Source organism: Anguilla anguilla, chromosome 3 (assembly GCF_013347855.1).
Source record: "Anguilla anguilla isolate fAngAng1 chromosome 3, fAngAng1.pri, whole genome shotgun sequence".
NCBI classification, from domain to species: domain Eukaryota; kingdom Metazoa; phylum Chordata; class Actinopteri; order Anguilliformes; family Anguillidae; genus Anguilla; species Anguilla anguilla.
In genome coordinates, this window is record NC_049203.1 from 66,490,957 (window position 1) to 66,635,135 (window position 144,179).

Genomic DNA, 144,179 nt, shown 5'->3' on the forward strand with positions numbered 1-144,179 from the left:
TCATCGGCTTGTCAGAAGCAACTGTTTCGGCGTATTTTTTTGCTTTCTGTACCATACCTACGCTTTCATCTTGGAAATTGCATTTCATATTTATTTACTTGAAAGGAAAAAAAAGCAATTTGCCATTAAGTAATAGCAGCTGAAAAACATATTTCTGTCAAATAATAAAGGAGTGCTACAATTTTCTGAAGTGCTTTCTGTATCTCAGTGTGTGTCCGAGTGTGGCATTACTTCAGCTGTCCAGAGAAGATTTTTTTTATTTATTGCTTATGAAATTGATTGCATCTTTTTTTCTTCAGTTTCTTGAAAGAAACCTACTTTCAGAGGCCTACCTCTTTGCTGCAGTGACCTTTGCCAGTTCTGCAAGACTCTGCTAGCTTTTTTCTAGCTTTGGAGGCGGGGGGGGGGGGAGGGGTTCATGAATCCACAATGATACAATCACAATCACCTTAACCCCAACTCCTGCTCCACCACGTAGACTACCCCCCGCACCCTCCAGCACCCCGTGCAGGATCACAACCTCACCTCCCCCACCCACCCACCCCCTCAATTTCAGTCAAACCTCATTTATAAATATAGCCTTTTTCCACTCATGATGAGGGTCCCCAGGATGCCTTTGAGTCTGGGTGGGGGGGTCCCTCATTGTGGTGGGGGGGAGGAGGGTGGGTCCCTCATTGTGGTGGGGGCGGGGGGGTCCCTCATTGTGTTAGAGGAATACCCCATACCGCCATCTGAACCCTGGGAGTCGCGGTTAGCGCTGGCAGGAGCCAGTAGCGCGCGACGGGCCGCGTCGCTACGCTGAACGCTGGACGGCTTTAGCAGGACAATTCACCCATGTGACCAGATGTCCAGATTTATCATTACCAATGGGGGTCTTAGTTTTGACCTGTTACAAATGTTTAAAGGTCGGTTACATTACTAATTAGTGCGTCACCAAAAATGACCATGTCTTTCTCAGTAAAAAAACACAAGGAAGGAACATCCTATAAGCCAAGATCACTAATCTAAAAAATTAATAAATTAATTTAAAAAATGACCTTTATAACCAGACTGGAGTATAATGGCTGAGGGCTTAGCCACTTAGTCATTGCACACCAAGAGCAGCCAAAAACAGTCGACTGAGAGGATCTAAAGACCAGTCCCACTGAGTTCCAGCACTGTGGGCCGATGACATTTACCGGGAGAAATTTGCATGGAAATTGACCTTTTGCGGTATTTCTAAAAACTTCACCATGGCACGGTGTGCTGCACACCCTGCAAGATAAATAGCTTTTTTTTTTCAAATAATTAATTATTTATCTTTTATAAATTGACACAACGCATTCACGAGTGAGAACGCCGTGTTTTATGGTGGGAATGTGCCGTGCACTGAAGTAATGTGTCGTCTTTTTAAAACTGACCTCTGCAAGGCACATTTCCACCTGTGGGAAATACAGTCTAAGCAAAACCGAGATCGCATTCTAGGCACTTCAAAAGTTAAAAAATAAAAATAGAGAAAAGTAGTGTACTTTTGTGGTGCCTGGAACACCATTTCAGTTTTGTTTTACCGTTGCTTTGCTCCCAAAGTTCCCAGAGCACCTATCTTACTTCTCTACTCTGCTTTTTTTTTTTTTAAAGAGCACCCTGTTTTTATTTTTCCATTTTCGAAAGTCTAAAGTCTGTTGAAAGAGAAATATTTCAAATGTTCAGGGCAAAAGTTACTCTCTGCAGCCAGGTGACACCGACCTGCTTTCACAATGGAAATTTTCACAATCTTTGGAACCGGAATATTTTCTTGGTCCCCTTGAAGTCACAGAAAGGGAACTCCAATCCTGTTCCTTAAGTCCTACACCAGCGGAATCTCAAATCTGGCCCTGGAATCCAAATCCAGCCCAGGTTTTCTTTCCACCCCGGTAATTAATTGAATAGTTAGTGCTGATTGGCCAGACTGTCTTCACCACTGACTCCCGTGTAAAGGGAAGGTGGAAAGCCAGCAGTTCTTGGTCCTTGAGGACCATGATTTGAGGAGCAGAGTACTACTCCATTATCCGTTCATCCATTCATTATCTACACCCGCTTATCTTCGGCAGGGTCGCGGGGGGGTGCTGGAGCCTATCCCAGCGCCAGGACAGGCCACCAATCTATCGCAGGGCAGACACACCATTCTCTCATACCCGTGGGCAATTTAGAGTCTCCAATAAACCTAACCTGCATGTCTTTTGACTGTGGGAGGAAACCAGAGTACCTGGAGGAAACCCACCTGGACACGGGGAGAACGTGCAGACTCCACACAGGACCTTCTTACTGTGAGGCGACAATGCTGCCCGCTGCACCACTCCTACACCATTACAGCGTTGTGTATTATATGGATCTCGGCAGGCAGCATCACACCCGAGCGCTGAACCCGGAGACAACACAGACTGTTCAGTAGACACGTAACAGCAGCATCACTCAATAGGTGTTCCCAGCAGAGGAGTCACTCAATAGATGGACACATTACATAAATGTATTCATTCAATAAGCCCTCCGTTTTCTTTTCTTTGTCGTGCTCGCTCGCTCGCTCGCTCGCTCATGCTCTTTCTGCGGATGGCGGAGGACTCTGGCGCGAGAGCTAAAGGCTAACCGGCTCTTGCTTTTCAGTGGCTGATTGGTTGCCGCATGGGCCCCTTGCATTTCAAACTGCACTAAGCGTCATTTGCTTTCACAAGTACATTGAATGGAAGATTACGTAAAAGGCGGTTTCAATGCGTTGACATTAATGTGTTCCGCTGTTGCTCTCTCTTTGTTGGGCTTAAATGCTGCTAAGACACGCTGTTCTAACACCTGCAAGCAGCGACTTCGATTTTCAAAGCGCTAAGCTTTCAGCCCGGGCTGACGTCTCGTTCTGTCTGTTAATATTGACGGCAGTAGTCTGACGGAGTCTGTGAAGACATCTGAGCCAGATTCGCAGGCATTACATCTTTTCTCATCAGCAAAATGTGGCGTTTTAATGTTCTGGAAACGGAGGTAATCTCTCGACTAAATGGAAATTTCAAAGCTATTTTGGTCTTGCGGTTGTCGGAAGCAAACAAACATTTCTCGGATTGCTTCTGATTAACCTTTCAAAAATACTTTACATTTTCTTTTGCAATATATATAACCCAACTATATTTTGGTCATATTAAAATATTCCTCCAAATACTGGACAGCAGCTGTGCACACACATTTCTACATAACATTGTGCAAGCAAACGTGCTACAGCTATTTCATGGTTTATGTAAAGAGACAAATTCAACAAAAAAAAATCAGTGGTAAAAAAGGACACGTCAATTTCGGTAAAGCTGTGAAACAGGTAAGTGAAACATTTACAAGTACAAAGTGCATTTTCAAAGTTAGCCTTTTCCGGCTGCTGACCTGACATTTAGGAACAGCGTTGCTGTGTTGTCACGGTGACGCTTCCTTCTGAAGACAAGATCACTTTTTTCGGTCTTTTTGCATCAGTGGTCATACCGTATAAAAGGAGTACCTGCAGTTGTATGCCTAAGGCTTGTCACCAGGAAGTAAAGATGCATTAAATTAAATATGGCATCCCTCTGATCTGCTCCTAATTCCCCAATCCATTCTGAATATATAAAAGCAGAACTAACGATGGGGGTGAAGTCTATGAGTTGGATCAACGCGTACTGGGAAATACTAAAATAGAACACTGGTAACATAATATATCAGGGGGTAGGTGCATGTTTTTGGTTAGGTTAGGTTAGGTTAGGTTTGGGTTGGCTTGCGTTGGCTTGAGGTGGGTTGTGTTGATTTCAGATATCTGTGACAGGAGGAAGATTTTGTGATTTTGTGATCACCAACCAGGGCAGGAGAGGTTAAAATGACTGCTTGACCACCCCCCTCCCCCACCCCGAGACCCATAATCCCATTGCCATATTCGATATTTTATCAGTGACAGCAGAACGGGGGGGGGGGGGGGGGGGGGGGGGGGGGGGCTGTCACCCCCACTGCCGTGAGCGACGTTCCATCGATTCCCAGGGGCTCCTGTTTCCTGTCACCTGGAGTAGGTAGGTGTCGGAGCGAACCGGGTCGTCTTCGTGCCAAAAATCAAGCCGAGTGCATCTTCATCAGCGGGACTGAATGACACGCCGTCCGCGGCTACGCTAACTAGGCAACCCCGGCCGGCCCTTCGTCTCCACCTTCATCTCGTCCTCGTCCGCTGTTATCGCTACATTCGTCCACGTCCTTCTTCTTCATCACCTGAGCTGAAGCATTCATCAGGTGATTTAACCCCGTGTGCAGTGTGTATTCCCAAAGAAAAAGCACTGAAAACCTTCAAGATGTCATTTACTGTAACCCTGTGTGCAATGTGGATTCCAAGGAAAAAGCATTGAAAACCTTCATAATGTCATTTACTGTAACCCTGTGTGCAGTGTGGATTCCACGGGAAAAGAACAGAGGACCTTCATGATGTTGTTTAACCTTGTGCAATGTGGATTCTGTGTGTAAAAAACGCTTCTGTCAACATGAGCCGTCGGCCCAGGTCAGTGACGTTTTTGAGAAACGGGGGGAAATAAAAAGATGTGGTTTCTGGGCACAGGCATGAAATTCTTTCAAACACAGAAATGTGAATTCAGGCCACAGGTGTTTCTCACAGAGATAATTAATTAATAATGAGAAGTGAGCCGACCACCACATCACGTCTCATGTTTTAAATAGCAAGACTTTTCAACAGTGAACAGCCAGAGAACGGTATCATACAATGTTCCTAAATATTTATCCATCCATCTATCCATTATTCAACTTGCTTCTTTCTGGGTGAAGGGTGGGGGGGGGGGCTGGGGTCTATCCCAGCATGCATTGGGTGAGAGGCAGGACTACACCCTGGACAGGTCACCAATCCATCGCAGGGCACACTCACCACTCATGCACACACTCATACCTATGGGCAATTTAGGCTCTCCAATGCATGTCCAACCTACCTGCATGTCTTTGGGCTGTGGGAGAAAACTGGACTACCCACAGGAAACCCACACAGACGTGGGGAGAACATGCAAACCTGGCCAGGATTCAGGATTCTAACCTAGGACCTTCTTGCTGAGATGTGACAGAGCTATTCACTAACTACTGTACTCTCTCCCCAAATATTTAGATTTTTTTTCCTGACTGTCTTGGAATTTGAGTGGGATGATTTCTTAAAAACAATAATATATGCACTGTTTATATTAGCAATGCCTACTTGTGCTGCTCTAATGGTCAGCTAATCTCTTACTGCAACCATTAAGTGAAGCACTCAGCTAGTAGTCTATGAAGAACATTAGTGCATCAGTGACTGTGTCCTCCATTTACACCAAGATATATATAATGCTATTTCCAGATTAAAGATGACTGCAAAGCCCCCCAAAGTATGTTGGACTCTAACAGGATTATAAGAATTTGTGTCTATCATTCAATTCCATGTTATATTATTGTAAACAGATGGCAGCGCACTGTTAACAAACCTCCACCTGATGAGGATCACCCTTTATCATAAGCATGCATAGATTAGGATAGATTAGAGAAATACAGTGAAATAGTGATGTGGTGGAAAAAACAAAGTACGTTTTTTTTTTTATGTGAACAATATACATGAGATGATTTGTATTAAAAATAAATACCACTATTTATACAAAAGGGTAATAACTGCATGTCTGAATGTTAAAAGAAAGGTCATGGAGCAGTATACTTTATAGTCTGAGCTGAAAAAAATGTGCAGATTTCGTCTCTGGAGGGGGACTGAACTTCTCTGACCTTTAAACATAAGGACAGTGGTCAGGCCAGCAAAACAGATCACTATGGTAACTCACAGATAGCGGATGAAGCACTCTGAGTTCCTCTCTGGGGCCTCTGCCAAAAATAACTGAGCAAGCTGCTGTGGAGTTATATGAAGCATATCATTCATTCATTCATTCACCCATCCATCCATCCATCCATTCATTCATTCATTCATTTATTCAACCATTTGTTCATTCATGCATCTGTCCATTCATCCATCCATCCATTCATCATCCATTCATTCACTCATCCATCATCCATCCATCCAGTCATTCATTCATCCATCCATCCATCCATCCATCCATCCATTCATTCATTTGCTTTAAATAAATACTTAGCCCTATGTATACTTATACCCCTATAGCGAAAGAAACTAAGTTCAAAATAAGCCCACCTTCACCAGAGTTCAAAAGAAAAACTAACTTGAGGGCATGATCCCCCCCCATCCCTGCCCACCCGGATTCAAATTCAATTCAAGGTAAAAGTCTCAACTGCCCTGCAGTCTCCATCACACCCTGGAGCTGCACTTTGTCTGTTTGTTTGTGGTATTTATTTATTTATCTTTGCCTTGTAGCGATATAGTATGCTACCTTCACTGCTCAGTAAATTCTGTTTTCACCTGAAAAAATAATGAAATCCCATTTAAAATGTCCTTTATTAGCATATTTTAATCCCACTGTGTGCTTCCTGAAGCACTACAACTTCAGACAATCATTGTTTATTTATTTATTTATTTACTTGTCTTCCTGGTGACTGGGGCAGTTATTAATATTCATAGAACACTATGGAATTGCACCACTCATAGTGCAGGTACACACCAGGGCAGGACACTTTTTTTTTGCAGGTGCATCCCGAAATTCACAGACTTACCAGACATCTAGACATTTAGGACAGAACAAAGCCTCAGAATGACGGGTGGTTACCTGCCAAAGAGGCTGGAAGAGAAAACAAACTGAACTCACCACAGATAAAAATTTAGCAGCATTCGGCTGGTGGCTGGAGTTCATTTTGCACTCGGGTGCACAAGCCTTGCTGAACAGTGCAGCTGCAGAGTCCAAAACAGGCCTTCCAGCTGAAAGCCGCACGCAGGATTAAACTTCATGCGTCAGCTCGGAAAATGACTTTTTTTTTTTTTTGGTGAAAACGCTTTTGTGTTTTTGCCAGTCCCACTTTTGCAAGAACACTTTCAGTTCTGTGGATTACATAGCCTGTGCAAATAGATACAGGCAGTAATTATTAACAATGGAGGGCTTTCTGATAAGAGAAGCCTTTTCAGCTCTGGAGTCATCCCATCGAAATCTGCCTGTTCGTTCTCAGAGGGCAATGCTAGTTTACTGTTGTTTATTTTTATTACTGCTTTCTTAGGACATACTGCTCTTGAAATAAGGTCACCCCCCCACTCCAAACCCACGCACCGATGCCAGTAAGAGAGAGACAGCGCTTTTTCTTTCCAAACTCCAAAAACAAATAGCAAGCCCGTATTTCCCCACAATGTGAAATAGACTGGTCTGTGACCTTTCCAGGCACGGTCCATACCAAATGTCATTGGTCAGAAGATTTCACCTGTCAACTTAAAAGCACAGTGGTCTGGTCTCTAATGCCCTTCAAGAGGCAGGAAGGGAATATAACACAAGGAGATTGTAAAATTTACAACATGAATAAAGACTATTATTGCCGCATTCAGCCCCGCGATAGATTGGTGGCCTGTCCAGGGTGTATTCCTGCCTCTTGCCCAATGCATGCTGGGATAGGCTCCGGCACCCCCTGCGACCCTGCTCAGGATAAGTGCGTATAGACAATGGATGGATTGCCGCATTCACACAACGTACACTGTACGACATGTAATTTCTAACACAACGGCTTCCAGAGTCTGTATTCACAGTCGAGAAGGTACGCGTTGTCAAACAGACGGGCTTCGAGCCTCACGCCGGCTTGTCCTGCTTCTTGGCAACCGCGAGTGCCGCCGCAGTCTTTACCAGGCAGGGAAATGAACCGTCACTCAAGGGCCCGATGGACTCCGCCCACTCCTCCGGGGCGGCTTTTCTCCTGAAATAATGAGCTGCGGAGGCAGATGAAAAGTGGGCCTGGCCACTCCGTCAGTTCAGTAACTCTCCCGCCCGCCGTCATCGTTCATCGTCTGTCAGCGAACCAAATTAGTCCTTATCATCGCCGAGCAGCTTGAGTGGCCTCTCGAAAGGGAGGATGGATTTTCGGAGAGGAGGAGAACGTGCGAGCGGGGGGCCCCCGGCAAAGCGTTGGACCGCGGACAGAACCGCGAGTTGGGACGAAAACAAAGCTTTTTTTTTTTCTTTTTTTTTTACGGGCCGGGCCCTGATCATTAACCAGGAGGGCGTCGTGCTCGTCGCTTCCGGAGAGAGAAGTGCTGAGTCAGCAACTCTCGTCGTCCGCAGGAGTTCAAAATGGAGCCTGAGAAGAGGCGTCAGATTTCTTGAGGACTGTGGTGAAGTTGTCGCTACTGTGCATTGTGTTCGGTCATGAGGATTAGAGGACAGGGCTAATCTTGCTCTGGGCTTCACTGTGTGCACATACCTAGAGCTGGGCGATGTATCGCAATAGTAATTATCGAATGCAATACAGATCATCGCCACTGTGTGGCGCATTGTCTTCCTTTTTGTCTTCGTTATTTATTGGGTGTTGATGAGACAGGCACGTGATTGACAAACACACATCACGTGATCACACTGAATCTGTATGACCTTGCTGCTGACTGGCTGCCCTACTCATACCCCACAATCTGATATCAAACTCAAAACGTGTCAGTTGCCAGCTGTCAACTCCATAGAGCCGCACACTGCTGGCTACTGAGCACTGTCCACAAGGGAAAGCTTTAGTTGTCAGGATGGTACTCTCCTTGTTATTACACCAGTATCTGCAGTCTGCCTGCACCAACTGCCTAGGAAGTTTACACCTCCAAGACAGCCCAAACTCAGCTGAAGGACCATGGAGTGAAAACAAGAGACAGTGGCCAATGACAGCTTCAGATGTGTCTATGCCACCCCCCCCCCCCACCATTTTTCTACCTACAATAGATCAGTGTTTTGTACTCATTGAATGACCGACGTAAAAAAAATAAATAAATAAATAAACCTTTCATTTCTGCCCCAGTAACTGACGTCAAATCAACCTCTATAGCCAGCTTTGTTTAGATGTCTGACTGACATCAAAATGTTTTGTGCGTGTGCTTGTCTGTGCTTTCTTGATCTGGGCATTGCAGGAGTGTTGCGTATTCCCAACTGGAGAAAAAGAAAAAGACTGTGCTGTAGATTATGTTGCTCCACATTTACCACGGACCATCTAAAACATTTTCTGATCTCAAGACGTTTTGATGTCAGAAAAATGGACACATTGAGCAAGCCCCTTATGTTGCAGTCAAGCACAACTTAATTAATCATTTACAAGGCTAGTTTATTTATTTATTTACTTATTTATTTATTTACTTTTGCCTTGTAGCGGTATAGCGTGCAGCCATCACTACTCTGTAAATTATCTTTTTACCAAGAAAAATACTGATATCCCGTTTAAAATGTCCTAGATTATAGATTTTGATTCCAGTGTGGACTTCTATTAGCACTGCAGCTTCACATAATCACGGGTATTTACTGCAGCTCTTTTAGGCTGAATATCTGGAGACCGACTGATGGTTAAGAGTACATCTAGAGATAATGTTGCAGCACGAGAAGCTGCTCGCCTCTTGTGCACATTATGTGCGATAGGAATGAGTGAATCCCGGAGAGGTTATTCATGCATAAAAACGTATTTGACCAAAAATGTGACTTAGGTGCATTAACTGTCTTAACGACTACTTGTATTTTTTCCATAGATTGCGTTGTTGCCGTTCTCGTTGTTAGTGTTAATCAGTTTAACCATCAGGGTCCAAGTTGAACTATGCGGTTGTTCCCTGCACTTGGACCGGTACTTCTCTCTAGGGGTTTCGTCATACTTGTTCCTGGTTATGGTTATACACTGTTGTACGTCGCTCTGGATAAGAGCGTCTGCCAAATGCCTGTAATGTAATGTAATGTAAAAAAATATCGGGAGGATGTTCAAACCATGGGCAGAGTCAATGAGGGGGTTGGGGTAATGGGAGAGGGGTCCACATTTTGAACCCCTCCTGCCCTGGTTTGTGATCACAAAATATCTTTCTCCAGTCCTAGCCAGATTGTAGGGAGACTTCCGTATGAATTGTTACTATTTCTCCTAGACTTAAAACACAGTTACATTAATTACTTCCCATTTTCCCAAACATCACAGTTAAGGTCAAGCATTTTTTAAATAAAGTGAAGACAAATTTAAATTTATGCAGACAATGCTTCTTTTGCTAAGAAAAGTTACATAATAATACAGCATTTGAATAAATTCATGCCGGCAGGACAGTAATATTTGCTTGTGGTGGTCATGTGGTGTTTCTATAACCTTGGACTTGAACTGAAGCCGTGATTGGCTGTCGAGTACACAAACCCCTTGCCAGCTGGAAGACGATCTGTGTTTTGGTTGATGTTGCCAAAGATCACTTACCGTACAAAAGCCATCGAGTAACAGCACTTACGCTGACAGCAGTCTACAAGAGGACTAATTGGGTAATGGTGGGTCTGGGTCTCCATTTTTCCCCAAGCTTATCAATTACTTTACATCTGCAGCTCTTTACGAGAAGCGCCCCAGCCATGATTCTTCCTAACATCCCCTCAGCCCTCAGCAATCCCCCCCCCCCCACCCCGCCCGTCCCCGTCCCACCCCCGAGAAGGGTTTTCTTGCCAAATCGATTTTGTGACATTTTCATGGTTAATGAGTTCCCAAATTGCGGAATCATTTCGCGCCGGCGCACCCCCGTCATCTCCCCCGCCGCCGCCACGCCGTTATCGCCGTCTGTAATTGACGGTCTGTTGCGGCAGCTCTCCGGTGGGTACGCGCGCGCGATTAGTGTAAACCACCGGGCCTGTCAGCCCGGGCGGGGGGTCGGGGATCCCGGGGGGGTTACATGGCAACCCACCCTTCCTTCCGCATGACGACGGGCAGGAGCGATCCCGCTTTGAGCTCCCCCCCCCCCCCCCCCCCCCCCCCCGCGACGGGGTGCGCCGCAGCGGGACCAGGGGGCCGCTGATTACATTCGCATGCGCGGAGCGTCGCGGATAACGAGCCTCGTCCTGGCTGCCGCCGCGCTCCAACTGAGCCGCGTGGCATGCGCCGCGAAGCGCTTACGACAGCCGACGCTCCTGTAGACACGGTAATCAGAAAAACACATGCCTGCACAGATACTCCGACAATATGTGTTGTTCGTGGTAGTTTCTGTCATTTGTGCTGCCTTATTTTGCTAACGTGTGTATATGTGTGTTTGTGTGTGCGTGTGCGTGCATGTGTGTTTGTGCGTGGGTGTGTGTGCATCCACGTGTGCGTGCGTGCATATGTGTGTGTGTGTGTGTGTGTACATCCACGTGTGAATGGGTGAGTGACAGGGTGCGTGAGTGTGTGTGTGTGTGAATGGATGAGTGAGAGTGTGTGTGAGTTTGTCAGTGAGGGTGTGTGTGTGAATGGATGAGTGAGAGTGTGTGAATACCCATGAGGTGTGTGGGTGTTGCACTTTAACAGCAGTGCGAAATTCACCCTTCATTGAAAACCCTCGATAAATGAAAAGTGGTTATTCAATGCAGTCCATCATTAACTTTTACCAGAGTTAAATGGATGAAAACATAATGTACGATAATAATATCTTCACACTTATTCAACAATTAATGGCTTATTCCCAGTTAAATCACGAAAGACTTATGCATAATGATTGGGGAGACGGGCGTCACGTGTGAATTATTTTTAATTACACTATTGTTATACCGTTGTTTTCAGCCATGTTTGGAACATTCATACATGCAGATGAATTAGAAAATATCTTTTTACACAGTTTAACTGAAATCATGTCCATGGCAAACTGGAGCCCTCGATTATTAGCTAGAACAGTGACTGCTTGTCAGAAAAAGGGAACGAGCATCTTGCATTCACATATACTGTGTAAGTTTTCTCAGCAGGCTTCGGGTGCCCGTGGGTGTGATTTAATACGAATCTGTCCCCAAATCCTGGTTCGTTTGATTTTCTAAGTTCTCCCTTCCCTGTAATCTGAGACAGAGATGCCAAGAGACTCAGGGAAACACTCAGAATATTTTATTTGTTTCTGCTGTGACAATAAAAAAAAGACTATGGCCTGAATATGGCATGTGTTTTTCAATCCACTGAAGATCAACTGAATGTATTCATTTTTTTATTTATTTACATTTTGTGATGACTGAGCCTACCAGTTCCATTAACCTACCTTGCAAAGAATCTGACATTCTAACATCAAAATGTTATTGTGAGCCAAAACAAAAGAGACATTTTGATTGAATCCAGACCTATTGAACTTCCGAGAGCTCATTTGATAGCAAATTATTTTAAACTGACAGGTCTGAAAACAAGGACCGAACTATGGAAGCACAACCTGAACGCAAATCTTTGTGGAGTGCAGGGATTATACTCTCAGCGCCTGGACCCTTTCTCTCTGTGGGCACATGAACACATTATCCTGCTATTGGCCTGTTTTATATCTCTGTAATGGTGAAAAACAGGAATGCTGCTTTCCATTTCAACAGTAGATAAAATTACATTATAACCACATCATGTACAAGTTACATTATCGAGTGAAAGATATAATACTGGCATGTGACTTTACGTGTACTGCAACTGCCCGTTTTAAAATAACTGCTATTTCTTGCACAGCAGAGATTAAAGAGGTCCAAAAAAAAAAAACAAATAAATTGTGATCAATCTTAAAAAAAAAAAATAAAAAAAAACTTTACATGGTATATGTACATATAAATATATGTACATGCAAATATAAATATACAGCTGATTTAAAACTCATATGACTTGCACCAGCAGCACCAATCTGGGCCAAAACCCTGGATGTATTGCTGGCGGTTGAGTTCAGAAAGCCGACAATTGACTGTGTAGTTAATGTATTGTCGGCCTTTATTTGAGAGAGTCGATTCTTGTAATGTTAACGCTGGGAAATGAGGTGAGGACTGTTTAATTATCAATGGCGGCATTACAAACCGACGTGATTTAAAATTTAACAGCCCCCCTTTAAATCTCTGCAGCAATGGCGAGTGCTTCACGAGGACACAGCACTCCCAACACCCTTCAAAGGAACGCACAGATAAGTCCCTCCTCTTAATTATTCATAAACATGGAGTACCTACTGGCGGTGGGTGGAATACACTAAAATATTTGCAAATTTGCATTTTAAAAAGTCTCTTTGAAAACAGGACAGAAGCGGTGCCTGGACTAGTGGTCTACCTTCTTTGAATAACAAGCGAAAAATGACAATAAAGAATGCCTTTTTTATAGTAAAGGCACGTCCCATTGTTTGATTTTGTCGGGGTAAAATGCAACCATGCTTTAGACACTTTTTTGACCAGGTTTAACATTAGCTAGCTGGCTAACGATACCTGCAGTCACTGACTACATAATGTTCTTATGTACTGAGAGCCTGCGGTCACTGTGAATATTTCTGTAGAAAACCCTGAAAACTGCCAAACTCTCGGTGCTGTATAGGTACAGGGCATACTGGGCCAAGCTGTAACTGGGCAGATGGCATACCCAAATATGAATTATTATTTTTTTAATCTAATCCTGCTCTGTTTAATTTTAAACACAGAGTACACTCCGACAGTGTGACAACAGCACTTAAGGCAAGCAAACCGAAGAGCACAGACAGACGTTCAATGACGTCAAATGCCTTCAATTTTATTTTAGTCGTTTATTTATTTTTATTTTTTTGAATGACCTCAACACACAGTTTAGCAAAGCACTGGCAGGAGCGCTTAGGGCCCCCTGCTGAGCTGTTGCTTTCAACCCAGAAAATGACTATTATTGAAAATGGTGACGCTAAAATGTGAAAGATAATGGCTGAGAGAGGGAAAAAAAAGGCATTCTTTGGCCCTTCCACTCTTTTCGCAGCGGGCGATTGCAAGTGCAAAGATTTTCTACCCCGTTCCTCGCTTTGTTAGGCCCACAGAGCCCCCCCCCCCCCCATCCCTCCCCCCCCCCCTTTTCACCACCACCGACACTGCCAGGCTGAGCCACGTCGGTTCACTCTAACTCCAGATTAGCCTTTTTTTTTTTTTTTCTTCAAAATTAACGTTGATAATAATTAAAGCATGTTTTTATTCACTGGTGAGACTGTCCTTTTAAAAAAAAATAACCTATGCTATGAGACTGCCAGGATACTAAAATGCATGCGGTAAATATACATCCAAACAACAATGACAAAACCGCAAAAAATGACAGTAAATAGGCATCCAACTGAAAGACTGTTCTAAAACCACACGGTCGGACGCGTATGTGAACGCAGTGCAAATAAACTGCCTTGAATACAAGAAAGAATATTATTGGAATATCTAAAGTCACATATTCAGAAGTATCACATCACATTAGAAACCAATCTTGCCTCTTTTGAACATTGAACCATATCCTCACATAATGCTAAAAGACTGTTTTTTTTTTTTTTTTAAATTATTCGGACAAATTCTAGAATATTGCTGTGGGCTGCTCGTGGGAACATTGCAGCGAATGATGAGGTTTCACCATTTTGTACCAACGCATTTGTTTCTGTGCATTTTGGTATCGTCGTTACTGTACAAAACAGCGTCGTCCTCCGTTTTCAAAATGACATCCAGACAGTCTGATACTTTAATTGGAGTCACCCTGTGAACCGCGAGGCTCCTTCGGCTGGGACAACAGTTTGTTATTCATGAGAAAAATAAAAAGCCATTAGATGTGTTCTTACTGGGCAGACTGAGAGCGTCTCGTTGTCTTGGTGAGAAGCCAGCTTCGGTCCAAATACTGCACACGGGAGGCTGTCTTGTTAGAGATCCAAGGAGATGTCTGGATCTCAGAAAAATGGGTGGATGGAATGAATGGCTCCAATGGAGAATTGCTCATCGCCGAGCATAGATATACAGGGGGATTAAGTGTCCGTCCTACAATTAAGTGTCCGTCCTACAATGATTTACAATTTCAAACTGAATCAATTGAATAGACAGACTATAAAGACCAGGTTATCTTCAGCATGTGGCCTCAAAAATTATTACAGACATATTCTAGTTGAAACTTCGAAGAGCAGTAAAGTTACTATCCATAATGCTGTTGTTGTTGTTGTTGTTGATGAAACACGTTCAGATAGGCTGCCACTGGGCACACGACTCTTCCCTGGATGAAACAATAAAGGAATATTGTGAAAGTCATCATGTTAAAAGGATGAAATTGAGCGGGAATGAGATAAGGAGAGAAAACGATGAAAGCAACACATCGCGTCGTTCATTTAGACTCCGATAATGGCGACATAAATCACTCCCATTAACACCGCCTCTGAGCCGTTGGTTTTCCTCGCACGGAGTTTGATAAAAAAAAGAAAGAAAGATGTAAACTCTAGCCTTCGGGTGGTGATTTTGCAAATTGAACATTATCCTCTCATCTCGACAATGGCAGATTTGAGGTACTCCAAGGTTGCAAACCGCTCACAGCGCCTGGGACGCTAATTCCCTCGGTGGGCCAGCCGCGCTGCAGATTCGAAACGGCTCACTTCCCCCCTGTACAATTAGCTGAACGGCAGAATGTGAAAACGGTGAGTCAAAGGTGTCGTCCTTTTTTCCCACAATGCCGTGCAGGCGGCCTCACGTTCATCACCCGTCCCGCCAGCACCATCACGTCCCTCCTCAGCGGTAGAAAATTTCTGCCGGGGCCATTCAAGGCCTGTGTAATTAATTAACCCACGTGCTATCATCTCCGCCTTTAAAGCTACATGAAAATGCTAAATGACCAGAACAGGTCATTTAGCCCATTTACAGGGGCGACATAGCTCAGGAGGTAAGAGCGGTTGTCTGGCAGTCGGAGGGTTGCCGGTGCGATCCCCGCCCTGGGCGTGTCGAAGTGTCCCTGAGCAAGACACCTAACCCCTAACTGCTCTGGTGAATGAGAGGCATCAATTGTAAAGCGCTTTGGATAAAAGCGCTATATAAATGCAGTCCATTTACCATTTACAGTAGGCTTATCGTTAAGCTACAGGCTAGAGTGAACACTGTCCGTGCTGTCCAGTCTCTGTCTATCCGCTCTCTGCTACAGAACCTGGAAAGCCGTTCCAGAAATTACCTGCGATCTGTAAAAAAAATAAATAAATAATAAAAAATACTGCCTGATATCCTTGATATCCAATTCCTTCTTGTTTTACTATTCAATGTGACCTGAATTAAAAAAAAAATTTTTTAAAGGTTATCTTTGTTAGTTCCTTTAATTAATTCAAAAACTGCAGTTAACCCCAACCCCCCCAACCCCCACCGTAACTTCCTTTTTTTAAGCTTTAAGAGATTAAACACCTTCACTCTTTCTTCATAATTTTTAGATTTAATACGGAGAGCCAGTTTTGAGGCCATACTCCCCGCCTCCAGCCTGCTGACCCCAACAAGAGAAAAGAGCTGCCCTCTCAAAAAAAAAAAAAACGAGTTGTGACAGGACGCTGTCACACTGGTAAGCATGTCTCATTATTCCCGTAACAACAACATACTGGTGTTTGGGTTTGTCATTAATCTTCGCAATGCTGCTGAGATGACAGCAAGCGTGGCACTGCTCAAGCAGCTAACCGTGTTCAGTGAAGAACAGCATTTCAACAGCGTTTGATTTCACGTACAGACCGCTCCTGATTGGCACAGTGGAAAGAGCTTTCGTTTAAAACATCGTGAGTTTGATTTTCTACAGGCCTTGTCCACCATACTGGCATTTAGAGGTTCCATTCATTTTAATGTCATATAAAATAGATGTGTGATGCAGTGCAGCTTGACTTGACTATGCTTGACATATAAAACTGTTTTTTTGAGTCGAGCCTGAACCATGGACTGCATCCATAGTACTTGTGTTGTAGCACGTCAGACAACAATCCTGATAAACTTTAATTAAAAACAAAAATTTTCTTTTTAATTTAATGACACATTATAGTTAGGGTAACATTGCCTCGTGAAAGCAATATATCCACTTATACACCTGTCTTCCTTAATCAAATCTTATGTGGTGCAATTAAACAGAAAGTTATGAATATGGAAAGCATTAAGATAGATCTTAAAACTTCTAGACGTTTTATTTATGGACAACTCAGTCATAACAGAGCCGAGCATCAATAATTACCTCTCTTCGTCTCCAACGGTTACTCAATTATGACCCGCGCTGCACTGATTGCTATTTTGTAGTTTTCTCCATGCGGAGAGCAGTCAGTGTTCTTTCTCTGATTGCCGAGCACCATATCAGGAGAAAACAATAAAAAAAAAAAACAACTTAATAACATTGACTTTTGAGAGTCATATTGCAATATCAACAAGCTCTCACTGTCGGAATGAGCAATGTGAAAACAGCTTTTTTTTTTTTTTCTCACCAGTGCCTCTAAGAGGTGCTTCAGACTACTTAGTTGAATTGGAAAATCATCTTTTCAGCCTCGTGAAGCAGTTTTACTTACCCCTAGTGTAGCTTTAGCCGTTCTATCATCTGACACCTGCATCAAAGTCTGAGATCTGAACAACACAGATGGACCCTGAACTCAAGATGGCCGATCTGCTGCCCCAGAACATCCCACACATCTCTTAATGCAACTCACAGCGCAAACACGGTTTCTTTCCGAATGCAGTTAGCTGTTTACTGTTACGCCCTCAATGGTACAAAAATGGACGTTTAATTGCGTGCAAAGTCATGAAGTGCACCTCGCGGACTTACAGATGTGTGCATCCATCAATTTACAGCTCAGCCTTCACAATTATGAGATCATTAAGAGAAAACCATTTGCCGTCGCAGGCACTGTTGACTCCGAAGTCTTCTTCCTAAGTGTGCGGATTCTTAAAATGTTAAACAATATTGGCTAACGTGGTAAAATAATACGAGCTGATGACCCCTAAAACGTAATGGCACCAGAACAGCTCCTCAGTTATCCTTGAAGAAATCACCATAAGCCAAAAATTAAGTCCATTAGGCTTAATTTCAGAACTTTAGTCTTTATTCATGTGTCCAGTATCCAAGCACAGGAGAAAATTCAATTTAGAATGATGTCATAAGCAATTGAAGTGTATAGTAATGTTTTTACTGCAGTAATTTTGCCCCCATTACCACAAGTTTGTAATTCATACATTACTAGCCAGTGATTATTTAATGTGCCTGCGACTGTATTCTTTCCTATACAGTAAGTCTTAATGGATCTGCAAATAAATGTATGCACCACATAACAAAAATACAAACATGCATTTTATATTTTGTTCATCACATCTTGCTAAAAGGTCTTTATTCTTTTGCTCTGAAACCATACTAATATTTCAAATTTTGGCTAGGAAATTTGTTCATAACTGCTACAGAGCTATTGTCATTCCCTCAATGAAACCAAAGTACTCATTTGCGTTTTTCCTTTTTGCTTTCATTTTTAAAATAAATGTATTTGATTTAATTAAAGCAGATGTCTCTCCTTTGGGTGGATGCTTTTTAAAGAAGGGTTGACAGTGTGCAGTGTATTTGTCAGCCAAACTCATGAGGGAACTAATTCCTGAAGGCCTCTAAAAATGTAATCACTAATGTGGCATTCCCATTCTAGTTTGCATATTCATATATGTTTTCAGTTTTTAGTTTTATACAATGAATTAGGAAGAAGCAAATCAGCATGACCTTTTAATTCCAGACTGCTGTCATTGAGGCACCTGTGGCTGTTTACCGACGCACCAAGGAAGAGCAGAACAGGTGGCTCACAGCAACATGTCATTATTGCTTAGAGCCAATATGGCATGATGACTTGAGCACCTTATTTAATTCCACACATGAATATTAATGCACCCTGTTTGTCTTGATAATAAACGATTGAATAATGCATGTATGGTACGATCAGTGCTTTTTCTTTTCTTTTTCTTTTTTTCCCGAATTTCGATCAAAGCAATTATAATATATATTATTCAAGACTCAGGCGATGCTTCTATTAATGTGAGGAAAAACGGTACACTTGACAGTGCAGTATACCTGCGGTCCATTCGAAAATGAATTGTGTTTATGTTTCATTATTGAAAACAAAAATGGACCCGAGTTAAGTTGATGCGGTGTGATGCTGTACAAAAGTTCAGTATGGGTTTCGGCAAGAAGGCCATTTGAAGAACGTGCCAGAACAAAATGTCCACGTCACCAGCCTAAACAGCCAGAAGTACTGTGAAAACAAAATATAAAAAAACTGTGTGTGTGCGCGTGTGTATGCGTGTGTGTGCCTGCATGTATGTGCGTGTGTGTGTGTGCATGTATGTGTGTGTGTGTGTGTGCACATGCATGCCTTCTCTGAGTGAAATATCCTGAGCCATATATTGTTAATAGTGCTTTGATTATATTTGTGTGCACTGCAATATCAATGAGGCTGGGCCCGTCTGTACTTTAATCTGTAATTAACAAAAACGATCCATGTGTAATTATAATTTACTTTAATTTGAAGTGTTACCCTTGTGTCAATGTGAACATAACAATCACTTCACTGAATTAGTATATGACAGAATCTTACCATTTTTTATAATTAGCTGAATGAATATGAATGGGTATGACCTATGATTGGCAAGTCTGGTGTTCATAATTTTGTTTAAATTAGATGTCTTCATGTTGAAATGATTCCATGCATTAATAAATATTATTGACATATTCTAAAAGATCACAATCCTCTCCCTCTTGGTACACAATCAAGCACATGTACACACATACACACACACACACACACACACACACACATGTAGACACACACACGCACGCACTCACACGCAGACATGCAGACAGACAGACAGACAGACAGACACACACACACACACACACACATGCAGACAGACACATACACACACACACACACAGACAGAACACACACACATGTAGACACACACACACGCACGCACGCACACACACGCAGACACACAGACAGAACACACACAAATGTAGACACATACACACGCACACACACGCAGACATGCAGACATGCAGACAGACAGACAGACACACACACGCACACACACACATGCAGACATGCAGACAGACAGACACACACACACATGCAGACAGACACACACACACACACACACACATGCAGACAGACACACACACATACACACAGTGGTGATATGGCACAAGGCGGGTTAATATCGTTCAATGTGCCTTTCTATCAGCACCATTAGCACACGGGTCTGCAGAGTAATATTCTGTCCAGTTAAACTGCTTGGTAAGAAACTTCATTTGGATGTAAATGAAGCATAGTGCCTCATTCAGGGGATGTCTTGACCCAGAGAATCATAAAATTAGACTCACAATCCTTCTTGCCATAGATCTTGTAAAATGGCGAAATGTGCAGTGTGATGGTTGCTGGTACAGGAGTAAAATGTGTGGCGTCTTTAAAAATCAGGGACATGAACCCAAATGCTGCTCACCTCCAGTCACACCTGAGCACATTTTGAATAAACATGTTGTTGGTTGCTGGCTTGAGTGGTCAATTAGTTGGTTACATAGCAACACAGATATTCACAGCCTTACGTATTGCAGATAACCCATTAATACTTATATTAATTATATTTTAAACCAGGTATATTCATAATTACATTTATAATCATATATTAAACATATATGTTAATAATTACCTTCCACTTCCACAAGACATGACCTTCCTTTCTTGGTGCTTCGACGGTGCTTAATGAGTCACTTCTATTACTTCATGCCTAATGCAGCTAATTATAAAAAAACGGAGAGGAATAATCATCGAAAAAGCTCTTAAAGATCACACTATATGCTGTGCTTGGATGTTAAAAAAGCGTCTATGTGGTTATCTTACATAAGCATTCAGATATGCACGTGCATATCCCTCCTCGCCTAACCACCAACTGAATGTACAAATTGAAAACCGGCCTTGCTAATCCCATTGAATTTCATGTTGCAGTCAGTATGGCGGGCCACGTCCGCCAAACTCACACTTTTCACTCAGACTTCAAACAGCTTCAGTCTTAGTTCCAAGCCTTAGATCCACGCACCTCACTGCGTGGACAGAACATTCCAACCTTCAGGGCAGAACCACTGCTACAGTGACACGCGCCACTCCGATCCTAGGGAAACAGATCAAAGTCAGAATGGAGTAAGCCTCCATTATTAATTTCAAGCATCTTACAAGAAAAAAAGTGACACGCTCTGTGTATCTGTGCATAGTCCTGTCCCCTTTAAAATTCATGTTCTCAGTATGACTGGACAAGACACATATTTTTCTCTTACATTTTACCTACCACAACATGTTTTCTTTTTCATTATTAAAAAATAAAATAAATATTCTACCCATGAAATAGTGAGGAATCATTTACTTGTTTGTACACTGCATGCTTTTTATAGAGGTGACATTTTGCAATTTCATAATTAGTCATTCCAATGACTTTGTTATATGCCAAAACCACATATAGCATCTGTGCTACATGAATCTAGAAAGATAGTAGGCCCACGATAATGAACTTTCCTTTGCCAGGCATTATTACTGGTATTATTATCAGAACAGACCATTTAATTGCCTCTCTCATACTTATGAGGACTCTCTGTCCTAGATAAGATCAACATTTGCCCAAATTTCTGAATTTTGATTAAATATGTGCTCATTGCTATTTTTCACAAAGACAATTTGGTGCAGCAAATTATGATGATTACCGATCTCACCACACAGTGTCTGTGGAGAATTAAATCTACATTTGCATTTAATCTTTAGTTAAAGTTATGGACAAATTTCAATTGAACCCAGGCTCCAGTCTCTGACATAAAGACATGCCATGTAGAAAGTTTCTGTGATATAGTTCAAGCTAAGCACAATGTTATGAAAATAATTAACAGAACATTTAAAAACATAATCAGAACAGTGAGAGGTAGCCTACATTATGTGAATCAACCGTCAATGAGCTACGTGTATCAATATAGCCATGTATCCGTTATGCATGCGCAGCATACATATGTAAGACGGTACATGGATTTATGGCAAAGAAGAAATCTTCCACTTCCATCCTTTAGAAACATATAAATGCAGCCAGAATTTAAAATTTGGAACTGGGCTAGATTTGGATAATTGAGAGGCGAGGGTCCAAGCATTAATTTTGCTTGAGTAAGCAAGCTTGCGCAGTAAAAGCCCAAGGGACAAACAAAACAGATTTGAGGTATTTAAAAGTTCAAAGCACTTCTAAGTAGAGGCATAAAAAAATAAATAAATTTTTAAAAATCCATAAAAATATTCCCGGTGAGACTTCAAATATTAATGTGCCATTTCAATTTTTCTTTCAGAGCACCCCATCTATTTTGTTTGTTTATTTTCCATTCCATGTATTAATTTAGGCGGTTGAATGTTTGAACAGAATATAATGAACCATGAAGGGAATTATTGAATCACAGGGGATAAAAAAAAAGTCAAATGAAATAGTCTGACAACATTTATTCACATAGTCTATTGTCATAGTCTGTTCTGCTTAGTAGACATGCTGGCAAAGACTCAGAGATTATTTTTTGCTGGTGATGAGACATACCATACATTTAACTGCTTGTAGTGGCCTTTAATTATTTATATATAAAAAATAAATACTAAAAGAACTACTGATACTTGATTGCGTTTACCACAAGGGTGCCTCTGGGAGGGCTGATATTTTCTTTATTAGATGAAGGCTTCTCGCTGAGTCATGTCAAGATTTACCTTGAATCCTGACTCTTTAAAATTAAACAATCAGCCTTCTTTTGCAGTGAAAGCACCTCTCGGTGCTGTAGATTCTACCACAGAAAGAGGAAAATATGGGACGTAATTCCCAAGGGCAATAATGCTTTCACTCTTTCCCTATGCAGAATCAGAGAAAGGTAGACCTGCTGCGGGTCCACAGATCCAAAAACAAGGAAGCGGGCACGTCCGATGCTACGTGCTAGCAAGAGAAGAGAATGAATAGGAAACCTGCTCTCTAAGCCGTTTTCACCCCATAGTGTTGAAATGGTAGCATAGTGTTCAGTTCAATTTTCTATTCATTCGTAGTGTTTATACAAACCCATATTTAACAGAACAAGGCCATTCGTTCTTCTTGGATTACCTTTGGGGTGGGGTGGGGTGGGAGGGGGGGTATTCAGGGGGAGGGAGGGATGGGGGGAGGGGTGTGGTGGTGCTAAATAATAAAATAAAATAATTTTGTCCTGGGCCAAGGAATTTCACCTGGGAAACTTGTACCAGTGACTCCTGCATGTAAGCATATTCACTGTATGTACACCCAGACAATGAACAGCAAACTTCACTCTCCATCCATGTCACCTCACTCAAAAATGAGTGATCTCTCACAAGTGATCCTGCTTTTGTCTAAAAACGCATAATAATTAGTAAATCTCATCTCAGAGAAAAATTGTATTAAGGATTTGGCCTGGCCTGCTGGAACATGGCCAGGTTCTAAAAACAAACCATAACAAACCGGTGCCTGCCCGTGGCAGATGGGTTCCCCCTCTGAGTCAGGTTCTGCTCAAGGTTTCTTCCTGTTATCAGTCAGGGAGGTTTTCCTTGCCACTGTTGCCCTAGGCTTACTCTTTGGGGGCCGATTCGCTGTAAAGCTGCTTTGTGACAAAGCTCCTTTGTTAAAAGCGCTATACAAGTAAAATTGATTGATTGATTGATTAAAAAGAAAAGTTATCCTTAAATCTGAAACCTGTAATTATTGGATGCACAACCCATTAGAAGTGATTGACACTTGTCACATACAACAACAACTGTTCCCTCAACTCACAGAGCAGACTCACAGAACAGGGTCAAGATTTTGCACATTTTCTCACATTATTGTCTGGGTTTGTTTTGGCAAGTTCTCCACAGACTGGTCATTGCAGGGGCGGAATATGCCAAACCACTTTCCATAGAAACCCCATTAGCATCCCAGTAATGATGATGGGAAACAAGTCTAATTGAACAGTACCTTGAAAAGGCTCAATGCCAGTCCTAATGGATCATGGGGATCAAGGTTAGAAAGCATATAGTCAGGCAGCATTCTCTTTCCTGGCAAAGAACGAGGGACAGTGTTTAGGCAATTCTACTCATTCAAAAACCTATTTCCAAAATGTACAGTTAGCTGTCCTCAAAGTACAATTACATGGTTTAATTTTTGCACATGGCATGATCATTTCAGGGTATACGTATTCGTGACAAGCACTGCTTAATACTGTACCAGCAGAGGGACAGGATGTAATGCTCTGAGAGGTTAATGAGCCACCAGGTTTAAAGACTGGCTCAAGCTCATGGAATGCAAATCTGACTCATATTTCTATAGATTTTCACTTCTGAAAAGAAATTATTGGCCAAACACATCATAGTTTTCTGAAGGCCCTTCGGAGTCATCCTATCTGCCCCCCCCCCCCCCCCCCCCACGCACACACACACATCACTCTGACCCCCCTCCCAAGCCCCCACCCCACATTACTGCTGGGTGGCCATAGGTAATAAAGTATTGCTATGAACTTTAAGGCTATGCAACGCATTATGCATTCAAGCAGTCGCTGGGGTTGTGTACGTTTACTAGCTCATTGCCAAGCACTACACCATCTCTCAGACACCATGCTTGTCTGACATTATTCCTTAGCTTAGCAGACTGGAGAGACACACCGCTATGCTACTGGCGCTAATTCCTTTTTGTCTCGATGTGTGCACACTCATAATCATAACATTAAAAATGATGTGAGCTGAAACTGTTTCGCATGCTTTTTCCTCTGTGCCATTTGCTAAAACAATATTAATAATCACGTGAATAAAAGTAGGAAGCAGATTTAATTCAATATAATTTTTTAAGCTTAGAAAATAAACCTCTTACAAGGGCATTGAATAGAATCTCTGACGTAAAGCTGTACAGATCTTTTTTCAATTTTTTCTTCAGTGCTTTCCTTTACCACAGAATCGTTACCATGCTGGACCCCCTTAGTATGGAACCATGTGACCTTCTATTCTAATGGTTCATGCGCTGGCAAAAACCAGCACACAATGCTCGTTTTAAAATTGCCTTCAGAGGGAATCATCATGTGCAATGTTCCCGACAAAAAAGGCCATTTTTATTTGTAATAGCATACTTCCTGCTGAAAATTCTAATGTGTTTTTCAAGGAAACTGATCAATGACAGCTTCATTTCCTGCTGAATAGCTACACATGATTGCTTCCTGCTATCCCCATTTTTATTTTTTCTAAAAAAAGGCATACAAAAACATGGGAACCTTGTTTCTCTTTTTAGGAGAAAATATTTACTTTCATTTTGAAATGAATTCTTTAAAAAAAAAAAAAAAAGTCATTAAATATAAATTTCTTAATTACTTAACCCTCCTGTTATGTTGCGGGTCAAATTGACCCTTTTTAAAGTTTGAAAATCTAGGAAAAATACTTAAAATTATTTTTTCAGTATGAAACTTCTTCTACTGGCCTTAATTAGTGTAATCAACATTTTAAATGAAAATGGTTCATTTCATGTATTTGCAAACCCCCCCTGTATGGGGATTGACCCGGGAACATTTTTGCTGTACCTAAAAAATGAACAGAACAGGAGGGTTAAGAAACGTGCATTTCTAATGTACATTTTACATATTGCAAGGTGTACCACAGTGATTTAAATGCAGCAGGTATATTGCTACATGTCAATTTAATACTAAGATCTGACAAGAAAGAAATCAAAACCAACTCTGTCAGGCCACCTGTTTTTTCCTGCTTAGATGCAGATACTGCCTGTTCCTTTGCCCAGCTATACTAGTTATATTAATTTTATCTCTTTTTTAATTAATTTGATTATCTGCACTAGTGGATAGTTGGTGAGTGGATACCAGTGGGATGTTTTTTTGAATGAAAAATCTAGCATCTTCAAACCCACCCGGATTTGGAATGTCCAATTCATGAGCTAAATACAAGCACGTTCATATACGAACCCTGCTGTCTGAAACCCATAACCTCCTGTTTCAAGTCCAAATTGTCTGTGTGGGGGACACATCAAGTTGCAGGACACATAGAGTTCGCTGCTCGGACAGTCCACAGTTTTGGTTGTGTTTGTACAAATAGTTTTGGAGGCCGCCTCTAGCATGATGTCACTGGTCCGGTTCCTCTATGACGTGACTGTTCTGCATGCTGGTCTTGACCATCCCAGCAGATTGGGTGCAAGGAAAGCAGCATCACAGGCCTGATGCCAGGCAAAGAAATTTCAGTTTGTATGGACAAGCAAGGACGCGCTGTGATTTTGTTTTCTTACATTTGATTTCTTAGAAGGTTGCAATTTAGCAAGCAGCTGGCGTGTCTGTCAGAATGAATGCGCCCTTGTGTTCACTGGCCTGGGATTCAATTAAAGGAGGGAGGCAGCCGTTCTCACAAGCCAGTCAAAAATGAAAGTGCTCTGGAGAGAGCAGGGGATGCGGGGTTCATAACAGGCCACAGGAAGAAATACTGAAGAACGAACCGCGGAGGAGAGGAACCCGATAACACAGCGCCTCTTGTGGACACAGGGGGAAAAACACATCAAGGACTGCACACAAATGCATCACATTTAAATCAGATTTAACAGCAGGGGTCTCAAACTCCAGGCCTGGGAGGGGGAGGGGGAGGAGGGGGGAGGCACGTTGCCTTGCAAAATATTTGTGGTTTCCTTTCAATCAGCAGCTAAATAAAGCTTTGAGAACAGGGTGTGTGGACCTTTCTTTAGCCAGTCAATGACTTAAATAAATCGCTCGTGCTGAAACACACTGAAAACCAGCAGTCACTGCGGCCCCCCCTAGGACTGCAGTTTGACCCCCCCTGCCTTAGAGAACCCAGAGAGACACACAGCTAGAGAGAGAGAGAGAGAGAGAGAGAGAGACACTACTTTTTTCCTGCAATCATTTTATTTAAGCAAGTTTGTGATTAATGGGATTTGTGCTGCTCTGTATCAGACCAAATAACCAAGCTCATCCGAGAGCAGCACTTGAACTCTTGAGAGGTCGAGCCCCAAGTACCCGGGTGGGTGAGTGAGTGAGCATGGATGTCGTTGAAACCATATAACTTATCCTCAGCTTATGGGGGGTAAACTGCATCTCCTAAACAGAGGTTTTTTTGCCGCTGCAAACCCAAATTACAACATGAGAAAATCTCAGGCACTCGATGGCATTTTATAATCTCATAAAACAAAAATGCATAAATCAAACAAAATGCAGAAAGCTGAGTAAAATGCTTCCGCATGCAGTGCTTGTAAAACTTCATGCTGTTTATGTGTGTATTATCTTACGTATATGCTGTCCGTGGACAACAATAAATCATAATCTGTAAAAATGTTTCAAGTTATTAATTTCCCTAAAGGCATTTTATTTGGACCATTTATTCCAATATGATGGGTTTTTTTTTTTATTGATTTCCATTCCACAGGTTGCAAAAGGCAATCACGAGGAGATTATGTCCATTACTTTGACTCAGCAGAGAGGCGTTTATTAAAACAGGCCGACACATAATGCAGCCACTGGGTTTGAACATGCAGGTCATCTGTGTTTAGGAAAGGTATTGGACCTATGGCCTTTACGATGGAAGCACTGTGACGTGTAATCACTTCAATAGAGTTTCAAAAAAGACAAACAAAAAAACTGGAGACCGCCTGACTGTCTCCCAGTGCATTACATTACATTACATTACAGGCACTTGGCAGACGCTCTTATCCAGAGCGACGTACAACAAAGTGTATAACCATAACCAGGAACAAGTATGACGAAACCCCTAGAGAGAAGTACCGGTCCAAGTGCAGGGAACAACCGCATAGTTCAACTTGGACCCTGAAGGTTAAACTGATTAACACTAACACAACGAGAACGGCAACAACGCAATCTATGGAAAAAAAATACAAGCAGTAGTTAAGACAGTTAATGCACCTAAGTCACCTACGAAACAGCTGCCTAGTTACAACCCTAAGCTTACAGTCATTTACAGGGGGGTAGGGAGTGCCCAGTGCGATTGGCTGTTTTACAAATGCGCCATATCAGTTCTCTATAGGATTTCATAGCACTCTCATTAGCCCTGCATGTAATTTTGTGCATGGCTGGTTCATTCCACTGAGTGAATTAGAGAACCCGGTCGTGAAGGGGTGGCTTAGATGCTCTACTGTAACATCATCCTCTACAGAGAAAATAACCCCGTTTTTAAAAGGAAGGCTGTCTTGCATTTAAAATGAGAGTCTTCTGCACCTTAAACGCGATGGTGAGCATGTAGGACACAACAGGGAAACTGCTCCCTTGGGGAAAAAGCTGTGCCAGGAAGTCACGGAAATGTCAGAACTTCCAGATGCACATGTTGTGTTATGTGCCCTTCAAAGATGTCTTGAAAAAAATGCCTGCGCTAAATTAACCTTAAATGCTCGAAACTGATTATGAAGGCAAATTAATTCCTAGGCACTCTTTTACATGCTGCTGAAAGAAACCACTGCAGTCATAAATGTGAATTCAAGATTTTACCCCCGGAGGTTGATAAAAAATCGGCTAATTCGACCAGCTTGTCAGTGAATGTTATCAGTACGGCGAAATTCTGTATATACAGACGGGTGACAAATTAAAAGAACAACAAACTTAAAGTGTTTTAGTAAGGTGCTGGGCCACCACGAGCCATTGGGACAGCTTCAGTGCACCTTAGAACAGGATCTACCAGTCTCTGGAACTCTACTGGAGGGATTCTTGCCAAAGACATTTGGTGTTTTCATGATGGTGGCAGAGAGTACTGTCTAACACAGCGATCCAAAATCTCCCATAGGCGTTCAATTGGGCTGAGATCTAGTGACTGCAAAGGCCATAGCATGTGATTCACAACATTTTAATACTCATCAAACCATTCAGTGACCTCTCGTGCCCTGTGGATGGGGGCATTGTCATCCTGAAAGAGACCACTCCCATCAGGATAAAAATGTTTCATGATAGGATAAAGGCGATCACTCAGAATATCTTTGTATAGATTTGCAGTGCCTGTTCCCTCTAAGGGGACAAGTGGACCAAAACCATGCCAGGAAAATGCCCCCCACAGCAAAACAGAGCCACCGGACCCCCTCACTGTAGGGGTCAAGAATTGAGGCCTGTACCGTTCTCTTGGTGTGCGCCATACATGCACTTGCGAATATGGTGACCCTTCAGACCATATCACTTTTTTCCACATCTCTGTAGACCAGTGCCTGTGGTTTTTGCACCACTGAACTCTCAAATGTGCATTCAGCTTTGTAAGGAGGGGTTTATGCACTGCAACCCTCCTATAGCATCCCTCTCTGTGTAGTTGTCGATGGACTGTCTGATCACGGCCTGCACTGACATTCTCAGTCACCTGAGGAAGAGTTTCTCTTCTGTTTTTCCTTACATATCACACTAACGCATGAACATCATGGTCATCGAATGTGTGCTTTCAACTACAATCTCTGATTCTATTTTACTGACATCTTTCCCATAGATCTAAATGCAGACGTCAGTTTAGTCACTGTTCCTATTGAAACACTAACCAATTGGGCAGTCTTTTTGTCTGAAGTTCCTGTCCTCCGTGCCCCCAATAATGAAACCTCTTTCAAAGTCACTTAGATGTTTTCCTCTTGCTGTCTTTATCCAAAATCAAGGTCAACTGGGCCTGCTCAGCATTTTTATGCATGCCATGGAGCATGATAGAATGTTAATTGTATAATTGTATCATGCAGTACACCTGTTTAGAAGCAGCTGCACTCGTTATGTTTCTTCACTCATTATGCAGGTTCTTCCTTTAATTTGTCATATATAGATGTGTGTGTGTGCACATGGAGAGGTATACTGTACGGTCCTGTGCAAATAAGCAATATATTGTAATTATGAGTATTATTAATAATGTTGTATTAAGTTTGTTTTAATCATAGTGCTGCACACCAAAATAATGCTGAATATTGAGGCTGGGGCTCGAGCTGTCAAAAAAGGAGTATCTTTTTATTTCTGTTAGATGGGAGCATCAATGGGAACTGTCAGAAACTGCAGCTGAGCTCGCGCAGAGATGCCATTTCCTGCCAACAGTGTCGGCGCGCCCCCTAGTGGTGAGTCAGTCTCTAATTTCTCCTGCCGACAGGCGGCTTCATCCACAGGACTAGTCGGGCTCGTGACTGAGATCAGGTGATTGATCGCACCGTTTATTACCCTGAAGTGTTAATGAATCTGGAGAAGCGGCCCGATTTTCCTGAAAATAAGCAACAAAGCGCTAAACGCATAGTGCGGTGGGTCCATTGCCATTCTGCAAACTCTTGTGATTTACCTAATTTCTTCCCACTGGGCAGGCTGTAAATCAAATCGGACGTTGTCAGGGGATTGTACCGTACTTTAGCTGTGCTGAGGCACTGCTTCAGATAATGCGTGCGTTTAGTCCTTTCCGCGCTAATTAAGGAGTAAATAATCCTAATGACAACCGTGCAGGACTATCTATCATATATAATGCGCTTGCTTATCACACGCCGTTGATAAATTTCCTTTTCTGAACCGAACCGATCTTTCAGAGGGACATGTACTCAGAAAGCTCTGAGTCGGTGCTTTGCTCAAGGGTAAATCAGCAATGTCGCATTCATGGTTCCCAAACTTTTAAAAAATATATTATTATTATTATTATTTTTATTGACAGATGTCTGTAGCCCATTGCCTGGCTGCGTGACATTCACTTTAATCTGCGTCATTTCAGAGAGTTTGGTCTTTGATGGCCGTTCCTGCTGTTCAAGCAAACGTTTTGCGTGAGCATTTTGACTGCGTTCGGCTGTCACATTTGAGAAAGCATTATTGCGCGATTCTGTGCGCTTAAGTGCATGCTTTTGAAGGAGGGTTCGGAAGCCAAATGCCAAAATCCCGCGTAACAATAAGGAAAGTGACATTAAAATTGTTATAATTTGTAATTCTGCTGTCAGGTTTTCCTAATCATTGGACATTATTGGCTCTTCTCCATTGACCAGCACGGCACAGTACAGGATTCTACCTGTGCCGTGTTGCCTGTTGCGCTCCTCCATTACACAACAGACCCGTGAAGGTGGGAGGAGTCATGGGAAAAGTAAAGCGTCCTGAATGTGTAATGATTAACTTTTGTATGTATTTCTATACTCGGTACTCCCGTATGTTTTCTTGTATGGGGATGGGAGGATATGAAAACAATTTTCACCGTCAACCACATTTTGGCAATGTTCTAACACTCTGGTCATCACTGTTGCATGCATCACACAAACTATTACACCACTAACTAACGCTAACATTACAGCGTGAAATATCCACATTGTATAAATACCACTAACCCATTTAAAGACACTCAATTTCAAAAATAACGTATATAACCGAAATATTTCAGCAGTAATACTTACATAGCAATGTGATGACATTTTATCTGTGTTCAGTAGATAGAGAGAGACAGTAAATCAAGGACAGTTCTATCCACTTCTGTTTTGCTCCTGCAGCGGAAAACGATGTCAGGTAGGTCTATCTGCAAACATATGGCTTAGCTATGTCCAGACGTCCTCAATAATAATAGTATTTTCCAAGAAATTATGAAAAATCGTTGACAACGTTTCGTTAGATGCAGGTCTTTTACTGCTATCACAGAGTGAATACCTAAGTTAACGCGATGATAAGAAAATTGTCGGTTACCCTGACCTATAAAACGCTAATCCAAAAGCAAAATTGTCCAAGACAATATATGACCCCTCATTTTCAAAAGGGACATCTCTACGCCTAAAACCAATGGTAAGGTTGTATATTTATTCAATATTTAGTCCCAGATATTGACTGTAGAATTCGCTAGCTAACCTTACTCTCTCTTGCTGTTGTGGTATTTTAAAATGGCGGTTGCTGCCGGTGAACAAACTGAACATGGGATGACGTATTTGTGACGATTTCCATTGACCAATCAACGGTCTGCAGTATCGATATGCATCACGGACAGTACCTTTGGTACCTACCCCAGAGCAGTAGCTAAAGTCGGCATGGGTACTTGTGGCCCGGCACGGGTCAGTTGGCAGTGGAGAAAGCAAAATAAAGCGGGGAGCACGGATTCTGGCACGGCGCGGTAGTGAAAAAGCGCCATATGTGTAGCCAGAACTAATGCTGGGACGAGCTCTCACATTGTCATTCTGCTCTTGCAAAAACAATCAGCTTTTGTTTAGATTGAACCATTGACAGGTTAAACGAAGCCTTTGGTTTGATTGAACTCTTCTATGCTAGATTCCCACAGTTGCTGTGTGTGACTGGTAGCACTCTTCCCCTATATAGTACCCTATAAGCAAAGAATGCTGTCCCTTTCACGATGGTTTTCCCCTTCCTGGATAGAAGTGGGACCTGACTACCAGAAAGGAGAAGATGCATTTATGGACCATATTTTGATGTGCAAATACTTACGACCCAAAGGTTCTGAGTTTGTATTATTATTGTGATATCTTATGTTTATTCTTGGTTCCTCATAAATGAAGTACCAGTATGGGCTATATGTTTGCAATTACCGTAATTTAACATCTGATCGGGTTGGGATGGTCGGTGAGATCACACAAATATGTGACTGCAGTGTTCTTAACTGAACACTGTAATGCTGATGTCACAATCACTGCTAGTGACTGAAAGCAGTGGAGTTCCAGAATACTGACTTAGAATTTTGGCAAAAAAAAACAAAAAAAAAAAAAAAAAAAAACGAGTAAATACTGTGCTGCATGGTAGTGATGGCAACCACAGCATATGGCTAAAAGAGAGTGCTAATTCCCCTGATGGACTTGTGTGCTGCCACATTGTTTCACGCACACACACCAGCCATTTCTTTTCACAGTGCCTCAGCTCTCTGTTTCCTGTGCCACTGCATGAATAAATTGCTGGGACGGGAAAATCTGTCGCAATTTGGCATCTGCTTGACAGCCACCCTCTGCCAAGTCGCTCTCAGCAGCCTGGCACACAGCTGGCTCGGACCGGGCAAAAGAACCTTGGGTATTCCCTGGTCACCGAGCAACAATGTCTGTAATGGGGACACTTGTGGTTGACAGTGAATCAAATGTTCGAGTGCTGCATGGGCCTTCTGGCTGTGTAGAATGGTTTCTCCACGCAGGGCATTGACAGTGGAATAAAGAAAAGCGGCCTTCAACCATGCTTACGTGCTCCGAGGTGCCATTGAGATGTCAGTAGTGTCACTGAAATGAGTTTCTTGCATCCCTCTATACATCCGTGGATGACAGACATGCTGAGTCGATGTTCTCAGGGCCAAGCCACAAAAGCACTGATGTACAGGCTTGAAAATATATTTACATGGGAACAGCAAGGAAAAGAAACGATTCGTAAGATTGAAGCAGTTGTATTGTGGCAGAATTCCATTGGACCCTGCTTGTTCTGCATCCTGAGTACAACTCACACAAATTCATAATTAATTCATTCACTAATTAATTAATTCATCCATCCATTCATCCATCCATCCATCCATCCATCCATTCATTAATTCATCCATCCATCCATCCATCCATCCATCCATTTAAACCTATTCTGTCCTTTCTTGTGCAGAAGGCCGAACCACATGCTACTTCGTAAGGGAAATGACAAGGAGCCCAGTCAATGTGTGGGGGTGCATTTTTGTAAAAGTTTATTTGGTGAAACGACAGAGCAAAAATTATTTAAGACTCTGGGCAGGGGGAGGGGTCGGGTGGCCGGCCCACAGTCATTCCCGATGCCTTAGGCACCGCTGGCCGATGGGAGCAGCCGAGATGGGAGGGGCCGGAGGTTCTGACCCCACGTTGTGAGTGGTCAGCCTCCTCTTCCCTTGTTCCCAACCCCTGTGTAACAAAAAAAAAAGGGCACACCCCTGGTCGAGGGTCTTCTGCGGTGAGGTGGCGCCCCGGAGAGAAGATGGGAAAAAAAAAAAAAAAAAGAACACAAACAAAAAAAGGCAAAGAGGAAAAAAAAAAAAAAACAGGAACGGTTGGGTAGCAACAGTTCCATAGTCCTTTGGGTTTCCTTCGGTTGGTCTTTGAAACGGCAGACGGATGTCCTGACACACTGGGGGTTCGCTGGTTCTGCTTCTGCTCCCCGAACCACTCCTGCCGACGCCCGTTTTTACACGGACAGGATGTGCTTGACGAAGCCTGCCGGGAAACAGAGAGCGAGCGTCAAGGCGCGACAGGAAAGAACGAGCCAACACGCGTATTGCCTGTTTCTGGGATGGCACGTGAACCGCCAACCACAGTGTAGCACTGAGCGTGCTCTTACAAAGACGGCAAACATCACTGACACGCAACACTAGTTCTAGTGTTCCAGTGACAGTCACTGACATTAACACTGCTGCATCAGCAATATAACAGGCTGCTGCAGTATAATTCAAATACAGCATAGTAGCACTCGACAGTGCTGGTCACATTGTAGGTCCTTAGGTTGACTTAGACTGTCAGATATGAGCAAGTATGAAAAGCAGGGACTGACTCTCGTAGTTGATGGTGCCGTTCTCGTCTTCCTGACCGGTCATGAGGGCGTCGATCTCACCCTCATTCAACTTCTCACCTGGAACATTTGGGAAGAGAGCCAGGTGAGAAAACATCCCCACAGAAACACATGCTGAAAATTAGTTTTCAGCTTCATCCAAAAAATATATAATTATATATTTGTATAAATATATTTGTACCCTCTTTCATTAAATCATTGTCTACTTGTATATACACACAAAAACACGTGTACAAAAATCACTTTTTGTGGGAAGCCGAAATCAATTTTTAAAAGACATCATCGTCAAAGCTTTGCAGATTACATGATGCATGATTCCAACATCCACTGTGACATCATAACTGCAAGCATCCTGTGGATTATACTGTATGACAAATTATTCCTCCATGCACTGTGACGTCATAACTCTGAAGCATTCTGTGGATTATACTGTATCGCAAACGATTCCATTGTCCACTGTGACGTCATAACGATGAGGCATTCTGTGGATTATACTGCGTGACAAGCGATTCCTCCATGCACTGTGACGTCATAACTCTGAGGCATTCCGGGGCCCGCCCCTTACCCAGTGTGGACAGGACGATACGCAGCTCAGCGCCCATCACGGTGCCGTTGCCCTCTTTGTCGAAGACGCGCAGGCCCTCAACGTAGTCGTCGTAGGTGCCCTTCTGTGGGCTGGCGACCACGCCGGAGAGCATGGGCAGGAAGGAGTTGAAGTCCAGTCTCTTGTTTGCAAAGTCTGTGCAGGGGAGGAGATGGAGGGAAAGGTCAAAAAGATTGTAACAGACAGACAGGCAGGCAAACAGACAGACAGGTAGGGATGGCAGACAGACAGACAGACAGACAGGTAGGGATGGCAGACCCCACCCGCCCTCCTCATGCCTCCTGAAGGTCTCTTTAGATTCATGCCAGGCTTTCATTGTAAATAAGAGTCTAATCTTAATTGACCTGCCTGGTAAACTAAAGGTTAAATAAATAAATAAATAAATAAATAAATAAATACAGTCTTCATGCTCATGCGACCTAATTGCTGTATTTCACAACGAGACAGATGTGTGGAAGTGCATCTCTTAACTACCACTGCTACAGCTGTGAAGCCAAATAGCGGCCATAACAGGGGCCATGACGCGGGTTCTACCTTCAGCGGAGGGGTTGCCAAGGATACCCATCACTTCCTTGTTGGTGGGGTTCTGGCCCAGGGCGCGCATGATGTCCGCCACCTGGTTGTACCCCACACAGCTGTCGCCGACTCTGTCGAACAGTCCGAAGGCCTCTTTCCAGTCTGCGTGGGGGGAAAAAGGGGAGGGAGGGACGGAGTTAGGGCAGGATAGGGGCCTAGCCCAAAACATTAAAAAAACAGCCCCTGACCAAGGGGTGTCCAGACACTTCCAGTCATATAGTGTATGTGCGCTATCACACAGGAGAGTGTTATTTACGGGTAGCACATCTTCAATTTAAACATGATTTCAGCATCAGATCAGCAATATTACAAATGGACGTGTAATATCTGCGAAGCAAAACGGTACACTTGTGAGCTCCTTTAGGTGCCCACATTCTGATTTGGAATGAAAAATCGTGTGGCATTTCATTTTAAACTTGGAAAATGAAATATCCCAGTGCAACCTAAACTCTTGATGCACTGACAGCCTTGATCACAGAAATGCATTCTATTTCACTCGCTACATGTCAGTGAATTTTTAAGTCATACATTTGCTTGCCATTGGCTTTGTAATGCTATAGACCATTTTCTTCTACTGATGTAGCAACTGAAGACCAATTGCAAGCAAAACGTGTGAAAATTACACTCGAGCTTAAATGAGTTACTGTACACTATACTCTCAAAACACGTGTTAGAAACAACACAACGTCGTTTTTTTAAACACACCTCCATATCTAATTATGAACTACACAATTTGTCACTTTCAACATCATCTTGTTTTGAAAAGCACCCCTTAGTAATACATAAATTGTATATTTGTAGCAAAACGTTGACACAACCTGAGTTGAAACTTGAAAATAACATAAAAGTAGTAACGGGAAAAGTGTGCTGGACATTAACACAGCCTTTCTGAGAGTGTATCAACATTTTGGGGGAGAAAATTCGTTTCAGAACAAATTTATGTGAGGTAATTTGAGTTTTACTATTCAGTCACAACCTATGTTCACATAGTTGTCCCCTGTGTCCTACTACCCCTTGTAAATTGCCTGGGGGTAGCTCCACTTAGCACCCCGTTAATTACAACCCACAGCCGACTCTGGGGCCCTCCAAGAGACGACACCGGGCGCTAACAAGAGGCAGCTATTTCTATAGCCTGTATCGGGCTCCGAACCGAAAGCGACCCGCCGAAAGATTAATAGCTTTGTGCGACTCCCGAAACACACAGGCAGCTGTCGTCGTGGCGGCCGACAGGAAATCGACAACCCCCCCCCCCCCCCCAGGGAGAGCGCAACCCCATCCTTAAAAAAAAAGAGGGCACGGGCGTGTCGGTTTGGGGCCCCAAGTCGAGTCGAGCACAGGAATGCTGAGTAGAGGTGCAGCTTACACCCGACACTTTGACCTCCAGAAAAGCCACACTGGAATGTGAACCCCTTCTACCGCAGAACATGCAGTGCATTCCAGGGGTGCTACATTATACTACACGGGTGTCTGGAGTCATCTAACCTTTTAAGGAAAAGAAAATTTTCTGTAGTTTTCCATTTGCAGTATTTAGTATTGGAGGCAGCAGCCATTATCTCAGCCTAATCCGTCTACTATTCAATCGGAAATTTAGATTTTAGTCATAGTTCTTCTAAATCATCACCACTGTGAGCATCATCATCCTCATAAAAAATTAGTACATTTTCTTTTTCAATTTCCCTGCTCACATGCTCCCAGCCTGTTAAATCCCCACCTTTACAAGATGTCTGATACACGTCAGTCTACTGTTGGATCGGCAGCACATATGTGCTTTTGAGGGAATGTCAGGGGTCAAAGGTCAAAATGCCCTATGTAATTAAATCTGCCCTAAGATTCCCTTGATACGTCTGAACGGGGATTATGAGGCATTGCACGCTGGGAAGTGAGAATCGCAGTGCGGTTATAGACAGGTTTGCTAGGGCTCAGAATAGACTCAACACGCCCACCCTCAACAGCTGAACAAATTCGAGCACATTCTGAAAGTCTACTCTGTGTATCCCCACCAGTCGATATTAAGAAATGCTTACAAAGTCCAGATGGGGAGACAGAAAATTCATGAACGACGAACCAGTTTACATTTACCTCTTTGTTAATAGAGTACCTTAAAGAAGTGATTCATTTGTGAAATTATTACTATTACTTACTATTTACAGCAAAATTATCAAGGATGTCTACTGACACAAATTATTGACACATCTTTAACAAGATGCTGGTCTCGTCACCCCCCTTTATTTTAACACGTAATCATGTGGACGGGCCCATGGCAGACAACACAATGTGTGTGGCAGGGCTTTGGTGATTTCATTTAACTGGAGTTTCCCATTGAAACAAATATTGGACTAATAAGGCTACCCACCACCCACCTTCTTGTTATGACATACACCTTTGGGGGGGGGGGAGTGGGTGGGGGGGAGAGAGGTTAGGGCTGGAATGGGGGAGGGTGGGGGTTTTCGCTGGGTAAAGGAGACATCCAAAATAACATCCTCAAGAAATGAACCTTAGCTGTCGCGGGCACGTGAGTCACCACACGCACGGGGGGCTTCACTCACCGTCCAGCTGGTCGGCGGAGACGCCTGTTGCTACTGGCGCCGCTACTGCAGGGGCGGGTTCGGGCGCGGGCGCTGGTGCGGGTTCTGGGGCTGGGGCTGGGGCTGCGGCGGGGGCTGCGGCGGGGGCTTCCGCGGGAGCGGCGGCGTCTGCCTGCGGGGGCCCACACGAAACAGAGAAAAAAACGAAAACAGTTCCTGTTACTGACAGACGCGCTGACAGACACGGACGGCTCTGTGTCTGTCAGAAGCTCGTTTGTTTGCTGTAAACGGGTCAATCCAGACCATACGAAAGATCTGATAGATTATACGGATGTCAGTGGTCCTAACAAAATAGAACTCCTCCCATAGGAGTCAAGGCTATTGGAAACAGCCACTTAAACGTAACATGTGCAAAGGTTATTTTTGAGATATACCGCAGTACATATAATGCAGTTGTTCCCTAATCCCATCTACAACACAGCAGAACAACTTCTTAAAAGAAGAAAAATTGACATTGCGTCCTGATAGCTCTCAGTCGTCTATTTTGCAGTGACATCAGGCAAGGATAGATCCAGGCTAGGGAAGTGCTGCATCCAAATAATGATTTTTTTAAAAAAAGGAAAGAAAAAAAAAAGTTGGCTGTCTTGCAAGTGTTACGTGACCGACTTGGCCCAGAGGAATCGTGTACACACCATGCTGAAGAGCTGACGGAGGAGAGGGAAGTCAAGAAGCAGGAGGAGCCGGTGTCCCTTGAGAGTGGTCCAGCCGCTTGGTCACCGCCCTTCTTATTTATGTCGGGCTGTGATGTCACGGGGGATATCGAATGACGGTTGGCAAGTTCTTTAGCTTTCTTAGGGCAAACCGAGAGCGGACTTACCGCCCCATCTCGGGGCGCAAGAGTGCCTTTAGTGGGGGTGTCAGTTATTTTTAGGAGCTCCTCCCAAGGGACGTATAGAAAAGTCTCCCTTCTGTCAGCACATTTACGCGTGTTTTTCTTATAAATCTTTTCTTAGGCTATGTGCAACTGTGTGATGTTATTTTACCGATTGCACGAAAATTACATTTATTGTCATAGTTTGCTCAAATCCGTTAATATACAATAATATGTTAACGCAGCTCCAATTTCACTTGTGATATCTTTAACCCGCTTGGGAGATATAACCCATTCGCATGCTTGTCCGGAAGCATTTAACACATATCCAATTATACAAGAGGGAATTCATTACATATTAATTATCTCAGAGAAGAAAAAAAAATTATATTGCCCCCGACAGAACTCAGTGAACCAAATTATGCAATCGTTGTACACCTACATCCTAACAAACATAACTTGATATATATATATATATATATATATATATAAATGAAACAAAAAGTTCGCCACATTATAGCTAATAATTGGTCTACTCAGATAGGTTTTCATTGCTTAATGACGTTATAAAGGTGATTTGCTGTGTTAGTTCCTCAGTACAGCAGGAAAAGGGGCAGCAGGAAAGGGGGAGGGGGGGTAGCCTAAATAGCAGTTCAAACAAATGGAAGTAAGCCTAAAGCTCGATCTGCGTTCCTCGAACATAGAATCTTCTGAAGAGCTTAATCGGAACAGGGTAACGGGGAAGGTCCAGCCCCTCACGACGCTTCCGCAGTTCACACAAATATTCCTTCAGACAAATAAGCGACGAAGTGTTACTGAAGTGGGTAATACGAATACAACGACCACACCGCATGGCCAAGTGCGACCCCGCCTTTGAAACCGTAACCCTATCAAATGTTCCTTAAGCAATGTAGACCTACAGTAGGCTACGCCGCAACAGAACGTGTTAGCCTACTAATTTTCTTGCATATAATAATATTATTATTATTATATGCAAGAAAATTAGTTGTTGTTATTATTATTATGTCTACTAATACCATTACTAGTCGTATCTGGTAGTCATATTACTTGTTTATGCTTTCTGACGAAGCAGCGGAAAGAACGGATCTCTCTCTCTCTCGGCTTGCAGTGTACAAGGCCAAGTAAAGTACGACATTTAGCTCTTCTAACTAGCTGTAACTAAACAGTTACTGTATGTCTAATTACTGTTCTAACATTCTCAAATGTAAATAAACTCTACCACATATTCCTTGACGGCAGGTCAAGTCATCTTCAGTTGTTCACATTTCCACATTTGGTGGCATACCCCATATGTCCAACGCCAATCAGGAAGTTTGATGGCCGTGGAGAGCTGTTGGGTTACATAAGGAGGACAGCAACACAGCAAGGGACACCAAGATAAAACCATCTGCAGGCCAGAAACCAGTTTCGTTCTGGATTAGCGAACAGCACACGTTCTGTTCGGAGCTGTCCGTGGTGCTGCTGTTCCATCCGTGTTGCCATTTAAAAAATATATATCTATACAAATGGATAAACTCTGGATATCGTTAAACTTAATTATGGAACTCAGTTTAAAAAAAACAGCTTGGCATCAACAATAGAATCTCGCGTGGGTTTGATCATGGACTGAAAAATAATTTAAGTTTTATAACAACAAAACGAAAAACTAGAAGCTGATATTACACATGGCACGTGCGGACACAGTATGCAATCTGCCCTGGGACAGCTGCCTGTTTGGCTGCCCCCCCCCAAAAAAGGTTAAAAAAAGGTCTAACCCGCGAATGGATGTTTTTTTTTAACAAATGCCCTCAAATCAAATCAGTGACACCATCATTTCCACATTACCATTAAAACAATATATTAATATAAGCCTGATTCAACCACAACACACTCAGAGTAACAGAGTTCAAGATACGAAACCGAATAAAACCCCGTTATGGTACAGGGTATGGCCTGAGGTCATCTGGAAACTGAGAAGGTTGTTGGTTTTATCCCAGGTCCTCTGAGTATGTCGAAGTGTCCTTGAGCAAGACACCTCACCCCCTATTGCTCCCGATGGGCTGGTTTGCGAGGCTGCCTTGATCACCAGTGGTGTGAGTGAATGATAGGCATTCATTCACTGTAAAGCTCTTTGCGTAGTTGTTGCTAGAAAATGCGCTATATAAATGCAGTCCATTTACCATTTCTGTGTTCCTGGAAAGGAATGTAAAACCACAGCGCACTATGCTTTCTGAAAACACTTCACTTGGTGTATATTCTATTTTTAAGTATTATTTTTAAAGGGTGAGATAGCTGTTGCTTGGAAGAGTAGCTTAAATACACAGTGACTATGTTCTTCGGGTCTTCACGTTTTAACACCACACAGTGTTATATTCAACAGATAACATTTGGTCCTGCATTCGAGACTGGGATCAAAGGTTATCTGTTAAGTCTTGACTTAACACTGTTAAGAGTTAAATTAACACCGGGCATTTCACAGTGCAGTCTTCAACAGCTTTACATGTTACATGTACTTTAGGTGGTGCAGGGTTAAGGCCCGACCGTCAAAATTCCAAATCACAGGTTTCCAGGGTGTCTTGCTTGGGACGGAAAGGGGTTTCATCTCCTGCTACACATTCAGGGTCAAGTTACCCGTGTCCCGCGAGGGTCTTTGGTTATAAGAGCAATGCAAAGGTTACAGAGGTCTCTAACCACTGTCCGAAGGTCACATGGGTGGTTTTGGCACCATCACTCTATTGTATGTGTGTTTGGTGGAGGGGGACGTTACCTCAAATATGACCAATGGGTGATGAGCTTATTGGGAGGTCAGCGACATGCGGCAGTTCTGCTCCATTGGGTGATGAGCTTGTTGGGAGGTCAGCGACATGTGGCACTTCTGCTCCATTGTGATTCTGGCCCTACGCTCACTTAGGTGGCCTGGAAAGAATGGGCTGTAAACCGAGCTCTTGAGACAGATGGGCTCTACTTATAGACCCTGCAAACGGGGGGGTATAAAGTTTCTTGGAATTTCTCAGTGTGGTGGTGAGAAATTCTTCCTGTGGAGGGTCTTCTCTGTCCATTCCCCCAGCAGACTGCAGAACAGCTCAACAGTCAGCAGTCATAAAGCAAGCCTACAAAATCTGCTCTCTGGGCTTTGAGGACGTCAACACAAGGGCGTTGCAGGAGATTAGAACTGTGGTTAAGAGGTCAAAGGTCAGAAACACATCGGAATGTCTTGGAGCTTTTCTGGACTTGGGCTGAATGGCCTCCTTTCTGAAGGCATTACGGATTTGACTTTAGTCACAACTGCCATGTAAATAAATGCATTGATTCAGTGCTGCCACCCAGTGTTACATATGTAACACTGCACAGAAATGAATCTAAGAACTAACGTTAACAGTACCTAACACTTTAATTAGCATTGAGAATTAAGTGCGTTGCCACATCATGAAGAACATTCCCCATACAATATCCACTTTACAGTCACAATCCTGGCACTCATAACTTGAATTCCCCAATTCAAAGTCGATCAGTCCAATGGAACTCCAGAGATAATGCAAAATGCCTGGAGTCACCCCTGCAATGTGTTTTTACAAAAAGCCAACTTATTTCAAACAAATACTGTTCTTGGTCTCAGCACAATGAACAGTGGTTTGACACTGTACTTTTACTTTCAATAAACTTTGCGAAGCACAGACTACATGCAAGTATAATCTGCAAAGTGAGTGCCCTTGGCTTAACAGGCTGCAAGGCCTGCCTATCTTCACTGATGCTATACTACACAATTTACACATTATATAATAATATGTAATCACATATAACAACATCTCATGCGTATTACAATGACAGTAGAGATGTCAAGAGGGCAGAACACCATTTTATTGCTGAGCTGGCGGAGCAGGGAAGCAAAAGAGAAACCGTAGAAATCAGATGAAGAAGAAACACAAACTAAAGTACAAAGCAGAGTGGGGTGCACTTACAGTCTATCTACTGCGTTCACCTTATAAAAGCATCACTGCAGTAACATAAAAAGCAAACCCGTCTAATATTTATGCACAGAAAAAAAGGTTACATAGCCATGCATTCTGAACGTAAACATTATTGGAAACATATATAAAAAATGGATCAAATATGCTGCTTATAGGAAACTAACACCGGTCTTAACCATAGCAGAAGTTCACACATATTTTACTGAATAAAGCATTAATTCCAGCAACTCACAGATCTACATAGCTGAACCGAGTCTTACAACCAACAAAATGTGTGAAAATATTCTAGTGGTGGGTGTATAGGCTCAACCATATGAAGGACATTGACCTGCCCATCCAGACCTTTATATAGGCAACCTGGGGCTACACCCCTGTTGTGTGTAGGCCCAAGGAGGCGAGAGGTGTGAAGGTTTTCCAATTTTCTTTCTTTTTTTGTTTAATGAAGAAATTCATGCTGAAGGTTTTTTTTTTCAGTAAAATTTCAAGTGAGGATCACAATGTCAAGAGCTTTTATTAGTGGAGATTTCGTATTAAATGCAACTCAGTTTTATGCGGAATGGTTATATAAACTGAAAAATAAAAATCTACAAATATTGTGCACACAAGATGCCAAGGGAAAGTCACTTTTGAGCAAACTAATAGCAGTGCAATCTACATCATAATATTTTTTCTTATTTACAAATGTCAATTAATCTCAAACAACCTTTACCTTGACAGCCTACCTTCCACTGCATATAAATAATTATTCTCCATTTCCTGGGTTTAAAAAAAAAAAAAAAAACCCATCAATTTACCATAAAATGTAAAGCTAACCTTAAACCAGTTTTGTATTTCCCACTACCTGAATAATCTCTTTTCATACCCACTGTCATCTTTAGACGGACACCCTTGGTCCAGGACAACGTACAGCGTATCCACACAACACTGCTATGGCTTTGTTAGCAGTAGCTCTAAAACATGAAGGTTTACATGCAGTGCATGGACAGGCCACTGTTTTCAGTGTTATGAATGACACAGCGGCAGGGACACCCCACTCAGACAGCACTGTAGTGCACCAGAAAGCCATGCGGCGGACTCTTAATGCTAAACGACATAGCCCCACCCCCCCACGCCGGGGGGAGGAGCCTCACAGCTGCCCCTCCCTGTGGTGGAACGGAGGGGCGTTCCACCGAGAGAAGTGCATGCTGGGGACAGCGCGCTTCTGGGTTGGCTTTACATCTCAAAAGCCGGGAACTTTGACCTCAGGGGCTGCAGAAGATCGGCCAGGAAGTAGATGGTGCCAGCCATGCCTGTGGAGGGAAGGACGAATTCGGAACAGAGCTCCTGGTGGAAATGGACTCAAACTCCCATAATGCTCTGCTGTCAAGAAGTTACCATTTGTTTCATCAATAGATGATGTCATGTCTTTTCTAAGAAAATTAGCCTGTTCCAAATTTAAAAAATGAAACATTCTGTATTTGTGTAAAAACACCGAGATGTTACATTCCTTTAAATACAATATTCTGCATTTGAATATAGTTCAAAGACAGACACAGTTGTTTTGGGTAGTTTTTGAAGAAGCACTTCCTAAAGCTGTGGGGTAAACCAATGATCAGTAATCAGTACGAGCAATAGGATCACTGTGGTCCAAACAAGACACACAGGTGTAGCTGTCACACACTGGGTACCCCACCGCCTTAACCCACCTTCAAAGAGAGAGAAGGGCGTGTCCGGGGTCCGGCAGCCATGTTTGCCGTAGTCCATGCACCACTCTGCAAACTACAAGAGAAGGCAAGTCCTCAGGGAAAAGTTCCATCAAGTCACCTGACAAACTCAAATTTGCAGAATTCCGCCACCAATGGGGAATCAGGCAATCAAACCGCAGCGGGTGACGTGATTCTACTGGGGTAGATTTGCGAATAGGAGGTCAAAATCCACATTCTCCCTCTCTAAAAAGACACAGAGCCAAATTCCTCCGGCCATTGAACACAGCTTCAGAAATCATTCCAATTACACCTGAGCGCTACGCTCGTAGCGTAAACAGCAGCACCCCTCTCTGTGGTGAGATGCGACACCGCAGGACGGAGGAGGCAGAGTCCTGAAACCCGACATGAACGGGATCCTTTATTTTTGGCTCCTTATATAAACGGCTCTGGAGCTCTTAAATCTGTTCGCGGGAAGCGCGCCAGCGCGGCCGCCCTCTAAGACGCCTGTAAAACGAGCCGCGTCGCCGCCGACGCCAGCTCCCACGGGCATCGATGCCAGCTGCCAATCAGAGCTGATGAGGCGCCTGGCACCGTGAAGCGTTCGCGTGCCCTCCCGTCACGAAACGATCTCTGGCCCCGCGCGGCTACGTGCGCTTCCGAAGCGATGAAACGCTAATCACAGGAGCGCAGACGCAAATCATCAGCGAGACTACAACTCCCAAGCGATGTGTAAAAACGGGGGAACAGGACACGGATATGACAGCAGCGTGTGAAAGACATGGTAACAGGAAACAGACTCTGATCAGCGCTGGTCAGGACTCAACACTGAATTGTGCAGCATTGGGATCTGATGCAATGTGGCACGACAGTTTGAACCCGGCTCTCCCGTGCTTGCTGATGGGCTTGGTCAGCCTCTCACCTTGCAGGCCCAGTACAGGTACCGGCGGGTGCGGGGTTCGATCCCCTCTCTCTGTGTACGGGTTGCCTCTCACCTTGCAGGCCTGGTACAGGTGCTGGGGTGTGCAGGGTTTGAAGCCCTCTCCCCCTGCATGGTTAGCCTCTCACCTTGCAGGCCCGGTACAGGTGCTGGGGGGCGCCGGTGTGCTTGTACAGGGCCAGGAAGCCGTACGCGTTGCCGGCGGCGCCGTGGCACAGGCCGTAGCCCTTCTTCAGCAGACCCCACCTCCAGATGACCTCCCCGCACTGCAGCGCGTCCGACAGGTACTGGTCCTCCCCAAACACCTGCCCGGGACAGGGGCGACAGCACAGCCCCGCCTCTCAGTCACTCCTGTCAATCACCCTGCCCCGTAAGCCTACTGCTTACTGTTTTACCATTCGCCCTTTAAGGTGTGAGGTCACAATTAAATGGACTGGTAAATGGTAAATGGACTGCATTTATATAGCGCTTTTATCCAAAGCGCTTTACAATTGATGCCTCTCATTCGCCAGAGCAGTTGGGGGTTAGGGGTTAGGTGTCTTGCTCAAGGACACTTCGACATGCCCAGGGCGGGGCTTGAACCGGCAACCCTCCGACTGCCAGACAATTGGTCTTACCTCCTGAGCTATGTCGCCCCAATTAATGCAATTAGAATGCTCTTAACTGAACATTCTAATGCTGATGTAACAATCACTACTGGCAACTGAAAGCAGTGGAGTTCTAGAACACTGTCTTAGAAAAAAACAAAAAAAAAAAAACACACACATGCCAAAAAACCTGATATTCAAAGGGTTAAATGAGAGCACATAGTGAAGCCAATCTACTTCATTTAGGAAGTTACTGTGGATGAAAGCATCTGCTTGATAGATGATTGCAATGAAATACTTTTTGCCTCGTACCATCTTTGAACCTTTCTTTTCCCTTAATGTTTTTTTCCTGTTCTGTCTTGACACATATTTCAGTTTGTCAGCATTCACTTTCTGTGATAAGCAGATTCAGAACTGGCTGTACCCAAAGCAGATCTAAGGCAGTAAGGCTGTAGGTAATACATTCTGTTGGAAGTCATTTCCATCCCATAATTTGCCAAAGCACGTGGGTGACCCAATAAAGTATTTTCACTGCGTCTGACCTACATTTTAATCTGAGTCTAGACCACTACCTCATTTCCACATACGGTAACTGGAATCAGTAACATCCATCAAGACAGGACTTCAGAGGGCTGAGATTCATCAGCGTGAGCACTAGAGGGCGCCACCACGCTGAGCGAGAACTCACACAGCCCAGTGCCAGGAGAGGGTTCACAGACCTAGATCAAGCTTTTTACTGTATAAGCGCACACACACCCCCACACACAGCGCACACACTCATACATACACACATGCATGTGCACACACACACACACACACACACACACACACACACACACACACACACACACACATCACACACACACACACACACACATCACACACACACACACACACACACGCACACACACACACACACTCTACATTCACAGAGCGGTAACTCCAGGAGCGGTCTCACTGCAGGCGTGTGTAGGCGCCTCTCGCAGCGCGGCGCAGCGCGGGGCAGCACGCACCCTGTGAGCCTGCAGTAGCATGTAGACGACACCGGGGGCGCCGTGGCACCAGTGAACCAGCAGGTCGCGGGAGTCGCCCACGCACGGCGGGTAGTTGCCCGAGGGGAACTTGATCTGGCGCACGAAGTCCACGCTGGGCTTCACCACCCTCTCCAGCCTGTCCTCGCCCACCCCGAAACCTGGCTGCGGGGCACACAGGAGAACTGATCAGAGGCCAGGGGAACAGGGGTGCACCCCTCAGGGAACACTTTCATTTTAGACACCCCATTTTAAAGGATTGAGATTTGAAAAAAAAAAAAAAAAAAAAAAAATATCATGTTTATTTTCTTAATAATAGTCCACATTCCGAACCTTTTTTTTAACGATTTCAGTTCTAGTGTACCTTGTGGATTGGTCCAGACAGTTTTTGTGTGATGAAGAATATTTTAGATATATTTACATAAGTTTACGATGACCTACAGGCTGTATGATGGCTGGTACTAACGGCTTTGTAGTTATCTTCAGTATATTGTCTTGCACAAATTTGTTAATGCCTCCACACCAGCCGTCATAAATGCCAACAGGTCATCAGACACTTCTTTAGGTATCTAAAATATCCATCGCAAACAAAAATCGTCAGTGCCAATCGGCAAACAGCAAGGTTAATTTGAAAATTCCTCAACCAACATTTGTCAGCCAATGGGGTTCTTCTATTTGGAACTGCAGCACTCACTGGCCAATGGGAGTTACCTGCATGAGGAAGTAGTAGATTCCGGATAGGCCGTGGGCAGCCCCCACGTAGTACTCCTGGTACCACTCGTAGAAGAGGGGGGTCTTATCCTGGTACCTGCGTTTCTTCGACAGTCTCTCCCCAGAGGCCAAGATGGCCTCGCAGATCTGAAAAATATGAGTGACAGCTGAGTCATCACAACAGCACAAGTCAGCCTCCACAGGCCATGAGCACGGAACAATTAAACATCTCCCCAGACTGTATTCGCTGTGACAGACATGCCACTGATCCTCCAAAAAACACCCCCAAATCCAAACAAAACAACAGTATCACTGATCACTGTGATATTCGGTGGGCAGCGTGAACCCAAGTTCTTAAAGGCATACTATGCAGGAGTTTTATAAACCAAAAAACAAAAGCATCATAAAATAACCCTGCTAAGGGACATATCTACGATGCACTGTTAATCCCTGTCTTCACGCACTTTTGTCGAATTCACGTACCTTTACCTGTATTTGTTATTCTAAAATGTGCTCAGAACGTTTCTGGGTGAGGAACTCTTTTCTGAACACACACAGCTAATGCCTTTTACTGAACATTGATGTTTCATTCATTAACGCTAAGCTCATGTTTATACTTCATAGAGCAGATTAGCGCTCAGACTTGGTGACCTCTGACCTCCTGGATCAGCTGCATGGGAATCTTCTCCTGTCCAAACTGCTGGTTGACGAAGGACAGGGAGGAGAGGTAGCCAATGCGGCCGTACAGCAACTCGTCCGGCAGGCTCTCCTCCCCCCTGACCACCGATTGGTGGAGCTGGAGGAGCCTGGGGCATCAGGAAAAGGAGCATGACACACCTGAGCAGGCCACTAACCGTACCTGCCAATCACTGCAGAGAAGAGCCAAACATACGTTTGCTGAAGAAGACTGACGCAATGCTTAATGCTGCAATCAAGACTAGGGTTACAACAATGTTAGTTTCATACACTTTTTTAACCCTTTAAGGTGTGACATCACAAACATGTGATGAGAATGTTATTAACTGAACATTCTAATGCTGATGTAATTGAAATACTGGTAATGAAAGCAGTGGAGTACTAGAACAGAACAGAAATTGGGGGAGGGTGGGGGAGGGCATTCCAGAAAACCTACTCTTCAAAGGGTTAATCGACCCGGAAAATGACCTCACTGTAACTGACATGACAGATAACAGGGAATGCTACCCTTCAACCAGGCTGAGTCTATGTGAAAACCATAAAGTAAAACATAAAACAGGTTTGACTCAGGTTTGGTCAGCTGTGAGTGGCATTCTTTAGAACCTCCTGATGCAGTCTGATCTAAACTGCTCAGGGTTTGAACAGTTAAGATCAGGATTTGGACTGCAGGGCTGTACCATGAATCCAGTTACAGCAGTGATTTGAGAGCGAAGCTTTATGAACCCAAAAAGAGGGCAGACCCAATGTGTACTAATCACTGACTGGTACGTAACACTTTGAGTGTGATGGGTTTCTGGCCCACAGCAAAACTCTCCACCCATTCTTCCTCTCCTGTGCCGATCGTACAATCCTGGCAGTGGCTACGCTGTAGCTGATCCTGAGGACGTGTCTGAACTGAAACACAGCGGTTCATAAGAGGGGGTGGGGGTCGGTAAGGGGGGGGTGGGTAAGGCTTACAGTTCACAGGCCTTCACCGCGCAGCTGAAATGCCGCTGGTTCTGCTCCCGTCGGTACCGACCTTCTCAGGCAGTCCTCGGCCTCCTGGGTCCTCTGCAGCCGGTGGTAGACCACGGCGGCCACCGCCAGCGGGCCCGCGTCGCCGCACAGGAAGGTCACCCAGCGCCGCGTCAGGCACTGCAGGGCGCGGCTCACGTAGTCCAGCGCCCTCTGCAGGAAGGAGGACTCCCCGAAAACGTCAGCCAGGTGCAGGTATAGCAGGGCGATGCCTGAGGGGGGCAGAAGAGGGGGCGGGGTTACGGTTGTCTGGACGACGACAGGTCTCCTTTTATTGCTCCTATGTGAACAGCTTTAGCTCTTTGAAGATGCCCTTCCTTTATCTCTGCTAATGACTGAGGCACATAAATGCATTTACTACCAGTTCTGTCTAGAGGGGGAAGGGTAGTGAAGAACAGAGGACTCAGTTACAGGACAGGGGAACGCTTTTCTGTAGCAAGTTGGGCTTATCTAACAAACTGAAAAGGAACAGATTGTTTCATTTAAAGATTTTACAATTAGCCAAAAAAAACCCCAACAATTAAAATCTTCAGCCACACATGTACGTGTGTTGAGTTTTAATTAAAAGCTTTACACATGGTATTCAATCTAGCCACAAAGAAGTTAATCACCCGCCACTTCAGAAGAAGTAAGTTTTTCACGGTAGCGAAAGTGGCAGAGCGCTAGGCTTACAAAGAAAATGAAAAAATATTTATTTCTATTTTTTTTACTATTTGAAATTTGTGGATGAACCTGATACAAGAAAGACAGCAATAGTTAATGTGTCAAGTTTTTTTATGATATTTAATGATTATAATGTTGAGATTTTATACAAAGTCTTATACAACATGGACAATGTAACACAGTTGTTCCCAGCCCTGTTCCTGGAGAACTAGTCCTGTAGGTTTTCACTCCAACCCTAACAAAGCACACCTCATTCAACAGCTAGAGCAGGGCTGCCCAACCCTGCTCATGGAGATCTACCATCCTGTAGGCTTTCAATCCAACCCTAACAAAGCACACCTCATTCAACAGCAAGAGATCTCATTGAGCTGCCAATTAGTAGAACCAGGTGAAGAACCAAATTAGGGCTGAAATTAATGGTAGATCTCCTGACACAGTGTTGTTAGCCGCTGGTGTACCATGACAACAGACTCCGGTGAACCACTGTGTTCTTCTCACCCGTCCATCCAGTGTAGCCACTGCAGTCCCTGGGGTCAGCTGACCGGAGGCCATTCTCCATCAGGGAGAGCAGCTCGCTGATCTTATTGCGCACACGTCCAGCAAACTCCTCAGTCAGCTGCAGAAAGCCACACAACACACGCGCATGCACGCACACACACACACACACACACACACGCTGGTTAGCTCCAACAGCTACTCTTTTAAAAAGATGAAGAAAAACAACCATCCTTTCGAAAATTACTTACAAGGCTGCATTCCCCAATCCCCTTACCACTCACTCCTGACCTCTCGTCTCTGCTTGGCATGCGGTACAGATTGTACACTTGCTTGGATGATTGTGGGAAGCTTTACTTGTCTTTCAACCAACTACTGGCCATATAAGCATCATTACATAATGTCCTGCCCTCACTGGAAATTGCACCTTTATCAAGACCATTCTTTACACGCTGATGGCCACTATTCTCAGCCATGCGCAAAACTATTTTACTGTAAAAACCGCTGTTTATTTTTTGCCCCCTGCAGAAAATGAAGCAAGTGATTTACATACACATCATTAACATTTTCTTTTAATTACTCATTACCTAGTACTGACTGTAAGTCAATTTGTTCTGTTGAGGCTTTTATGTGTGCGATGACACGTCTACGTCCTGCCTCATAACGAGATATGAAAATCCTGGGCACGTGAGATTTCCGATGGTATTACAAACGGAGAGGACCTTTCTCTGTAACTCCGAACGGGACGAGCCTGCACACGTTCGGTGAGCTCTTTAATGCGAGGGTAAGTGGGGGTAACCTCAGTCACCCCTGGCCTGGTTCTGAGTGAGGGGCTAAAGCACTCTGCTGACCCATCCACGTCCAATTACTTCTGCCTGGCCTGACTGTGACTGTGGACCCACAGACTGCTGAATCCACAGGGCAGGGCTATAGCTGGCACCCCCGCTGTCAGACATTCCCCCCGCACTCAGCAAACGGCAGGTCTACACTTAATCCTGCCCGGGGGGGCGGGGGCCCGATTGTTATCCGGGTGGGGGTGGGCTTCCCCATTGTTATCCAGGATTCAGGGGGAAACTGGAGGCTGCAGAGTGGAGGACCGTACAGCTGCACTGCAAATAAAAGGCCAATGACCACAAGGGCTGCCATGCTCAGAAGCAGCTATTCCATAGGCGCCTACTCTTTAGTTTCGTTGGTTGGTTCAGATAGCTACATGGGAGATCACTATACCTGAATGAAAAACTACATCCATACAAATGAGTAGCCACCCACCTCAAACCATCTAAAATACAAATGGGAGGGGGAAAAAAACAAAATAATAAAAAAACACTATTATATCAATGGGCTCTTTTTTTTGCAGTGAGTGCTAGCTTTACTTTTTGTTTTTTTTTGGACAGTAGCAAGTGTGGTGTTTAAATCACACTTAATAAATTAAACAATCACATCAAAAGGTTTTAGTTATTGCATAGAACATAGTGGACCAGGAGCACCAACTATAAAAATAAACTGTGAAAACATAAAGCCCCAATTACACCAGCAAAAATGAGACTCAAGTGCTTCAATGTGGGTCATACAGAAGCTGCATTCAGCAGTGTGTAAACGGAGCTCATGCAGAAGGGATAACATACGCTCCGTTTATTAGCTTATTTCGTGTAAGATCTGCATTTTCAGATACCTGTAGCAAGAAAATTCAGAATTCTACTTTCCATAGATACACTCACTGCTAACATGATAATCCAATAACACTACAGTCAAAAAAAACTATATAGAGAGAATGTCTGTACTGACTGGGCTATCAATCTCGTTATCATCAGGTCAAAGTTATAGCCTAATCAATAAGAAAAAGAGTTATCACCTCACAAGTACTGTACGTGTACTAGGTTTACATTTTGCTCAGATTTGGGAAAATTCAAAAATGCTCATAAAAGTTACTAACACAGATGTTCTTATGGATGGTTGGACAGGGACGAGACACACCACGAAAAACTGCTCTACTCACAGTACCAAAAGAAACAATAAAGACAACCGTTTCAGAAATGATTGTTTATGAATGGGGCCGTACAGCTGACTGCATGTCTACAACATCCAAAGTGACAATGGACGAAGGCATTTTCTGTTGTGACTGCGGTTCCGTTGTACTGTGTTTTGGCCGGTCTGTTCGTTTACAGTGTTTGTTTTATTTTGTGTTCGTACTTCGGGGCCGCTGTGAATGTTCCAACATTTCGTAGGAGCTCTACCTTGCAATTACGGCAACTTACTTTGCCCTGAGAGTCGAACAGGTGCTGTGTGCAGGCTGGTGTCCCATCGTAATCCCTATACGGATTCTTTAAGGCTCTCGTGTCCATTTTTCTCGCTGTGGCGCTGTTCAGATTCTGGGTCAGACAACTCTGTTCGCAGGCCTGTCCTGGAAATTAGACGGCGATATCAGACGTGAGCCTAATCGGGCCTATTTTCTCTAAACGAACACCCCCATTTCTAAAGAGAACGAAACATGCAAATAGCACACTTAAAAACAAACGCTGTGACTGACTGCATCTTCACATGCAGATTTAACCCTCAATATGTTATTCGCGAATTGCAGAATGTGGAATCGTATGCAATCTAATTTGCAACCAGCTAGTAAAATGTAACCAGTTTGTCACGTCATCTAAATTGTTCTTGACTTCTAATTGCTTAAAATCATTTAGTTAGAAAACTCGCTAATGCTACTTAGCTAGCTGTCGACCAAAACTAAACATGGGATGCAACGCTGCATGCTAGCAAGCTAAGCTGCAGGCAGAAAAGAGCACAAACGAAACGCTAGCTACCTAACTTCACGTTAAACTAAAGCCTCGGCGCACGCAAACGCACACTAACGTAACAAGACCGCATATGCTACCCCAACTAGCTAACCCCAAACTATTCATACAACGTATTCAACTAACTACCTTCTTAAGGGTAAGCTGGCGTGCAGATCATATTCATATCCCTTCTTCTGCGAATGTCTTTCTTGGTTGGATAAGTGCGTAGTTACGTACACAACTGGAGCATGCGCTTCTGTCAGAAATACCGTAAGGAAGTTAGCTATACTATTAGCCTAGCCGAGTCAGACCAATCATAGGGTTATAAATACGGATCTCTAATGTAATAATAGATAACTATCTGATTTTGTATCAGCCCTTACGACGCTTCAGACAGCATGCTACTAGTGAAGTTAGATTAACAAAGCGAACAAGACAATTTCAGACACACGCTGAATGAATATTTCAAATTGTATACGTTAACATGTCTTCATAAATACAAAAACGCGGGCAAAATGACGTGACTGCAACAAATAAGATTTTACAAAGAAAGCAACGCTGCACAGGACACTCGTTGCTCCACACCAGAGCGTATAATGCTCAACATAGGGTCTCACCCATGCTCTGACCCTAAATCCACATCGAATGCAGCTACGCCAATCATAGACGAGAGCGCGTTATGAGCGAAGAGAAAAGCAACTTTGCATTCTTTCCCACCCTCTGTCCCATCCAACTAGCTACTTATAACCAAAGCGATGAGACACGCGGACAGCTGAGAAGTACCCTTCCCCCAGATTTGTCAAATAGAAATTTGTTCTTTAAAGAGCATTAGTTGTTGGCATACAATCCCGGACAAGTTCTGCTGGCTAGCTAAATTACTTTACTCTTTGTAACCTAAGAAATAGTTTTAGCTGGGTAACTATACAAAACAGCCAACGCAGAATGACACAGATTTTGAGAGCATATAATGTTGCCAGAACCCTAAAGCACGGATGGTCCTTAGGAAGAATCAGCAATTTTGCCGCCTGGAAATCAAATGGAATTAGATTATTTAGTGTAAAGGTAAGCCAACGGCTGCTTCTCTAGCTCGCTCCATCAAAATCGACGTGATCAATTTTTCATCTGTGTAGATTGTGCACGCAAATTTGCGAGTACAATCTATCTGGGATTCACTTATCTTGTGTTCCTCCAACAGCGGATGTAAATTGCTTGCGATAATGCACCAGTCGCAAAATCTAGTCGTTACCTGTTCAACACGTCCTTAGTTAGCGGCCACACAACCTGTACATAGTATTTATTTATCAATTCAAATTGTTAAAGAAATTACATATGCAGCCAGATGCAACATTCCACCATGCTGCATGGGTAATTTCTTTATCATTGAACGATTTTGCTATCTTACTAACTGCTTATCAAAGTTTGAAAGTTAATGTCTTGTTCTGGGGTGCCGTTCGCTTGCTGCATTTATTGGATTGTTTTAATCAGCATCTAGGTGTCTGTTTAAAAAAAAATTTTTTTTTACGTTTGCAGTAGTAACAATGTAAAGCGCACTACATGGGCAAAAATATGTGAACACCTGACATCCAACATCTAATCCGAAATTATAGACATTTATATGGAGTTGATCCACCCTTTGCTGCTGTACCAACCTCCACTCTTCTGAGGAGGCTAGATGTTTAGTCTATACTAGATGTTCGAGCATTTGCTTCCATTCATCCAGATGAGCATTAGTGAGGTCTGGCTCTGATTGGGCGATTAGGCATGGCTCCCGGATGTCTTAATAAATACAGTTTGCAAGAGAACAGGTATTGTGTTGCTGAAGCAACCACACTAATAACTGATGTTGTCTTGGATTTTTCAGTGGGAGGAGTTACATGCACTGGCTTGACTTTTTCTTTAAAATTTTTAATTGAGGCCTGCAAGCTACGATGAAATTGACGGTGATCCGGGATGCTATCTAGTAAAACTAATTAAACATATTTTGCAATTGTGTCCCAAGTTGTGACCCAGTATAGTCCCACAAAAGGAGACCAAATCACATTAGAATTATTTATTATGATATTGTATTGGTCCTGCGATAGATTGGCGACCTGTCCAGGGTGTATTCCTGCCTCTTGCCCAATGCACGTTGGGATAGGCTCCGGCACCCCACGCAACTGTTGACCAAGATAAGCGGGTCTGGATTATGGATGGATGGATGGAATATTGTTTTGGTGAAGGTGCTGTGGTACTTGAAAGAGACATGCATTCTTGAAAATAGTGATTGTTCTGCACAAGCAGCAAGGTTACTGTTCCTTCTCTAGATATGAATATTGGAATGTGAACAAATTCCATTATGATAGGATGTTGATTCTAAGCAATGATCTGTCGGCATGCTGAAGCCTACGTTATTTTTCTTTGTCACGGACACACAGATGACTGCAGCCATTCTGTGGAGCTTATAACCAGGAGAGAACTAGAAATACTGATTAACACGTTTGTGCGTGACAGGGTAGGAGTAGGGCTGTGGCCATGCAAGAAGGGGGTTCTGGGTTTGAGTCCCAGCCGACTCTTAACTCGTGAAGGTTGCATGTTCTCCCCGTGTTCGCGTGGGTTTCCTCTTGGTACGCTGGTTTCCTCTCATTTAGGGAAAAACTTGAGGGAAAGCACTGAGATGCCACATTTATTTGTTTATTTATTTAAAGGTCCCTTTCTCACTTGAAGTTGACCTTTGCCAGGTCACATGTCAAAGGAGGAAATAAAGATGATAATGAGCAGCTGTTTTGAAATCAGAGTGTCTTAAAACCCTGAGGTGGTCCTCGCTGAGAATTGAGTTGTGTGGCAGTTCATTAAAAAAATGATTACGTGTGCTTTGAGTAGCATCTTTATAGTCTGGGTGTGGGTGTATGGTGCATGATTTACAGAAACCTGTAAAATGAGTTTCAGCAAGGGTGATGGCTTGAATTGTCCACACACACACGCACACGCACACGCATACGCACACACACGCGCACACACACACACAGTACGTATTATTTTAAAAAAATCATTAATATTAACATTACTGTTACTATCTTAATATTTGGATAAGATTGTGTGTGATTAGATGGTAAACCTGTAGCCTATTGTGCCCATTAGTGAATTGTTGGAGTCATGTGCTGGTTCTGCAGGCCGAGACCACTGGCTCTGCTGCCTTGCTGCTTGTTGGTTTGCCAGTCTGTGCTCAGTAACAGTGGATTATTCATTACTGTCAGCAGCAAACTGGGTTTTTGTATATTTTTATACTTTGCATTTGGTTGTCTTTGACAGTGTGTGCATTGTGATAGACAGTGTGCAAGTCCTGTAATGAGCGTTGTTCGGGCAGTTTTTTCGTACGTGAAGAGCATGTTTCGGCAGTATGTCGAGAATCTGACCTCTGACCTTTGACCCCACCTCTCCGCCCCCCCAGGCCCAGACTGCACACCTGATCCTGGAGGACGGCACACGAATGAAGGGCTTGTCCTTCGGACACGGACGCTCTGTCTCCGGGGAGCTGGTCTTCAACACGGGCCTGGTGGGGTAAGACCGCACACATCAGAAAGAAATATAGATAAAATCGCTGTGACGTCACCCATTGCCTCTCCATGGGCTTGGTGAAAAGCGTTTTGAACCCTGGGAAGTGCAGTTTGTGGGTGCCGCCATATATATATATATATATATATATATATATATATATATATAAATTCCATAGAAAATTAAAAAGTTTATATAGAACAGGATGTATTTTTCATTTTAATTTGCATCTTTCAGTCTTTCACTATGAAAATCTTCTGAAAATATAGCAAAAACTAGTTTCCAAAATGGCCCTTTGGGGAAAAAAAAAATCAGGCCTATGAGAGAACATGGATATTATATGCACACCAATAACACACTGACAGACCAAGGCACAAACTTTTTATTTATTGTTAGTAATAAGGTTTTGGATTTTTTTTTCATTGTGCGCATATTGCAGTTTAAGTGGGGTGGCATTAGAAAAATATAGTCAAATTTACATAAGCACACTTGTCAGGGAATTTGACTTGTAACAGAAGGCAGATTATTATTATTATTATTATTATTATTATTATTATTATTAGTAGTAGTAGTAGTAGTAGTAGTAGTAGCGGTGTTGGTTTTGGTAGTCTTAAAGTAGATATTAGGAGTATCAGTAGTAGTAGCAGCAGAAGTAGTAGCAGTAGTAGCAGTAATAGTAGTATCAGTAGCACCTGTTGCCAGGATTAATTTCATGACGCTCCTCCTTCTCTGGCACAGTTACCCCGAGGCCCTGACTGACCCCAGCTATAGAGGGCAGATCCTTACCCTCACCTACCCCATCGTGGGCAACTACGGCGTGCCCAACACCCAGGAGCTGGACGAGCTGGGCCTGCGGAAGCACGTAGAGTCGGATCGGATCCAGGTGAGACGGGGGTCCTGCTCAGACGGAGCACACTGCCCCTCTCATAGACTGGTTTAAATGACACCTTCAGGGATTTCCCTGGGAGTTAGCGGTATAAAGCAGCCTATCCAGGCAGAGGTATTTAAACACACTGTAAGCCACATACTGTACATCCAGCGTTTTGAAATTGATGTTGTTATAATCAGATTCTCCTAAAGCACAGAGCATTTCTACAGTGTCTGAAGGATGCTGGCGCTCTTCTGTAGAAGATGCTTATTATTTTCTAGTTTTTCTCGCTATTATTATTAAATGCGTGCATCAAAGAGTTGCCGGCTCACTGGAAGCAGCACGCAGGAAGCTTATTAAAGCGTAACCCAGGGGAAGTGTTTGTTGAGGACGGCGTACCAAATAATTGCCTTTGCAAGGATAATAGATAAGGGCTTGTTTATTCCTATTCTTTCTCAAACGCTTTGGCAGATTTTCTTTTGGCAGCCGGCAGCCCTGGGGATGCTGTAATAACGTGCTGGGGGGGGATGGGGGTGTGTCCACAGGTCTCAGGGCTGTTAGTGCAGGACTACAGCCACGAGTACAGTCACTGGAACTCAGTCAAATCCCTGGCTCAGTGGCTACAGGAAGAGGAGGTATCTTGTTTTTTTTTAAGAATCTCTGAACACATCATTTGTGTGATTTTTGCTTGACATCAGTAAAAGGCCTACAGTACATAATGCTAATGGTGGAGGCGGAGGGGGGGGGGGTTGCTTGGTGTACCATAAGAGTGGAGTTTGTCTCATATGTTATACATATATATATAAGGTTGTATACATTTGTTTATGAATATATTTTACGTGTGTAATTGCTTCTCTGTGAGCTGAGCCGGTGTGTTTGTCTTTAAAGGTCCCTGCACTGTATGGTGTCGACACCAGAATGCTAACGAAGATCATCCGAGACAAGGTGGTGCATTCAAACTTTCACCCAAACCACCACAATCCAAATTTGTTTTCTGACAGTAGTGGGAATTTTCAATTTTCGAGAAGTGTATTTGTGTTATAACTACCTTTCGTTTACATAATTTTATTTTTTTTTCCTTTTCTCGCAGCAGGCTTTCATTATGTTGACACGTTAAATTGCACAGATAGGCTAAATATTACAAACTAGAAATATGTGTAATGCTGTTGGAAACGACCTTGGGAAACCCTTCAATCTTCAGGGCACAGTTTTGGGGAAAATGGAGTTTGACGGGCAACCAGTGGAGATTTTCGATCCCAATCAACGGAATCTTGTGGCCGAGGTGTCGACGAAGGTGAGACCAGTCTGGCTCAGTGGGCGGTCCATCGCCATTTAAAAAAACAAAACAATTATTTTCAGTGAAATCCACTGAAGGAACAGTGACACAGACTTATGTCTTTGTTCTGTTGCACCCTGATATGCTTGATGACCTGGACCTGTTCGGTTCGGTGTGGGGCGATATAGCTCAGGAGGTAAGAGCGGTTGTCTGGCAGTCGGAGGGTTGCCGGTTCAATCACCTGCCCTGAGCGTGTCGAAGTGTCCCTGAGCAAGACACCTAACCCCTAATTGTTCCCTACAAGCTGATCGGTACCTTGCATGGCAGCCTTTCACCGTTGGTGTGGGAGTGTGTGTGTGAATGGGTGAATGAGAGGCATCAATTGTAAAGCGCTTTGGATAAAAGCGCTATGTAAATGCAGTCCATTTACCATTTACCATGTTCTGTTCTTTAAGGAGACCGTGGTGTTCGGGAAAGGAAACCCCATAAAAGTGGTGGCTGTTGACTGCGGAATCAAGCACAACATCATCCGACTGCTGGTGAAGGTGAGAGAGCCACCGTGCCCTCAAATTTCTGTGCTATTCTGCAGGCATTGTAGCATCATTGCTGTGCTGGTAAGCACTTTCCCAGGGCTAGTTTATACACTTTATACAACCTGCTACACTGCAAGAAAACCCACTCTCAACAAGTATTCTAGTCTAATATTTAGGCTAATATTATTTCTGTAAATTTTTTGCTGAATAAGACTACAACATTGCCAGTGAGGTGAAAGAGTCTGTGACTCATTTAAAGATTTGCCAATGGGGTAAGTAAATATCACTTGGTAAGCAAACAGTAACTTAAGGCAATGTTTTCTTTTTGGGAGAGCTCAAGAGAAAAAAAAAAAAGATTTAAAGTCTCAGTACAAAACTAAAACAGTCGCTGAGACAACCGTTTTTTGAAGTGTTCAAATATGTATTTAAACACTTGAGCTCAGAATTTAAACCTGTAGCTTTCTATTGTGAACGATAATCTTTACACATTTTGTTGTACATGCATTTACACAGCTCTGTATTTAGAATCCATAGCCTTATGGTATGAAATGTTGGGGTGCGCTGCTGATGCGGGGAGTGTCTGGGTGTCTCTGGTCGTGTGTGTGTTGTGTGCAGAGGGGAGCAGAGGTCCACCTGGTGCCCTGGGATCAGGACCTCCTCAGTCTGGAGTACGACGGCCTGTTCATCTCCAACGGCCCCGGGGACCCCGCGCTGGCCGGGCCCCTCATCCACAACCTCCGCCAGGTACAGTCAGGGGCCAGAGAGAGAGAGAGCGACCAGGGGCCACAGCTCGTTCAGTGTGGGGAAAACAGGCCTAAGATCCTCCTTATAGTCAGGCGATGGTTTTCCAACCCTGGTCCATGGAGAGCCCAGAGAATTCCACAACAGTCTGGTCTGTGGCTGAATCTGCATTCTGAATGAAAGTGCACAGTTATGTGCACCTTTCTGCTGTGTAGATCACGCAGGGATTGATCAGACAAACGGACGCACACTATCCTTTTGATGATGCTAGTAAGCTTGTACGTATGACCAAGGACATAGGTCTCATTTCAATGTTGTAGGGGCCAATAAACAGGAATGTTTTTTTTTTTGTTTGTTTTTTTTTTTTGGGGGGGGGGGTGGCAGGGACACTAACAGGATCACCCAGTACAACATGATAATATTGGGGGGGGGGTAGCATTTAATATTTTCCCAAAGTTGGGGGGGGGTGTGTCCCCTTGTCCCTCCTGTGATCACGGTCCATGCCTGTAGTGAGTGTCACACATTAGTAGTAAATGTGAATGGACGTAACCCGTGTCCCCAGGTGCTGGAGAGCGACCGGCCCCAGCCTGTATTTGGCATCTGCATGGGGAACCAGATCACCGCCCTCGCTGCGGGGGCCCAGTCTTACAAGCTGCCCATGGGAAACAGGTACATAAGCATCTGCCTTAACAAGTGCTTTAGTCTTGCTGTGACACTTACAATCTTTTTTTTTTCTGTTTAGTTGAAATTGGTTGGTTTTAAGTTACTGTTTGACGAGTCACATTTACTTACCCCATTGGTACATCTTGAAATGAGTCTAATTGTCTAACTGGTGAATTTAGTATTATTTCACAAAAAAATGTAAATACGATTTTAAATCTTAATACAAGACTAACATGATTGTGGCGATTTACTATTTTTGGTTTTTCCAGTGCAGACAATGGGTTTTAATTATAGAAAAATACCGCTCAGTTTCCCAAATGATAAATTATGAAATACTGAAGTGTTTTGTGAGATAGATGTGAAAAACTCCACTGCTTTCAATTAGCAGTAGTGATTGTTACATCAGCATTAGAATGTTCATTTAAGAACATTATAATCACATATTTGTGACCTCACACCTTAATGGGTTCATCTATGGGACAGTGACATAATCGGTCTTGTTAACCAATGGCAGCGCCTTCCTTCAGGCTCACCTCTCCTGCTTGCCCCCCCTCCCCCCCCAGGGGTCAGAACCAGCCAGTGCTGAACCTGATGACGGGTCAGGCCTTCATCACGGCACAGAACCACGGCTACGGCATCGACAGCCAATCGCTGCCCCCGGGCTGGAGCCCGCTGTTCGTCAACGCCAACGACGGCACCAACGAGGTTGGTCACCATGACGACCCGGCACCAAACCCCATCGCTCTGATGTCACCATAGGGATTTTCTCTTACAGTCGCCTTGGTACTAGGTATTTACCAGGTAAATATGTGGCAAAAAATAGCACATAATTGGATAATTACCACTATTAAAAAAACCCCCAAAAAAACTACGAAACAAAAACAGAAATACTTAGAAACAGCTCTTTTACTTGTACTTGTGTGCTTTCTTGGAAATTAGATAATACTTTCTAACTGAGATGTTTTCAAGAAAGTGTTTTCTAAATTTCTGGGAAGTACACAGTTAAAATCAGGCTAAAGCAGCATTTGACAACTACACAGTAATCACTTGAATTGGCAGGTGATAGAGAGGAGGTGTTTCTGAGTATTTCAGCTTTATTTACCTATTTTTTACCGGTGGTAATTGCTCAATTATGTGCTATTTTACAGCGTATTTACCTGGTACTCAGGGAACTGCAGAGGGAAGCGTTACCAAGGACTCTCTCTGTATTGGAAGATAAGAAAAGAACATTTTATACAGAGAGAAGTGGGAAAAAATGTATAACATGCTCATCTGACTTTAACATAAATGTCTTGCCAGTACTTGACATTTGCAGTGATCTTACTGTACCAAGGTTGATCTGTTACTCTAACCCTAGCCACCCCAGTTCAGAAAGTTAAATCCCTGCCAAAGTTGTAGCAGGTGGGCCGATGTGTCTCCAAACCTTTTGGACCCTGTGTGTTTGATTGTCTAAAAAGGCCTGAAGTGTTATGAGTCAAAGTCATATCAGTCATAGGCAGTGTGTTTTTGTGTTGGTGTCCCAGAAGGATTTATCACAAAATATTGTATGTCTTCTTTCTCTTAGGGGATCATGCACAATACCAAGCCCATCTTCACAGCGCAGTTCCACCCCGAGGCTAAAGGGGGCCCCACTGACACTGAGGTATCTCTGCTCACGGGCCTCCGTTTACAGGCAGCCAATCATAAACTCCATTTCCTCATTAGTGACAGAGACGTTGATGTATTTTCTCTGCACGGTAGTTGGTCACCAAGGCAGTAAGAGATCTGCACTGGGCGGGTGTGATTCATTGGACTGTCGACGGCGTGTAATTCAGGTGAAACTGAGGTGACCTTTTTTTTATTTTTCCAGTTCCTGTTTGACGCCTTCATCGCGATGATAAAGAAGGGAGAGAAGGAAAGCATCTTCTCTGTGATGCCGAAGAAAGCGGACGTTCCCCAGCGGCCTCAGGTGTGTCGCTAAACCCTGCCGTGCGAATGCGGGTCTTTCAAAGAGACGCTTCGAAGCAAGGGCACGTGATATTAACTGCCTAACCTCTCTATTACACCAGCATGAACTCTTTACAGCGCTGTTATTGGAACACAAAACATTGAGCATTTTGTAGAGGTTCAATACAGTATTCATGAACACTTCACAATCCAAGAAAAACATTGGTCACAACTATTATTATGATTGATATTATATTATCGTTATTATTATTATTATTATTATTATTGTGTATGTGTGTCTGAGTGCTGATGTGCATCTTCTGTGTGCAGGTGTCATAGAGCACTGTGTGTGTGTGTGTGTGAGAGGGAGTGTTAATGTGCGTGCTGTGTGCTCTGTGCAGGTGTCATAGAGCACTGTGTGTGTGTGTGTGTGTGTGTGTGTGTGTGTGTGAGAGAGAGTGTTAATGTGCATGCTGTGTGCTCTGTGCAGGTGTCTAAGGTGCTGGTGCTGGGGTCTGGCGGTCTGTCCATCGGTCAGGCCGGGGAGTTTGATTACTCCGGGTCCCAGGCGGTCAAAGCCATGAAGGTGAGCGGCTCGGGTGTGCGGGGGTTTGTGCAGGGCCGGCCCTAGGTTTGTATTATGCAGACACTCTATATGTAAGAGTGTCTGCATCAGGGCTAATTACTTCCATCTTTTTATGGTTAAATCTAAACAAATACGTTATGAGGGACACAATGGGTAGTTAGCATCTCACATGGAAGCTTTCACCATTGATCACTTATCATGTGTAGTTTTAATGCTTATTATCATGTGTATTTATAAGTTATAAATGTGTAGTATCACATCTATGTATTATAATGTATTATAGTGTGTATTATGTGTATTTATGTTATAAAGTGTATTATCAGCTGTATCTGTAAGTTGTAATGTATTATAATGCGTATTATGTGTATTTATGTTATTAAGTGTATTATCAGGTGTATCTGTAAGTTGTAATGTATTATAATGTTGTCATGTGCGTTTATAAGTTGCACATTAAGTGTTCCCTGTGCGCTGTTTCTCTGCAGGAGGAGAACGTGAAGACGGTGCTGATGAACCCCAACATCGCCTCGGTCCAGACCAACGAGGTGGGCACCAAGCAGGCCGACTCCGTCTACTTCCTGCCCGTGACCCCGCAGTTCGTCACCGAGGTCATCAAGATCGAGCGTCCCGACGGCATCCTGCTGTCCATGGGCGGCCAGACCGCCCTCAACTGCGGTGGGTTTGCCCTCAGCTCTCTACTCATACACACACACACACACATACACACACACGCACACACACATATACACTCACATGCACCTACACACACAAGCACACACACTCTCCAACATACACACACTCGCTCGTACACACACACACACATGCTCTCAAATACACACACACACACACACACACTCGCTCGTACACACACACACATACTCTCAAATACACATACTTTCAAATACACACACACACGCACACACACGCACACACACTCACTCATACACACAGACACACAGACACACAGACACACACATGCACGGACACACATACACTCACAGGCACCTACATACACACACACTCTCTCAAACATACACATGCGCACATGCAGCTACACACACGGAGACACACACACGCACACACATGTACACATGCACGTACACACACGAACGCACACCTGCGCACACGCATCTACACGCACGGACACACACACAAAAACACACACACGGTAAAAGAGGCTAAAAGAACACAGGATATCTTCATACAGTGTTCGTTAATTTGTTTGTTAATTTAGATACTTATTCTGCCGTCCATTGTCAAGCTAATTAATTTAGAGCTGGTGTGGGTTTGCGGTGCATAATTTAGCTGTGCAATCAACCGCCAGAATATTTGCACATTTTAATATTAGGTGATCTAGGGAGTGAAATGAATGTTTTTCTCTTTTCAGTCGGGGGAAGTACAGCGTGAGCCTTTTCATCTCACGTATGTGTAATTGGCCCACGTTTCAGGGGCCTCAGCTGGGCTGGGTTAAACAAGGACTGTAAGACTTTTCCTTACTCGTTCCCCTGAACTGAGAGGAGTCAGTGGAGCTGAGTTATCAGCTATCAAATCATGTAATCTTAAATTGTTTTTAAGTCAGAAGTGCAGTTCTGTCAGATTCTCTGATGTTCTGGCTTGGAGTTTGCACTTTAAAATGGGGGGTAATATAAAAATGCAGGGGCTCCCTGGGGGTGTGAACAATCCTACTCTGTACTTCCTCAGCTATACTACTTAAGCCTTAGTATTAAATCAAGAATGTGTGTGTGCGTGTGTGTTTGTGTGTGCATGTGTGTGTGTATAATATGTGTGTGCATGTGTGTGTGTATAATATGTGTGTGCATGTGTGTACATACGTGCGTGTGTGTGTGTGTGCATGTGTGTACATACGTGCGTGTGTGTGTGTGTGTGTGTGTGTCTCTGTTCTCAGGAGTGGAGCTGTTTAAGAGCGGGGTCCTGCAGCAGTACGGGGTGCAGGTTTTGGGGACCCCGGTCGAATCGATCATGGCCACCGAGGACCGTCAGCTCTTCGCCGACAAGCTGACGGAGATCAACGAGAAGATGGCGCCCAGCATCGCCGTGGAGACGGTGAGGTCACGACCCCTCAGCCGCTAGGTCTGTGTAGCAGCGGGCGGTTGTCTGCGCTAGCCTGGCGGTCAGCTTCATGCCGTTAAAACAGAAAGACCAGCCCCTGCTTTTTCTATGAAAGCGATCTGATTTTCTGGCTTATGATGGACATCGACGAAGGCATGCGGGCGTTGGTCTTTTTAAGAGCGGCTGTCCTCACCGGGCTTTTCGTGGCTCGTGCCCCCGCAGGTGGGGGACGCCCTAAAAGCGGCGGAGGAGATTGGGTACCCCGTCATGCTCCGCTCGGCCTACACGCTGGGGGGGCTGGGCTCGGGCCTCTGCGGCAGCAGGGAGGGGCTGGAGGAGACGGCCAGGAAGGTGAGCGAAACAAAAAAGCCCCGCCGCGTTCGCTCTGGGGCACGCGGCGTGTGTGACAAGGCCAGGGGCGTGGAGCGCCCCCTGGTGGGCGGGTGCTCTCTGATGCGCAGTAGCCGTGAGTGTGAGTTTTGGACCCTGGAACTGAATGAAGGTAACACCGACAGCGCAACTCAGGGTTGCCAGATTGCCTGGTTTTTGGTGAGATTGGCCAGTTTTCAAAGTTGTACGGGTCTTGGTTTGGCATCCTGACTGGGCTATATAATGTCCGGTCTGAGTGACTGATCGGGAAGTTTACCGTTAGTTTATAAGAAATTTGTGTTTCAACCACTCCACCGGTCCATGATCCGTTCCATTAGCAACCGCTAACAGTCTCAATCAATTCCCCCCAGTCTGACAAACTCTAAATCTGGCAACCCTAACTGCGACCCTTCTCGAGACAGACGCGTTGAGATTTGCTCTGCTGCTGAAGAGCTGTGACTCTGACACAGGCCTGAGGCCTTGTCCTGATTGGCTCTCGGGCGTCTTTCAGGCCCTGGCCACCAGCTGCCAGGTGCTCATTGAGAAGTCCCTGCTGGGCTGGAAGGAAGTGGAGTACGAGGTGGTGAGGGACGTGGCCGACAACTGCGTCACCGTCTGCAACATGGAGAATTTTGACCCTCTGGGGATCCATACAGGTACTACTCCCATCCACATACAGAATATCCTACCGCTAGCCACAAAAGCTCCACTCCAATCAGCACACAGAACAGAGGCGTAGCTTCAACCTATGCTCATAGCTGTTTCATTAGCCAAATTGTGTACGTCGTTTTCTTTAATCTCTCTTTAAAAGTTTTTGCTAGGACGTATATTATAAGTCATTATTATTCTACCGTGACGTGGTTCATTGAGATGCACCACTGTTCAAGTACACAGTCGATGAACTCATTTAATTATTAAGCTCTTTAATTTGCGTTCTCTCTGTTTCTTTCCCGTCATCCCGTTCCTCTCTTTAGGGGACTCCATCGTGGTGGCGCCCAGCCAGACCCTGTCCAACGAGGAGTACCACATGCTGCGGGAGACCGCCATCAAGGTGGTGCGGCACCTGGGCATCGTGGGAGAGTGCAACATCCAGTACGCCCTGCACCCGTCCTCCCTGGAGTACTGCATCATCGAGGTCAACGCCCGCCTCTCCAGAAGCTCCGCCCTCGCCTCCAAGGCAACCGGGTGAGATGTGCCCTATGAATGCTTTCAAAAGCAGGTTTTTTTTTTTTTTTTTTTTTTTAAGAAGGTTTTTCAGAATCCTAAGTCAATGTTCTAGAACTAGAGCAGGTTACTTTGGAATGCTTTTTCAGAATCCCAATTCTGTTATGGAACTCCACTGCTTTCAATTACCAGCAATGATTGTTACAGTACATCAGCATTAGAACGTTCAGTAATGAACATTATGATCTCTCATTTGCGATCTTTCAGCTTAAAGGGTTAACAGGGCACGTGGGGGAGTTTGAATGCTCAAATTGTTCAAAAGCAGTTCAAAACCTCGTTTGTTTGGCACAAATCAAGTATACATTTTGTATGGTAGTACAGGAAGCCTGATTGGCTCATTTTGCTATGCTGGGCTTACTAATAGTAGGTCTGAGCTATTGTATGTTTTGTCCTTGATAACATCGCCCCATTGCTTTGTGTTTATCTCCTTGATTGCAGCTATAACTGTTAAGGGTCCAGACCAACCAACCCTCTATGCTCCATTTACTTTACAATCAGCATTGCTAGCTGCCTTAACTAGATCATTTGCTTTGATCTCTGATTATCTCTTTGCTCCAATGTGGTGCTGTTCTCATCCCTAATTGGTGGATTGGTCATGAAGGGACCTCCGAGAGGGAAAGTGGCATTTAGTGAATAGTTTTTTCCCTGTCAGATTAAATATGTTAATTATTCATTGTGTTGCACATTTACTAATTAATTGTGTACTCCCACTCTACAAGTGACTGGTGTTTATATATTTGTCCCTTCCTGGCACCATTCAGACGCATTTTGTTCCCTAGGAAAATAAATAAAATGTGTGCCTTTGATTTCTTCAGAAAAATGAAGTCATGATCCTCAGGTCTTGAGCTGTGCTTTTTCAGACTGTCCACTTCCTGACATTTCGCCAAGCAGTGGTCATCCTTGAAAAGATGTAATTCAGTGTGAGTGCTGGTGCATGGGCTATGTACTGTAGGGTGACTTATCTACTCGTTTTTCAAAGTCTCTCTGGACTTTGCTGTCGTTTCAGAAACTCACTCTTGCACGTTTGATGAAATGGTTTCATTTCATATGTGCATTTGACTATTTCCACAACGCTGAACCCTTTATACGGTTCATCCATAGCAGTCTCCTTAAGATTACAGGCCTTCACTGCATCACACAGTTCCCGAAAGGACACAGAGGTTGCCAAGGCTAATTTAGACGCTCGCAAGTTGTGTTATTCAAGCATTTCTTGGCTATTGCATAAAAAATGAAGACGTCTCCGGCATCTCTTTGTCACGATTACGTTAATTGCTTGTCTGGGAGTGGCGGTGTACCCAGAAACGAGTGTGGAACCCTTCTCTCTCTCGAGCTTCCAGTAGATCGTGGTCGTTAACTTTTAGAGTCGAACGTCTCTGAAGCATCAGCTCTGAGAATAGTCCGAGAGTGGCTTTGAAGCCACAGCTGGGAACGGGACAGTAAAGCTGCCAGATTTTGCGGTTATTCCCCTCCTTTGTGTGAGGATTTACTCACCACCGCTCACGCCGGCCTTAACTCTGGAGGTAACGTCGAGGAAAAGTACCTCGGCAGGAAGGAAGCAACGTGAGCTACCTGCTCTCAGAACGCAATAGAGACCGCATCCTTTGGTGTCAACATGCTCCCTTTAACTGGTTACCCTGCACCGTTCTGCTCACAGAAACACTGTAGAATGCTGAGGTGCATAGGGGACCAGAGAGAGAGGGTGGGAGGGGCCAGGCGGTGAAACCTGGGATTTAACAGGGAACAGCCCTGAGTACCAAAAGCCCTTGCTTCTCATTGAATTCAATGTAAAAAAAAAAAAAACAACAACGAAAAAAAACAAGGTGATTTTAAAACCAAAGTAAACCTCATTGGTCAGTTTTTTGTGATCATTAATTTCATTATGTGTAGTGGTTTGTGAAACAATGGTTGTTTTGGTCCAGATGTTTTGGGAAAATATTTTTTTAAATGTAGCTTAAAATGTTTTAAATGTATTTTTTTAAAGGTATTTTATTACATAGTATGTATTTTTGCAATCTACTTTTCATATGAAGCAGTACCCATTGTAAACGTACACCACACCACTAATGGTGTCATTTGAAAACCTAAAAAAAAACATTGATGGAGGAAAAAAAAAACTAAATCGAAACTGCAAGTCTAGCTGCAGCTGACAATCAGTGCAAAAGGAGAATTGGAGGAAACACTTCAGCTCTATGTGCTATTCATCGAAAAGGATGAAAGACTGTGTTTTTGTTGATTTAGCTCTGCGGGACACTGAATTACCTCCCAGACGGGAGAAGTTCAAGTTCCCTGTAGAGAGGATGACCCACATCATCAGTGTATTTCCAGAATTTCTTTTAGATCCTTTTTTTTTTTTTTAAAAGTGTTGTTGCTGACTTGTAGATTAGGGTCAGGGATCCCCTACAGGCACCGTTAAAAGGATGCCATCTGCTTCTTCAAGTTCAGCGAAGTCACTGCACAGATCCTGAAATGTCCATAACGCATGGATCTGATAATGCTCGCTGATGCTCTGCGTTTATCAGTCCCCCCCCCCCCCCAAGCCCCACCCCCCCTCGCAGTACACCCTTATTGCGTCCCGGTATGTGAAACGGTGTGACACGCAGCGTTTTAAATGCACAGCGCACGCTAGCAGACGAGCAGCAGGACGCACATAAGGTATTAGATAATGTGTTCATTATGGGGGCTGCTGCTGTTAGCTAGCTGGTGCGGGTCTTGGCAGTTCCACATTCGCCGTGCCATCTGTGCAGTGAAACACAGAAACGGGTGGATGGGTAGAAAAGAGAAAGGATAAACGGTCAGTACATAAACATAAAAGAGATGGTAGCAGATGAAAAAGAAAATATATATATTTGTTTTCTAAGGCAGTAGCTTGCTTTACTGTGCCCCTTTTAGACAGCTCTGTCTATGAAGTCAAAGACACATCACTTCCTGCTCTCCGAGTGCGACGAGCGCTTTATTGAGTGCCCGCGCGCGCCCGTCTCCCTCGCCCCGTCCTCAGGTACCCCCTGGCGTTCGTGGCGGCGAAGCTGTCGCTGGGCATCCCGCTGCCCGAGATCGAGAACGCGGTGTCGGAGAAGACCACGGCCTGCTTCGAGCCCAGCCTGGACTACATCGTCACCAAGATCCCGCGCTGGGACCTGGACCGCTTCCACGGGATGTCCCGCGAGATCGGGAGCGCCATGAAGAGCGTGGGGGAGGTGAGGGGGCGTGGGGGGGGGCGGGGGTGTCACACGCACACCTGCACGGACGCTCGCGCGCGCTGATATCAGTGAGCACGCTCTCACGGATACACGCACATGCCTACAGACGTGCGCTCTCACGCACGCTCTCACCAGGTCTTAGAAATGACTGAATACGTCCTAACCTCCATTGTCCGAAGCATATTATGAATTTGCTGATCTCTGATCAGTGCTAATGTAGTGCTGACACTAATCAGTCCCTCTTCCGGGTTTGGCTGGGCGCCTGCATTTATCCAACTAAGTCAGTAATGCTGCTTCGTGAAATACCTCCCCAGGTTAAGCACCTTGCTCAAGGGTACAACCTGTCCTACCTGGGAGTCGAACCTGTAACCTCTGCGTTACAAACCCAGTTCCCCCTGCCGCCCGTCTGCGTCGTTGCCTGGTGACCGTTCTTCCTCTTTGTTCAGCTGGGGTCAGCGAGAGAGGCTGTTTTGCTGCTCTGGCTGTGTCTGAGTCGGCGGTGTGGTATGATGGCTAGGGAGCTGGCCTTGCAAGCAAAAGTGTGCGGAGGGATATCCCATAATACTTACCCTGCTGTTGTTCCCGTAATACTTTACCTGCATTTCCTCAGTATATATCCAACTATATAAATGAATGCTCTGTACAAGCTGTAGATAAATATCTGCTAAATGCCCGTAATGTAATGTAATGAGTCAGTACCACCCCCCACGCCGTGTCTCCTAGGTGATGGCAGTGGGGCGCACTTTTGAGGAAAGCATCCAGAAGGCCCTGCGCATGTGCCACCCCTCGGTGGACGGCTTCGTGCCCCACCTGCCCCTCAAGAGGGCGTGGGGCGCCCAGCAGGACCTGCAGCAGGACCTGGCAGTGCCCTCCAGCACCCGCATCTTCTCCCTGGCAAAGGTAGGGCATCCCCATCCCCAAGAACATGCCCCTACCCCTACCCCCCCCCCCCCCCCATAAAATGCCCCCCACCCCCAGGAACACATCCCCCCCACTTCCAATAACATGCCCCCTGCCCCAAGAACACACCCCTCCCCCCACCTCCAAGAACATGTCTCTACCCCCCCCAACAAAATGTCCCTAACCCCCAATGACATGTTCCCTCACACCTCCAAGAATATGTCCCCCAACCTCCAATACCATGCCCCCCCCGACCACTTTGAAGAACATGCCCAGTTTTACCCAGTTGTGCAACCACAGCCATGATTCAGGACGCATATCCCATAATGGCTCAATCGTCTCTTAATCTGAATGGGCTGCTTATCTGGAGACTTCTCTTCATTAGGAAGTACCTTTGAAGCTTGACTGTAACGGACAGGGAAATATGAGTGACCTGTGCTGGGCTTTTTGATACTAATAAAAAAAGACAGGTACATCTTTGCCTTTATCTGGTGACAGTTTATCCTCTTTGTTCAGCTACTGATCGCATCGTAGCCCTGGTAACAGCCCACCTGACATCCACAGGACAGTGTTATTGGTTATTGGCTGTCACTTTTTTTTATATACTCTCCTTGAAAATATCCCCTCAGATTAAAAATAAATAAATAAAGGAAAATACCAGCAGGCTGCCACCGTCTGAGAAAGGGAATATTTCACGAGTGTCGAAATGAAATTATTAATGCTGGCAGATTTATTTAGGAGTAATGGGCCAAATCATATTACTCTCAAAAACATCAATAACTCTCAAGGTTAGCCCTGCAATGCTTCTGCTGTGATATCGCCGCGTTCTCCGGGCGGCTAATTTAATTCCGAGCCGAGTTATGTCTCCCATTACTGGTCTGTGGGCTGTCGATTGCCCCGCATTGATTGGCTGAGAGCCTCGGAACCCTCTCTGCGCCACGGCAACGGCGCGTCTGAGGGTAGTTCCGGAGGGGGGGGGGGGCGGCGACTGGGATGGTCACGGCTCGGCGCGCGCGATTAAAATGCGCGAGGCGCGGCGAGCGGCGAGCTCGCGATTAGCGAGGCGGCGAGCGGGGATCTGTAGCTACGCTGCAGTGGGTATAGTAACGATGTGGGTATATAAAGGTGATTTGAGCTGTTGGGAGTTTCCCGTTTTTGTCTCTTCTCCTCTCGCGACCCCAGGCCCTGCACAGCGGCCTCGGCGTGGACCAGATCCACCGGCTGACCGCTATCGACAAGTGGTTCCTGCACAAACTGCGGCGCATCACGGAGCTGGAGCACCACCTGGGGAAGTTCCACAGGTAAGGGGCGAGGAACGCCTGTGTTGAGCTCACTTAGAAACGCAGAGCTGTCTTCTCACCGGGCCTCGTTCACGAAACGCGCGTACGATCACATTCGATCGTAAACTGCGCGTCAGAACGTTTCCGAGAACGTTTCGGCATTCTTGATTTTTTTTTTCTCATCTGTATTTGTTCATGGCTGTTTCCTTATGCTAATCACATGAACAGGATTGCTCATGAAATTTAGAAACAGTCAGCATTCATCATCTCATACAGCTGGGATATGCACAAAAATAAAGGTCTGCACGTCATGAATCCCGTGTTGGGATTTTTAAGAACAAAAGTTATAGTTAAAAGAAAGAATAGTTAAAGAAAAGTTTTGTGAATGAGGCCCTGTGTCTTATTTGTTGCTGTTTATGAACCAGCTGAAGAAGGTGGTGAGGGAAGTCACTGATTTTTGACAGGCCTGCAGTGACAAATTATAACCACTAGGTGGCACTGAAAGGACACGCAAAACCCATTCCCTAGCTCCTGAAGGACTGTGGAGAAATCGAAAATAAAATAATTTAAAGATATTCTCCAAGACAGACAGAACAAAGGAATCCCTGTACAAAGATTTATCTTAACAATGCCACTAATGGGCGCAGACAAAAGAACCTTGTATTCTTTAAAACACAGTTAATTAAAGAACAAGACTGTCTGGCGTGAAAAGCCCGGGACGGGAGCAGCAGTCACCCTCTCCGTTCTTTAAGAGTCGAGCCGGCGAGGAGGAAAGGGGGGGCGATCCATTCACTCCTCCCCTCGAGCTAAAGTGAATCACTCCCGCGTTCGCGAAACCTTTCTGTGACATTCTGAAAGGATTCCGCGCTAGCCTACCCCTATCGGCGGCTGCGGAGGGGGGACGGGTCGCACCCCCACGCACTTCCCGCGAGTTCCCGTTGCTGTCTCAAAATCGAGAGGATGGCTGTTCCGCACTGAAGTCTGTTCTCTCGAAGCAAGTTATTAGAGAAGATGGATTGTTATAAAACCCTGTGCTATGGAGGATGGCTGGAGGCACCTACAAGTCTGATTGTTAGCAAACTTCAGTGTGCATTAACGAAAACCCAGTGCACTTTTAAGAGATGATTTTCAGGGGCCAGGATCGTTTTCTGCATTGTTGCCTACTTTTTATTGAGATTTTGAGAAGCCTGCATTCATAAAAAATGAATGTATTAGAGGGTATACTTATATTTCAGCCCAACTCAATTCAGACTTTACTCCCTATTGTACCAGTGAGTTGAAAGCATTCCAGAAATGAATGTTGCGCCGGCATTTTGTGCACTACGAGACCTCCCGAGAAGGCTTTTGATAAAGCATTACCCATCCCAAGAAGCAGATGCGTTTGGTAAAAAGGTAAAAACCGCAGGCAGAGGCGTGACGTCTGACCCTCTGCTTTTCACCTGTCGAGCCGCGGAGGCGTCTGAAAAGGCTACTCACCTGCGCGGCGGGCTTTTCTGAGGAAATCCAGTCGGAGGGGAAGCTCTGGAAGAGCCGGGTTTCGCATTAGCACTTCACAGATCCGCGCCTTTCATCCGGGCCTGAGAGGAGATCCGTGTGCCTCTCCTGCCCCTGTCACCCCCCCCCCCCCCCTCTTGTGTTGGATCTGGGAAGAGGAGGGGGGGGGGCGGTCTCTCTGAAGACTAAGTTCAAGAGAGAGACCTCGCGTCCATCCTCACCACAGATGAGTCACGTTTCCCTCCAGTCGCTCTCTGACACCGTCCACCGAGGCCTCCTGAGGTCTTCCTGATAGGCCAATGGCGTGATGGGCTTAAGATGGTGGAGGTTGTAATTGACTCTGTGGGAGGTCTGTGGGAAGTACTGTGTGTGTGTGTGTGTGAGTGTGTGTGTGTTTTGGCCCTTTTTGTGTGCGCGTGTGTATGTGCGTGCATGTGTGTGTGTGCGTGTGTTTTTGTCCTGTTGCTGAAGGAAAAACAAGAGAATGTCACATAAGGTGGCTAACCCTTATCAGTTTATTTTAATACACACAACACAGGTTCCCAGAGCCTGAATAAAGGGTGGTCTACGGTGTGTGATCTAGTCTGTGTGACAGCACCGCCTGTTCTCATAAACTGGGATCAAAGGAGAAAAGGACTGCAATGTTCAGTTTGCTGTCTGAGCTGGGGAGTTCTACTGAGCATGCTCAGTGCAGGCATCCTAGCGGTCCCTTCACAACTGAACCCCACACCCAGCCAGTGCTGGGATGACCCGGCAGAGCAGGTCAGGGAGGGCAGGGAGGCGAAACGGTTCTCTCTGTCTCAGTTCTCGGCTCAGCCCTACCCCCCCCCCCCCCCCCCCCCCAACACCCAGCCCCCGCCCCCACCCCCCCCCACAGCGTGCGAGTATGTGCGCCGGAACACGGACGAGACGCCGTTGTTTTAACCGTCGCCGCGACAGGTTCGGCGATTGTTAATGTAAGTGTTCAATAATGAACGGGCCGCCCCCGGGGTTCCAGCGCGGGTCCGCTCCGGGCCCTGCAGGGGAGCGGGACGTGCGTCAGGCATATCAATTAGCGGAGAGGAACAGAACGGTCTGCCCCCTCCGCAGGCCCTGTGTTCCTCTCCTCTCTGCCTTTTATCCGTCAGACCGCGGCTTCCGCGCTCCGTCCTCAGCGCCTCACGCTGAAGAACAAGGGCCCTCGCCGAAATGGAGGAAAATTACCGTCATAACAGCGGCGGCGCTAGCGGGTGTAGCCGTCTGTAGCAGCGGCGGCGTCTGTGGGAGTTTATTACAGAGACGCTGCTGGTAGCCGCAGCGATAGTTGCAGTGTTAGTTAGCAGCAGCAGCTGAAGTGGTTGTTTTTTTTTGAAGAGCTGCTGATTCGTTGTCTGTCTGTAGAGGTGGTGATTGGTTGTCTTTTTGTAGAGATGGCGATCATAGGCTTGGTGGCGGTAGTAGTTATGGTAACTGCAGTAGTGATGCTGGGGGAGGAAGAAGTAGGCTAGTTGGGATGGTAGACATCGTTGTGGTCATGGTAGTTAGTAATGGTAGTGGTCATGGAATTTCTATGCATGATAAGAGAAAATTGTGCCGTGTTATCTTGAATTAAAACGACGAAAACATTTTAAAAAAATCTAATCTACTTTTTTAGGATTAGAGTTGCATAATGTAAATATTAATTAGTGTTCTTACACTGTAAATGAAATACCATCTTACAGTCTCACCAGGGCCTGTAACAGACATCAGTGAGGAAGACCAGCTGCAGTATTTCAAGCTGCCTCTGCACTTCTCTCCTTAAAAAAAGGCAGGGATGTTTTCTTTCTACAAAGCCAGGGAGCTGTCCTGGGACTTGGATCCACTTGACATTTTGGATACGGTTACGGCATAACATTCTTCAATTATTTAGCACGTTAAAAAAAAAGTACGCATCGCGGCACAAGGTTTTGCTTCCTGTTTTTATTGGACACTTTTTCCCCGAATATGAAATTTTAATTGATTAAATAGAGTTTTTAAAAGCGCTCATCGCAGAGATGGTCCTCCGTGGACCTCCCTAGTTTATTTATTGATGGTGTATTGATCTTCCTAGACTACCGTTTACAGAGATATTTGACAGAGCAAGTCGGCGAAGCCTTAGCCGTTACTGTTACTATAAAAACTCCCAAATCCGAGTACAGGTGTATGGAAGGTGACGCAGGGTATGTGTCACGTAAGACGGGCTTCTGTCTGCTCTCTTAAAAACAAACAAAAAAAAGTTTTTTTTCCAGTTTACTTTCTGTATGGTTATTATTGGACTTTGATTTACAGTGTATTTATTGATTTATTTTTTTTAAGAAATAGCTTGTTGAAGGTGAGTGATAAGATGCCTGTAAAAAGTCCCTGTCTTAGTTCTCTTTCACCCTTTGGGTTGTACGGGGTCAGTTTTAAGGCTGTAATTTCATTGTGCAGTCTCGAACCTTGAACACATTTCTTTTTAGGGTAGTTAAAACAACAGAAAAACTTTATGGAATACAGGGCAACCGATATTACACCTTAAACATTGCTAAATGATGGTAAAATAGAATTTTTGTTGATTAAAAATAATAATGAATAGAAAACGCATTTAATATTTTTTGTAGTTGTATCCACTCCACATATTCTGTCGTACTGGAAATAAAGAAAAAAAAAGAAAAAATTGTAAATGATGGTAAAATGATTTTTTAATACACTAAATTCTTCCTTTTGGAAGGAATTTTGCCAAATTCCATAAGTAATGACAGCACAGGGTCTTTCTTTGGAAACGTTTGTCCATAGAATGTCCTAAATTCAATAACAACAGTTATTATATGCTGTAATGTCAATTATTATGGTTATAATGAATACGGCCATTATGAGGCAGACCTTCAGCTGCCTCATAAAGTATTGTTTGATATTTCAGCATTATCAGTGCACAGATCTCTTCTCTTTGAATATTGATTTGCCAGAAGCTTAAAAGAAATGACAAAAAAAAATGGACCTTCTACAGTACCTTTGGCCGGGGTACCACAAGATCCTATTTTAATGATCACATGTAAATATGAAGGACAGTCCTGTGCTGGGCTGTATGGAGGCATTGTGTGGCATTGTGTCTTCTCTGGCGTCTCCTGCAGCTCCACGGTACCCCTGGACCTGCTCCTGAGGGCCAAGCAGGACGGCTTCTCTGACCGGCAGGTGGGCCAGATCCTGGGCTGCACGGAGGCAGAGGCCAGAGAGCTGAGACTGAGCCAGAACATCAGACCCTGGGTCAAACAGGTGAGAAGAACAAACGCTGGGTCAAACAGGTGAGAATATCAGACGCTGGGTCAAACAGGTGAGACCAGCAGACCCTGGGTCAAACAGGTGAGAAGAACAAACGCTGGGTCAAACAGGTGAGAACGTCAGACCCTGGGTCAAACAGGTGAGAAGAGCAAACCCTGGGTCACATAGGTAGGAACATCGCCATGGCTCAAACAGGTGAGAACATTAGACTGGGTCAAACAGGCAAAAATATCAGGTCTTGGGTCAGGCAGGTAAGAGCAGCAGGTTCTGGGTCAAATGTGATTAAAGCTCTCACACGTGGGCTTGACCTCACCCTAGCAGGAGCACTGCCCTAACGTCCTGCTTTCTTCTGTCAGATCGACACGCTCGCTGCAGAGTACCCTGCGGTCACCAACTACCTGTACTGCACCTATCACGGCCAGGTGAGTCCCCCCGCCCTGCCGACCCAGCAGCGCGTCAGCTCGACTCCCACTCATCTCCCCATAGTCAGTCCTGATGTCAGGGCACCTTTTTGTAGGTACTACTACATCATATAAATGCCAATCAAGATAATCAGCGTGGAAAAATAGTTTCCGCCCACAAATTCGTCTGTTGATGCAGTGCATAGTTTGACAGTTTGATCCGAGTTTTATGAGCCAGGCTCAGCTTTGCTGTATGAGCTAATTTGCATAGAGAATACCTTGTGCTAATGAGATGAGCACTGAGACGCAGCTACTCCAAGCATTTTTAACAATGATGTAGCAGGCGGAGCCTGGCTGAAACAGTGAGTGCAATTACTACTTAAATTCACCTTATCCACTGCATTGTCTTCTAAAATGTCTTCCTTTCTCCTCTCCAGGAGCACGATTTGGACTTTGCGGACCGGGCGGTCATGGTCCTGGGGTGTGGCCCGTACCACATCGGTGAGTCGCAGCCTCTTTTTTTCGGCGCTCCGTTGCCTTGACGGACGTTCCTGTCTCTCTCTGTCCGGTCGCCGTCCAATTTCCCTGCTGGGACACACCGAAAGTGACGGAGCACAGCTCTGCCCTTTGTAGCCGTCCCGCGGAACGCCAGCCATCCATTTTATCGCCCTGGCTTTCGGCAGAGCTCCTTGTCTGTCCGAAATGTAGTACTGTTCCAGGTAACTTCCCCCCTGGATAGAAATGTGGGCTCCTGATGCACCGGGTTCGAAGTTAAGACTCTCTTCTTGGTCGGTTCCTGCTTCAACACGGCTCATTTAGTTTGTTGTTATTTCACGTTTAAAGAGTGTGAACGGAGGCTTCGGCCTACACCGTGGGGCAGTGCACTCGCTGGCTGCCTGGCTGTGAAGTCCCTCTTTTTAGGGGGTGTGGTTTTGAGGGTCACTGAGTCGCTTTAATGTCTGTGTGTCCAACGACTTTTATAAAGTAAACCAAGAGGGAAAGCCTATGCACACCTACACCAATGTCTTTACCTGGGTAACTTCTCTGAAAGGTAGGTTAAAAGACAAGCTGAGTAGAAGCAATCTAGCTCTCAAGATATAGCTGCACCTGTAAACTGTCGGTCTGGATTATTTTCCCTGTTTTATTCTTCTAAATGAAGTTGTATATGTGGAATTATGTTTTGACTGGTCCAGCTTTTTTTTGTTTGTTTGTTTTACTCAGCTTGTCTCTAGCTTTTGTAGACGTTGCCTGGGTTAGGAAATTATTTAACTGTCATCAAGTATGATAATTTACCATCCACAGCAGACTGTGAGTTCTCTTTGTTTGCCCCACTGGCGGGGAGACACACGAGTTTCTCAGAGAAGTGAAGCGCTCTCTTTTTCGGACGGCTCCCCCTGCAGGCAGCAGCGTGGAGTTCGACTGGTGCGCGGTCTCCAGCATCCGCGCGCTCAGGCAGATGGGCAAGCGCACGGTCGTCATCAACCACAACCCCGAGACGGTCAGCACCGACTTCGACGAGTGCGACCGCCTCTACTTCGAGGAGCTCACCCTGGAGCGCATCCTGGACATCACTCAGCAGGAGGTCAGGCTGCCTTCCCATCATGCACCACTCTGTGGTAGTTTTATTTTTAGATGGGAGGGGGGGGATAGTCCTTCCTTGTCTCCTTGTTTCTGTGCTCCCTAGAGGCGAATACCTAGCGTCCTCTACTTCTCTTATCCCGACAAGTCAGAAGTAGCCAAGTGGACGAGCCAAGTACTACAGGCTTACAGATATAGGAAACAGGATTTTTAGCTACCATTCTCCATGGCTATGGAACACCTTACAAAAGCAAACAAAGCTAGACAATCTAGTCTCCCTGTCTCCCTAGAGTTCAAAAACTAGCATAGAGCGTACTCGTTATTTGCATTTGAACTGTGTCTTGACTTGTCACTCCTTATTGCCATGTCTCTCCTGCATAAGAGATCATTAACCTCGAGAGACCTCTGGTTAAATAAATAAATATGTGAAATCAAATAACAAGGAAAGACAATTGGGACACTGCCAAGTCTGAACTCCCATCGTTGTTTGACATCCGATCTTCAGAAGCGGCTACTCGTTCAGCCGATATTTTTTTGGTTGAATTGATTTATATTTTTTTACATGAATAAGCATCAGACTGGCGAGCACCAATTTAAAACCCATTACAAATATTAGGCAGCAAAAGGCACCTCTCAGTCAGTCTCCCTCAGTCTCTCGTGCGTAAGGACAAGAGCGCTTTCAGTGACCCGCAGTCCCCTTTGGAGGAGCCGCCAGGGTTTGTGTCTGGACTGGAGTCAGCTGCAGTTCCTCCGCCTCTCACTCGCTGATGCTTCCACTGTTTTAAGGTGGGGCGCCCCCTGCTGGGAGACTCATGTCAGTGCACCACTTGCCAAGCAATCCCCCTCCCCGCCCCCTGCCATCACCCGTAAATAGAAAGTAGGGAAATAACAGGTTTCAGTTCATCCGTGGACCGGGCGGATAACAGACCAGCGGATGGCTGGTTTATCCCGAAGCCGGTTATGAGTTCGGCCGCGATCGGAGACGCGTGCGGCCCCTCGACACGCCGGATCGGGGGGGCTACTTCAGCCGCAATCGAGCGCGGAGCGGATGAAGGAGGAGGGAGGAGATGGACGGACAGACAGAGAGGCGGAGAGAAACAGAGAAAAAATATGAGGCTAAAAAAAGGAAAAAAAAAAGGCTTGCACTCGAGCAATGAAGTGCCCAGGCGTGTCGCTGTCATGGAAATGACTTCCCCTTCTTCCCGGGCTTGACTTCATGTCTCGTACTCATCAACAATCCTAAGCATATGTAGCCATCTTTAAAAACAAATGAATATTAATCCTGCCCAGATCGCGGTAAATCATTGAGGTCATTGTGGCGTATGGTGCTGTACGTGTCATCTCCTTGTACAGAAACCCATTCAGCTCTTTTGCACCGTTACTGGAGGTGAGCCTTGTTGCTTACCTGCGACCTCCCTAATCATCTGTCCCATCCTTTAAAATTCATATGTGTGTTCAGAGATTCAACCCCTCTGACCATACAGTAAAAGAGCACGGGGCCTAACCGCTGTCCGTCATTATCGCCATGGTGATTTATCTGCAATGATCTCAACATGCCAAGCAGATACAGAAAGACAGGCAGGAAAGCATGATGCAATTTTGAAAGTTCCTCCTTTTGTAGAGATAATGAGCTTGGGTTTTGTATATGAGGGTGATCTAATAGAACGTCTCTTTGCAAACACAAGGCACACCCCTGACCTTCTGTTTCACCCCCCACACACCCACCCCCACCCTACTCAGGGCTGCAGCGGGAGCATCGTCTCGGTGGGGGGGCAGATCCCCAATAACCTGGCCATGCCGCTGCACCGGAACGGGGTGAAGATCCTGGGCACCGACCCGGAGCAGATCGACCGGGCCGAGGAGCGCTCCGTCTTCTCCAGCATCCTGGACCAGCTGGGCGTGGACCAGGCCCCCTGGCGGGCCCTCAGCTCCCTGGTAAGGAGGCGCGTCATTGGTCGAGAGCTTGCATCCAGGCGTGACATCACGCCTGCACACGGGCCTCCAACGAACAGAGCAGCGTTTACTGTTACAGATACTCCTATCCGGTGGAAACACAACACAACTCACCATACAGCCCATTTATACATAGAGATCGATATTTACTGATGCAGTTCAGGTCAAGTACTTGGCTCGAGGGAGGTGCCCCACTTTGGAATTGAACCTGCAGCCTCTGCCTTACAATCCCAGCACCCAAGCCATTATGATACATTGCTGTGGAATAGTCAGTGTTCTGTGTGACTGTTGTGAGTGACATCACAGTACTGGTCTCTGCTCTGTTGGCTATCGCCTTTGGAATGTTTACTCTTGCTCCATTGCAGGATTCTGTCATAATGAGCTGATAAGAGTATTTATTGCTTAATTAATTTGACAACAGTAGTATTTCAGCGTTGAGCATTTAGCCATTAAAAAAGTTTTAAAGCAGATGGCTTATTGCTTATTGATTCTGAGCCAGGAGATGAAGATGACAGGGGAAATCCAAAGTTCGCTCTCTGGCAGAGGAACAGATGGCAACGTTTTGTAAAGTCACTGTTGTGTTAATAAAAAGTCATTCAGACTTAATTTTAGACAATAGGATCTTGAATGTACATTAAGAGTAATGTATTAACTAGTTAATTAAATGAATTGTGACCGCATAGCGACCTTTTGTGTGTGTGTGTGACTCCACTACATCTGTAACAGGTAAAAAGATCTTTGAATCAGTTCAGTGAAGTATTTATGTTGTCTTGACCCACAGAATAAATGCATAAGAAGCAAGCCAATCAACAATAGAAAAAAATATATATTATGGCAGTTTCAGTGGCAATAGGCACACAAAAAGCAAAATTAAAAGCTCAAAGCTGGTGTCCAGTAAAGACATCAGCTGAGGAGTTGCCTCTGTCAGTGAATCTCTCTTCATCAGAGCTGGTGATGGACGTACACAGCGTGTTTATTATTATCTTCTGTTAATCAATAGCAACGGATGGCAGTTTACTCTTGTCCAGAATTTGTGAATTAATCAACCTATCCTTAATCGACTGACTAAACAGTTTCTCACAAATATCCCTAAAGTAGCTTTGTATAAACAAAAATACAAATGAGCACAAATGTGCCAAGTGTAATTATCAGTGCAGACTGGATTCTACTTGACCTTTTTTTCGGTGCTTTTTGAATCTCGTATTAACTTTCTCAGGTGTGTGCCTCCATTTTATGATCACAAATGAAATGAAACCATTTTTTTGTCCTCTCAAGTGTCCTTTGCCCTCTAACTTAATATGCCAATAGCTGCTCTTTCATCTGAACTCTCGGCCTGTCTAAAAGGTAATATTGCCCAAAATGTTAACTACAGTCTCCACCTTTACCAGCATTAAAAAGTCATTTGGGAATTTGCCCTTCTTCATGCAGTGATCTGTTTTTTTGTGGGTTTATGAAGTGTAGGTTTTTTTTGGGATGTTTAAAACCATTCTAAGTCAGTGTTCTAGAACTCCACTGCTTTCAGTCACCAGCAGTGACTGTGACATCAGCGTTAGAATGTTCGGTTACGAACCTTCTAATCGCGTAGTGTGCATGCGCTCTCGCACCGTAAAGGGTTATAAGAAAAAGAGTGCGGGGGAAAAAGGCTTTAGCAGAGACGCTCCTGAAGGGCGCGTTCCCGCCGGAGAGAGGGGGCATCTGTACCTGTCTGCCCTGAAAGAGTGTTTATCCAGCTGGAGGAGTGCAGTCTGTGCTTTCATTCCCGAGTTAATGCGTCTTTTCATCCCCGCGGCGGGCCCGGGCGGACCCGGCGTTCCGCGCGGCCCGCTTTGAAGCGGCGCTGAGAAACCGCTCTCGGGCCTCGGTAAGAGGAGCGCCTCTCTCTCTCTCCGATGGCCCCTGCTAATGGTTACTTCTGGCATGGGCATTCGTTAGACCAAACGCGGCACAGAGGTGCACTTTGATGAATGAGTCACCCTTCTCAAACCCACGCGCGAATACACACACATGCGCGCACACACACACAGATACACACACAGATACATGCACACACACACACACACACACACACACACACACACACACACACACACTGTCTGTCCTACTTTCTCTCGGTCTCGCCTCACTGGAGGTGTAAAAGGTTCGATTTGGGGCAGACGGGTTCGAAAGAAAACCGCTGTTGTTTCTCTACTGTCAGCTTGCATGCCTCGGAGTGCCGTCGCCAATGACAACGACATCAGATGTGACCCAGTGGAGTCCATTTGGATAACCCTCAAGTCACTGTCTCCCGCCCTTCCTCAAATGACCAGTCAGCACAGGCGACTGAACTGCCAGTGAATGCAAAGGCCCTGCCACTAGCATGTAGTACTGATCGAAAGTTTGTGCTTATTGTTTTTTGTCTCCCTCATTGTTACTTTTCCCATTCACTATCCTTACCATTCCCTATACTTCCCATTCCCTATCCTTACCATTCCCTATACTTCCTATTCCCTATGTCTCCAATTCCCTATATTTCCCATTCTGATACTTCCCAGTTCCTATGTTCCTGTTCCATATATTCCCATTCTGTATACTTCGCATTCCCTATGCTTCACATTCCCTATATTTCTGTTCCCTATACAGTATGTCCCATTCCATATACTTCCGATTCCCCATATTTTCCATTCGCTATACTTCCTGTTCCCGATACTTCCCATTCCGTATACTTCCCATTCCCTATATTTTACATTTGCTATACTTCCCATTCCCTGTTAACAGCTGGTAACATCTGTGCCTTGGTGCTGTAATGTCTTTCAGGAAGATGCCTTTGCCTTTGCCAGTAAAGTGGGGTACCCCTGTCTTCTGCGCCCCTCGTATGTCCTGAGGTAAGATTTGACGCGTTCTTTGAAAAATCATCGGCAGTTTGGACTCCGGCCATCATTTGTCATTCATATCTAATTGGAGCTTGGAACCAGTTGTGTGTTTGCTGCAGAAAAAATCAATAAGCATTTGAAATTGAACCCGAGGGAAGGAGTTAAGTTGACTGTATCAAACAAACACCCAGTCAGCGGCCCTTACAGTTTGATTTATAAATGCTTGGTTTTTCCATCCAAACATTGGCCTAAGCTATATTTTTAAACAGAATATACTGTGAGACTGTAACATATTTCTGGATGATACTCTGTCAGTGAGTTTAAAAAAGACAGGCAAATGAAATTTAAATATAAAATGGGAAATGAGAATAATATTTTATTTTTAACTGATGGCTGATTGCTAAGTACTAATTCTACCAGCTGTGAAGTTCTCAGAAGACTCATTTGTAATTTATTTAATCAAGAAATATGCGCACGTTTTTAATGGTGCTGAACACTTCCACACATTCATCCTTATGAACTTGTTCTGACACTCTGGTGGAACATTCTGTCCCGCTATTTCTGTTCTGTTTCCACTGATGGAGTCTCCCTGGCGCTGGCACATTATGTTTCTGACGAGACCATTATGTATGTTGTGGTTCGGGGTGTGGGGGGGGGCGGTATTTATCTTTCAGTTCTATAAGGACTACACACGTATGAGAGGGATAGTCCTCACAATCTCAGTACACAGACATCATATAGCATTAGCAAAGGCTCGCGTCCAGAACAGCTTTGCTTTGATTTGAAAGGTCTTCACTCATGAAGGAATAAAAGCTCAGACTGAACGGTTGTTGATTGGTTCAGCACATGATCGGGTTAGCACCTCCTGTTCTCCAGGACTCCTGTAGCTCCTTCTGTTAGTTTATTATTTTACCATAACTGTATTATTGTACATGCACTTTATGCGTGTCATTTTTTTCTGGAACGTTGCAAAAAAAATATTTACTAAATATATTTCGGAGAAAGAAAGGGGCACATGGAAATACTTTCTTGAGCCATGATGGGGGAGCAGTTTTACTTTGCTTTTCCTCTCATCTGTAGCTTCAGTGACACCACACAGCAGCTACAGTCGAGTAGAGTACCGGTGCCGTCGCTCCAGTGCTTTAAATTCAGTGCCAGAGCTGCGCGCACTTCAATGCCACGGGCTTCACAGTGCACCCCTGGACTGGACTCACAGCCCGGTTCCACAGCACGAGGCCCTGCGGGATTCCCACACATCCCCACAGATCCCAGGCCAATGATCCCAGGCCCAGAGGAGCTATCGGTGCCTTTAATCTTGCCGGTAGTGGCAGTGACTGCTTGGGTCCTCCGAGCCTCGTTTGGAATGGAAGGAGTGCTTTTCACCCCCACCGCCCGTGCCCCCCCCCCCCCACCCCCCCCCCCCCCCCCCCCCCCCCCCCCCCCCCCATGCCCTCAAGCCCCATAGGCCTCTCTGCCCCAAAACAGGATGCTCCATACCTGAATCATGCACAAGCCATTTGCCCATGGTCAAACCCTGTGTGTGTGTGTGTGTGTGTGTGTTTGTTTGAGTGTATGTGCATTAAGATAATCAACTTTCTGAAAACCACAGGCAACCCTTGACAAAAGGGCTGCAATGAATGGGAACCGAGGATATGGGAACGGTACCAATTATTATTATTTTTTGTTTTTTTAAGGGGGTTGGGGGGGGGGGGCTTGTGGGAGAGGCACAGTCCACAGCCTGCTCTCAGGCCAGCTGGAAGCTGAATGAAGCTCGGGTTGCCAGATGTGGCCCGTCCAGACTCAGGAATTGAGTTCTCATCGCGGTGGTTTAAAGTGGGAAAAACAGCGGTTAGAGATCTGCTGAGGAAGAGCTCCAGCTGCACCCAGCGCAGAATACGCAATGAGTTCCCCAGTCTCCCAGCGTTTACTCCTCTCTCTCTGTTTATAGGCGCCAGTTCGGCGTCTTCAGTTTGAAGCTCTCTACAAAGGCTGTGTGTGTGTGTGTGTGTGTGTGTGTTTATCTGTGTGTGTTTGTGTGTGTGTGTGTGTCTGTGTTTGTGTGTTTGTGTGTGTGTGTGTGTGTCTGTGTGTGTTTGTCTGTGTGTGCGTGTGTGTGTGAGTGTTTGTGTGTGTGTATGTGTGCATGTTTGTGTGTGTGTGTGTGTCTGTGTGTGTCTGGGTGTGTGTGTTTGTGTGTGTGTGCGACGTCCCGCTAGGACGTCCCGCTAGGATGCGACGTCCCACTAGGAACTGAACGTCCATACCCCTCCCCCTTCTGCAGCTGTCAGTTCCATGCCCAGGGAGGTGGAGCAGCCGGTGCAGTTGGGGGGGGGGGGGGTGCAGGTGGGGCTGGGGGGGCGTAGGTGAGACCGGTGGGGGGTAGAGAGAACAGCTTTCCTGCCTGTCGCGAGCCCTGAGGAGCCTCCGGGATCCAGGTGGACAGTTCAGGTCCAGTCCCAGAATAAAACCCTCCAAGACTGTTCTAACGGCCAGGCTGTGGAAAACAAGGCCAGTCTGAGAAGCTGACCTGATTATTTCTCATCTCCCTCATAGTTTCTTTTCCCACTCTCTCTCTCTCTCTGTTCCCGTCTCTCTCTGTCTCCCTCTCAGTGGCTCGGCGATGAACGTGGTGTACGGTGAGGAAGAAATGAAGCGTTTCCTGGAAGAGGCAGCACAGGTGTCGCAGGTAAGCAAGGCACCTGCCTTCATCAGCATTTCTGTCTATCTCTCTATCTCTCTGTCTTTTCTTTCTTTCTTTCTTTCTTTCTTTCTTTCTTATGCATCAGATCAGGAATCAATCGAGCCACCTTCTCGAACACCTTCTGTCTTTCAGCAATCCTCCCACTCATAAAAACACAACACGCACACACAGATATCCTGTGCGCCCCCCCCCCCCCCCCCCCGTTCCTCCCAGTAGCTCCAGGGCCTCCATTGATTCCCCTCTCTCTCTCCCTTCTTCTCTCCCTCCTTTGTACCTTTGTTTTTTTTTTTCATTTTTTTTGAGTGAAAACCCGCTCTCCGGAGGACCGAGCTGTTTGCACGCGGAACGCCGCTCACCGCCGCTCCCCTGGCGATGGTTTACCTCGAGCGGTCGGGGGAGCGGCGTTTTCTCATCGAGAGGCTTTCTCACCGTAATCTGAGAGCCGAGGCCCTTTACAAATGTTCTCACGCGCTCCAAATGAGCGGAAACGTGGGACGCCCGTTCTGGAGTGATGAGACACCACGCTGCTGTGAACCTAGCGTGCACAAGTATAAAAACTATTTGCACATTTGTAAAAAAAAAAAAAAAAAAAAAGTAGGTCATGTGAAGGACATGGTAATAGCGTACGAGATTACGAAAAGGTTTCCTTTTAGAAAGAGCTAACTTCTTAAAAAGTGGACTAAGCACTAAAATAATATAGAATTTAAAATTAGAATGGCATGGATTAAATGCCAACGTTTGTGCTGTGATTGAATTCCTGCGATGGTCTCTGTTAACAGATTTTATAGTTTTGTGTTTGGGTGTATGTGTCATAACCCATTTTTTTCTCAATTAGTTTAAGTTCATTTTTAGTGCAAGTGTAACTCTGATCACCCAATAAAAACGTCTTGCTGGAATATCTTAAAGATCTTCCTGTTGCCAGAACTCTTAGAATTCCATCAATATTTACCCGAATACAAATGGAGACATGCAGCAGAAAAGATTGTGTAACATGGTTGAATGTAGTGCCTGGTGGTCTGGCTTCACTGTTACTGAAGCAAAGCTGACATCCTTCGGCTTCAGTCTGTGCTTCGGCCATTTGAGCACGGCATCCCACGTCTCTGAAGTTAAAGAAGCACACAGCGGACTGCCCCCTGTGTGGCCGGAGAGTAATTACACTCAGTTATCCCCTCATACACTGTGGGAGCTCCTTTTACCTGGAGCTCTTCGTCTGTCACTCAGGTGGAGGTGTGGACTCGACACCTTAAGCAGCTTCTTGACCACAGGAAATGACTGCGGGGAAGTACACACGGACGGAGTGACAAGTAGAGTGACCTTGCCCCCACCCACCCCCCCACAGCTGGTGTCCCTCTAACCCCCCCACCACCACAAACAGCCAATCAGAGGCCTCAAAGGAGACATGACCTCACCCCTCACCCCTCACCCCTTAGTGAAGCCCCACGGGGCAGTTTTCTCTCTGCAGCCTCTGTCAGGTGATATTTCCTGTTTTCCTCGTCATTGGTCTGTCTCATCAGCCAATGGATCAGCCTCGTTTCGGTCATGTGACCTCACGCACGCTCGGCTGGCTCTTACCCACGCGTGCACAGACTTCTCCCTGACTGCAGAAACCAGCGTTTCCCTCATTTTCTCCGAGCCCGTCTGACTGGCCTTGAGTTTGCATTAGGAATGCAGCCTGCGTGCTGATTGTTTGCCCAAAACAACCTCTCTGAGTGCCTTTTTTTTTTTTTGCGAAGGCATCTTCTCAGCAGGGAGCGCGGTTTTCACCAAAATCTGGCAGACGTGGTCGTCCGCTGCAACTTTCGATTTGAACTGACAGTTCAGAGGTTTAAATGGATAGCGTTTTAATAACGCGTGACACCTATGGGGTGCTGATGAATCGAGGATAAACGCTCTGATGTAACACTGCAGCGCAGAGCTCACAAAGACCAGCTAAAGGGCGCTTTCTCATAAAGATCTTTAATAGTACCCAACCTTGGCAGTATTATACTTACTGGGTACCTTATTTCATAGTCCTTGACATTCAAAAAGCTGTGCTGTAAATGTCAGTCCAAAGAACTCAGCCACTCTTCCATGTGGGCGTAATAACAACACACTGAATATCAAAAAAGACGGTTTCGCCCAAGTCTTCCGGCACATTCTACAAGCCTGACGCTGTCTGGCACAAGCTGCTCTGCTCTGTAATCTTTGGCTGTGGCGGGGGGCTTAGGTAGCGTCTTCATTTCCAGAGGTCGGAGGTCAGAGGTCACTCACAGTCGCCTCTCTCCTGCAGGAGCACCCGGTGGTCATCACGAAGTTCATCTGCGGAGCCAGGGAGGTGGAGGTGGACGCGGTGGCCAAGGCAGGCAAGGTGAGCCCACAGAGGGTCGTCTCCGGCCCTCAGAAGCAGGGCTGGGGGGGTCTGGAGCTCTTCCAGCTGTTTGCGTTACGAATTTAAGTTTTTTAACAGTTCAGCTACTGATAAATGGCAATCCAAATGTTAAGTTTCCTGTGATCTTAGCCCCTTCATTTATTTGTTATTATTTAGGCATGTAAATAAAAAAACATATTTGGAAATGTTATAATCTGAGGAAATATGCATTTTTTGCAGAATACTTGAATTATGTGATCAGATCTTAAAATGCGACTCACACTGACCTCGTTTTCAGATGAAAAAAGTGTTTTTTTGGTTATGTAAGACACAGACTCAGGAAAAAAAATGAAAAAGCAAGAGCAAACATTTTTTTTTTCTTTTGAGTATTGAAAAAAAAAACTGATTTTAATGTAATGCATTCAGACACGCCTTCCAGTGCATCACTTAAAAAAGGGAGAGATTGTGAAGAAAAAGGAAAATAAAGTCTTAAAAATGTATCCCCATCTCACTTCTGAGTGCGTTGCCGTTATGCCTCCATTGACCCCTGACCTTTGACCCTGACCTGAACCGTGGGTGGCCTCCTGTGGAAGTGTCAGTGTGGGCAGTGCTTTGACTGAGCCGGCCTCCTCAGCCCCTAGCTGCTCACCGAGGTTCAGCCTCATTCTCGTTCAGGAGCCATTTTAGAAGAGTGGGCAGTTAAAATAATGCCTGCACTACGCTCCAATTAACATCCAAGCACTTCACCTCAGAGAACTTAGAATCATAGACTGATCGGTAGCTGTGTTTGTGGTACAGAACTAATGGTACGAGAGTTCCTAGTAGTAGAGCTTACTCTAAAGACTGTACAGGGTGATTATTGGCAGCTCACCATAACCCTAAATCTACCGTTGTAATAAAGTGCTGCAGTGTCTTTCTGTTTATTTGAATACAGCGGTAGCCCTGGGAGGTATTTCAAAAATCAAGAATACTGAGTTAGCTGGATGATTAGGCTGAGTAAAAACTGGAACAGCTCTTTCTACTTCAGTCTATGTTCCAGATTTTGGGGAGCGTTCCGGGTTTTACTCAGTGCAGTTACCCAGATAAACTCAGTAATTTTGCTTCATGATACAGGGCCCTGTTACTGTGCTGTGTTAGCAATAGCGAAGTCGTCGTTGTTATTGCGCGTTTGACCACCACCAGGTCAACAGGGGGCGCCCCGCTGCACCTACAGGTCACAATCGCGGAGGTTAACGCCCAGTAAGTTTTAATTAGCAGCGAGAAAAAACTGGGGGTCTTTTTTTTTTGTTTTTTTTACACACACGCGCTCCTGGCTCTCTCCCCCCTGCCCTAGCCCTCCGCGGCGGACGGACATCGACGGAATGGCAAACAGGATGCATTATTCATGCCAGCCAGGCCCGTGAGATGAGATGGGGGGGGGGGGGGGGGACACTCGACTCGCCTCCTCCATATTAATCACGGGGTCTGGGTCTGAAGTGTGCTAATGAACGATACGGTTATCGAGCGTTTAGAAGCGTTAATGACACGGCGGTTCATGAAATCCTGCGCCTCGTCCCCCCCCCATCGCCACCCCCCCTCCCTGGGGGGGCTAGCGGGTTCGCTGTTTGAATGGAAGGGGTTGGCACCGCTCTTGGTATTTATCAGCCCTGGAATTAACTGACCCTTCGTTACCTGAGAGAACGCGTCCTTTTAATTCACTTCCTGTTAAATAAAACATCCCCCCTGCTGATTTGTATGCCGGGTCCCCCCTTCATTCATGATCTCTGTCCGAAACGGACGGTCATTTGCGAATGACGAACCCTTCGCGCACGGAGCGGGGTGCTGGAATGGGTCCAGACGAAAGGGAGGGAGGGAGAGGAGAAGCTTTCGAGACGGGGAGATAAATCCTCCTTCCGGCCCCTCCCCCTTTCCGTTTGTGTCCTGATGCGCCCCGCTTGCCGGGTTAGCGTGGGATTGTTGCTTCGCTTGTTCGTCGTGTTCAAAATGTCCTTTCCCACCTGTGCTAACACAGCTGACTCGCTGCACTTAAAATGGGTAAATAATTCAGGCGGCGCGGCGTGTAGCCGTCTGGCTAAAAACACAAAGTAGCTGCCTGTGTTTTCAGAGATGGCTTCCGCTTTGCTGGCTAGGTTTATTTTTTTAATTATTTATTTCCATCCCCAAGGGATTGTGTATTAGAGTTGGAAGATTCTTTATGCTTTTTTTTAGTTTAAGGATCTGGGCTTGGTGTTTAAAAAACCGTTACACTGCCATTGTATCGCTTAGCAAAGCACATCATAATCACTTCAATATCCAGCTGTGAATTGGATTATATATAAACTGTAACTGTAATGTATTTTAAGTCACCCCGGATAATAGCATTTCCTGGACAAGCATGTAGTAATGTGACTTTGTAAGTTTAACCTCTTCTCCTCAACCAAATGGTTTTTCCAAAGAGAGTTAAAAAGCCAGTTTGACCTTCCATAGCAATGCCCCTGGTGCACCATACCCACACATCATGTGTGCTCTCATATTTCATAATCAGCTTTTAACTCTGCAGCATTCTGATTGGGTGGGCCTCCCAGCTGCCCACTCTGCAGCGTTCTGATTGGCCGACCATGTCAGCTGCTGTTCTATGCCGTGTTCTGATTGGGAGTCTGTGTGCTCTTTTGTCAGGTGCTGGTCCACGCCATCACGGAGCACGTGGAGGATGCTGGAGTCCACTCTGGTGATGCAACCCTCATGTTACCGACACAGTCCATCAGCCAGGGGGCGCTAGAGAAGGTTGGGAGCCGCACAGTGCTAGTTTAGTTTAAGGGGGCTGCATGCCTCCTTTTAGCATCAGTTTACATTGCATGTATGCTCACTGAAAACAATGATAAAATATTCTATACAATATTATGTGGGGTAGCACAGTGATGCAGTACGTAGCATTGTCACCTCACAGCTAGAAGGTACTGAGTTTGAATCCCAGCCTGGGCCTTTCTGTGTGGGGTATGCTTGTTCTCCCCGTGTCCGCGTGGGTTTCCTCCAGGTACTTTGGTTTCCTCCCACAGTCCAAAGACATGCATGTTACTCTAATCAGAGAGTATAAATGTCTGTTGCATGTACGAATGTACGAGTGAATGGTGTGTGTGCCCTGCGATGGATAGGTGACCTGTCCAGCGTCCCTGCATTTATCCCAGTGCATGCTGGGATAGGCCCAACCCCCCTGCAACCCTGACCGGGGTAATCGGTTTAGAAAATGGACAAACGAGATGGATATTATGTATTATGTATACTAATATTATAGTTACCGCACCAGACACCTTAACCTTTACTGAGGAGTAATAGTTTCATTCCATTGAGGGTGTGAATACCTGTCACTCAAATCCAGTCCCCTTTAATTCAACCAGTAGTCCACACTGCCGCCCTGCCCATCTGCCCCTTTTTATAAGCCTGCTGTTATCTGTCTGTCAGTCAAATTTCATCTGGTCCATTTTACATTTGCCCAAAACAACGAACCGTGGAATATATGAACTAAATCAATTGGCTTCAGACCTTAACATTGTAATGAGAATTTTTCCCTTTTTTATATATTTTATATATTCAAAGACTGCATGTAGGTCGTATGCAGTTTCAGTGCACCCCCAGAAAGGTCTGAGATTGGAATTGGAAAATTGCCTGTGATGAGTAATGCAGCATGGGGATTTTTTATTCAGTGGAGTGAATTACACATCCTGAAACCTCATGATGTAAATCAGGCAGGGCCAAAAAGCTGAAGAGAAGATACGATTGTCACCATGCAGTCCAGCCATGGTACAGGGAAGCACCACAGAACACGCTTAGCTGGAGACGTGCAAAGAATGTTGTTTAGGAAAAGAGGCTCATCTCTACTCATCTGCACTTGTTTGTGCATATGGAGATAATATTCCCTCAAATCGCAATTTTGCCTCCTAAACTGTAGTGTATTCTGCTTCCCTTACCGATGCGAGTACTTTATGGATCTGCATAAACTTTTCACAGCCAAATTGTACGGCTACAAAGCAGTATGTTCATAATAGTTATGCATAAACTATTTTTTATTGAACTCTGTATTCACCCATGTTGTAATACATCTGTCTCTTAACTTTCAGGTGAAAACTGCTACCCGGAAAATTGCCAAGGCCTTCGAGATTTCAGGGCCTTTCAACACTCAGTTCCTGGTGAAAGGCAATGATGTCATGGTATGATAAAGTGCCCTATATATGCTGTTAGCACTCTGTTAAACCTATACACGTATGTGGACTGCAGAAAAAACAGCAGGACATTGCAGAAATTTTATTTTTCTTTAATCATTTTTGATATTTTTGTTTTAATTTGATCATTTGATATTTTGATGTTTAATTGTAACTGTATTTGAAATTAGTAGCATGCACTTTTGGGCGAGACTGTGTCATTGGTCTGAGCTGCATCACACGATCGTTGGCATCTTTACGCAGTTTTACTATGCTTTGGGCGAAGCATTATGACCTGGGTGTTCCTGGGTCACATGACCGTTTGAACCTCTGTCACATGACAGAGGTTCAAAAGGTCATGGCTTATGGTCTTTTCAATATGTTACTATGGTCTTGCCTAAGCATTATGACCCAGGGTGTTCCTGGGTCACACGTGACCCTTTGACCCTCTGTCATGTGACCAGCGTGCGCCTCCTTCCCTCAGGTGATCGAGTGCAACCTCCGCGCCTCCCGCTCCTTCCCCTTCGTCTCCAAGACGATCGGCGTGGACTTCATCAGCGTGGCCACCCGGGTGATGGTGGGCGAGCCGCAGGAGGAGGCGCGCCTGCCCTCGCTGGAGAACCCCATCATCCCCGTCGACTACGTCGGCATCAAGGTCGAGCCGCGGCGCCGTCCTCCTCCGGTCCTCCAATCGAGGGCCGGGACTCAGTCGATAATCGTCCTTAACGAAGCCTCGCATTCACGCGCACACGTTCCTCCACAGTCAGAATTAGGGACACGTTTGCTTGAGTCAAGGCCTTAGTTTTAACCTGAAGGCTTAGTAACCCTGCCTTTTGCCCTCTGATTGTTAGTCAGATGACCGCATTTGCAGGTCTTGGTCAGGTTCCCACAGAACCAGAGGAGGGTAGCCGTGCCCGCTCATGCCAACCACTGTTCTTCCCCCAGCATGGCATTGCCCTTGCAGCCACACACCGCCAACATGCGGAGTTTCACCAGAACAAGTAGCGTCAGAAGGAGAGTCACTCCAGGGAGAGAGACTGGGAGATTGGGCTCAAGTGACACAACGTTCCCCCCACCCCTTCCCCCACCCCCACCGAAAAAGGTTAGGTGACCTGGGTCACAGCTTTCAAGCCAAAAGTTGCCCAGGCTTCCAGCCCAGTACCTCTAGCCCCTCTCAGCTAATGCACCAGCATAGAGAGAGGATGAAGAGAGGATGAAGAGAGATGATGGAGAGAGAGGATGGAGAGAGAGGGGGCTGATGGTTTGACAGCAGAGCTCTCTGCTCTCCTCTCTCTGTGTTACATATCCCAGCATCCTCTCTTCCCGGTCTCTGCGTCTGATCCCAGCGATTTACAGCTGAGCTGAATGGGAAGGTTCGGGTTCAGGTTCAGCTGTTTAATGCAGGGTAGGGACAATTACAGCTCCGGGCGGCGAATTGGATTTTATTATACATAATGCGCGTTACAATGGGCACGCATTAGAAAAGCCTTAATGATAAGGCATATAGATAGTCATTATGCTCACGTTCGCGGCGGCTCGCGTGACTAATTGCCAAGCATAGCCGTCACGTTTAATGGGTTAGCACTGCGATTACCGCCAAACTTTCCCTACCGACTCTGCGGCTGCCGCCGCCGCCACCCGCTACCTGCCACCGCCGCTACTTCTGGAGCGCTAGCATTCCGTAGCGCTTCGACGACGCAATTTCTCCCAAAGTAATTTCCTGCGTAATTACCCGAGCGTCGCCTGACAATGGCGGGAAGGGGAAGGGGGGGGTGGGGGCAGCCGGGCAGGTATAATCCCCCCCCCGTCTCCCTCCACTCCGCAACTTTTCAATATCCAGCCTGCCGTGGAAGGGGGAATATTAAGCGTGCCGGTGAATACAGAGTAGCTTCCGCCAGCCAGCCAGCCAGCCAGCCTCCCCGACTTAAAGGCCTGCTTTTAACTGAGACCTTTAGCAAGTGCAAAATTAGCAACACAACCAGCGATTGGTGCACAACGAATAACCTTGACCAATCACTGGTCGTGTTATTGGTTTTTTTGTGTGCTAAAGATCACTGAAGGCCAGGTGTGCACACATTTCCGCTAACACTGATACACACCCAGAATGTTTTTAATGACACTCTCACACACTCACACATGTACATACGCACACTCATGCACACAGACCACACACACACACACGCACGTAGTCGTAGTCCCACACACACACACGCCGGCACAGATATTGACCAGTTTTGAATTCCCTCTTATCATCCCTCTTCCCCACTTCTCTCAACTTCCCACTTGAGAACCCAAACAAAGTTTATTTGCACATCTTTAAAGTTCTCCATCTTTCAACTCTCTCTGTCCCATGTGTGTGCTCTCTCTCTCTCTCTCTCTTCTCCTTTTTGAAGGGGATGAGACCCACCCCCCTCCATTTTCGGTGACCCGTTGTGTTCGGGGTCAGTAGTTCCTGCCAATCTGTGCCCTGGCCCGAACATAAGCCCCCCACCCCCCACCCCGCAGGAGAATTGGGTAAACACTCTAAACGATCCGCTTGTTAACATATGCCGCCACCTCGACGGGATGCTCAGCTGTAAACAAATTGAAATGCATGAATAAATTAGGCAGTCCCCCCCCCCCCCTTCACCCCCCCCACACCATCCACTCCGAGGCGGTCCATCACCCGGTGCCTGCCTGGCAGAACAGACAGCGCCAGCTTCAAAAACCCTGGCAGCAGGAGACCGGCACCATGCCACTCTCATCTGTTTCCCTCGACCTCTCTGAGACCCGAAAGAACATCCCGGGAGGGAAGGGCGCATTTGTCCCGCTAACAAGTCCCAGCTGAGTAGCCGTCGCCTCCTTTTCTTCCCCCCCCCTTTTCCCCCCGAAACCTTACCGTAACGCCACTCAAATTCGACACGACAACGCCGGACAAGACCCCGCCTGAGGAGCGGAACTATGCGCACAGGTGCCAGTCGTAGATTTTACCTGAGAGGGAACACACAGTGTTCCCCAGAGAGAAACTGCAGAGATGTCTGCCTCAGTTAACGCCTGCTGGTGCGGGAATGTCATATCTGAAGTGCGGACAGTCGTTTTCATCCCAATTTTTCTTAAACAGGCGTATGCATTCATTCCAGGCCCGGTTTCACAATCATAGTGTGATTTGTTGAGCGACATATTGGAATTGGTTTCCATAGTGACTGATGTCACTTCCTCTTGAGAAAGCGGATTCCTCCAGTAACTGTGACAGTGCTTTTCCCAGGAATTCTGTACTCTACTCAAAACACTTCAGGCTACAGTTTCGTTGTTGTATGGACAAGTCTCCCTACACTGTTTTTTGTAAGCTGCAGGTGAACTGTGCAAATTGGCCAGTTACCATTACTGCAATGTAAAATTAAACACAATTTATATGTTATATCAGATATAATGTGGTATATATGTCTGTTAAAATGTGGGGTGCTAATTAATTGTGCACAGTTTAGGGAACAAAGCAACATCAGAGTGTTGACCCTTTTCTCTATGTTTGAAGGCAGGCTATGCAGGATTTTTTACTTGAAAATATTGTAAACTAACCGTGGTAAGGCCTATTTATGATCTGCTGGCAATCTATGTCTTTACTTAGTTTTGCTGAATTTGTGCACCTTTTACCGGTATTTGTTATTCTATAATGTATTTTGGGACATTTCTGGGTGTGGTGCTGCTTTCTGTGTGGGGAGGGGTGAGTGTGGCTACAGAGCCTGTGGTTTGGGGTCAGATTCCAACAAAGTGTTTGTTCTAGTTTGCTGCAATGGCAGATGGTAAAAAGCCTAGATACAGCAAAGCAAAAAGAACAGCTGACAGGCTCGTTTAAAAACTAGAGTCAACCTTGGAATTACTTTTCTTCAATGGCGTCAGCTCAAGTTTCCCAAGGGGAGGAAAAGCGACTTGGAGTTAGCCTGTTGTCTGTTGGACCTATAAATAAGGCTACTTTTAGCTAGTTATGCAGCTAGTTGCCGAGGTTGGGTCGCTTTTTGTATCAAATTCTGTTCTTCCCCCCCATGGGAGCTGCTGTTACTGTTTATAGTTGCAACTTAGCTAGCTCGGTAATTCACTTGCATTTATTTCAATCAGGGGAAATGAATTTGATACCGCATACATGCTCTCTAGCTAATTTTACATGTAGGCAACTTCACTAACAAACCTAACAAAGTTGCTAACAACTTTGAGAAGGCTACGGATAATTTCACAAAAAGCCATTAACTTTGCAAGCATATTAGCTGCCCATGGCCTGCGAATGTTACTTATTCCACAAGTGGTTGCGTGTTTACATCCCGATTTTAATGTTCCAGATTTGGGAGGGTTCTGAGTTTTACTCAGAGCAGTTATCCAGCTATCCTGCTTCATGAAACAGGGCCTAGAATAGGTAAATACCAAATGAGGGAAAACCCCAAATAGCTGCGCCGACACACCCGTATGGAATCTATTCATGTTTCTAAAAATGCTGTTTTCGGTGTCTCTGACTGCCGCACCTCTTCGCTTGACATTTTGCTTGTAGTGCTCGAGGGTGTTCTCAACGGAGGTGTGGGTGGGGTTGAGGATGAAGCAGGTGTGATTGGGGTTTACAAAGACAGAGTCTACAAAGGCTGCAAAATCCTACATAGTATACCTTTAAATACTTTTATATATGGCTTTTGTCATATTTTTGAACAGGACATCCACTCCTACCAGGAAGGTGCCACACCCATGAGCAGCACTAGAGTGCTCACATTTAACATTTTTCTTAAGTGCAGCATAAAACTGCAAAAGAAAAATTTCCGTGGGGAACGCAATAAGAATTATGTGGAACCTCAGGGAAGGCGTTTGACTGACCATCCCGCAGAAATCACTCCGCAAATCGGAGCGGTCATCACGCAATGGACTTACGAAAACGCAGCACGTCTTAACCCAAACACTTTTTTTCCTGAGTTTCATTTTTTCCGCGGATCGGCGGTGGGCGCGAGTCGTTGAGGAGAGCTCCGCGCCGGCATTATGAATCCCCCTGGGAACGGCGGTATTAGCATGCGCGTGCGAGCCTGCTCTATCCAGCCCTGATTAGCCCCGGCTTCAAGGATGTTTTCTCCCCAGCGTCTGAGACTCAGCCTCTCCGCCGTCGAGCGCGCGGATCCGCGGGTAATCCCGCCCCGCCTCCCTAAACGCGGTAATGGGAGCCGTCTGCCTCTAATTGGAGAGATAAGGGGCCGCCGCCGCCAACGCCGCCGCCGCCCGGCTGGCTCGTCAGAAACGTAGAGCACAGGGGGCCGACGTGAGGAAGGGCCGCGGTGTGTTTCTGACAGGGCGGGGGGGGGGTGGTGGTGGCGTCGGGATGTCTCAACTTCCGTGAGCGGGCCAAACGCGTGAACGGAAGGCGCTCCCGGGGGGGTCCGTCCCCGCCCCCTCGCTAAAAAGAGGTGAGGCGAGGGGAGGAATCTGCATCGCGGTTCCTTCCCGTGTTCCGCCGCACTGGAGGGACGTGGGTTGTGATTAGGGCTGTGGCCTCTAGGTGGCAGCGTTGCAGCAGGCTGACGAGACGCGAGGCGAGAGAACTCGAGCCGGCCGCTCCGGGTCTCGAAAGCAGGTCTCGCGCAGCGGCGCACTTTGTGACTTTTCCGAAACGCCGCGCCGGCGAGGTCTGTGTGTTATCGGCGTTTCTCCTGGCTCTGATGTGTTTATAGCGCCGCACGCCCAGACGTAATCCCGCCGTGTCTCTCTCTCTCTCTCCCTGCAGGCTCCCATGTTCTCCTGGCCCCGGCTGCGGGACGCCGACCCCGTCCTGCGCTGCGAGATGGCGTCCACCGGAGAGGTGAGCGCACCTTTCCTCCCAAACTCACACCCCCCCAAACCCCCCAAACCCCCCCCCCCCCCCAAACCCCACTCCATTAATCTCCAGCAAAATAGACTGTTTAGTTTCCCTAATCAGAGAGCAAATGCTAGCAGCTTCCAGCAGCGGGTCCCTGCTCTGACTTAATAAACCCGCTGCTCATTAAAAAGGGCTTTATGTAATTGCGTGGGGGGCTCCAAAACGCCCCCCCCTCTCCCGCCCACCCGCTCCCTCCTGCCCCCTCGCGGGACGTCCCTCTGAGTCACGGATAAACCCGCGCTCGCTGCTCCCGTGGCGGATTTCCGTGAGGGTGTGGGGGGGGGGTGGTGGGGGGGTGGAGCCCGAGGAATCGTGGGACCGGGGCAATCCGGGTTTCGGCTGGCTCCGTCGCCGGGCGTCGCCACGGAGATGCGCGGTTTTCTCATTTCCACGGCAACTTGTCCACACCTGCTGTCCTTGGCAGAGCGGTCGCGTTTCTCTCCTTCAGGACCACGGGAGAGGCCGTCGTGCGCGTATTCTGTCAACAGCTTTTCAGTCTGTTTAAACACTTTGGGGGGGGGGGGGGGGGATTTTTTTTAATGCCATATCAAAGACGGCTTTTTCGTCTTTAACAAAAGGAACGCTGTGGATTTTTATAAACGCTGCTCGAGAAAAGCACCCTGACATTTACAGATGAACGCATCGTGCCTTTGTTCTTTTATTGTAGCTGGGATTCCAGCGAGCACACTTTTGCCATTTAGAATATTTTTTTTTTTGCAATAAAATCACATTCTTTGAAGCGAAGTAGTACCCAAAGTCCCTCGCTTTCGGTGGGATTTCTCTTTGTGCAGAGCAGTTCAGACAGTGCGCATTCCTTTTTAAAAGGAGGCCGTCTTCAATACTTGACTTCATCAATAAGTCCACCATTACTCATCAAAAACCTGACGGTATTTATTTCTTCTTGGTAATTCTGGACACTTGGTTGGGCTTAATAACTCCTCTCTGCTCCTTGAGTACTCTCTTTAAAAAATCTGGGACAGGAGCACCCCCCCTCTATCGCTGAAGTGGAACATTTTGTGTGTGATACGCGCGGACGGGCAGGAGCAGATTTCTCAGCCCGTTGTGCGTCCTGAGGGCCCACCGCCATCCAGGTGGACGGCTGATATTCTGTCCAGGAACGAAAGCAGAATTATCCCTGAAAGCTTCTTTTAATGAGCAAAAGCTGTGGGAAAAAAACAGTCACTCTGAGAGAAGCCTGGAGTTGTAGTTGACCTTGATGTCTCTCGTTTTCTTCATCGCCTCCCTCCTCCATCCCTCGCTGTCGCTCTTCCTCCTGTTCCTCCTCCTCCTCCTCCTCCTCCTCACTTCCCATTCCTCTCTCTCTCCAGGTGGCCTGCTTCGGACCAAACATATACTCTGCCTTCCTGAAGGCCATGCTGTCCACGGGCTTCAAGCTGCCCCAGAGGGGCATTCTGATCGGGATCCAGGTGAGGGCGCCGCTGAGCGCACCCTTACGGCCGCAGTCACAAGCGATAGATGTTTGCCACTCCCACATTGGGCGGAGCTAAAGTGAGCCGCCAATCACCGACTTGTCTTAACCAATGAAGGCTCACTGGCTCTCCGCAACAAACCAAGATGATTGGTCAACATCAGTGAGCATTTGCGGTGATGTCACCTGTCAAGTCTGTGTGTTCCTTTCTTGTTCACCAGCCACAGCACAGCCCCCACCCCCTGCTAGAATTCCGGTGGTAGGCCATCTTATAATTTCACCAAAAACTATTTATCTATGAATATACAGTATATCACTACACTGTACCGTTAAGTTCAGAGCCATGGAAGCTGCGCGTATGGCTCCTAATGCTCATGGTATGAGCAGTTACAGTTCATTATTTGATAAGTAAGGCCAAGGAGGCTGTTTTGTATGTATGGCAACGTATCCACGATTTCAGATAGAGGAAATGAAGAAAACATTGTGTCCATATTTTCATGTCGTTGCCAAAATGTCTATTGATTTATGCGAAGCGTTCCTGAGAGAAAGCTAATTTTATTTCCTTTGTGACATCTTTTCCCTCAATGCTAAACACGCACCCGTGCGTTGAGGGAAGAGTCAAGGGGGACGTCCTGTATTTTAACCTAATTAGAAACGTCAGTCTCAATCTTTTAGCCGTCCGGCCGAATTAGCCGTAACTCAGAGCTGTCATTGTGCGTTCGTGCTACGGCAGCGTGTCTTCTCGAGCCGGCACTGCGTCGTTATGTAGCCGAGAGCTGACTGGGCTTCGCGACGCTCGCTTAGAAAAGCAGTTCGCATCTGAAGTGATAAAAAACCGGGCCGTTTTATGAGCAGAGAGCGATGCGTATCACGGGGTCTGTAACTTCTCCGCGGTGGCCGCCCGTGTCAGAGCGGAGCGCTGGAGATTTCGCGCAACTTCAGCTGACACTGTGGACCTGTCAAAGCGGCGCACGTCGCCCCCTCAGATACACGGAAACACCAACAGGACGGAGAGAGAAAGAGAGAGAGAGAGAGAGAGAACAAATTTCACAGAGACTAGCTGTAATTGCCAAGCTGTTGTGTTGGCTTCCAGGAAACCTCACCGAAGAGTTGCTTACTGTACACAGTATGTGGCCATTTTAGCCCAATGTAATGTTATTTTTGACAGAATGATTTTGCTTGTCAATACAATTCCATCATGACCCAACAACTTTGACAACGTTATGTGTTAAGTGGTGTGCAATGCTCTCAGGTCACTTAGAAGTCCTGTCGTGTTGCACTAACATGTTTGAAGTGAACATTAAGATTGATGATTCACTTTAAAAAAATTAAAAAAAAATTACCTTTGTATTTTCTCTGAAAACCAATAACCAGTAGTTTGCCACGAGTATGTAATTTACTGTGATTGTCAGTGGAATTAATTGCTTTGTGAAAATATTGCCCCCAGAAGACAGCCTAGCCAGCTTACAGGACTGTTTTATGAATGTGCGTATCACGCTAACTAAACTGCTTCCTTGGATTTAGGGCCTCATAGACCCACCACTGCTGCCTTATGAGTAGAGGATGTTTTCCTTATAGCTGTGATTAACTGAGTCACATTCTCACAGGTTAATTTCAATTAGGCTTTTAACGTGTCACATGGTATGCTGTAGTCATAAATGCAGTTTGTTTGTATGCGCGTGCGCACGGTGTGTTTGCGTGTCTGTGTGTGCGTGTGTAATTGCGTGTGTGTGCAGAGTGACCTCCCTCCCTCTCTCCCTCCATTACTCTGTCTCTCTTCAAGCAGCACCTCTCCCTCTCTACCTCCCCCTCTCCTCTCCTCCTCTCCTCTCCTCTCCTCTCCTCTCCGCTCCGCTCCGCTCTTAAATCCTTTGAAGCCCAGATGGAAGCTGACAGTCGTTATTCCTCATCACAGGAGGCTGTTTGGTGTGTCACAGCCACTCAGGGCGGGTTTGATGGAAGTGTAGTGGCACGTCGTTACGAAACCAAACTCCCCCCTCCCCCCTCCCACCCCCCCCCCCCCCCCCCAAACCGCCCACCGCAGACGGGAGAGTGGTTAGCTCTCTGGGAACCTGCCAATAATGTCATGTTTCATACATCCCCCCCCTCCCCCATAGTAAGGGGCTGGGTTTTGGGGGTTGTGGGGGGGGTTTATGATGCTTCAGATCTGGGAAGAGCTCGCGAGGGCCGTCGTTACCCTCTCGAGTTCGAGCACGTTGCCGCTGCGCCCATTAGCGAGCGGCCCACAGACACGGCTGGGATTAGCGCTAACAACGCTAATAACACAAACACAGCGCTTCGGCTGTGCTGCTCCTGACCTGCGGCGGAACTTTGCTTCCACAGCAGACTGGCTAGACCGCGCGTAGGCAAACCCCGCGACCGGTGCGAGTCTGGCTTTCGTTTATTAAACTTAATCTAATTGGTTATTAAAGCCCGGTCAGCTTGACTGGCTTGCTCTCTCGGAACAGGAGAGACGGGAAACACGTGGAGAAGTTCACCTCTCCTGTGGAGGAGGGTGCGATTGGTCGCCTCTCCTGTAGAGGAGGGTGCGATTGGTCGCCTCTCCTGTAGAGGAGGGTGCGATTGGTCGCCTCTCCTGTAGAGGAGGGTGCGATTGGCCGGCTCTGCTGTAGAGGAGGGTGCGATTGGTCGCCTCTCCTGTAGAGGAGGGTGCGATTGGCCGGCTCTGCTGTGGAAGAGGGTGCGATTGGTCGGCTCTCCTGTAGAGGCGGGTGCGATTGGTCGGCTCTCCTGTAGAGGAGGGTGTGATTGGTCGCCTCTCCTGTGGAAGAGGGTGCGATTGGTCGGCTCGCCGCAGGCCATCGATGAAGCGACACAATAAAGATCCAGTCGTCTTGGCACCACACATTGGGCTCCGGGGACACACCTATACCTTACGTTATAAACGGGTGCCATGTTAGTGCTGTAATGCTAGAAGTTGTGTAAGTCCATCGGGATAAGAGCATCTGCTAAATTTCTGTAATGGATGCGGTCTGAGATATGGGGTGGATCGGCTGAAATTTGGGCGGGTAGCCGTCCTGATCCCACAGCAGGATTTTCACCATTAAAAAATGAGGTTGCCCCCCCCCCCCCCTCCCCTCCACGTACCCCAGTGTTAGTTTGCTCACCTCTGCAGTCGCGCAGACAGAGAGCTGCAGCACTCTGTGCTCTCCCCCCCCCCCCCCCCAGCCGGGCCCCCCCAGCCGGGCCCCCCCAGCCGGGCCCCCCCATCCCCCTCGGCTGCGGCGGGATAATTACCTCATTAGGCGGGTGCATTAAAAACCCCCTCTCTGCAAACCCCAAACATTCTGTAAGCAAAATATTTACCGAGCTAAGGGCGGCGTTTAATTCGCCAGCTGTGAATTCATCGCCCCGCCATGTTGGAAATGTTAAATTGAGAAGATAATTAGATCAGTGAAGTCAAAAGGGGACGGATGAGGGCCAAAAAAAATCCACTAATTCAGGCTTCGGGAAACGCTGATATTTTGTCAGGGGTCTGTCGAGTTTTACCGAGTCCCTCCGTTGCCTTGGCAAGATCTCCCAAATCTATATGGGATTTTTTCTCTCCCTCTACTGAACTGTGATTGGACTGATGTCCTTGGAATGTTGATTTATTTATTTATTCATTTATTTATGAGGAGGATAAAAATCAAAAAATCGTTAGCGCCATACTCACTGATGACAGTGTCTTGCAGTGGTGTCTGTGATTGGCTCAGAGAAGGCGAGAGTGCTCCTGATTGGCTGGGTTGATTATCCAAAGGGGGTGGTTCCTAACGAGAGGCTGAGTAAACAGAGGAGCGGAGCAGCGTTTGTGTTAGCGTGTCGGTGTTAGCGCGGCCTGAAGACCGTTTTTAATGAGTTAACCGCGTAGCCTGGAGAGCCATTCGTTAGCGGCCGCGCTCTAATACATGGCCTGCAGCCATGACCCATCAGCCTCTCCTCTTCCTCTCGTGTTCTTGAGAGGCTCGGGTCCTCTTATCTCCCCAGCCTATAGGCCCTACAGCAATTCCCCCGGTCCCAGAGCATTGTGGGTAGACAAAGTCCGAGACCCGGCGAGATAAGACCGTTTTCACTTAGTCACAGTCTGACGGGTTATTTGAAGTCGTGCCGTAGTAAGGAGTGATGTGTGTTTCAGTCGAGCTGTATAGTTTTTCCCAGCCTTCATCCAGATGCAGGCAGGGCTGCGGCAGGAGGACGCGTCTAACTTATTCCATTTAAATTCCCATTTTCAGGCCTGTGCACACGAGGAGACAGCTTATGACGCATGTCGAGCGGCTCGGCAGGAAGATCTAATGCGTCCTGGGAGCCTGACTGTGAATAACAGGAGTTGTGTGTTTTTTTTCCTGCTCGGCTCCAGGTGTGTACGGCGGTATTAAACCGCCATTAGAGACGGAGCGCCTCCCTCTTCCCTCCCGCCGGCTCCCGGGCCAACAGCTGCGCCGCCGCCGCCGCGCGGGGTCGGTTGGCGCGGCAACGCCGCGAGCGGGCGCTCCGCTTCAGGCGCGTCGGCGAGAGTCGGGCAGGCGGCCGACCTCGAAAACCCAACCGTCGGTTGGGGACGGTTTGCAGAACTGAAAAGTGGTTTAATACCTGGGAGTAAAGTTTTGGCCATTTTGGGTCAGAATTGCTCACCAGAGTGTTTGCTATTGAATGTCCCATTTCATCTCCCAGCGTGTGGATATAGACTGCTGCGTCAGTTGCTCCCGCGAGAAGGAATCAAGAATTCAAATGTTTCAGTGCTAGGTAGTAGCCATACTGGATGTGAATAGCCTATCAAAACCTTTGACGGAAGCTTCTGTTAGTACAGTGTTCTGGAACGTTATAATTTGAAATGCACTTCAGATCAAAAGCAGTGGATCAAAGTCAAAACTACGGGACCTTATACCTAAATTCACGTCCTCTCTCTAAGTAAATAAATAAACGATCAAACAAACGAATAAATAAAGTGAAATAAACGTTTGCTCTGTTTGTCCCTTCTCAGCACTCTTTCCGACCTCGGTTCCTGGCCACGGCCCACCAGCTGAATGAGGAGGGGTTCAAGGTGAGGCACCGGACAGCGTTCGCGTTTTCTCTGTTGGGGGAGGGCGGGGGAAGGGGCGAAACAGTGGCACCCAATGCCCACTGTATGCTGTGTGGTAGCATCCATCACAAAGGAGAGAAGGTATGGGGATTGTGATTGTTGTAATAGGTGTGTGAAAGAAGGAGCGCCATGCGCGATCCACAGCCACGGAAGTCCCCTGTTAAGCTCTCTCATTGGCTAGTGAATAACTGCTGCGTTCCTCACTTCTTATTTTGGGCACAGTTTCACAGCTTCTGCCGTTTTCTCTCTCATTGGCTCATGAATAAACAGGCTTATTTTCTCCCACAGGGAAGCACTTAGAAGAAAAGTAACTGGAAAGATGCAATTATTGAGCAATCTGACCAACAACCTCTCTCTCTCTCGCTGTCTCTCTCTTTCTCTCTCCCTCTCTCTCTCTCTCTCTCTGCTCCATCTGTTCCTTCTGTCATTGTGCTGGTGTTGTCCATCCATCTGTCCATCCCTCCATCTGTCCATCTCTCCACCTGTTTATCCCCATCTTATGTCCATCCTTCCGTCTGTTCTTCCCTCTATCTATCCATCTCTCCACCTGTTCATCCCCATCATCTGTCCATCCCTCCATCTCTCCGTCTGCTCCCGCTCGTTCAGCTCTACGCCACCGAGGCCACCTCCGCCTGGCTCAACGTGAACGACGTGCCCTCCGCGCCCGTGGCCTGGCCCAGTCAGGAGGGCGAAGACGGGCCCCTGCCCAGCATCAGCAGGTCAGAGCGCGCCTTCACGGCACGGCGTGCGGCTGGTTCAGCGCACATAAGGGCCATGTGACTCATAAAATAAGCATCCTTGCAAAGGTCAAGGGTCAGATTCTGACTCGGGTCACCGTGCGCCAACTGCAGACGAAGTGTGTCACCATGGAACGCAGATATATGTGATCATCCGCCATCCCCAGGTAAAATGATCATCTGCTGAACATGGCTACACATTTCAGGCAGGTGAGGGGTAACATGGCGGTTAGCGTTGTTCCCTCACAAGATGGAGGTTACGGGTTTGAGTCCTGGCTGGCCCAAGATCCTCTCTGCGTGTAATATGCGTGTTCTCCTTGTGCTTGGGTGGGTTGCCTGGGGTGCTCTGGTTTCCTTTACTCCCACAGCCGAAAACACGTAGCCCTGCCACTACAGATGAAAATTAGCCTCCCTGGTTAACTGACACATAAAAAAAAAAAAACGTAAGCTGATAAATGAAAATGAAATTAAGACCCTGCAGACTCACGAAGCACGTCTGACGGGCTGCGGGTGAGGAGAGGGCGGGGCGGGGCCCGGCTGAAGACGGGACGGGGCGGCCTTTCGGGCGCCTGTCAGCGGTGAAAAGGGGAGCCTGCCATCTCCGTGGACACAGGGCTTAGTGGCGCCTTTGTCTGGGCCCCAGGCTTCGGGTGCCCGCCCCCTCCCTCCCCCTCCCTCCCCCCTCCCACCCCCCCTGCCCCCCTGCCCCCCTGCCCCCCCTCCCTGTTTGAGTTGGCATTCAGTCCTAATGCCGCGCCGTCTGCACGGAGAGCGAGGGAGGGCTGGGATGAAAAAGAGCGCGAGCGCTCGGGAAACAGGAAGTAGTTTACACGCAGGGCGGCCGGAGTCCCGTACCTCAAAGCTCTGTCAGCTCGCGCCGAAGCCCGGTCTCGCAGAAAAAAAAAAAAAAAAGTGTAGTTTAGTGTAGGGAAATGAGTTATTCCAAAGGCCATTTGGGGTCACTCCATTTAAAAAAAAACATAATAATAATAATGTGAGTTCAAAATGTTATCTTTGGAATATGCTTCAATCTGATTAATGTTTGCACTCGCTTATTTGATTTCTGCAACAACAAAAATAAAAAGTCAATGTGCCTTTTAAAAGCCAAACATGGTATTGGTGATGTTTTGGTTTGCCCTGCGTTGATTTCTCATGTGTGAAGTGCAGGCAATCAAAAATAATCTTTGTTCTTTAATTCTATGGTACACTGAATTCATGTACACTTTGAATTAATTCATTAATTTTAAGCTTAATCGTTATGTTTTACTCCGGCATTTTAGAAGGTTTTTATAAAGTCTGTTGTGCCAGTAATGCAATAATGGTCTATATGGACTGGTAAATACCTCAAGAGTGAAGTTATGGTGGTATTGGGTCAAAATTGCTAACCAGAGTATTTGCTATTGAATGGCACATTTTTTCTCCCCGACTCCTAGTGTGTAGATATGAACTGCTGTGTCTTTTGTTCCCACAAAAAAGAAATACAAAGTTCACATGTTTCAGAGCTAGGCAGCCATACTGAACACAAAGTTTATCAAAACTTATGACAGAAGCTTCTTTAAGTGTAGTGTAATTCCAATTTGTTCTCTTGGCAGGACAGCCACAGTCATTGCTAGAGCAACACAATACAAGACACAAGAACATGAAAACCGCATATACAACATGCAAATATGACCCAGAAGTATGACCTTACCTCCCCACTCTCCCCCCTCTCCTGTCTCTTTCTTGTCTCTCCCTCTCTCTCTCTCCCTCTCTCCCTCTCTCCCTCCCTCTCCCTCTCCCTCTCTCTGCAGGCTGATCAGCGAGGGGCAGATTGACCTGGTGATAAACCTGCCCAACAACAGCACCAGGTTCCTCCGGGACAACTTCCTGATCCGCAGGATGGCAGTGGACCACGGGGTGCCCCTAATTACCAACTACCAGGTCTGTCTACCCACCGCATTCTCCTGCCCAATTGGGTCTCAGCGCACCAGCCAATCAAAACGCACTGCTGCGCTGCAAAATGCCTTCCCTTACACTCCGTACAGCGCACTGGCCAATCAAAAGGCGCTGCGCTTACAGTAATCAAGTAGCTAAAGCTCACTGAAAAAAAGAGTCAAAGTCAGTAAGTATTTTAGTCTTATTTTTAGACTTGAAATCTCATTTTTATTACTTTTTTCTTTTGCTAAATAAGACAAAAATATTGCCAATGGGGTGAAAATGTTTGACTTATTTAAAAATTTGCCAATGGAGTAAGAACATGTCCAGTAGTAACTTATAACAAGATAGTATTTACTACCTGACATAGAAAAACGATTTTGTGTCTCATTACTACACTAAAACACTTGTTAAGGCAGACGTTTTTGCAGTACACTTTCAAATATGCCCCAGTCTAGCTTCAACCAAATCTCCCTTTCATTTACTTCAGCCTGATATTTAACAGTCCTTTAAGTCTGCCTAAGTTTGACATTGAAGCCCGGGAGTTATCTAATCACATAGCGTCTTATTTTAGCCGGTTTTCCTGATTTCAGCTGATGTGAAGGAGGTAATGTAATGTCAGCTTCATCTGTCAGTGATTCACATGCTATCTGGGCATTACTACATCAAAGGAAATCAGTTTAAGGTGAAAGATTTACGTTTCAGTGCTCAGGGACATTAAGAGCTTAGAGGTACAGTGTGCATTTAGCTCTAGAGTGGTAGTAGTATGTTTTGTTTTTTTAAGGTTTAGATGTTTTATTGGTGAACAGCAGCCTTCACTCTCGCCTCGTTCCCTGTGTAGGTGGCCAAGCTGTTCGCCGAGGCCATAAAGTACAGCAAGACGCTGGACACCACCAGCCTGTTCCACTACCGCCAGCGAGACGCCAGTCAACAGGGATAGAGCTCCGCCCCCCCTGCCCCGCCCCCACCCCAGCCTGTTCCACTACCGCCAGCGAGAGGCCAGTCAACAGGGCTAGAGCTCCGCCCCCCCGCCCGCCCCGCCCCCACCCTCTGAGCCACGCCCCCTTTGCCTCCACCGCCCAATCCCAGAAGCTGGACACCACCAGCCTGTTCCACTACCGCCAGCGAGACGCCAGTCAACAGGGATAGAGCTCCGCCCCCCCGCCCTGCCCCCACCCTCTGAGCCACCGCCCCTTTTCCTCCACCGCCCCGTCCCAGAAGCTGGAAACCCCCCCCAGCTGGCGCGGACCGGCCACCAAACACCAGGGACGTCTGCGGCGTTTTCGAAGGGAACGTGGCGGTCCAGCAAGGGGGCGAAGTTTTACCGGTGCCTCCCGTGATAACGTGTGTTTACCATTTCCCCTAGCGAGAGACTGCAGGTCTGACCAATAATCACGCCGGGCTGAACGCCTCAGGCTCAGGTGAAGCCAACCCCCTGCACTGCCAGTTATGTATGAATGCTCCTCATTTGAATCCAGTGGAGCCAGTGCAGTCATCTCGCCCTACGTGCTGCAGTGCAGTCATCTCGCCATACCTCCACATCATTGTCTTAAAAGTGTTTCCAAAACCATGGAGACATTCTGGCTGAGATAAAGAAATAGCTTCTGCTGCAGCTTTCCGATCTCATCTGAAGTCAAGAAGAGAACGAAAATGTTACGCTTACACTGACGTACTTTTAATGTGTGTTCTTCCGATTGTTTTTTCGTAAATTAGTAAGTGCCTGTCACGAAGATGCACCATTAATTCCAGGGTCTCTAAATGCCACAGCCTGTCTTTTCCTGACACTGTTTTGTCTTACCGAAAGTCCACAGTCTCATTTGTTTACATTTGTATCGATCTGTTCAGTAGCCTTTCCTGTGGACTCTCTTGTAAGCCGAATGGTGTCTGCTGTGTGAGGACGTGCAGTCTGTTTCGTGAGTTCTGAGATCTAACTGAATTAATCCCAGCAGGGGAAAAACTGGTATTTTTAACATAACCAGCAATCAGCCTGGTCTTCCGCGTGATTGGCAATATAATCAAACACTGGACTCTGTGTGTGTGTGTGTGAGTGAGAGTGCGCGCATGTGTGCGCACGTGTTCATACGTGCTTATGCGTGTATGTGTGTGTGAGTGAGAGAGAAAGAGAGTGTGCATGTGTGTGTATGTGTGTGAGAGTGTGTGCACGTATGTGTGCGCACGTGTGCATACATGCTCATGCGTGTATGTGTGTGTGTGACAGAGAGAGAGAGTGTGCGTGCGTGTGGTGTGTGTGAGAGAGTGTGCGCACGTACGTGTGCACGCGTGTGCATACGTGCTCATGCGTGCGTGTGAGTGTGAGAGAGAGTGTGTGCGCACGTGTGCATATGTGTGTGTATGTGTGTGTGTGAGAGAGAGAGTGTACATGTGTGCATGTGTGTATGTGTGTGAAATAGACAGGCTCGCATACACAGACCCAGATTGCACTCCTGCCTCAGACAGAGACTGAGATCTCTTTATCAAAAGAGTTCCTGCTTGGAAGCCGCAGGCTATGTGTTTACAGTAAGCCGATGAAGGGCTGTGGTACCAGCCGCGATTTGAAAGCGCACATACTCGTTTACTGTTTCATTTTTCAATGTGTACATATTTCAGGAAATCTTCAGACTTGAATGTCAAACCTTTTTTCTGTTTTGAACCGCTTCTTCAGGCCAATTAAAGAACGCTCATTGTGAAAGGAAAAGGTTGTCTCTCGCGCATTTTAATAGATGTCTTTCCTCAAGGCCTTTAAGACGCAGGTGTGCTTGTTCACGCTTGGCTGTAGTGCAGATGTTGCCGGTGTTAAAGCAATGTTAGCTTGGTGTGTTAAGCTTGGTCAGTGCTGATTTTTTTTTTGCACTTTAATATGCAGACTGATTTGGAATGTGGCCTTGGCGCTGGTTGGTATGTGTGCTGCAGGATAATGAGTGACCAATCAGGAACCAGGAGGGACGGCGGTTCTTTGGACATACGCTGGAGAAGCTTCACAGAGCTCTAAGCCTCTGATTGCAGGCCTAAATTAGCGGTGATAACAGTGGCAGGCACCCTGTGGCCTCTGTCAGCCATTATATTTCCAAATACATTCATCGCATTCATGCAGCCAGGCACACGCTTGCCTGGAAGTGCCTGTGAATCTGTGTTTGCGCACGTCCGTGTTCCTGCATAATTGTTTGCGTGTTTGTTTGAGTGTGTGTGTGTGTGTGTGTGTGTGTGTGTGTTATGTACAGGTTGTGAACTCACTCACTCACAGGATGTCGGACCACCACACTGTGGCCTGTGTGCGCTATAAGCATAGACGACCAATGTGCGGAATTCTGCGGGGGAAATGGAACACCATCCTTCCACGAGGACGTCAGTCGACTCAGTTAGGCACCTCCTCAGGCATCGTGGTGTTGCCATGGCAAGTACATGTCTAGTGACTGAGAAGGCCATGATACAAGGAGCATGATACAAGGATCGCGACAGTGTCATGCTCCTCAAATCTCTGGGCAGCTAAATCAAGCTCTGGATGGGTGCAATCTTGTAAGAAACAGAGCAGAAATTCGCCACTCTGCAGGAAATGGTTTCAATTAATCCACCACACCCTCCCCTTTAACATGTGTGTACATGATTGCTATCTTAGTCCCCTTTACCATGTCTGTACGTCATTGCTGTTTTAGTCCCCTTTTAACATGCAGGTAAGTTGTTGCTGTCATAGTCCTCTTTAACATATAGATATGTGAATTATGTCTTGTGTCCCCTTTGCAGGGGCATTTTGGGGTTAAGCCGTGTTAGATGGACGCCCCTTTCCCCAAACGCACCGTTCACCCCTACGCCGCCCTGGCATTTCGCTTCACGCCGAAACAGGAGATGTGTGCTTGAGCAAACAGATAAAAAAAACACCCTGGTCTTTGCATTTCCCCCCCTCGCCTTCTTCCTTGTTTACACCAGAGGCGTGGCTCGGCTCGGCTCGGAGATACAGCTCCAAATTATTAATGCACTTACCCCGGGACGTTGCCAGGTTTCACCCCAACCTGCGAGCTGGTTTTGGGGGGGTGGGGGGGGGGGCAAGGTGGCCAGTTGGGAGAGAGGGGGGGGGGTGGAGCTCTCAGGCTGTTTATCCAGCACTCCTTTGCTCAGACACGTAGCAGCATTACCCCGGGGGAGGGGAGAGGGAGGGGGGCGGGGGGCGGACTGTGGCCGCTCTTCAATGTTTAATCAAAAAAGAAAAAGAGGAAAAAGAAGGACCCCGGCGAAGACGCCGCGGTGGAGCCGCCGCGATCGTTTTTCCACCTGGGTGACATTCGGGGGGGGGCCGGGAGAGAGCCAGGAGTCAAGCTGCGGGGGCACCGGCTGTCAGATTTCTCATCTTTATTCACTTTACTCTCCACCCCCCCCCCCACCCCCGACTTCAGCCTCTCCAGCGCTGTGGCTCTGCTTGTGTAGATCTGCCAGACTTCTCTGGCCAAGGCTCACTGTCTGAACGTGCGTATATAACCTGTCCCGAAGTACCTTACAGGAAGCAGTATCTCACAGGAAGTGTTTGTAATTTTGGCATTTAAGAGATACATAATATAATCTAGCAAGGTTCTTGAGATGACATGGTTGATTTTAGGCATATATATATATATACACAGGCATATATAAAAGCCCTGCTTAGAATGTACATAGAGAGCTGTCCTAAATGTACAATATTTGCCTCCAGTTTGTACACCAAAGTGCACTAGTACAAACAGTCTTATTGGAGTTAAATGGTTTAAATTGCAGGTTTAGGTTCAGAATGCAGTCAAAACAAGTCTACATGAAGCAGCATACCTGTGAGTCCTATTTTGTCCTCTCGTCTCCTTTTTTAAAAAAATCTTAGAAACAAGAGGAGGACAGGCAGTCTCTCCCTCTACCTAGTGCCACTGTTTATATGAGATGGCCTGTCTCTTACAAATGGCTGACTGGCAGGCCTCGCTGCACAGGTGGAGAAGCTTTCTTTTCTTCCCCCTCTTTCTTTGTCGTCTGCGCTCCTCCCTCTTTCTCTGTTTTGTTTGTTCCTCCGGTCAGCCAGCAGGTGCCCCTTGCTTGCGCAGGTGTGTCGCACGCACGGGCCGTGTCTCTGGGCGCCTGGCAACCAGTTTTCCCGCCGTTCTCCTCCCGCGGCGCTCCGTGCCCTGTGAACGGAGCGGCCAATGATGAGTAATCTCGCGTCAGGCCACGCCCCCAATGATCAAAAGCGGCTCTCCACAGCTCACGCCAGGGCCCCTGTTTGATCAGACGGGGCCCTCTTCAAAATAAATGTTATTTTGGGTCTCCCTAATTCCATTGTCCATTGTACCCCCCCCCCCTGTCTTTCACTCTTATTTTAATATCATCTGGGTCTCAGGTGGTGAATATATCACTTTGTTTGCTGCATGGAGAAGGCTGGCAGGGAGAGGCAAGGAGAGTGATAGAGAGAGTTTTGAATTCAAAGTCTGCGCCTGTTTTAACAGTTTCTTCCTGGTCCTGTTCCAAAGGTCATCTTTTGTGGCTTTGGGATGCAAGCCATGGCAGAGATGCCTCGGCAGTCAGTGGGAGAAGAACATGAAAAAATGGGCAGCGACAGTTAGCATGCTACAATTACTGTTAGCATGCTAACAAAGTACAGCCGAGACTGAGGAAGGCATAGCTTAGACTGACGGATGCCTCGCTAGGGCTGACAACGTGCAGCTTAGACTGATGGATGTTGAGCTAAGCCTGACAAGCTGAGATGGAGATGTCCTCTCAGGGCCACCGTAGCCCTATGACCATTTCACACCACTTGTTGGGGGGGGTGGGGTGCAAATGAGATAAAAATACAAGGTCTGCGCCATTGTACAGCGGAACAATCCGGATGACCCAAGGTTGGCGAGCTAAGAGCTGATGGCGGAGCGATAACGCCTGATGATGGATTATGGGCAGGAGGGAGTCACGGCGCTCTCTGCCAAGCAGCGGTAACGACGCAGACAACAAAGGCTCACTGGCTTTATTCAAACAGAATTATGTACAAACCACTGCCACCTGCACTTCTTTCATTTTGTCCAGGCTTCTGATGAATTGCCCCCCCCCCCCCCCCATTTTCTCGCTGGATGCAATACTTTACTGGAATTGAATCAGTTGTTATTCATTACACAATCTGGAAGCGTGTTGCAGGCCATATACTATTTCAGCATCCCCCGTGGAAAAGGGGAATGGGTGAATCATTAATGGCTTCTCTACAGTAAATGAGTCGATTCTTCATTACACCAGACGCAGAGATTGATGTCTCTGGCCGCGGAAATCTTTATGATATTGAATCACACTCCCGGTAGCATCACGCCGAAGAACTTGCTTCGCTGGCTTTCAGACGGAGTCCGTTGCGTAACCGGCTCTTGTCGTCGGAGTCCCATCCAACATGTTTCGGGATTGTATTTTCTCCATTACTTTTTGAAAAGGCCCTTGAGCTCCCGGTTTAATAATGGGCTTCTTTTTTTTTTTTTTTTCTTGCACCGACTCTGTGTGTGTGTGCAAGGTTCTTCACGGCACCGACAAGGAATAACGTGAAGACTCCGGTTGAGCAAGCTTCAATTAAATAGTCCTGGAAGAACCGAATGCATCTTCAGGACCAGGATATAATAGTTTTTCAAAGTAATTGTAAAAAGTGGGATTACAAATTATTGCTGGCAAGCTATAATGTGGATATGCATGTGTATGTAGATACATCTTAAGTAGCCTTAATGTTGCTCGTAAACAAAAACACAACCCGGTGTGTCCAGTATAGTAGTACATGTCAGTGAGTAGTAACCCAGAAGCTGGAGAAATGTACAGGCACTCATGAACCGGCTGTTTGTTCAGGTTCTTCCTCACGCCCACAGAGCCAAAATACTAATGACATGCCATTACAGGAAGTCTATCTGCGGGTTCATACTCAGGGCCTCTCCAGTGCATTACCGCACTTACGGAGTTAGTCGGCCAGCCGGTGATGGGGACGCTACTTGTCCCCGAAATTACTCTTATGACACTTAATATTAACGCGCTGTCTGGTGCCTGCCACACACACGCGGGCGAGAGGCGCGTTGCGCTGTCACAGCGCTGGCTGCTAAGGGCCCTCACCCTCTGAACGAGCAGTGCTAACGGAAGCCAGCGGGAGCTCGGCTCCCAGGTCGACGCACTTCTCTTAATGGAGTGCATTATTCCCGGGGGACATGGCGCCGGAGCAGGAGGCCGTGCATTAGGCGGACTTTATACTGCGTGAAAACTGGCGCATCTCTGGGGCAAGGGTAAAAAAAAATAAAAAAATTTTAAATCTGAAAACAGACAGAATTTTGTGTCGTGCGCCAATGTCGGAAACCATGGTTCTGCGTCTGAAACAGACAGTTTTGTGCATGGTTTTGAGGTGTTCTTGTCCAGACACTTAGTCATAAACTACCAGACATGGCTGTCCATGTCTCAGGACACACCATGAAATTTCAGTGTGGATAAAGTCCATGAATTAATCGGGAAGATTAAGATTAAGACGTGGCCCAGGAGTGGGCAGCTTCTGGAAACACACTTGTTGACGCGGGGAAACTACAACTCTAATGACCAACACACCCCAAAATTTCCCTGAAATTGAACAGGTCGGATATCTCCCAGAAAATCAGTTTTTTTTTATGGGTGTACAAGTTGGCCTGTCCCTCTGAGGTTGTGCCCAGCTTTGGTGAATTAAACAACGTTTCTGGTCATTTATCACCTCCAGCAGTGTCGAAGCGATGCGGTGGGCCGGCGTGCGGAGAGGAAGTGAGGACATCCTGGCTGGGTGTCTGCAGGACAGGGCTTGTAATGATGATGCATGGACCACCGAGGTCTCGGTTTTGAGTGGATTACGCAACATGACTAATGACCCTGGCAGAGCGGAGCTATCTCAGGTAAGGGTGTCCACCAAGCAAATGAATGACGTAATGAAATCTGACACCGAGCCTATCCACTACCGCAACCCGTCAGCTTTCCCACTGGTATCAGGGAATAACTTGTCTAAGTGTTTTTTAAAAACAATTTTTCATTTTTATAATATATATATTATATAATATGATGACTTTAAGATTGTGTTCATTTGTCCAGGGCGGCATGGTGCTCGCACAGCTAGAAGGTCATGTGACGAATCCCAGCCTAGGCCTTTCTGTGTGGAGTTTGCCTGTTCTCCACGTGGGTGTCCTCTTTGTCCAATTACTTTTGGCCCCCTAAAATGGGGGGGACTATGTATAAACAAGGCTGTAATTCCTACACAAATCACCCAATAGGGATCTAAACACCCTCAAATTAAAGCTGACAGTCTTCACTTTAGCCTCATATTCATCGTTTCGTTTCAACCCCAGTGTGTTTGAGTACAGAGCCAAAGCTACAAAAAATGTGTCACTGTCCATATCCTTCTAGACTGCTCTGTGTATATAGTACACACTGTTATCCAAAATGACTTCCAGTGTAGCGGAACATAATTGGGTTCCAGACGGCACCCATCCTGCTGCTTCTTTGCGGGACCCGCTCCAGGCTACCCCCGGTCCCGGTTTCCAAACTCCTCTCTTCAGCTCTTGGCAGGGGTTCCAGAAAGGGCTTCTCCTTCTCCCCCCCCACCCCCCACTGCTGCTCAGTCACGTTTACTCACGGCTGAATGCTGTTTAACTACAGATATTTATTTAGCTCATTTGATATTGTGGAGAGCTCATTTTACATCCCGGGACAGAAATAGCCCCTTTAATGACAGCGATGAGGGGGGTGGGAGGAAATGTCACGGCCCCTTTAATAGGCCAATAAAGCAGGATCAGGCTGCGCTATTGAAGTCTGATATGTAATGAGTGCAGGGGGAAGGATTTGAATATCCTGGACGGCGTAATGATATTTGAGAATTTGAGAGCGGGTTAGCTGTGACTCTAGTGACATTGCGTAGATGTTTTGGGTTATGGGATTGGGATGTGGGGGGGCGGAGGGGGGTCAGTTTCTCTCCGGAACATTACGCTCCATCAGGACTGCCAGCGCTTCGCGGACGCCAACAGACTGTGAAATTGTCATCAGGCCATCATCGTCCTCATCATTGAAGCCGCCGCCGCCCCTGTGCTGCAACATCTGTCACGCACGTGACTCTCCTACACGCCGCTGCCCTTACCCACAATCCCCAGCGGCGTGCTGCGGCACCGGCTCGGCCGGTACGCACTTTTCCCGCCACCTCGTCCGGGGCGGCCATTTTACGTACAGCTTAAACCCTAGCGCCATCTGGAGAGCAGCATCCTCTGTCTCTCACACAAACCTCCCTTCTCCCCTTTTTTCCCAGGACTAAAAAAAAAAGAAAAGAAAAAACATTTTTAAAAAAAGAATGCGCTTTGAATATTTATTTATTTATTTATTTATTTTCAGGGGAGTAATCTTCTGTGAAAACTCAGGCAGCAGAGGAGAGAATGATAGCCTGGGAGCATGTGGAGGGAATAAAGGGATATTGAGTAGGCACTAAAACCCCCCAGATTAATGAATTTTGCAGGGTGAGTGGTCTCTCCGCTAACAGCTAATGAATTTGGGCTTAAAGCAGGCGTCGCTGCCGCTGCAGTGCGTCAATAGGAATGAGGGAGGAATCGATCACCCTGGCATCCCACAGCTTTTGTCTCGCAGTTGATTAACAGGGAGGCTCTATTAATATGTGGAAGCGTGTCAGCGAAGGGTGAGAGAGATTGCTTCCCGCGTTACGGCTTGGGTCACATGTTTCGTGGCGTCTTGGGCCCCGTGTTGCACGGGCAACCGTTAGGCCGTTGTTGGGAAATTTGTGTGACATCATCGAGGCGCTGTAGTTGCATTGTAGCTGCATTGCCAAATGTACTGTGCTGTGATATTGTAAAACAGGCTGGCACCATCTTTCTTTCCTTTCTGTGTGTGTGTGTGTATGTATGTATATATGTATGTATGTATGCATGCATGCATGTGTGTGTATATACTCAGAAGACCATTCCTCTCTCTCTCCATCTCTTCCTTTCTCTCACACCTACACACTCTCTCTCGCTCTCTCTCTCTCTCCCTGCTTCCCCACCCCACCCCTCTCACCCCCCCCCCCCTTTCCCTCTCCCTCTCTCTCTCCTCCCAAGGTCAGTGGTCTGTATCGCAGCCATTCAAACTGTGGACATCAGGGCAGGCGCTCTCTGGTATAATGAACGACGCCATTGGACAGATGGCTCAATATGCCAGCCAGACGGGACCCGGCCCTCGCCAATGTCACTGCAAAGGTGCTGGACTCAGATCACCTCTTTCCACAGGGACACACACTGGTGCTACGTTTGCTCTGTTTCCACAGGGACACACACTACTGCTACATTTGCTGTGTTTCCACAGGGACACACACTGCTGCTATGTTTGTCCTGTTTCCACAGGGACACACACTGGTGCTACGTTTGCTCTGTTTCCACAAGTACAAACAATACACAGAATGAAGGTCGGAAGGTCGGTTTTCGCCTGTGTGGGAATTTTCATTTAATTCAATGCAATACAGTGACCATATAACCAGTGCCCCTATCATTAAGAACAAGAGCTATCTTAAGACTAATGCGCCTAAATGTTTCTGTGTGTATTCAGCAACAGGACAAGGCGGTGTTCAGCGAACTGTTTTTCTTGTTCTACATAAGGCGCTGCAGCACTTCATATATTTTTTTCTTAATCCGTAAGTGTCCTGTAAAAGCACTGCACTACTGCAGCACAGCAGATTATTGCAAAATAGATCATATTTAAGCTTCAGCAGGTGCTTTTATCCAAAGTTACTTACACTGTTTTTTTTTTTCTTCTTTTTTTTATATACAATCCATTTATACAGCTCGGCTATTTTTACCGAAGCAATTCAGTTTAAGTACCTTGGCTTATGGGTATTACAGCAGTGACCCGGGATGGAATCAAATCTATACCCTTGGAGATGCAAATCCAGCTCCCTAACCATTATGCTAAAATGACCAGTGTTAATTCACTCTTTAAAGATGACATTTGAACACAGTAAAATGTCCAGTGTTAATTCAACTCTAATAGTGCTAATTCAACTCTCAACTGATCAACACTCAGTCCCACTCTGGAATGTGGGACCAAGAGTTGAATGAACACTGGCCCAGAGTGGGTCCAAATGTCATCTGTTCAGAGTTGAAGGAACACTGGCCCAGAGTGGGTCCAAATGTCATCTGTTCAGAGTTGAAGAAACACTGGCCCAGAGTGGGTCCAAATGTCATCTGTTCAGAGTTGAAGGAACACTGGCCCAGAGTGGGTCCAAATGTCATCTGTTCAGAGTTGAAGGAACACTGGCCCAGAGTGGGTCCAAATGTCATCTGTTCAGAGTTGAAGGAACACTGGCCCAGAGTGGGTCCAAATGTCATCTGTTCAGAGTTGAAGGAACACTGGCCCAGAGTGGGTCCAAATGTCATCTGTTCAGAGTTGAAGGAACACTGGCCCAGAGTGGGTCCAAATGTCATCTGTTCAGAGTTGAAGGAACACGGGGCATTTTACTGTGCGCACCGGACTCCTCGAGCATGGCTACTTTGGCGCACATCCGCCCAGCTGTGCATGAGTGGGTTTATATTTACCGAGCCAGAACACAACATGTTGTCCAGCCTTAGGCTACAACGTGGCCTGAGTCTTTCATGCTGAGCTTTGGTGGGGGGCCACTTTCATGTGCGCTGGAGGCATCGCATGAATATGCAACCAGCGCGATAAAAATATACTGGCGGAGAGTTTGAACTGGGAGCGATATGGAACGTGGCTGGCCCGCTGTGGCCCGTGTGCTGGAGTTCTGTCACGCGATGGACGAAGTGCTTGTTCACCGGTAGGAGATGTTAAGCTGTAATGTGTGTCTTAACCGTGTCAAAACTAATCCTGAAAAGAAAAGAAGTCCAGTCTCTACTCCAAAGGGAAAACCGATTGTTGGCAAGTAATATATGTACAGCATTGGGCCTACACAATAGGAACATTTGTCATTTTGCTCGTAATTATATTTATAACAAATTCAAGAAGAGCAGCTTTTCGGAAACACACTTACAGACACAATTCGTATTGAAAAGCAGGAACCTTTCTCTGTGGCATTACACGACAGATATGATTGTTATTAGGCGTGTGCATTTATCGCGGGTAGCACAGCTACCTGTCACATGGCGTCAGCAATGGTTTCTGGATCAATGCCCCCCTGAACTGTCCTCTCCCTGCCAGATCCACAGCCCAGTGCGTTCTCTCTGAGTGCCAAAACAGGTGAGGGAAGGCCAGGTAACAGGGCATCTGGGCACAGGTAGCTTGGCACTGCCACAGTTTTCCCACAGTCAGTGGGCAGATGTCTTTGCATATGCCGGTGGTAAATAGCACGTGTTCCTGTCCTGAGGCTGAGCTGAATGTCCAGGGCAGACACACACTCACACGTGTGATTTTATAGAGGCACCAGTTGACTGTTTTTTTTTTTTTCTTCTCCGAAGCCTAGAATCAATTGAACAAGCCATTACATGCACTTCTGAAATGCACCCAAAACAGCCTTGAACACCGTGACCCGAGCGGGGGTTCAGAAGCATCATCGAGACCAATCTCAGACCATTAACTTTTATTGGAGCTCTTGTACCGTTTTACACATCGCTGTGAGGACTTGCAATTAATGTCTAATTTATGTCCACTTTATAACCGGCAATACACGGGGAAAAAAAAAAAAATTCGCTGATTGCGCTGATAATGAGCACCATGGCAACAAATGCTGAATAAATAATGAGCCAGTGAAATCAAAGGGTGCTGAAAAAACAGCTGATTGCCCTTAATAAGACTTCAGAATACCTGCAGGGAGATCACCAAGGGCAGCACTGCAATGTTTTTCTTATGCAGATACAAGGTAAACAAGGGTACCCATGTAATACCTGCTCATCTGTGTTAGTTAGGGTTAGGGTTATTTATATATATATATATATATATATATATATATATATATATACATACACACATACATACATATAATTTCTGTAGTACAGAGTAAAAGTAATCAATAGCATATTATTATTATAAATGTAATATCCATTTTCCTATCTGCTGACATGGATCTTCAAATTTTACGTTCCTTTCACAGTCAAAAATAGCAAGTATAAAAGACTTTTGGAATATGCAGTCTCCATATCATGGAAGCTAATTGATTTGCACTGCAAGTTCACAGCAGTAGATGCACTTGTGGTGCATCTTAGTTCCCTTATTTCCAGAATTATAGAAATTGCCACAAGCTAAAGGACTAAACAAGCAAACCACACGACAACTTGAACTGGGTCATGTTTTTAGCAATCTAACCACTCCAGGATGCCAAACAGTAGCCTAACTGAGATCCACTCGGTGCTCAAAAGTGTGGCCGACATTTTTAAACGTTTCCTTTTAAACTAGTACTACTGCATGAAAAATCCAGATTATATTTCCTAAAGACTATGGCATCCCAGAAAGACTGATGTCATTTCAAAAATAAAACATTAAAATGGGCTACAGTCCCAAATTAAAAATTAATTTTGGCATTCTTCATGTTTTTTCTTATCTGTTTTTCATAGGAACGTTTTTAAGAACAAAAGTAATAATAATTTAAGGAACTCTTTGTGAATGAGGGCCAATGAAACCAGAAGTCCCCTGGCTACCTGCACTTTGCCTTTGAGGATAAGACTGTACTGATTATTAGAAAGGTCATCGAGATTAAACATTTTGAGAGGGAAAATAATCCGCAAACAGATCTCGATTTCTCCTTTTTGGAGGGAAACAAACAGATTAAGCTATCAGGCAAGGTGGCTGGAGCAGTGTAAAAATTTTACCCATGATTCTGTCTGTTCTTCCAATCACTTACAATTGTTATTGGGGTGAAATGGTGGGGCGGCTTTGAATTTTGTTCATTCTCTTTAATTTTAACTTCTGCAGGACTGGATTGTAATAATAGTTTTGTATTATCCTTAAAGCAGAGATGGCCATTGGGGACCTGTAGGCTGGTGTCACACACCTTACTTACTACCAGTCTTGGCTATTTACTTAATTGCAATGATGAACAATAACCACAGTCTTCTGCTGTGCAATGTCTCATTCAGGGGTTGGTAGACACATACCATCAATGCCTTTTAGGACTTTGAATCTCCAGGACTGAGACTGGACTCCTCTACCTGTATCAGTCCTGAATAACATGTCAGGTAACTCTTCCAGTTTATCCTAACGCCCTCCTTATTTTTATTCATCGTCTTGTCAGTGTAAGAAAACATTTTGTTTTGAAAATAGAAGAAAACCTCTGCACCAGAGACTGTAAAAGAGAACATCAGGCCTTTAGGTCAACTCATCATTTTTCCTCACGGCATCAGCCAATACGTGGGGCTCTTTGTTTAATTAAAACAAAACTGTCTAAACTGTTTAAAGCGTCTTTTTAGAAGCCTGGGGCTATGGCCACCTGGTCGCTATCTTACGGGACCTTTGTCTCCATCTGTTCAGCCTGTGAATTCAGAGCCAATGATGAAGGAAGGAACCTACAGGCTTCGGGGGCTGAACCGCCCATTGAGGACACGGCCTTACGCATGCTTACTAGAAATAATACGTTTAATACAATTGCAGTGTGTACAAAAATGTATTAAAAGTGAAGAGATTGCATTACTTTCATTGGAGGAAAAATTTTGATCTAGCAGTGTCTTCTAAGCCGGGAGTGGACTGCTGCACAGCTTGCTATCCTGATTGCGGCAACCATTCGAAAATCAGGGCCACGGTTCTCCGAGGTGGGGGGGTCTCACATGGGGAAAAGTCACTCCTCAGGGCAGTCTTAGCACCTCTTTGGTGTTTCCAAAACTGTGCGGACTGAAATCCCGAGAGGAATACAAAATTCAGCCATCAGACGCCCCTTTCCTTGTGACCCTCAACCCAGGAGAGAGTTTCCTGCCTTTGAGGACTTGAAAAGGGGAAAAGTTTTGAAAGGACTCCCCAGTGCATTCAGTCCGCAAACCGAGATTTAAAGGCAGCCCATCTATCTCTCTCTCACTGTCGATTTCTGGCTCATCCACCAGGAACAGAGGCTTAAGCTGTGTCCGATTTGTTTTGCAACACGATATTGAGATCAGTCGTGCGTCAGAAGGCCTTAACTTAATGTCTTACTGATTGAAGCAGCATCGCGTTATCAAAGCCTGCCAATCTAAAGTAAAAAATACACATGAAGCACAGCAGGATGACATCAGGAGTGACATCAGAACTAAGTCGATTTTTTTGTCCTAATTGGTGGTGATGCTCCTCCCACCCCACCCCGGCCAGGCCCGGAAGGGTTTTGTGAGGTCGTAACCGCACATCAGTATTCGGCAGAACGCCCAGACCTTTCCCCGCTCTATTGTAAAAATCACATGACGCACGGCAGGATGACATCAGAAGTGACATCACAACCAAGTGTTGGTTTTTTTTCTTCGTTCTGTTTTTTTTAAAGTACTTTGTCCTAATCATTACATTACATTACAGGCATTTAGCAGACGCTCTTATCCAGAGCGACTTACACAACTTTTACATAGCATTTTACATAGTATCCATTTACACAGCTGGATATATACTGAAGCAATTTCGGTTAAGTACCTTGCTCAAGGGTACAACGGCAGTGTCCTTACCCGGGAATTGAACCTGCAACCTTTCGGTTACAAGCCCAGTTCCTTACCCACTGTGCTACACTCCGTCCGCTCTGTCGGTGGTGATGCGCCCCACCCCACCTCACCCCGGCCAGGCCCTGACGGGTTTCGTGAGGTCGTCCCACCGCACATTGGGTATTCTGCAGAACGCGCTCCCAAACCTTTCCCCCCTCGCTTCACTCACCAGCCCCGCCTGTGTTCTTTCTCTCGGAGAGAGAGAGAGAGAGAGAGAGAGAGAGAGAGAGAGAGAGAGGAACACTTCCCAGCTCCACGAGCCGCTGCTGACAGAGCTACAGAGTGAAAGCAAATGCTTAAAGAGGCCTTTCTTCAAACGATGAAAAAAGCCAGAGAGAAGACAGGATACCGGTTCCCATGACTGGAATCAGTGAAGATTCTAGCACTGCATGAGGAGTGCCACTCTCACTGTGGAGTTTAGTGTTATTTTGGTGGCTTCACACAGTTCTCCCCACCATGTAGAGTGAGCATCATTACTCCACTCTTCATTTTTTAAAATTTTCTTTTCATCTTTTTTTATGGAATTCATTATTGGCTTCAGGTTCCCGAGCAAAATGTTGTAGGGTTTATCCTTTCTGAAGCAGTCCTCAGTATCCCCCTTCCCCCATTTCCCTCATACATATACATGGGTTTATACAGAGAATACAAATCACAAGACACAAGAATTCAACATGCGCGAGTACCCATGGTTGGTCTCTACACTCTCTAAAATACAGTACGTGTTAAAATCCAGCACACTTTTTGTGTGTGACTACTTTTGCGTTACTTGCACATTTTGTGTCAAGGCTACGACTGCAAGTACACAATTTCTGCTACACAAAGTGAGGCTTTTTAACACAGAATGTGTTGAAAGTGACCTCAGAATCGGTTGTCCTTAACTAGACAACGTGGAGGAGTGTTAACGATGTCACGTTATGTGTTGAGAGCAGAATTCAGCAGAATTAAATTGGGGGGGGGGGGGGGGAGGAATGCAAAGAGAGGGAAAACAAACAACTGGTCTGGATGTGGACGTGGACGTGCACTTTGCCTGAAGCCAAAGGAATGACACATGCCGGGGGGCAGAATATGAATTTTTTAAGAGAGGTCATCAGTGCTGTGTGTGTGTGTATGTGTGTGTGTGTGAAAGCGTGTGTGTGTGTGTGAGAGAGAGAGCGTGTGTGTGCATGTGTGTGTGTGAGAGAGCGTGTGTGTGCATGTGTGTGTGTGAGAGAGTGTGTGTGTGTGTGTGTGTGTGTGTCCGTGCGAGAGCGCGCGCGTGTGTGTGTGTGTGTGTGTGTGTGTGTGTGTGTGTGTGTGCGCGTGCGTGCGTGCCACGGAATAAGCAGCGGACCTCTCTGTGGCTTTCATTGAAGAGTTTTGGCAAAAGCTGTTCCGTTTATAATCATAAAAAGCTAGCTGAGGCTGTGCGCTCATTATCTGTGTGGGCGTGAGGCTTTTCATACGGTTAATCAGGCAAAGAGCGGTGTTCAAAACACGCGTGTGTTTGGTGGGAGTAATGACAGGGCCCACCGTGATTGGCGTGTGTTGTCTTCATTTTAACGGCCCGTTTTGATGCTGTCACAATAAATACAGCCGGCGAGCTCGGGGCCAGGAGAAAAGGATTAGCGAGTGTCTGTACATCGTAACCGAGGGTTTGATTCACTTCATGCCTGAGGTTCACTATGGCATGGCAGTCGGTGGCGGGGGGTGGGGAATCGAGAGGGGGGGTGGCGGGAAAGGGCCGTCGTCAATGACGACCGATGTCACGGAGACGCGTGGAGACGAAGTGATCCTGATGTAATCTGTCAGCCCCGCGTGCGGCGGGTGTCATAGCAGTCCCCTCTACTTACTCCGGCTGTCGCCCGTGATGGGACACGAAGCAGAAACGCTCCCCCCCCCACCCCCCCCCCCCCCCCCCCCCCCCCCCCCCCCCCCCCCCAACCCCCAATCCCCTCTCCCCACCCCCGCCACCATCCTCCTCCACCCCCCACCCAGCCCATCCTGGTACTATCATCACTGGAGGTCGGGGGGGGGGAAGATTCCCTGGATACAGATGAGAAGCTTTTCTCCCCTCTCATCTTTAAACACTGCTTTGGGCAGAGGTCCAGACCAGTGTCTTTCCACCCGAGAATGCTAAACCAGATTGCTATGGGCAATGATGCTGATTTACATCGCCACACTGACATACAGTGTGAGATCATGTTAAAGCTCGTGAATGAAACTTTACAATCCACTCTACAAATAAATGAACAGGTTTTTAAATTGAAAGGAGAAAAATGTCACTGCTGTTAATTTTATTGCTTTTCACGCCATCACTTGCCACGTGCAGCTCTCCTTCTCTCCAGAAGAGGCGCCACAATCATCCCTCCTGGTTCAATAATCAGCTGTCTACTGCCTGCTCAAATAGAGATTAAAGCTACTGCACCTGTACCCAAGAAACCCAGCCCATGCATGCATGGATTCCCCCGTAAAAAATCCAGGTTTACAAACAAGAGACGGTAATGCTGTGAAACGGCACAGCTGCGCTGTCTAAATGTTTAGACTCCATCCTTTGCCGCGCGCTGAATTGATTCTGATGGGCCGTGTACGTAAGAGTGGAATTGCCTGTCCCAGTGTCCTTTAATTACCTTTATTTTGTCCTCATCAAAGCGAACACCTGATGCTCTACACTCTGAGCCAACCGTTTACCTCGGTTTAAATGCGCCTCAATTAAACGTTTTACGCGTATTTGTACTTTTAATTAGCCCTGCTCGGAAAACGATTCCGTGAGATGCGTTTTCGCCGGTATCTCTTCCTTTGTTGTTTTACAGATTTGAAGTGGGAGTTGATGTGCTTAAACTGACACATTCCGTGATTAGCATAACAAAACGGAAAGACATGCCCTACTTATCAACATCCATGTTCGGCGGATCGAGACGCAATTAAGTCCGATAGAAGATCTGGTGGGTTTGTGTTGAGATTGCTTGAGAAATCACTTCCTATAGTTTGGCCGAGCTTTGTCCTGGAGGAAATGGTGCCTGCTCTCACGCAGATGGGTTTTGCATTGAAACCTCTTGCCTATGAAATATTAAACTATGGTTGCCTACTTCTATTAAGGATTTCTGGAAGGGACTGTGCTTATTGTTTCCTCTGTATATATATATATGCACAAGAACCATGCAGTTTGAAAGAAAATATGCAATTGTGTTATACTGTAAAAGAATGCTTTGGACACTGGCCTAAAACATGATGAACTTCCATTATGTTCTGTGACACACCCAAAAAGGGGTTATGTTCTATATCAGTTTTTTTTTGTTCTGTAATGTTCTATATCAGTTTTTTGTTTTGTAATGTTCTATATAAGTTTTTTTTGTAATGTTCTATATCAGTTTTTTGTTTTGTGATGTTCCACGTCAGTTTTTTGTTTTGTAATGTTCTATGTCAGTTTTTTTTGTTTTGTGATGTTCTACATCAGTTTTTTTTGGATGTAATTTTCCTAATAGCATTGAGCTCTGAAACGCAGGAGCTGTTGTGTTTAGATTACCGGCTGAAGTTTTCTCCTGCCGTGTTTTTGGCCAGCGTGTGTGTGTGTGTGTGTGTGCGCGTGCGCGCATGCGAAAGACAGGCTCATATTTTCTCCATATTTGTCTTTGCCCCTCGCCTCACGCTGCTCCCCGACACTCTCCGGCTTGATTGTGTTCCATCGGCGCCGGTTAGGGGCGAGCCGGGGTGTTGTCTCGTCCGTAATTGGCGGAGTGATTGCTTTTTGGGGCGGGCGTCGGCCGAGGGTTACAATCCCACGACCCCCCGCGGGTCCAGCCGCCACCCCGCCGTCCGCTCGCTCAATTTGGCTCCGCTGGTGGCGCGCGGACAGATGGTTTGTGGAACGGCGGAAACGGCTCCAAATTTTTTAAATCCAAGACCTGTTGTTTTCCAGCTTGTTTTGTTTTTTTTTTTTTTCTGGAAATGGAAGAGATTTTTTTTTCCCTCTTTTTTGTTTTTTGACTGCATAATGCGTCGTCTTCAATCTCCACAGGATTCTGACAGATTAAGAAAGAAAAAAAAAAAGTAATATTCAGAGGAGCTGCTTCATGTCCAAGCAATAAATAAATAAAAATACATGTTCGGAACACATTTACTACACTGTTATAACAGTAGTCTGCCTCATTATGCGAACAGAGCAGTTTATATAATAGCACAAAATGTCCAATTCAATGGGATACATGGGTGTGTCCATTACATCATGCTTAAAATGGAGAATTGGCAAAAATGAGAAGTACGGCTAACCAGCAGGATCCACCAATCAAAATGACCCACACCACAGCCTATGGGCGTCAACTCAGAAAAAAGAGCCAATTATGCTTGTGGGAGGAGTTAACAGCTCCAGGTCACATGGCAGTTTTGGAAACAGCGGTGAATACGCTGACCTTGAGTAGAGGTCACACCGCACACTTGGCTACCAGCTCCACCACATCCTCTCTGCCAGGACCAGCGGGGACAGTAAATCCATGGCGACGGGAGAAAAGAAGGTCATTCTGTGCTGTCTGTAGAGATCAGCCAAGCCAGCATGACATCATTCAAGGGTAAAAAATAAAATAAGAGAAAAAATAAATAAAATAAATGAAACGAAATAAAATAAAGTAAAAAAGAAAAGACAAATTATTTTTATTGCCCAGGAAGGTGCAGAGAGAATCAATAAATTGTTAGTCTCCACCACTAAAGGAGAAATAAATAAGGCTTGAAAATGTGCTTGGCCTCAGATTATCTGGGGTGAGCACCTGCATGAAATATGGGAATGTATTTCTGTGCTGTTTGTCGGTGACAGTGGTCTGTGTTTGACTTTCATTTCCCCGGCTCTCCTGTTGGGGGCGCTCCGTGGTTATGAGTCAACGCCCACACAGCCTTCAGGGCTTATTGCTTTACCTTGGCAGTGGATTTCATCTGATGCACTCTCTCCTGTCGGAGGATTCAGTGAGACGGCTGGTGCTTGATATAGCGCGCTTCATTTCGTATGTTTTCCTTTGTAGCTTCTAACTCCCCTGCTTTGAGGCGGCGTTATTGCACAGTCCAGACACAAGCAGCTCGAAATGAAACTCTTCCTAAAGACTAAAAGACAATAAAGTTGGATCTCTTGCCAAAAAGAATTAAATAAAATAGTCTCAGAATATTCCACCTTAAACCGTCATCGTTCTACTTCAATTATTTTGACGGCATGAGCAGAATGAATGACTAGCCTAAATTTAGGCCACATACGCTCATTTCTGCACCAGCGATTTCTGATGGCCTCGGAAAGTCAGAAATAGCACCAATCGAGGTCATTTAGGGTCATCTCCGATCTGACGTCCCGCCCGCCGCCGCGTTCGAACACGGCTTTGCACTCTCCTCCCCGTGTTTCCGAATCGCCCGCCGCTACTCAGGGACTCTCCCGCGCGCTCATTCCATCTCTGGCTGGACAAGCGTTTGGAGGAATCCGCCGTGTGTACCTTCCCCCCCACCCGTGCATCGTAACCCCCACCTGCCTGCCTCTCAGGGCCCCCCCCCGTTCTAATGAGTCACGGTCAAGCCTGTGCGGAGCGGACAAGGCCGCTGTCCTTTCGCCTCCACTCATCTGTATGGAAATGCTTCAGTCAGCTGTCCTGTGTTCCGGTAATGTGGGACCGTCTGAGAATATAATTGAATCCCGGCCCCGCCAGCCCGGGCCCCCCATACATTACAAACTTGTCAGCCACTCCTAGGTTAAGTGCCGAACCGCTTCAGTAGTTTGTAATAGGGGATGTTGTCTCTCTCTCTCTCTCTCTCTCTCTCTTACGCATACACAAATGCGCACACACACAGGCACACGCCCGCATTCACACACAAACACCACGCACACGCACACGCACACACAAACATGCACACGTGTGCACACACACCCACGCACACCACATACACACACACTGTCTTAGTGCCCTGATCTTGGGGACAGGTCCTCCAGCAGCCCACAATGCCCTGCTAACACACCGCGTTGATCACGTTTGCACACATGGTCACACTGTCGGTGGTGCTTTATGTTAACTTTGGCATGTCCCCCCCAGAAATATTAGGCCGCCTATATCCTCTCCCAGTGTTGTCTTTTTAAAAAAAAAAAAAAAAAAAGAACAGAGCTTCGCTAAGCTTCTGCGACACTTCAGTCACACTGAACTTGCCTCGGTGTGAATCGCAAGGCTTGTGGGTGGGCGGACGAGGCGAGCGTAGTCGCGGCAACGTTCGCTATCGGAGAAATTCCCAAGGAAACGCAGCCATCGCCACGCTCTCGCCATCGACTCCCCTCCACTGCCGCCCACCAGCGCCAACCGACACTTACCGCCAACCCACCACCGCCGCCGCAGCCGCCGGGCCCAAAGACCGATCACGACGGTGAAACCCGCAAACACATCCCTCCTCGCGCTTTTGTGTAATAAACGGCCGGGCGGCCCTCTCTTGTCTGGGAGGACGGGGGGGGGGGGGGGGGGGGGAAATATTGCTGACCCAAGCGTCGGGGAGCACACTCATATTTATCGGCTGTAATTAGTCACAGAGAAAGAGACGCTGAAGGAAGGAAGGCAGGAAATACGGCTTCGATCAGGCGGGGGGGTGGGGGGGGGGGGCTGAACTAAGGGCCGTTCGTGTGGGGCGTGAGTTACGAGCCCTCTCAAAACCTGGAGCGGCTGTTCAGCAAATACTGAGAGATGGTTTCGGAGGACGCTGGGGGTGGGGGTAAGGAGGGAGGGAGGGAGGGAGGGAGGGCATTATGGGATGCCAACGCCAAACCGCGTCTCTCTGATATCCCTACAAGAGGATCGGCGACTGTTTCCTCATGTCCACACGTTCCACTCACCCTCCGCTCTCCCAAGCCACGGACAACATTCCACTCAAACAATCGTGGAAATAGAGGTGTCGGAAAAAAACGTAAATAAAAACAAAAAATAAATAATAAAAGTATTGTGCTAAAAATCCATGTCATTCATCCCCAAATCATATCTTATGTAGTCTTGTGCAATTGTTTGCTATTTAAGCCAGCATCCTGGCACTGATTTTCAGGATCTACTGCATTAATGAAACCTATGTGCTGTGCGTGTGGCGGGTTATTATTTTTAGAATATTGGTTCTGTCCCTGTTTTTTTTTCTTCTTTGCATTACTGCTACATTGTGGAAGAATTAAACGCTGAGGAGCTATCACAACGCATTTCTGCCGCAGGCTGGTTTTTTACCGCGTGAATCTCAGAGGGAGAGCGGAGAGAGAAGGGCTCTCTGTTCGCTGGGCTTGCGTCGCATAATCACTGCCTTTTTTTTATATTTATTTTTTATTCTTCATGGAAACTTCAACAGGACCGCGGTCCCCCCCCCTCCCCTTAATTCTGGTCACATAATCTCATGGACTCAGCTAGCAAACCCGTGCGCTGGATGTCCCCCCTTTTGTGTGAAGTTTCGGGAATAAGCGCCGAAAAGTTAAGGCGCTTAAAAAAGTTTATATTTTCCGAGAGCGATATTCCTCAGGAAAAGCGGTGAGAGGCTGAGGTTTTGTCGATGAGCTGCTGATGGAGCGCAGCGACCGGGCGGCACGTTCTCTCGACAGATCGCCTGATTCGGGCAATCTCCTCCCAGCAGGTCAGATCTCTCCACCGCTCGGAGAAAACGTCTGCGAGTGCCGGGCGCGCACGTTACCCGAGACGGCACAGCGTGGCGTAGCGCATTAAACGGGCCGGCCACGTCCAAACGCGCCGTTCGAAAGCAGAAACTGGAAACGGGAGGCTAAAAAAAAAACCGAATAAAACAGCTGGCAAGAGAGAGAGAGAGAGAGAGAGAGAAGCCTCCATTCTTTCTGAGATGCACTCTAGCAGATCTCTACGTGGACACTTTTAATTTTGCACGGTGTAACTACGCGGAGCCCAAACATTCGTTACCCTGATGAGGCTGTGCGCGGGAGACCCTTGGAGACGACAGGCTGATAACTTAGGGGCGGCGCGACGCCTCGTTTCGCCCAAAAGAAAGATGGCTACCGGCGGGAAGTGGGCGAGTGTGTAATAATGGCGCTGCGAGCGGCCATCGATTACACCGCCAGAAAACACAGATGAGGCGCAGCGCAGCCTCCCCGCTCGCCCCCCCCCTCGTCTCCTCTCTTCTCCTGCCCGCAGATGGAAAGTTCATCCTTCGCCATCGGGGCATCACGCTCCCGTGTTTCACCCGGTGGTCGCGTGCACCATGCGTAGTGTCATGCTGCTTGTATGGTGCGTTTCGACTCGGCCAACCATCCTCCCTCACAAAGAGAGAGAGAGAGAGAGAGAGAGAGGAGGCTGGATTTGGTCAAAGGACTTTGGGGGGGGAAAAAATCAGGGCTGCAAGTAGTTGGTAGTTTCAGTTGCAGTTAACTACACCTCAAATAGACAAAAAAAAAGTAATTAACTGCTACAAGCAGTGGGCTATGCAAATTTGAATGTAGTTGAACTACCAGCGAACTGCTGCAAAATGTGATTAAGCTACTAATTCAACTGCATGGAGTTAAACTACTCCCCAACACTGCTGTGCACACAGTCGACCCCAACCACAGCACGCAAGTCATTCTACCGCATGCCCCTTTCACGGAGCCAATAATGAGAGAATAACAAGCAGGAGAATAAAACGCGTCTTCCATTCATACCGTTCCGTGTAGGCTACTCATCTGTGCCTGTGTTAAAACATTCTTCTCCCCGCGGGGAGTCACCACCGATGGGCTACAACAGCTAATTGACCACTGAACGAGTAATCGATACCTTAACAACATTATCGCAGTCCGTGTTTCCTTGAATGAGACTCTTTCTCGCCCGCCCCTCCCCTCTCCATTTCCTCCTAACTTCATGTCCTCAGGTCTGGCCTTCATTGATCTGAATGACAGACGGAAGTTCAATTATTAACCGTTATTATTATTATTATTATTGTTATTATTATTATTATTGTTATTATTTTGTATAAATAAATAATACCAGGTGTTCGTTATTGTGTATTGATTGGGTACAGTTCTAACAAAATTATAATTTCCATTAAAGGCTAGATTGAATAGGTTGTACTAAGAACAACCATCCCCTCAGACATTATTTTCTCCTTCCTGCATTAATAATTCCTTTTTAATTAGATTGTTTCTTTTGGAAATTGAGTTTTGTGCTTTCCCTTTCCGGCCGATAAACTTGACATTTTGTATTAATTAAGCTCAAGCATTAGCTTCAAATGTAAAACGACTATTGTTAATAACAAATTAATTCCGGAGACGATCTCTGTACACCAAAACAAGTCACAAAAAAAAAACAAAAAAAAAAACGAAATCCTTCTATCACGGCGCAAATTTCATCGCTTATAAAATCAAACTGAAGCCCAATTGTTCATAGCAATCACCGACCCCCTGAGGTAGTCTGGCATCAGAAGCTGTGGAAGCACTGTTTTGCCAGCTCAACCGGTTTTATAGATATTTTGGAGAACTGAGGCATGTATTTAAATTAGACATGGCTTTTAATTACTTTGCTGCAGAGTAATTTCCTAGCTATGGGCTGTGAAATGCTTATTGAGAGTGCATTATCATAATTCCTCTACATTTCCAACAAGTGCTCAGATGCGACGTCCTGTGATATTACGCTGTATATATTAATTGAAATAAAAATGTCAACCGTGCAGAATTCAAATGCTTTTGCTTGTTTGATAACAACGGTGATCAATGGAAGGAAAAAAGAAAGAAAGAAAACAAAAAAAAATTTGCTGAAACGAAATACACAAGCACATTTTTATACCTTTAATTAAGAACGCGCAAAAGCACTGAGTTCAAGAGACAATCGCTTGCAGTAACTTCCCACAGAGCAAAGCTCTCGCTGACGACACGAATGTGCAATGCAGAAGAACAATGGAGGCTATTTTCAAAAACAAACAGGGAAACGTCTGGGAAGATGCGTCGAAGAACCATGAGAGACATTCGCCCCGAGGAGAGCTTTGTTTTTGTTTTCATCCCAGTGAAAAGAAACGAACGAGAGGGGGAACAAGAAGAAGAAGAAGAAGTAGAAACTAAAAATTCAAAAATGGCCCGTCGGATTTTCAGAGCGCAAAACCCGCGGCTTCTGGAGTCGGCTGGGCAGGTCTCGGCAGAGCGATCGTGTTTTAAAAGCGGGGGGGGGGGGGGGGGGGGGGGGGGGGATTGAGTGTGCTGCGGGGAGGACGGGGGCGTGGAGGCTGGGAAGAGAAGAAGAAACGGGCCGCGGCCGCGGCGTCTCTCTGCGGAGTCCTGCGCGGGATCCCGGCGCATTGATTCCTCTTCTGAGCGCTGTTTACTCTCCTCCGCCTCCGTTTGGAGGGCTGCGGGGAAAGGACCCCTTTTCAAGAAGGGAGATCAAAACAGCCCCTCGGTCGACCTGGGCTTCCCCCAAAGTTGGAATAAAAGAAGAAGTAGGAAAAAACAAACAGAAAAGGACCAAAAGTCCCGTTGTGTTTTTCTGTCAAAGTAAAACATTTGCATCTTATTTTGCAGGCAGAGCTCTGTTTGTTTGGTAATTAAGGAAACCAGCGTTGTGCTCTGTGAGTGTAGGGGTTTGTTTCATATAAAGATGATGGATTAATGCATTACATAAGAGGAGGTCTAGAGAGATCCATACCGTACTCTTCCCATTCACACCCTGCAAACGGTGAAGCTGCATTAATAATCATCCTCAAAACTGAAGTGGTGCAGAGCAGGAAGTGGAAGCCTGAGTATGTGGGCTATGTACGTGCATCTGAATGTGTGTCTGATTTCTGAGCACAAACTATGACCTGGATAGATGGCTTATACAAAAAAGTACTAACACACATCCTTATATGGAAACACATGGAAACCATGTTGGATCTTGCCATGGTGCACACACACACAGTACATTGTTCATTTGCTTAGCAGGCACCCTTACCCAGAGTGACTAGCGTGCTTACTATCCACACAAAAAACTGGATATTTACCGATGTGATTCAGGTTAAGCACTGCGCCTTGCTCAAGGGTACAAGTCGATATCCCTCTAGGAGCTAACAACCACATTTTATTTTAACCTGAGTTACAAGCTCAGTAACACATTACAACCCCTCACATTTTCACTCAGGCTAAAGCTTGTTTGAAGGCTATCACACTGAGCATGTTAGATACACCAGCTAAATAGTTTCATTAAAAAGAAAAAGTTTATTTACAATTGCAAGTAATTAACTGATGGAAATGCGTTGTTGCCGCACTTTTTAAAAAAATATGAAAAAAAAATGAAATAAATTTCAAATCCACTGAAGGGACTGGCGTACCGCGGAGGTGAGCTGTTGTCTTGACGGTTGAGGCCTGTGCAAGTTGCCCAGAGAGGCTGTAATGAAATATATGGGGTAAATAAAGTGCACTGAAGTTTGCACCGTTGTTTATGGTTTTGCATATCCTCTCAATTGCCTCTCAGGCCCGGTAAGAGGTGGGCTGGATGTTGAATATTTATGGAATTGGTTCTGTGTGAAATTGGTTTGGCCTAATGCCTCTGTGGCTGAGCGCGCTCCCAACACTGTGAAATCCCGCAAAAAGTGACCCCTCGTACAGCCAATGGGATGAGAGGAGCCCAGAAACAGTGACATAATGGGCTTCCGTTTGACAGAATGACAGGGAGGATTTTGTCTTACACCTCTGACGTTTTTATGTGAGAGAGTTATAATAGCAGTAGTAAACTTTACATTACATTGTGCTATTTAATCACTATGTTTTGTTCAACTTTCGGGAACTTTTTTCACACCATGTGAAGGCCATAAGGCATATAAACCATGTAACAAGGTTCAGTATTAGCTTGTGTGAATCGCCTTATAATCAACACTCCTGATTGGACAATAGAGGCTCATACGAACTGTAACTGAATGTTCTTGTCATTGAAGGTAGGTAGTAAGGTCCAAAAATATTAGATAATGGGAATCAAAACTTGTTAGGCTTGTCTTTTTGTTGATGTTTTTTGCAGCACCCATTAAAATATTACGATCTTAATAAAAAAATATTATGATATAATTATCTTAACACTACCCATACAAAGACTGTTGGAAGAACACAATTTATATTCACTCAAGAAGGATTATTCAGTAACAACAACTTACCAGACATCATGTAAATAAGTATACATTACTGAATCACAGAGCATCCTGAACACATTTGGATCCGAACACATAAAATTTGAGTTCAGTTCACATATGGGTAGTACAGCAGATGTAAACTTCAGAAATGTTACGAAAGAGTTTACATTTTTGTGATATTCAGCTGTATCCATTGTTCGTATATCTGTTTAAATACAATTGCTATTATTGACTTGTGCTCTGAACAACTGTCTATGAATAATAATCATGACTCTCCTATTGTCCAAATCTAATTGTGATTCTCAAATCGATTCCAGAATTGACCAGGAATTTCCCATGCATTTGAACCTTAATCCCCAAGAAAGTGGATAAACACACTGTTCCAAGAATGCACTAAATGGTTGTTTTAAATCTACTGATACTAAAAAAAATAATAATTATTTTTAAGAACAATGCTTGAGCCTCTATTGCCGTGTCAGCAACATGGAAATATGAATGCGGATATGAATATGAATACAGCTGACAAAAAAAATAAAAAATAAAATAAAATTAATAAAAAAGAAAAATTCAATAGCATTTAAAAACAGGAGCGGGCAGCTCAGCAACTCTATCAAGCTCTCCGTGTCAGCGGGGACCAAATCAGCCAGTTAATGCAGGAACAGGAAGCCAGTGTGCTGTGACAGTGCAATGCATCCTGGGTAAGGAGTGGGGGCCCCCCCGTTGGAAAGAACATGGAAAATGGAGGACGTGCTACATTAAGCAATAATTGGATGCGGCTCTGGCTACGAAGACGGCCCCAATCCCACAGCTGTGGAGATGTCGCCAGGAGAACGCGGTCTTCCATTTTCACCGGTTCAGGTGGCTAGCTCAGATTAAGTGGAGAAATCAAGTGCATGCGTGTCCCTTCGTGTGTAGGCGGTACGATGGTGAGCATTGTAAACCATCGAGGTGGAGAAATTTCACAATCTCCTCCCCACCTTTGTAGTCTAACATGTACTGCTAGATGTGAAACCTGTGTGTTTCCATTTTTAACTTATTTTGTTGTAATGTTTTACCGTAAATGGTATGTACTGTTTTTTAAAAAGGGGAAATGCTATTTTCTGTATCCAAATAGAAGGCAAGCTATAACACTCACTAGCTGGATAGCTTTGCTGTCTGGTACTGGTTTGGTAGGGTAAACTTTTGTAGAACTTGTGTGCAAATTTAAACTATTTAGAAAACCTGTTAAGCATGCAGATCTAGGTATGGAATATTGGAATATTTATGTATATGCCTACTTTATTATTACTATAATAAGTTTAGATTTGGAATTGTGAATGCACTGCTTATACTTTTCTTACAATTTCTGAATACTTGGTTGAACGCTTGGAAATGGGTAACAAGCAGAACGCCACATCCGTCCACAACCGTGCGGGCAATCTTCCCCAGCCGACCGTATTGTCAGCCGCCGTCAGCTGGGTGCAGTACAGTATACAAGGCCACAAAATGCACCCGTGACCATTCCCTACACATGGTCACAGTGCATGTTACATGCAGACGTTTGTGGAAGGCTTTGATGGCCAACTGGTCCTGGGACCTCCCGGGGGGAATAAGGCCAGCGTGGGGGGGGGGGGGGGGGGGGGGGCAGGTCTGACAGAGTGGATTGGACGGGCCCAGATGAACAATGACAGGACGGGCTCCGATCGAAAGACAGACGGACAGACGGACAGATGCACGGGGCAATTATAGCCCCGCCAGAGTCGCCTCTCGCAGAAGACGCCGTTCCCCCCTGATGGAATTTGCCAGTCTGTCAGAAGCTATTCTGAGCCTGGTCCCCCCCGAAACGGCTTCGTGTCGAGTCGACATCGGGAAGCCCCTCCCCATCCTTCAACATCTGTTCTCACCGAAATAGAAACGACCAGAAATGCCGTCTAAAGATAGGCACACGGCAAGGGGCCGGGCAGACTTTCTGCCGTAGTTCACAATGACGAAAGCGTCCCCCTTATTCTGAAAGTTCGCGTAAAAAAAAACCCAGTCCTCGTTTGTCCAGGATAGTAATTCTGACAGGATGCTTTTTCTGCAAATCAACCGTGATAGCTTCACTGGTCTTGCGGTTGCATACCAACCTACAGGCGTCCATCTCAAGGTTCAGGGGTCAAGGGTCACAGAAGATGTTCTCCGATGCTCTCAGGATTTAACAGCCATATAAGGTGAACGCTACCGCTGGTTTCTCCAGTCACTGAGGCTACTGCTTAAACAACATGATATATACGCACAGTTTGACCTTTAACCTTCCGCAAGTAAACACCTACCAGGAGCTACAGAACGTGTGGAGAAATGGACGCTACAAGTGCAGCGTTGGAGCGATTCAAGAAGCCTTTGTAGGCTTCAGTTCATCATATCCACCTCTGAAAGTGAATGCGTTAAACGCGTGCCGCACATAATCGGTCAATTATCTGAATGAGCGTCGTCACGATTGAGTACATTAGTAAATTACACGGGATGTGTTCCGCTGTTGTTCTAGATGGTCCGATATCAGCTGTCTACCAAAATTTTGTTTGATATGGAAAACTGACAATAGTGCCAGAACTCTTTGTTAGTGGTGTTTTTCTTTGTTTCAACAAAAGTGGCAGTGCAAGATTAAAGGCCATATTACCATCGTGGCTTTGAACAGCAAGATTAGATGGCCTCCCAGACTGTGTTGACATGGCAGTGTGAAGATTTGCTTTGTTGCGTCTTTCTCTGTTGTGTCAATATTTTGTATTAAAAGAAATAACACAAGTCAGATTTTAATGCTTGGCCTGAGAGCTTCAGGGATTCAGCATTACTCACTGCACATTCACATTCAGTTTTGAATTAATTTAATTATGCAATTATATCACTTTATGCCCTTATAACATTGCATATTTATCCAAAATATAGATGTACGTCTCACAATACGGGGGAAATGTCTCGACTGTTATGATAACAGTTTCATGTAACAGTGGTGTAGATTAAGCACAGAATAGGGCTTTCTGTAATAACTACACTTTACAGGAGTACCATGGAACTTTCAACCTCTCCAGCCAGTTTGACACACATGGAAAAAATTGAATATCTGATGTAGACACCCTTTATAAAATGCAGCTTTTTTATTTTTGTTAAATGTATTCATAGGAAACAGTAATCTTTCTGTGCCTGCTTGATGTGCATGAATTGAAGTCACCACCCTGAACAGCGGAAATGGATACGGTCACAATGGTCACCGTGCTGGAATAATGGAACCAAACACACACACACACACACATATGTATGCACAAGCACGCATACACACACACGCACAAGCACACACACTCATGTACATATTCAATGTCACAGCACCTTTGAGCTAATATATTCATTTACGGGGATGAAATGGGGGCGGGGCTTATTATTAATTTTTGTCCCTGACATGAACACCCCCCTTCCTTGGTCCCCTTGTCTATGCCCCCCCCCCTCCCCCCAAATACCGTCAGTATTCTCCAGGTAATTCTGAAGTAGCTCTAAATACATTCTGTAAAGGTTGTTAGATTGGGACAAAGGGGTGTTTTTTTGGGGGGGGAGGGGGGGGGGTGCTTTGTATTCACTGGAAGGGGGGGTTCCTGACAGTCCCATCCCTCTCTGTCTCTCCACATCCATCCTGCCTCCACTGACAGCCGTCAGCCAGGCAGAACGCTGCCTGCAAGCCAGGTAATTCATATTCCCTACCTGCGTCCAGCAATCCAGTGTGTGTGTGTGTGGGAGAGAGGGAGAGAGGGTATATGTGTGTGTGAGTGGGAGTGTGTCTGTGTGTGTGCATTTGTGTGGGTGGGTGTGCACATGTGTGTCTGCCTGTGTGTGTGCGTGTATGTATGTGTGTGTGTGCGTTTGTGTTTTGTATATGTGTGTGTGTGCGTGCAAGAGAGTGTTTGTGTGTGTGTGGATGTGTGTGTGTGTGTGTGTGTGTGTATGTGAGAGAGAGAGAGGGTGCGTGGGTGTGTGTGTGTCTGTCTGTGTGTGTGTGCTACTCTATTTTTACCACATTCCTGAGTTACCTTTTAAAAATATCATCCATCCCCAGCTCTCTCTCTCTCTATCTCTCTCTCACTGTCTTTCTGTCTCTCACAGTTGTATCCGTTTAGGTAAAAGTAGGCAGAAGTATGAACACCTGGCATGGATCCACCACAGATTTACATAATGAGATCAATGACAACTGCAATACTGCTCCAATGTTTCCTTATCATTCCAGTTAGAACATTAAGGACTGCAGTGTCCCGGGGTGGCTCAATGGTCCCGTGGGTAGCACTGTCGCCTCACAGCAAGTTTGAATCCTGGCCGGGGATCTCCTGTGTGGAGTTATGTCCCCCTCATGTACCCCCGGGAACTCCGGGTTTCTCCCACAGTCCAAAGACATATAGGAGGGCTCACTGGAGACTCTAAATTGTCCATAGTTATGAGTGTGTGAGTGAATGATGTGTGTGACCTGTGAAAGATTGGCAAACTGTAGCCAGGGTGTATTGCTGCCTCTCACCCAGAGCATGCTGGGATGGGCTCCACCCCCCGCGACCCTGCGGGTATAGATAATGGATAGATGGATGGATTGTCCTCAACATAAATGTACTTAACTGTAAACGTAGACTTAACTGCCATGTTTTTAACTGTAGGACTGACTGCTAACACTGCTAACTGGCTCAAGCTGCCCTGAATTCTCCGAATTGCTCAAAGGGTGCAAAGTGGCGGTTAGGAGAAGTCTGCAGCGGAAAACGTACGAGAGGGGAATTGGCTGAAGTGCTGTGGTCCAGTGGAGAGCTACAGTTTCCCGTTTTCCGCAGTCTAACCCATCAGCGCGTGCCTGTGCGGGTTTACAGGTATTTTCAGCGTGTCTGTGATACGACGGCGATGCATTCATTCACAACACGGCACTTTGCCATTTAGCGAAGCACACGCATCAATATTTCAGCGAATCCAACCATTCTATACGCATGTGGAAATCAGTGCTGAGGGCCAGTAGGACACGTTGTATGGGATGCATGTGGCCCTCTTGTGATTTTTACAGCTGCGTCATGAATTCTGAGCCCCTTGGCACGCACAAGCGGCATTCATTACCGCGCTGCCACGGCAGCCTCCTGATTGGCCGGAGTTATTCTCCCTCGCGTCTGGCATTGGTTATGCTTCGCAACTGAAAGCTGCTAATCCGACCAGAACCAATCCGCGATCTCCTGACAGGATTCTTCTTGAGTCTCGAAGAGCCGGGGGGGGGGGGGGGGGGTGGAATTAAGAGAGCGCACACGAGGCATGCCAGGTTTCCCCCCCTCCCGTTGACAACCCGACAGCCAGCTACTGTCAGCGTCGTGTTAGACATGCCTGTGGACATTTAAAAATGAGGCACGGTAGCCATAGTAACCACAGTTTGTTTGTTTGGGCAGCTTTATTTGCCCTGGCCCAGTCTGATTTTCACATTTCGCACCAAACGAAACATTCTGCGCCCCAGAAATACAGCTGGGTTTTGGGGGGATCTTGTTCGATTTCAAAATGAAAGATACATGCCTATCCTTAAGTACAGGTTCCGGTCTCTGATTTTGTTCTGACTTTTGACTTAACTTTATAGGATTGCTATTAGACAGCATCCCAAAACTATATACAGAAAGGCCAGGCATTGACATATGTGAAAAGCACATATGAAATGGAATCACAGTCTTCCCGGCAGACATCTTGGCTCCATTGAAAACAATGGAGCCAAAATCGTGTTGATGATGTGTATTAAAAACGGTTTGCAAAGTATTTCACACTGAAAGAGCACACGGGCAGTAGCATTTGAGTTTGGAGAAGTGAATCCACATCATATCACTCCCTGTGGCCTTAATGTGAAAACAGCTAATGGTGGATCCGCTCTCTTCCGTAAAAATGAGTGCTCACGTGTATCAAATGAACATTCGGTTCGCACAAGCTTTGCGTCGAGATTCCACACTGACAGCTGCAAAGAAGCCTGCCAGGTACTGCATGAAGTTCTCACTTCACAAAACACTCTCAAATTTGGTTTATGCTCAGCTGCCAGGACCCAGTCGTCCTGATTCTCAAGACGCGTTTCTCCCATTCTGTTGACAAATTGGCCCCTTTGTTGGTGGCTGTGGTCTGCTGGTGGGCGATTATTCCTGGCAGTCTCCCACATCATGTGTGCCCCCCCCCACCCCTTCCTTCCTCCTACGTCCTCCCACCCCCCACCCCCCCCTCGCATTTGTGTTGCCAACACTGCGTTTCCGCACCCCTGCCGGACGCCCCCCGTGTGAACGCACCATCCCTTCTGTTTCTCTCGGCCCCCACTCCCTCTTCGTAAGTACACCTCCCCCACCTGCAAAAAAAAACAAAAACCAAAAAAAAAAAAAAAACCGTCTCTCCATCCCAGGAAGAAAGCTGCCGCCCAGCCGAATGCCAACACGCTGTTTTGTCACGCTTTTTTTTTTGGGGAGGCTTTTTTTTTTTTTGGTTTTTCGAGAGGACGGTACAGGAACGACATCATCGTTTGGACACGCATCGCGCCGAAGGGCTTCGTCGTCGGTGTTGCTGTCGCTACTGCAGAAACACACCCGCTTCCTTGCATCGTTCCGTTCCGTCCGCTTCGGACTCTAGCGAATGGGGAAATTGCCCCGTTTCTGAGAGCGCGGTGAGAAACACGATGGAGAGACACGAGCGAAGCCCTCCTCACGTCCAGAGAACGTGTGGATATTCCATGTACAGGAAAATCACATTACACGATTACAGCGATCACATTACGCGATCACAGCACGCAAAACCCAAGCAAGCCGCACTCAGTGTCCATTCAGCTACTTTCCCTTTCATTATGAAGCCTTTGTTCTTAGGCAGCTGGTATATTCAAACACATGGTATTATACCACATAAATGCAGCTCACCTCGCAAGCTAAATGCTATGACATAGACAAATATCGCTTTATTTTGTCCATCTGAAGAAATAAAGAGCACACACATTAGAAGAACATATCCAGCAACCCTGTCAAAATACATTTTTACAGTATTTCAGCTGCTATTGAAATGACAAGGTTCTGATCCAAAGGACTACTTAAGAACACAAGGCATTAATGTGTACTTTTATTTTTTATTTTATTTTAAATATTCTTGTGAGCGTTTGCGAATAAACGTTTTGTTCACGGCCGTAATTTCATCGCTTGTTTGTATGCGTTTGACTACCTTCAAACGCAGACTAAAGACTCATCTCTTCAGGCTGCACCTCTCCCCACCCCTCCCTAGCCTCTAGTTTAGCTCAATGCACCTAGTTAGGCTAATACGATTACGTTAGTTTTTATTTGGCAGGATTGTTTTTGTCTTTGTCTGATTCTGATTAGGCAAATGTGATTCCAGTGCTAGTTTGTACTTGGCAGGATTGTTGTTTGCTGAACAGGTTACTCTACAGGGTTGGAGTCCTGATCTATGTGGTCACTTCTGGCACTACGATCTTTACTTCACTCTAGTGTGTTTCTTTTGCACCTCTGCACCTTGAACTAATGCACTTGTTGTACGTCGCTCTGGATAAGAGCGTCTGCTAAATGCCTGTAATGTAATGTAATGTATGCGAGCCGATACAGAGGACGGCAATTCCGCGTTCTCCAAAAATACAACGTCCCGCGCACGGCACGGCTTTAAAAAATTTTTTAGTTTGAAGCGTCCTGCCAAGGACGTCCCAGCTTTCAGCCGCGAAGCCGGCCGACCCCTCCGCTCGGAATGGGCCGCGTCGTCACCGCCAGCTGCCTCGTTGTTTGACCGAGTTAATCACCAATCAGCCCGAAACGGTTTCGCGGCAGACGCCGCCGGGGCGCCCGAGCGGAATGGAAACTGCCGGAAATTGACTAAACGGCTTAATTACTCGACGTTATTGGCTAATTGACGAGCCCCGTTGCCAACGCTGAAATCCGACGTAAGACCGCCGCGGCAGCGTCCGTCCCGCGCGGGGGTGAGGATATCGAGCACTTCGGCGAGAATCTCAACGCTAATTGGAGGCTCTCTAAATTGCCCGTAGGCGTGAGTGAGTGGTGTATGTGTGTGCGTGTGTGTGCGTGTGTGTGTGTGTGCCCTGTGATGGACTGGCAAACTGTTCAGGGTGTATTCCTGCGTCTCGCCCAGTGCATGCTGGGATAGGCTCCAGCACCCTGCCTGCTTCTCCTCTTGCTTCAGGACTTTTATACCGAGGTTACTACCAGTCTCGTAAATTTATAACCATGGTGGGACACTGCCAT

General features: G+C 46.0%; 3 protein-coding genes across 3 annotated transcripts; 1 reads left to right on the forward strand and 2 right to left on the reverse strand.

Moving 5' to 3' along the window:
- Positions 1-33,390: 33,390 nt before the first annotated feature.
- On the reverse strand, positions 33,391-38,745 carry LOC118222691 (myosin light chain 3, skeletal muscle isoform-like). The gene is made up of 6 exons (XM_035408460.1): positions 38,664-38,745; positions 37,993-38,143; positions 35,405-35,548; positions 34,832-35,005; positions 34,249-34,326; positions 33,391-33,914 (listed from the first exon to the last, which is right to left on the reverse strand). The coding sequence occupies exons 1-6, from the start codon at positions 38,664-38,666 to the stop codon at positions 33,886-33,888; spliced, it is 579 nt and encodes a 192-aa protein (XP_035264351.1). The 5' UTR covers positions 38,667-38,745; the 3' UTR covers positions 33,391-33,885.
- Positions 38,746-42,678: 3,933 nt separating this feature from the next.
- Positions 42,679-53,720, reverse strand: lancl1 (LanC antibiotic synthetase component C-like 1 (bacterial)). The gene is made up of 10 exons (XM_035411203.1): positions 53,554-53,720; positions 52,885-53,030; positions 50,633-50,750; positions 49,476-49,683; positions 48,420-48,567; positions 47,762-47,908; positions 47,033-47,215; positions 45,561-45,737; positions 44,496-44,568; positions 42,679-44,099 (listed from the first exon to the last, which is right to left on the reverse strand). Exons 2-10 carry the CDS (start codon positions 52,969-52,971, stop codon positions 44,023-44,025), a joined length of 1,218 nt encoding a protein of 405 aa, XP_035267094.1. The 5' UTR covers positions 52,972-53,030; positions 53,554-53,720; the 3' UTR covers positions 42,679-44,022.
- A 388-nt stretch (positions 53,721-54,108) lies between these two features.
- On the forward strand, positions 54,109-109,289 carry cps1 (carbamoyl-phosphate synthase 1, mitochondrial). The gene is made up of 38 exons (XM_035411204.1): positions 54,109-54,468; positions 56,834-56,943; positions 57,676-57,820; positions 58,351-58,440; positions 58,694-58,750; positions 59,007-59,099; positions 59,537-59,626; positions 60,230-60,358; positions 60,918-61,024; positions 61,582-61,723; positions 62,583-62,660; positions 62,868-62,966; positions 63,435-63,530; positions 64,013-64,202; positions 65,434-65,591; positions 65,820-65,948; positions 66,478-66,622; positions 66,941-67,151; positions 70,186-70,384; positions 71,111-71,287; positions 72,470-72,588; positions 77,169-77,310; positions 77,673-77,738; positions 78,155-78,218; positions 79,118-79,299; positions 81,036-81,230; positions 84,042-84,109; positions 86,708-86,783; positions 89,068-89,145; positions 91,801-91,908; positions 93,240-93,329; positions 93,805-93,975; positions 99,046-99,120; positions 100,506-100,604; positions 105,588-105,647; positions 106,293-106,405; positions 108,214-108,343; positions 109,179-109,289. The coding sequence occupies exons 1-38, from the start codon at positions 54,349-54,351 to the stop codon at positions 109,275-109,277; spliced, it is 4,500 nt and encodes a 1,499-aa protein (XP_035267095.1). The 5' UTR covers positions 54,109-54,348; the 3' UTR covers positions 109,278-109,289.
- Positions 109,290-144,179: the final 34,890 nt, after the last annotated feature.

What these genes read in the sequence shown, in the direction of transcription:
- LOC118222691 (XM_035408460.1), bottom strand. An exon ending in CTCCGCCGACCAGCTGGACG is followed by an intron (nt 35,549 to 37,992) that starts GTGAGTGAAGCC and finishes CCCCCCACGCAG; the next exon opens with ACTGGAAAGAGGCCTTCGGA. An exon ending in TGGCAACCCCTCCGCTGAAG is followed by an intron (nt 35,006 to 35,404) that starts GTAGAACCCGCG and finishes TCCCCTGCACAG; the next exon opens with ACTTTGCAAACAAGAGACTG.
- lancl1 (XM_035411203.1), bottom strand. Translation starts at nt 52,971, where the DNA reads ATGGACACGAGAGCCTTAAAGAATCCGTATAGGGATTACGATGGGACA. An exon ending in TGTTCGACTCTCAGGGCAAA is followed by an intron (nt 50,751 to 52,884) that starts GTAAGTTGCCGT and finishes GGCTTTCTGCAG; the next exon opens with CTGACTGAGGAGTTTGCTGG. An exon ending in TGCTACTGCAGGCTCACAGG is followed by an intron (nt 45,738 to 47,032) that starts GTGCGTGCTGCC and finishes TGTCCCGGGCAG; the next exon opens with GTGTTTGGGGAGGACCAGTA.
- cps1 (XM_035411204.1), top strand. Translation starts at nt 54,349, where the DNA reads ATGACACAGATTTTGAGAGCATATAATGTTGCCAGAACCCTAAAGCAC. An exon ending in AGGCGGTCAAAGCCATGAAG is followed by an intron (nt 63,531 to 64,012) that starts GTGAGCGGCTCG and finishes GTTTCTCTGCAG; the next exon opens with GAGGAGAACGTGAAGACGGT. An exon ending in GTGTGGCCCGTACCACATCG is followed by an intron (nt 78,219 to 79,117) that starts GTGAGTCGCAGC and finishes CTCCCCCTGCAG; the next exon opens with GCAGCAGCGTGGAGTTCGAC.